Source organism: Anastrepha obliqua, chromosome 5 (assembly GCF_027943255.1).
Source record: "Anastrepha obliqua isolate idAnaObli1 chromosome 5, idAnaObli1_1.0, whole genome shotgun sequence".
NCBI classification, from domain to species: Eukaryota; Metazoa; Arthropoda; class Insecta; order Diptera; family Tephritidae; genus Anastrepha; species Anastrepha obliqua.
Window position 1 is genome coordinate 6,254,241 of NC_072896.1, and position 144,179 is coordinate 6,398,419.

The window sequence follows — 144,179 nt, forward strand, 5'->3', positions numbered from 1 at the left end:
TAATATTAACAGTTGTTAAGCCGAAAGCCAACAGCACCAAAACACTTTTGTGTTTATGGAAACAAGCAAAAGCAACAAAATTAGCAGCATAAAACATAAAAGCTACAATTTGTGGCCAAACGTCTGCATTTTTGGTGCTGTAAACTACACTCCGTTTCATGACCGCATAATCACAATTAATTTCAGCCGCAAAGCTAATAAAATCTATGTTTGTGTTGTTTTATTAAGTGAATGTTTTATTTGAAGTAAAATTTTCACTACAAGAAGAAAAATGTACCACTTTGTTTTTAAGTTTTTATAAATATCAGGGGGCCAAATAAGAAGGATGGGTAAAGAAATATATATGAAACGACAGAGTTCTGAGATATAAAATTGATTCTGGCGTCATTGCTAACTTTAACAGCTGCTGAAACAAAGAAAAAATAGACCTTGTCACTGCATTAATTATTTCACTCTTTCAGAAATATGCGCAAAGTTAAAAAATTTATAAAGCACACTTCTGGCGATGCCTTGGTTCATCCCTTTTTTTGGCTTTTTTAATAATATTTCATAGAAAAAGTTTTTCATCTATTCAGTATTATGAAATTTGTTACTATACATAGTATATTATGATTTTAAATTGCACAAATGTAAGATATCAGAAGGATCCCTTAATTGCTGCTGTATTTTGAATTGGCAGTGCAATCTGGCTATTTCGGAACTTTTACCCAATGACATTGTTGTTGTTGTTGTTGTATCAGTAACTTTGCCTTGTCAGTGCAGTGTAATCACCGGTCGTCTTCGTCTAGCTTATCTAACGGTAGGCCCAGGAAACTAGCTATTTCGACAGGTTGGGTCCAGAGGGAGAGGGGTGTTAGATGAGTGGGTTTGATGGGGTATGTGAAAAGGTGGTTAGTGTCGTACGGGGTGCCTTCACATGCTGGACATATGTTTAGTATGTCGGGGTTGATTCTGGATAAGTAGGAGTTTAACCTGCAACAGTATCCAGAACGTAGTTGTGCTAAGGTTACGCGGGACTCTCGGGGAAGTTGACGCTCTTCGTCTGCAATGGGTGGGGGTTGGACTCCGATAACGGCATTCGGGGGTCGGGAGCTTAAGAAGGTGGTAATGGTCTCTCGATGAATGTCGTTTATGGTCTGTCTATACACTGTCCGATCAGTAGCTGTCTGTTTGTTTTGTCTTGGGTCTTGGTTCCAGGCGACCAGACAGGCGCAGCATAGTCGGACTATTGACTTAAAAGTCCACAGCAACATTTCCTTGTCTTTACCCCAAGTGCTGTCGGCAAGCGACTTGAAAACCTTGTTGCGATATTGGACTTTGGTTGCAATAGCGGTTGTATGCGCTGAGAAGGAAAGCAAGCTGTCAAAGGTAACTCCCAATATTTTGGGTGGTTGTTAACCATCGGAATTGGTGTATCATTGACTTTCACCTTAAGTTGCAGCTTGACCTCCTTTGTCCAGGTGGTGAAGAGAGTCGACGTGGATTTAGTGGAGGGAAGTTGTAAGTTCCTCGCAGTGAAGAAGCGAGAAAGGCAGGCGAGGTAGTCGTTTACCTTGTCACCTTAATGTCTTAGCCCGACGCCATTATCGTGCAGTCGTCGGCGTAGGAGACCAGAGAGACTCCCTCTGGTGGTTGGGGGAGTTTTGAGATATAGAAATTGAAAAGCAAGGGTGAAAGGACACCACCCTGCGGAACTTCTTGCTTTATTTTCCTCTATTTGAATGTTGGGTCTCGAAATAACACCGACGAATGACGACCACTCAGGTAGTTCGCGGTCCGCCTCTTCAGTCCTGGCAGGAGTATCGTAAAATGTAAAGTGTCATCTAGTAGCGTGGCGTGGCTAACTGTATCGAAAGCCTTTTTTAGATACAACGCTACTAGGACAGTCCTCTTGCAGGGGCGGCTTTGTTTAAGTCCGCGGTTTACCTGGGTGTGAATGACGGTGAGTGCCGTGGTGGTGCTATGCACTCTTCGGAAACCATGCTGGTGTGAGGCTGGGATCAGGCGTTTCGTAAAAAGTGGGAGTAGAAGGGCTTCAAGAGTCTTCTCTGCTGGGGAAAGGAGAGTTATCGGACGATAAGACTCCCCTTGGCCCAATGACGTCGCTCTTCTAGCCTTAGTTGTACGAGGAGTGGCATTTTATTTTATGAAATCCAAGCCCCAATCGATATAGCATTATTTTCCGAAAATCGTATACATTTTTTCCTGCCTATTTTAGTACAAGAGAATGATAATAATGGAGTATCATCATCTACCCCTAAAACTCCACTGCGGGAATTTTGTTGTTCCTTGAAATAAATCTCAGCAGAGGTCCTTCCTGCACACAACTTGGATCAGAGGCTCAGTAATTTACTTAATACCAATACTGCAGTAGAGCCTAAATCTTCTACCTTTATAAGATACTTCGGCAATACTAGGGTTCACTTCTAGTTTGGAAGAGGTCAAATCAAACCTGAGCTATAAATGACTGAATTACAATATAAAAATGTATAAACTCCTACTGTATGAATTAATAAAGCGTTGAAGAAAATTGTTTCATATGGAAATAGCCTTATTTTATTGATTTATTTATTATCAGTAAGACGTATTAAAAGAAAAATAATAAATAAGTTTTATATTTTGATTTTTTTTACGGTACCCCTTATACCTTACTATACCTTACTAGTTGTAAAGTATGGTAAACAGTAGAAAAGCTTGTTGTTGTAAAATAGATTTTTTAAAGATGTTCTTAAGATTTTTTAGATATGTTGCTGAATTTATAATAACTCTCCGGATATAAATCTGGCTCAAACTGTTAGCGTAGATCCGACATTCGAGGGAATACCGTACGGAGGTTTTTTTTCGTCGATTGCTGAGTCTATTATGATCTTGTAAGCAAATAATCCAAAGTATTTCTTCGAAATTCTCATCTCATTAGGCTAGTATGAAAATTTGAGTTATTGATATCGCTAGCCAGTTCAGTTGCGCACACTTACCCACATCAGAAGCTGCAGTCGTGGCCCAATCATTGATGAAATCTCGGAATTTTTTACCATATAAAAAACCGATTCAAATCAATTAGAATCAGCTTAGAATTAAGAGGTTTTTTCTAAGGGGAAACTCTCTACCACAATTTTATTACAGAAATGTACCGGGACCGAAGCTTCTTAGCTTTAGACTAAAGTATGTTCTTTGCTGTTGCTCACTATCCAACTAGTCTCAAGCTTGCACGCAACAGACGGTGTAGATGCTTTCTAGACATTTTAAAGGTATTTTTCGGCTCTTATGGCCTTTAAACCTTTTTGTCCATTACCAGTTTTCAATAAATCGCTGATGTGCCATACAGCACTAAACTTAGAAACATTTCCTATTCTTCAAGCACAAAGATATTCGCTGAAAGACAAAGATGCTGACAGTTACAAGAATGTGATGATTTCGTGTAAAAGCTGTTAGTGGCAATCAAAAAAATTAACAGTGAAAAAATCTACTGATATTTGCAACCCGCTTTTGCTTTTGCACATTTACTCTTCTAGAAATAGTGAATAATTTCGATGGCGTGATCGTTATGAAACGGAGTGTAGCATACATTTTTTATGCTTTTTCCCCACATTTATGCTCAAAATGTTAACAAATTAAAGCACACTTAACACGCATGTGAAATTTCATTAGAAACTTGGCTAATGTTAAGCAATTTAATTAAATTTCAAATTTTATTCCGCTGGAATAATTCACTTCTCAGTTATGCGTTCGCATGCTTTTACGTGCGTTCACATTTCGATGCGGCTGCTGTGGGAAACTAATTATTTTTATTTTTTTATTATTATTTTTTTTTTCATTTTCTAATTTATTGCAGAAAAACCACCACTCTCGCCTACGATTGTTTAATCTGCTTTCTCAGCTGCTCGCCACTTGGTGTCATAATTTTTAATTGCATTACTTTACCTTTCATTTTCACGCAACTACCCACCAAAAACAGAAAAAAGTAGCATATCGAAATAAAGGCCGCACAACAAATATTCATTTTTTGAACGCAAACCAAAAAAGAAAAAAATATATATTTAGCAAAAAGTGTTAATCGCGTGCAAAATCAGAAATGCATTTACAATATTTGATGGCAAATATACACAGAGGAATGAGTAAACTTGCTTTCACTTTTTAATATGCGCCAAACATTAAAAAATAAAACACATCAAAGTACAAGTGCAACGTTAATAGTTCATAAAAACTTAGTTTAAATACAAAAAAAAATAATAAAAAAAATTACAAAATAAGCAAATAAAAGTAAAGAGGTTGTAAGTAGGCAGCATAAAAAGTGATTAAGCATTGTAACGGTTTTTAATATACCATACATACACACACCGGCACAAATTTATAGCATTTTATTATCGGACAATCAATGAGTGAACGCACCTTTTTGAACCGCTTCTGCTGAAGTGTCTGCAGTCAGCGATGTCAATCTTCGGCTGAATTGCGAGCTGTGTCTCTCCCTTCTAGCACATTTTTCTCAGCGGTAATCAAATGACGTGTAGCAAGTAGTCTTAAATTTTTACACGCTCCTCCAATAGCATATTTTTTACATTTATTTTGTCTCATCCACAATGGCAATGACTTCGAATGCGAATGTGAAAATTATTCATAAAAATATCTGCTGCAGCGGGCCATGTTGAAATTTCACAATTAAAGTGCTTTCAAGTAGCTGTACACACACATACATACACACATATTTATGCATAATAGGTACATAGGTACTCGTAGAGTAATAATCATGGAATTGCGAAACATTTGATTTCGCATTGTTTTAATTATGAAGTCATCGCAATATTTGCCTGCGCGTAATATTTTGCGGCGCCAAATGAAAATTTGCCCACAGAGGCAACCTGTTAAATTCCATGTTCTTTCAACTAATGAAACGCCGGTATTTTCTGGAAATTCTTTGTCACTTAGCTGTAGCCTCTTAGAACCGATCTTCATAAATGGGCTTCGTCCGTAGTAAAGAATACTCACAATTTGTGATTTTACTTTCAGTGGGACTGGTTCGAAATGGATATGAGTTACGTCCCATGAGTGATCTGGGAAGATTTAGACTACCATCTACATCGACTGAACTATGCATTTTACTATAGAATTTCAAATGGTTTTAGTTTTTTAGTTCCTAAGAAAGCAAACAAATATGAAATAGCGATGGACATCGATTTCGGGTTCTGTGAGCTGGATAGTGTTAATCTGAAAAGATCTGGGACCAAAGTAGACACCAGAAAAAAATTCATTCTCAACACTCATTTTACTTGTATGCTCCGAAAATACTATTAATTTAGCTCATCTATGTAAAAGTAATAACAATAAACAACAAAAAATATGTTGATAAGTTATATTTTAAAATTCGTTATATTTTGAGATTCGAGAAAAAGAGAAATACGAGTATATCGTAGGCTAAACTCATGTTGTCCTCATCCTTAGAAAGGTAGCTGGGTATTTGCCCACAAAAACAGATAAAATTATAAAAAATAAACACGTAAAGGTGTATTCGCTTAAAACTTTATTGCTTCGATTTTGATGAAATTTTGTGCAAAGACGAGGAGAAAATATTGAGTAGCTGGCGTGATATTGGGTACATAGGAGTCACAAACTCAGAATTTTTTTTGTGCAAGTCTTGTGGCTTTGAATTTTGGTCAAATAAATGACGTGAAAATATAAAACACATATTTTGGTGGTATTTTTATCGTACCTTCCCATAAAGCATTAAAAAATTCCAAAGTTTAAGTGAAATATATTTTCCATAGGATTTTAACGGCTATTTATAATAAAAATTATAAAAAAAAAATCCGAATATTGTTTGAGTAAAAAAAAAATAATAATAATAAAAATGTTACAAAAAAACGATAAAAAAACTAAAACAAAAGTTACAAAAATAAATATTTTTACTTAAAAAATAATAAATTTTTCTCTGTATTTTTTATTAAAAATTTTTTTAACCATTTTTTTTTAAATTTTTTTTTTAATTTTTTTGAAATGTTTTTTTACTCAAAAAATATTTTAATTTTTAGTGGTTTTTAAGAAGAAAATTTTTTTTTTACAATTTTTTTACTCAAAAATATTCGAGTTTTTTTATGTAAAAATATTTCTTTTTTTGAAATTTCGACTTTTTAATTTTTCGTAATAATGCTTAAATGAAAGCTTGGAATTTTTACTTTAAAATGATACCTAACTTTTTGCTTTCATGTACAGTGAAACCTCGATATAAAGAAGTCGAAGGGGTTGAACAAATGTTTCGTCATATCTGTAGTGTAGCTATATTTACAGAATATATTGTAAAAACCTCGATACAACTAAAAATGCCAAATTAAAAAAAAAAAAAAATTATTTAAAATTAAATAATTATATGTAGGTTCGTTTTTTTCTTTTTGTTTTTCCAAAAAATAAAGAAATCAGGCACTGGATAACTCATTTTGACAACAATAAAACAATACTGGCAATCCGTGCTCAACGCGATTTACTTCGTTGCATAGAGGCTTTTACTAACGGCACTTTGACCGTCAATATATTCCGAAGGTTTATTCGTTATATCTATGGTTTTTGCAGGAAATTTTTGTTATATCGAATATTTCGTTTTATTAAAGTTGGTTATATCGAGGTTTCACTCTATGAATTTCGATCTTGAACCCATTCTTCCGCCATGGCACGATATAATCGATCAACAGACATGAACGCAAATACGAGTAGTTGATAAGAGGTGCTTGGGTTAGGCGGCGCACAGTCGTCGGCAGTCTGCAATGTTAGAGCTTTCAGTGTCGGGTGCGCTGACTGTTTGCTGTGGTAGGCTAAGCTCTGATAAAAGTACTGCCTGGCCAAAGCGTAATTTAAGATCAATAACTGTAAGAATTGAATTTTCCGAGGATAGATTATCAAAACTGGCGTACACTCAATTGGAAAAATGTTGGTTTTCCTGCCAAAAAAAAAAATTACAGTATGCGCAAATTCGCTTCGTTTCAGTAATTAATACCATAAGCTTCCTGGTTCTCTCAAAAGAAGGTATGGCGTTGTTGAGTTTACCACAAAGAAGTGGATGAAATTCCTTGCAATAATTTATTCATAAAAATATGTGACTCTTTATTTTAAACAACGTAAGCTTTTACAAAAAATATGTAAATATTTGCTAAGCTTGCTTTGCAAAATTCTATTTGCTTAAATATATTTGAATGCGTTTTTTATTGCATTACTATTTTTTTTCTATTTGGTTTTTCAACATTTGCTTTTAAGGCGGTGCATTCATTTTTTACTTGGTAATCTCAAACAATCTGCGCTACCACATGTCGACTTGATTGCATACAAAAGTGCATTGGGACTCCCACTCAAAAGCCATAAACATTTCCACCAACGGTATAACAATAACAACTACTATAAAGCAGAGCAGTGCAACAAGATTAAAACTGCATTTAAGCGTATAAACGTAGATTTATATTTTCTGATGCACTTATACACATACACATGTACCCATATGTGTGTGATTATGTTCATATATGACTTTTCTTGCGCCTACCCACTGCACTTAAGCGAAATTCAAGCGTGCATATGAACCTATAGAGTACTTATAGGCAATACACATACATATATGGGCACATAATAGTATTTTATGAGCTTTGACGTTTTGTTGTGGGCGTAGAATTTCACTACAATCCACTTAATTCAGTCGTGCGTTTTCGTTTTTTCTAACGTTTTCAAGTACCTCTCACTAGCCACTTTGCAAAAATAATGCAATTTTTTAATGATCACTGCCTTTTTAATGATTTTATTAGATAATTTTAATTAATTTAAATTGAGTTTTTATTTTTATTTTTCCTCTCTTTATTGCTTGATCTTTTACCATTATTGCCCTTTTTACAAATGTTACTCAATTTAGTTTTGCAATTTGGAATAATGCGATTTTTTGCATTTGCAACATTTTAAATGCAAATTTTATAATTGCAAATTTCACACCGCACTTCCTGAATTGTTTATTATATTTTTTTTTCTAAACTTTAATTCAATTCGATTGCATAAAAATGCAAAAGTGAATGTCTGTCTACTTTTGCTTAAGTATGCAGTTGGTAGGTATTTTTTTGAATACAATTTTTTGGATACCTACAACTATTCGACTTCCTCCTTCACGTTTACCACTCATTGCAATATTTTCTGACTATATTTTTTCTTTATAAGTTTGCAAAATTAGAGAAATAAGCAACACACTTAAACTTTTAACTTAACTTAATCCTCAATCCTCAGCTCTGTCATTGTTATTTGGTGTGAAGATCGCTCATTTACAATTTCAAGGTTTTATTATTTCCTTTTGACTTTCTAGCTTTGCTGGTCGGAGATTGCACTAGAAAGGTGTAGTAAACCGTTTAATATTTGGAGCATCGAAAATTGCGTTGTTTCTGTTGATGGCTGATTTGATTTGAAACGAACTTTCAATTAACTTTCACAAAATTTTCCTAGTGTTATGTAAAAATTAATAAAAAACAATGTTTATGCAACTGCATTCATATTATTTTAAATAGCTTGACACGAGCCTATTTACCCTTTTACGCCCAGAGAAAAATCAATTAATTTTTTTCACAGATTTCACAAAGTTACATGCATATTAGATGCATACCTACATACTTATGTACATACATTTGTCTATGCCTCTGTACATTTTCCGAAGCGTTTAAAAACCCATCTCAGCACGTTATTTGCTTCTCAAATTAAATTCTACAAATTGAGCACTGGTAAATTTCCCCAATACATGACTGTGCCTCTACTATCGGCTTTTTACGATCGTTTTCAGTTATCTACGTTTTACCTACTCATTTGCTTTCTCACATTTTGCTCAGGCATACGACCTTCCTACATGTTCTCGTTTGATAACAACTCTGCGGTGTGTTTCCACAATAAAAGAGTAGCCACAAAACAAGTGGTTAGTAAATTATCTGCATGTACATATAAACAAAATGATAAGCGCTTTTGCTATTCGCAGCTGTGTAAGTAAATGGATTAAAAATTACTGAGTATAATAACTTTGAATAAATTTATTCCCTACAGCCAGGTATCAACATTGACTAAAACTGACTCCCTAGTTGGTGTTGGAATCGAGCTGTTTGCAGAAACCGTATTTATGTTAAATTTTTCCCATACTCAAAATAGATATAAGTTGCATGAGAGGAAATATGTTTGAAGAAAATTGAACTGCTGGTCGCACTTAGGTCGAGATATTTCTGAAAGTAGTGTTTGCAACCGATTTTACTCATTTAAACACAGAGAAGGTACGGAAGATAAACAATTATAATGGAAGCAAAAGTAAATACTCTATAAAAAATATTCTTAGGCAATATAAAAACTATGTGAATGAGGCAAAATCGCAAAGATATTTAGGCAGAAGCGCATCTTTCACAAGCTTTAAAGTTTTCGGGCAAGCACTCTACCATATTTTTGCTTCAATATTCGAGGGTTGCGGCAAATTTTTGAGGCATTTCTTATATCTATCCTGCAGCCACAGTAAATAATAAAGGAAAACCTCAATGCTGAAGGGCTCTATCGCTGGTGAGCCATTTTTTCATAAGTCTGTGCTTCTCGTATTCTGTAGGAATAGGATTTTTGGCAGTGGATAACAGTAAATGCATACTTTATGTGTTTCTCTCAGCTTCAAAAGTGCCTATCTGCGTGAGCAGGAACAACCAGGCCTCATTGATTACTAGAGAGCCCAATCGGGCATGCGGCAATCGAAAAGACTCATAGATCCAGAACGGACAAAGACAGAAGCAATCCTTAACCTAAGCAGAAAGGACATAAAACTTTACACTGAACTACTAATAGGACACAGTAATTTTAATTATCACACGAAAAAGATAGGTGTGATAGGTGTGATAGAAAACGATTCCTGTAGACTCTGCAAATCATTGACACGATGCAGACTAAATTACTTGGGAAATGGAGCTATAGATCCAAACCTCCTGGTAGAAATTAAGCCTACAGCAGCTTTAGGATTTATTAACAGCCTAAAATTGTTTGAGTAGGGTACATGGCTGCACAATAGATCTGTTCAGGTCGCAGTGGACAAATAGCCAATCAATAATAATAAAATTAAAATGTGTTCCTGTATTTTTCGGCTGCCCACCTTTTGGTTTCATTTGTTTATCGATTTCTATGCGGCTTATGCTATGTTCCCAAACACCTAACAGAAGTGTACGCGCCAATTAATTATTTATTTCATTATGACCAAAAATTATATAAACAGCGGCTGTTATGTTATGTTACGTTATGTTATGTTATGTTATGTTATATTCTGTTATGTTATGTTATGTTATGTTATGTTATGTTATGTTATGTTATGTTATGTTATGTTATGTTATGTTATGTTATGTTATGTTATGTTATGTTATGTTATGTTATGTTATGTTATGTTATGTTATGTTATGTTATGTTATGTTATGTTATGTTATGTTATGTTATGTTATGTTATGTTATGTTATGTTATGTTATGTTATGTTATGTTATGTTATGTTATGTTATGTTATGTTATGTTATGTTATGTTATGTTATGTTACATTTTTTTTTGTTATACTATGTTAAGTTCTGTTATACTATTTAATTTTACATTTTGTTGCTATGTTTTGTTATGTTAACTTATGCTGGGCTATGGCATATTATGTTATCTTGTTATCTTGTTCTGTACTGTTATGTTAACTCCGGTTGTATTGAGTTACCACGTTAATTATGCTGTGTTACGTTACTATATTTAATTTCACCTTAACAACTTTTTTTATAATTTGCACATCAACTAACATTTTTCTTTGCCCTTAGTTCGTGTAACTGAAATTGCACTGAAGTATTGTACAAATAACCGAGTATTGTTTGTTGATAAGAACTTATTTTGCTATCGCCAAACAAAAATACACAAACAACGTAACGAAAAAATTGAATAACAGTTATAAGTGAGCAACAAAACCAAATCATCCGAACATTAGCTCACAACCGATAGTGGCTCCGCTCTTTTTAGTGGGTGACTGTGTCAGACGCTATTTGCGCCTCGCTGGACGCGCACCAATAACCCCCGGCTTAAGCAGAGTGATGACATAAACTATACTCTGTATGCATACGCACATACACAAATGCTACGGGTATTATACGGTTAAACTGCGTAAATACTACGCGCTATCGGCGCTTTGATAAAATAACTTTTGTTTTTATTATTTCGCGACTGATCAGGTGCATTTCCATCAAATTAACACCTTAGCATGTGCCAAACGGTCATAAGTGAATGATTTCACAGAGTGCAAAGACTTGTGCGATTGAGTGTATGAGAAGAAATTAATTTTGCTTGGTGAGTTGTTAGATGAAATAAATATTACTCATACGACCCGGTGACGTGCAAACTAATATTTATGTGCACATATGTATGTGAATCGAGTGATCATATGCGCCTACTCGTGAGCAAAATTTTTGTACATACATATTTTTTTTCTCTTAAAAATATTCCATGGCACCACCTTACAAGCTACTACATACACATATATGCCGGTGCATGTGGATATGTGCGTTGTAAATATTTTAATGTGCTTTTAAGTGTCGCAAAGATTGTTTTTCGGCGGACGCCATAGCGCGCCACGCACTTAAGGTTTCTGATATGTTTTCTTTTCGCTTAACGAAAAGTGCTCTTAATATTATTGTAGTTTCTTTGATTGTGCTTATATTGAGCTTGTTGTTGTTTTTGGTGTTTTTTTGGTTGTTTTGGTTTTGTGGCGAATTGTGCTTTGCCAATGAATCTCACTTGTGTATTTCCTGTTGCCTCCGCTTACATTATTGTACTCGCTCCGCAGTGTTGTGCTCCGCTTATTTTACTTTATGAGTCGCTTTTATCTGCAACCACACAATGACATATTTATTTATGCATAGTTATATATTTTTGGGTGTTTTTGTAGTGGCTTCAAATGAACGTACGAGTATTCCTTACCTCTCATGCATCAACAAATTCAGTGCACAAATTCACCTCAACGTGGCGAGTAGGTGATTTTGCTGTAGAAATTTACGACCAAAACTCAAAAGTAGGAAATTTTTCCTACAACGAAAAAAATAAACAAACGAACTTGTAGCAAGACCGGCGCCTGTTTGTAGTGTGTTTTCAAAAAGAAGCGTGTAATTATTTTGACAATTGAATTTCGAAAAATAGCTACACATTTTTATTTGTGCAAATTCTCTCAAGAGCAAAGCGAAGCGTGAGCGCATCAATATTTGTTGTTGTTTTTTGTTTGTTTGGTGCTTGCAGCGTATGCAATAGAATTTGTGCGCTCTCAATCTGCATATTTACTAGCTCATTGTGTGCCCGGGATCTGTGGTTTAGCTTTAGTTATTTTTCGACGAAATTTTATCAGTAACGTTTTGAAAATTCCCAGCTTGAGGAATAGTGAAATAAAATAAATAATTTATAACATTTCGAAGAATATGACTTAGTGCGAAAAAAGTGTTTGCTTTAAAACAAACAAAATCAAACGACTACGATTTCTGTAACACTTTAATTGTGTACCAAAGAAGTGTCTAAAGAAGTAAATCTTTAACGACTAGCCACCAAAGTGCCTAAAGTATTATAGAGCAACGAAAAATAGTCTACCAGCCACAGGTGTGTATAATTACTTATTTTTGTGGGTGATCTCATGTGGCAGGTGTGTATAGCGGTACGCTTTTGAAAGTGATCAGATGCCTTTGTGTTTCACCTCTTAAATTGTGAATTTTAACGCTTTTAAAATGTTAATGGTTTTTAGAACAAAATTTAAAAAAAATAATAAACTTTAAAAAATCACGCAGGCCAAGGAAAGAAAAATTGTGTTACGGAAAACGAGATTTTTTAAATTTGGGTTAAAATGAAGGTATCACATACTATTTGCTGTTTTTTTACCCAATCAAAAGTAAATTTTAATACTTATCGCGCCTGAGGGGGAACTAACGAAAATAAGAGTTCCGAAACTCGCTTGGTTCAGTTAGTAAAACTAAATGGAGTAGTGAAACTTTAACCTTTTTAATGAATATTTTTATGTGATTTTCAAAATGCAGCATTGTATGCGTATGTTTTGTTATTTTATTTTAGTTTTTTATATTTATAATCCAAATCTTGAACTGAATCTCCGCTAGCAGTAGGAAACCATCGAATGCGTTTCTCCCATAAGAGACTTCCCGTCATTGCAAAAATCTATAAATTAGATATAAAGCAGTTGGAAGCCAAAGTTTCCACTCGAATTCGTCAAATAAACTTCCTTGTACAACTATTCAAAAACAACACAAAAATGAATTAAATGTTAAGAACAGTAAAATTGGTAATGAAAATATTAAAAAATTTTGAAATATAAACAAATATGCATGCAAGATATTTTTATGATATTCGCAATTTCAGAAGCTTGAAATTTCATTCTTAAGTAATTTTGTAGAAAGTAGCCAAGTTTCATTACAAAAGGTTTGTGAAGAAAGGGGTGAACCCTTGTGAACAGGCTTTCGATTTGGGATATTGGTTACATAGTCCAACAATTTTACAAAAATTGTCCTCAATGCCCACAAATGCAAAAAATTATGAAAGAAGATATTCCAAATTAGCTGAAGATTGTGCTAGTTCAGAGGGTCAGAAATTTTTTTTACGCAGGCTTAAAATCTTAAAACTTTTGGCTAAAATACGCGAAGTTTACGATCGCTGTGTTGGAAGTGCACTTGTCCACTGGATCTTGTCTTTTCTGTGACCAATCCCAGGATGCTCCAATGCACCTTCTCTTTGAATGCAGCGCTATAACGCGGAGAAGGTAAAGACATTTCGGCCATTTGCAGCCACAAGAACAGCACCTATACGATATAGAGTCCCAGAAGGCTATAAAATATCTTGGCATGTACATTGATGCGAGACTAACATTCATGGAACATCTTAAAGCTGTTAGTGTGAAGGCGACGAAGGTTAACCACCCACTTATGGGCATGCTACCGAACTTAGGAGGACCACAGGGTGCCAGGAGAAAAATTCTTTCCACTGTGACAGACTCCATAATGTTGTACGCCTCTCCAATGTGGGCTGGAGCAAAAAAATGCCATTTTAAAGAACTACTGCAGGTCAGTAGAACAAGTGCATTGAGGACCGCATGCATCTCGTAAAAAAAAAGTATCCTAAGTTTAATAAGGAAATGAGGTCTCGATGAAGTACTGTGATAAGTAGAGGGCACAAAACACCATCAGGTTGAAGTGGAAATCTTCATTAACCCTAAATCTAAAATGAAACGCGCATGAAACTGCGAGTTCTGAAACCCCATTTGATAGAAAACATTTTTCTAATAGCGTTCGCTCCTCGGCAGACAATGCCAAACCCCGAGTGTATTTCTGTCATGAAAAATTTCCTCTTAAAAAAATATTTTAAATATAAGACCCACCTTACGCTTAAGGGGGGACCCTCATTTAGACGGTCGAAAAATGCATCATTTTTGGGAATTTTTTTCTCAGGTAAAATAACTTCAAACGTTTTGTAATTCATAAAGTACTTTAATAAATGTCTTGACTGTCTACAAAAATTTTCGGAGAAGAAAAAAAACATTTTAAGTATGGAAATATACACCTCGTCCATGGCACCTCATTCTATCTGTGTACATTCTAGCGCTCTGAATTTTTTTCTGAAATAAAAAAACCAAATTTTTTTTAAAACTTTAGGATAATACCTTCGATGTGACATTTTGATTTAAAAAAAAAATGTCGAAATTGATATTTTTTACCCAGTTTTATGTTAAAAGTGATTTTTCATGCATAAAAATTGACTTTAAAATTACAAAAAAATATGAAAATCTTTTTTTTTAAAAAAACACTTAATGTCACATTGAAAACAATTTAATTATCTTTAAAATGAGCTATTGTAAAACCTGATTGGTTCAATACAGCGTTCTCAATTGTGTACACAAAATCGAAAAATGATGTTTCGAGAAAAACGCGTTTAAAGTTTTGGATACAGGCGATCAGGCCACCCGTCGCGTCCTGTTAAAAATTTTGTCACTCCTTCAAAAATACAGATATCGACTTGAAGTTTTGAAAGTATATTCTTAAATAGTTGTAGAATAGATTAAAATTATTTCCAAAAAATCGATTTTTTTTACCCGATAAATGAGGGTCCCCCCTTAACAAAGTGTTTTAGCGCGAAGTATTATTATTATTGAAGCTTTATTAAATTTTGGGCGAAAGTTCGAAAGAAGTTAGTTTATCGAAAAAAATATCTATAAACTAAATTCAAATATCATTTTTGTCTTTAGTCTTCTATCATAGAATCTAAAGAGGATTTTTTTTTGGCATACGCATTTTTTGGTTTTCTTTTTTTTTTGATGGGTGAGGTAGAGTTCAAAATGTCTTCGCACTTATAACGACCGTCGTCTACTGCGTCGTGTGGTGTGGCCACTAAAACGATCCCTCCTCTCCTTCTGGGAGGACACCCTTCCCGGAACTGCTTTCCATATTACTTCGGGAGGGCTCAGAACGGCATCCATAAAGGACCATTTATATTTACCCACGTCTGGATAAATATATTTGTAGCCAGCTTTCATGCTATAGGCTCGTCTTCTTGTGTCCCTATCTGTGCGGCTTTGTTTTGCTGCACTGTGTCTAGGTCAATCTTTTTGTCCCGTAGTACTTTCTCGATGTATTTCTTTATCGCGTTCTAGCTGTCCTCGTGTTCGAGCATTTTTCTTATTACGTTGCTCGGTGCGATGTCGCCAAACTGCTCCCTCAGAGCATTTCTTTCCGCGAGACATCTGTTACAACTAAAAAATGTGTGTTCAGCGTCATCGCTCAGCGCTTCGCAGTATATGCACTTGGAATCGGTCACCTTGCCCATGCGGTATAGGTAACTCCGGAAGTATCCGTGTCCCGAGAGGAACTGAGTTAAGAAGTAGTTCACTTCCCCGAAGTTCTTTTGGACCCATTTGTCAATTGATGGAATAAGTATTGCTGTCCATCTGCCACTTGGTTCAGTGTCCCATCGGCTTTGCCACCGCAGCAGGGTTTCGCATCTCCGTTCTGAGAAGCTAGGGATGACGTGTTTCTTCATGGAGTCCCACGCATCCATTTGTTCCCGGACCACGAGGTCGACGGGTATCTGCACGCTGATCACGAAAATTGAAAATTGCTGCACCTGAGACAGTGCGGTAGGCTGAGGCAATTCTGAGAGCCGCTGTTCGTTGCACAGCCTCCAGTGCTTTGCGCTTGTTTTTGCAGCTTAGCACAATTCTCCATACTTCGTTGCCGTACAGGAGAATTGAGTTTGTGGCCGTCATAATTAGCTTTCCTTTGCTCTGTGTTGGCCCACCGATGTTTGCCGTTAATCGGCTTAGCATACGCGTGACCTTTGCTGCTTTGGTAGCCACAAGCCGTATCTGGGTCCAGAAAGTAAGCCTGCAGTCAAGTTGAATACCTAAGTATTTCGCTACTTTTTGGTTCCTTAAGGACGTGTCCCCTTACCTCAAGTGGTCACATGCCATGTGTCATGAGGATGACTTCGGTGTCATGCGGATGACTTCGGTTTTATGTTTGGCGAGTTCCAGGCCGTGGTCCTCAAGCCATATGCACTGGAACCCCTCATCTCCTACCTAAATGAGCATTTTTCATCTTTTCTCGAAACAGGTGTAATGAAAGTTTATCAACACAGACTGTTAGAGGGTTAAATTGTTCAATTTTACTAGGGATCACCGAAAACGGAAAACTCGCACAGTAAGCTTTGTCCAACAAAATGATTACAATTTAGTATAGATAGAGAGTAAACACCTACAACTATGAGCATTGGGGGCTTGACAAAAAAATTCAAACCCTCTGAATTAGTATTGTCTTCGGCAAATTTGATCCTGGAGATATAGTCTTTCATAATTATTAGGGTGTTTTTGTTTTGATTCACTAGTATTAGACAATTTTATTTCACGCTACTTTTCTAATATTTGGGATTATTGGTTTCTTGTGTCTTTCATGTCGTGCTTGTAGACACAAGAGAACAGATACGTTGCTGCATAGGATACTTTCTGGCTAAGCTCTTTGTTGTAGCCTCCAGGAGTTGAGTCATTGAGTGATTTTTATGGTCTTATGTAAAAATTGTACCTGTAGAAATCAGTACTTAACTTCAATTTTGATTCAGTGAAGATTCACTAGAGCTTCGTTGACTGGGTCATACCATCCGAATGGATACAAATACTCCACCTCTGAAAGTATTCGATGCGGTGCCAGCTAGTGATGGCAGAGGAAGAGGAAGAACTCCACTGCGTTGGAAAGAATGGATGTAGAAGGTTGGCTTCACTTGGCGTTACTTCATTCCCTTCTATATTGACTTTAAATATGCTAAACAGAGAGTGGTATTGGAGTAACATGGATATATCAGCGATGTATGAAACCCCTTAAATTCCAAAATTTTTTAAATTTATCACTTTAATTCGCATTTATTTCAGTTGAACGCTAAAAGTATCTCATACTTCTGAATGCGAGTATATCAACTTATAGGGAGTTAAATAAAATAATATAGTTCAATCGGGGTAGTCCCACAGCCAGAGGGCATCTTGTATGCCTTGATATTTCCTCTTGCATGCGGGAAAAGATTGATCATGAAGGATGCGTGGATGTGGTATTCGATGCCTGGATATATCCCCGCGGACAGACTCTTGACTCTCCTGACTAGAAATCAAATATACATACCTATGTGTGCTTGACGAAATTAACAGAATTTGCCATTTAATTCAATGAATGCAGTTTCCAATTAATTGCATCACAAATTCTCTACATACTTTTCTATTGCTTTATAAACGATTTGCTTATGAATGCATCAAAGTGTCACACTTGACTCCACATGACTTTCGAAATAGTGCAAAAGTTCAATGGCCGTCGATCGCACGTTCAAAAATTTTCACAGCAATGCAGCGCAAAAAGCCACCAACGGATGGCATAGCAATTGGACTACGATTGGAAGACGGAACGCCCCTTTAATTGATGCAACTAATCATACTTTTAATTTCGTTACCACAGACATACTTTTCATTTCGAAAATACATGGCAATGTACACATTACAAGAAAATATTTAGCGAAAGGAAGCAGCAAACAAACAAACGTCAAAGCAAAATGCCAAAAATTGCTCGCCAAAAATAAATAGGTAATTGCCTGTTCGATCAAAGACAGCCACGAACTACGAGTACTAATGGCATCTGTCTTCTGCTTTTGGACATTCGAACACTTTGCCGGCAGCTGACTGCCGGTCACTAGCGTACCGCGGCTGGCACAAATGGACAAGTGGTAGTGGCGTGTTTTTGCGACTCACCATTGCGTCCTATATTTTTGACTGCCACTGCTAGGTTGCACGGAATGTGCACGCAAGTAGCAAAGTTGCCCAAATTGGCTATTCAGGTGAATGTGCGACCGATAGAAATTGTTTGCCTAAAATAAAAACTCATACATACGCAAAGAGATATTACAAAAATGTGTGGCATTCGGTTACGAATATATGCATGCTTTTGCATGAGATGCACACAGAAGGCACATACGAGTATAGGAGACAAAATTTAGCTGCAGGTATGTAGATAAAGGAGTTGTCCCTGATACAGTGGCCTGTGTCAAAGCAACTAATATAAGTGCGTCTTTAGCGCCTCATGTCCAAATTCTTTTTGGAGCGTTACATGTCAGACTATCAACCCATCTCGCATAGGCTGAAATGGCAATGCTAATACCCAATTTGTAGGCTGAGAGGTTTAAGAGTATGTGAGGCAAAATAGCGTTTTAAGCTATGAAACTCCTCTATAGTCCCTAATAAGTATTTAGATAAGATATTTTGACCTGCTGAAGTTCTTCGTTGAGTTTAGTCGTCTTCTAAAATAGGTAAAACAGTATAGATCAGTCGTTAAAAACTCAATTCTGCTAGAAGAGCAAAGTCATTGACTTTTGAAGAAAACTCTGTGTAGTAGAGAAATCTACTTTTTCTAAATTTTGCAGGGTCTCTCTTATTCAAAAGCCATCCTAAGATTGATACTAATCTATCACATTAAGATTATCATCATTAAGTTCCGCACAGTTCTTTAAATTACTGAATTACACTGTTATTATGGCGACCGCCGTAGCCAAATGGATTGGTGCGTGACTACCATTCGGAATTCAGAGAGAACGTAGGTTCGAATCTCGATGAAACACCAAAATGACGAACAAGTTTTTTCTAATAGCGGTCGCCCCTCGGCAGTCAATGGCAAACCTCTGAGTGTATTTCTGCCATGGAAAAGTTTCTCATAAAAACCATTTGCCGTTCGGAGTAGACTTGAAACTGTAGGTCCCTTCATTTGTGGAACAACATCAAGACGTACGCAACAAATAGGAGGAGGAGCTCGGCCAAACATCCAAAAAGAGTGTACGCACCAATTATATATATATATTGGGTAGTCGAAAATGTATTTTCGTATTTTGTCAATAGATGTCGTTGGAGTCATCTATCTCCAGTGCTACCAATCACATTGTGTCATATCATATGGTGTTGTATAAAAAAGGGAAAAAATGCCACGCAAGCCACCAATGAAATTTGTGAAGTTTACGGAGACGATGCTGTATCAGTTCGTGCAGCACAACATTGGTTCGCTCGCTTCCATTCTGGAAATTTCGATGTGAAAGATACACCTCGTTCCGGTCGACCTATCGTTGAAAAAGTCGATGAAATTATGGAAAAGATTGACCAGGACCGTCACATAAGCTGCCATGATATCGCCAAGACACTAAACATTCATCATCAAACGGTTTTGAACCATTTAAAAAAGGTTGGTTTCAAAAAGAAGCTCGATGTTTGGGTAACACATGAATTGTCTGTGAAAAATTTAATGGACCGAATTAACATCTGCGATTCTTTGCTGAAACGAAAGGAAATCGAACCACTTCTGAAGCAAATGGTAACAGGAGACGAAAAGTGGGTCAAATACGACAATAATGCGCGAAAAAGATCATGGTGCAAGGGTGGCGAAGCTCAACAAATGGTCGTAAAGCCAGGATTGACGCCTCGAAAGCTCGAACGATTGATTCTACACTTTACTTAAAAAAAACGGCCAGAACTGATCAGCAGAAAGGGCGTCGTCTTCCATCAGGACAACGCTAGGTCACACACATCTTTGATGACTCGGCAAAAACCGGGAGAGCTTGGCTGGGAAGTTTTGATGTATCCACCATATAGACCTGACGTTGCACCATCGGACTGCCATTTGTTTCGGTGCCTTAATGGAGTAAAGTTGGCTTCAAGTGAAGCCTGTGAAAATTACTTGTCGCAGAGAAACCACAAAAGTTTTACACTGATGGAATAATGTCTCTAGAAGAAAAATGGCAAAAGGTGGTCGACCAAAATGGTACATATTTGGCTTAATAAAGTTCATTATAAATGTAAAAAAAATGAGTTGAAGTTTGATTAGAAATACGAAAAGACTTTTTCGACTACCCAATATATCTACTGTTACAATCGGAGAAAAAAAATTCTAAAATCAACGCAAATTTTTAGCTGCTTGAAACTTGCACTTTGTGACTAAATTAAATCGAATTTGACATTAAAATTGATCTATAAAACTGCACGCCCCGAATTTCTCTGAAAATGCTGCTAAAAAAAAATCGAAATTCTTATGGAAATTTTCCGAATTTTTATAAATTTTCTACAAAGTTTGCATTTATGGTTTTTGCATTATATGGCTTTTGTTGTTGTGTAAACTACATTTTATTACAAAATAAATAAAATTTAAAATAACATAAATAAATAGTCAAAAATTGTTAATATGTGGTGTACACTAACTTTTGACGCTGTCAGTGTACAGTGTACACTATACACTCAACCTTTCTCCAAACAACACCACGAATTTTGGTCTTCACTTTAAAGTAAATGTCAACTAAAAATTTTTACAGTTTTACCGTTCCTCCATTTATTTTATTTAATGTAATTCCACTCCTAAGAAGTTTCACTCAAAATTCTTTCCTCAAGTTATTAATACACTGCACTTAAAAGCTTAAACATTTTTGGTTTCACTATCTGAGAGTGCACCATTTCAACATAATCTTATTTTCGTTCCTGAAAATTTATAAAATGACGCAATGTTCGGACGTGTGGGCTATGTGTTCGTACCGTTGATTTTTAAAATCAAATTTATTGGTCATTCATACAAAGTATTTGGCAAACACACCCTGTAGAGAAATGAGCCATTATAGAACTGGTGTTTGGTTTTTATTGAATCTAGAACAGTGGCTAGTGCGGATGATCTTTTTCATGTGAGCAAATGGTGTTGGATACCAGCTTCTCTAATTTCGTACTGGTACCAATTTGATGAAATCTTTATTGGTAGTTACTGAACAATGTTATAATCGACAAATTATATAATATTTATAGCAAACAAAACTTTAACCTACCTTTCGCTGCTTTCGATGTCTCATTAGTCGAAATGGTAGAGCGTTTGGCATACTATAACATTTGCAGTATTGTACAGGATGAAAAGAATCAGATAATTTGCCAAATCTGATCACAGCTGATATCACCTGCTTTTCCTTTATCTTATTTTACTCCGTATTCCTTTCACTTCTATGTCAGGCGATTTTTCCAAATGTGACCGTCAAATGTTCCTCTGCATGAAAAACTGTATATCGGGCAAATTCTGTAATTCAATTACCAGACAATTTCCAAGAAACTAACTCAGAGGTCTTCGGCCTGGTCATCGGCATCTCCTTGACTGTTGTTAAAGGGGAATTGCACAATTCATTTCTCAGAAAAGCACAGATCAGATGGAGCTCCACTTATTCGTGCGCTATTTCGAAAATCTTTTGGCCCCAACACAATAGACCCAGCACGCAGATAGTCTTGGGGACTCCACGCCATTCAACTCCCAAACTTATAGCTGTGCTTAGCGGCCATTGGACGATCGGCACTCACGCAAAAAAGCTAGGTTTACCATTTCACCCCCATTGCGGAAGCTGTGACGATCTTTCAGAGAAAGAGTCTATTCGAAATTTCTCTGTAAATGCTTGGGTTTAGCAGCTAGAAGGTTAAGATCACTAGGTGCTCCTTTCTTCGACAGCATGGGGCATTTCTCGAACCTAAATTCCATCAACCTTATCCGTTGCATCAACAGCTCTGGTTGGCTGCAGATATCTGCCCGCTTTAGTGCTACTTGGGGAGTGCCAGGCTGGTACTTCAACCATTTTACCCATCTACCTACTAAAAGCCTAAGATACTTAATTTTTGTAAGCCTGCACAACGTTCCGTAGTTCAATATTTTAGGCAAGCAAATTTCCGGTTTTATTGCTGCTTAATAGCTTTTTTCAGTGTTCTTCAAAAAAGCCTATATTTAACCGGAAAACTACTTGAAATTAATGACGCTGTTAAGTTTGAGAAATATTTTATTAAGTATTTCCAACTCAATAGATTTTTGTGTACATTAGAGGCTTGCTGTATACAGAGCTTTCTGATCTTGCCATCTAAAAGTACAATTTTTTTGGTTTACTTTTTTATCATTGATTATTTCGAAATATTAGTAGTATTTACTGTGTTAATCACACAAAATTAATAATTATGCTAAAATAAAGAAAATATTAGTTCCGCATAAGAAATTTATTCCATAAACACTTTCATTAACGATACTTCCTTTATTTGCGCAACTTCGGATCCGCCTCGCCAGGCAGTATGCTGCTACAAATTGTTCACATTTGTGGTATGGCTATCACTGTTAACATAACATTTTCTGCTAAGCCAGCAAAGTTGAACAGAGATACTGTTATGAATGAAGTTTCTGGGCTTTGATATAAAAACAATTGGAAGTTTAAGCATTTAAATCCCTGTGTAAGTGCAATTAAGCAAAACTGCAGTAAGGATGTAAAAAATAAATAATTTTCATTTGATTATAACTCAAATGGGTCACAATAACTTATACATGGTTATAAAATTCGAAAAAAAGACGCGAAACGTGTATTCCTCACGAAGAGCTGCTCCTATTACTGATTACCGTCTGGATAAAGTATAAATATAACTTGGTTGACTGAAGTGTTGAAATGCATAGCAAATATAATTTTAATATTCATATTAATGCTACCATTAATAAAGCGAGATATGTTCCTGCAATTATGAAGTGGTGATCAAAAGAATTCAATGATCCATACGCATATTTTACAAATTTAGTAAGACCGATACTGGAATATGGGTCGATTACCTGGAACCAGCATTACTAAAATTTTATAGATAACTTAGAATCTGACCAAAAAGAGTTTTTCTTCAATGGACTCGCTATATGATGTACCCCATACAATATTCGACTAAAGCTTATCAATTTTCTCACTCTCTCTAGTCATAGAACAAAAATATTCCGTACGTCATGCTGACTGCGCCCTTCGTGTCGGTTGGGCGGGAGTGTGGCAACCTTTGGGGTCTATCATTCTTACTAACCTTCAGCTCTACACGGATCACGCCATTTTTGCGCCGAAATCGCATTTGCTCTGACTTAGAATTTGTTTCACTAGTTCAAGTTTTTCCTACCGGGACACGATCAGCAGCACACGGAATACTCTCGCGCACATACATTTGTCGCCGCTAGACTTCTGCACGATTTTGTTTTTTTAGTTATTTTTATCAGCAACCGTCTACAATTTTGTGAATGAGTTTTTCATTTTTTATACACTACTTTTTTCAACTGCTTCCCTTTTTTGCTTATGTTTTACTTTGTATCTTCGATTTCGAGGTTTTATAGATATTTGCCTATAGACGGATTCAAAGTCAAGTGATCCAAGTATTCATGACATTGCGGTCAATTCTTCGCAAAATTGGTTTAGGCAGTAAGAAAAAAAAACTGAAAAAAATTAAAAAAAAATTTGTAATTTTGAGATTTATTCGAGATTTAAAATTTTGGTATAGAGTCTTTTATTTTGGTAAATATCTTCAGCTTTTTTATAGTTTTTGTGAATTTTTTTTTTAATTTTTTAGTATACAATTCGATATGATTTTAGCGTAAAATATGTTAAAAATAAATTTTTTGGGAAAGCAATTTAATTGCACCATTTTTGAATATAACTCGAGTATAGCTAGAAAAAGATAGGAATCTCATTATCAAACTTGCTGGGATTACTAAGAATAGTATAAGCAATTAATAAAAAAAAAAATAAGAAGAAATTCTGATTGGGGCCTTTTTTTCATAAGTGATGAAAAAATTTATTCCCAAAAAGTTTTTACCAAAAAAATAAAATTTTTTCCAAAAATTTTGTCCACAATATTTTTTTAAAGAGTATGTAGATTTAAGCGTAGCCTAGTGGGTTGGTGCGTGACTACCATTCAGAATTCAGAGAGAATGTATGTTCGAATCTCGGTGAAACACCAAAATGAAGAAAAAGTGTTTTCTATTAACGGTCCCCCTCAGCAGGTAATGGCAAACGTCCGAGTGTACTTCTACCATGAAAAAGCTCCTCACAGAAAATATCTGCCGTTTGGAGTCGGCTCGAAACTGCCCAGACCTGTCCCCTCCGGACTTCTTCTTGTTCCCGCGTCTGAAAAGAAAGCTGAAGGGGAGGCGTTTCGACTCCATCGAGGCGATCCAAAAAACTGTGATAGCTGAATTGAACGCGATTCCGGCGGATGAGTTTAAAAAATGTTTCCTGCAGTGGAAGGAGCGCTACCAGCGGTGTATTGACGCTCAAGGGTCCTATTTTGAAGAATATTAGTTGTATAAGCCAAAAGGTTTAATGAAACTGCTTACAAAAAATAAGGCTCATTACTTTTCAATCAAACCCTGTATATTTATTTTTTCCTAAAAAATAAAAAATAAAAATACAATAATGTTAAAACAAGCCGAAGATATTCCCCTTTACGAAATTCCACCAAAATTTTCATTTATTCAACTTCTGCTTTCCAATATTTTCCTCGTGCAATGGAAAAATTTCAATCTAAATTCACTTTTAGCAATACTGGCGTTATTCGCTTTGATTGTTTACAAACTTATTCTATGACGCATGACTTTGGTTATTCTCTATTGTAGTTGTTGTATTTCCAATTCTTTATTCCTATTTAATTTCTTTTCATTTATCAGCCCAACTTTTGTGTTTTATTTTGTTTGATTCGTGAATCGATAACAATTGAAAAACTTGCACTTAATTACAAAAGTACATACACACACACACAAACTACCTAGATATGGCGTATGGTAACAATAAAAATTCCGACAAGTTCTTTTATTGCCAGAATTCCTAGAAAATTACAGGTATTCATAAACTCACGATCGTTGCGAAAAAAAAATTATCTTGAAGCTCGAAAAGCATTATTGTTTGAAAAACTGCATATACAAGGTGGCGCAAGCTTAATCACCCTACCGGAACATTTGAAATTTGAAAATTTTGCAATGTTTTTTTTTAATTTGATATTTGAAACTGAACCAGACAGCAGCAGCATACAAACAGAGAAGCAATGTAGCGTGCGAAGGTGAAAATAAAGATTTTCATCACTCAAAAAAATGTTTAGTAAAAAATATTTGAAAATTATCAAATTGGTTGCTAGTATAAAGTATTATATTTTTGATTTTGTAAAGCATTGTTTTTTTTTTTGTTTTGTTTATTGTCATAGATGGTAATTTACTTGAAGTTCGTAATATACATAAAAGGGTGGTTAAGTTTCAAGGGCCGGTGTTGATTTTGAATAAACTAAAAGTTATTCAAAATTATCGTCATTTCTCTTTATTATGATAATACTGGTATGGCTCAATTACGTATATATCAAAATATCGGCCAAATAGCACACCTCCATCCAATGGTCCAAATTTTCGTTAATGTGCCGAATTATCTCATCCTTTAGCTCTTGAATTGTTGCTGGCTTATCGACGTACACCTTTTCTTTCAAATAACCCCAAAGAAAGAAGTCCAACGGTGTCGTTGACGTTTAGGTGTAGTCCACATTCAACATCGGCCCTTTAGTTCTCCACCTACCTTTGATATGGCTCGCTTACCGCTTAAATGCGCTCAGCAGTTGTTGACTACCGTCACTGCAAATACACTCAGAAATCGTACATTTTTTTATAAGAGGCGTTATTTTCAAGAGCCCATTACGTTTTTGTTTAATTTTACTTACAATATGCACCCAACAATTTAACTACTACAATTAAATAAAGATGTAACTCCAAAGAAATATTTTATATTTTCCTCAATTTTTTCCACTCAAACATGCGGAACTGTCAAATAACGAAATTTCTCTCTTAAGTGAGAGTAGCCATTAAATCACCACTCGCGCCGTGAAGTGCGTCCGCAAGACATTTGTTTATAAAAAAATATGATATTTTTATTATTTGTTGTATTTCTTAATTCTACACTACGTGCCTTTTCAGAATTACCAACACCTTCTGTGCCATTATTTTGTCTAAAGTATTTCTTTTTTTTTGTTAACAAAACTCCATCAAGTAAGATGAGTTAATTCCACCAGCATGCATTTTGTTGTTTATTCCCATTTGGCGAATGAAAATGCTAAATAAAGTTGAGTATTTTCTGTATCGACTGTGCATTTACGCTTCCAAGTGTTCTGTTTAAATTTGCTCACACGCACGACTTATCAAAAATGACTCGAATTGACAGCTCTGACGTCGGCTGCTGTAATTTGTTAAAAATTCTTTTTTTTTCAGGTTGACGTCGTGACGGAAAAACTGAAAATTCTCGCCCGCTGAAAGTGCTTGTGAAAGTTGAGACTTAGCTGTATATATTAAGCGCCTCTCAATCTGAAGAAAATTTGCTTATACTCTGATAATGAATTTGAGAAAGTGTGAGTGTGTTGGTAAAAAAGTGTGTTTGTGTTGGAAAATGGAAAACAAATTTCCTAAAAATTTGCCCATGTGAACCTCAAGTTAATTTCGCAACTGCTACTATTTTTTTACAAAACGCAACGCAGCTGATGTTTTGGTAATTTCCATGACTTTCTTCTTCTTAATTGGCGCGATAACCACTTAAGCGATTTTGGCCCGCTTTTCATTGAGGGAGCATTTTTATGTGGCAGATCCCAAACCCAGCGCACAATCAGGTATCCTAGGTTGCTTCGCCTTCTCACATTAGCTCGCTCTCAAACGGATGTTTGGAAGCTCCCCAGAGGTTAATTGGGCGATGCCCGGAAATTGTGAGCTGCTTGGATCCTTTTTAGAAGAATCGTTCTGACCACTTTCAAGTGAATGGCAATTAGAGACTTTCTCCACTTGCGTGGACTTCTACACGCAACACCATTCTCCATGATTTTGCCATTCAAAACATTTGGCAATAATAGCGCAGCTAGTCACGAATGCAAAATGCATAATTAAATTTAAATTAACTGATACCTGTAGCCATGGATAAGAGACACCCAGGTTTGCGTATATTGGCTCTCAGTGAATTTAACAGAAACAGCTATTGAGCTGATTTAATAGTAGAGTTTTGTTTAAATTTGTTTGCTTAGAAGTAACTTCTTCCCATTTCAAATTCAAATACATCAATACACACACTTGAAAATTGTTTGTTTTCCGATGAGAAAATTGGTCGAATTTATTTCAAAAATTTTTCAAAACTATAGGTGGCAACAATGTGTAGCAGAGAGCAATTGCTGGCAAAAGTTTATGAACAAACAAATTTTCCAGCGATATGCACCCAATTTCAGCTCAAAGTTTTCATTTACTCGATGGGCTGGTAAGATAATTTGTGCCTATGAAGCAATCATTCCCAGTTCTTGCCTTTCCAGATAATTTTGTGTATTGACTATGTTTTTATATGTAATGAACTATGTTTTTATATAAAATTAATGAAAAAAAATTAAGTAGTCAAAACTGCTGAAAATGTTCAGGTGCTATATGAATTTCTCAGGCTGTATTTTCTCCTAAAGTTTGTTGCTCATTGAAGTGCAAAAAAATCTTTTAGCTGCTTTAAAATCGCTAAGCTGTTTAAATCGGAGCCGCAATTTTAATATCACTTGTGAAAGACCTGATTCTAGTAACAATTTTCTTTAGATGTAAGCAAATAGAAGAATAAGATGTGTAGCGAAGCAAAACATTTCCAAAATTCGTAAAAATATTCATTATAAATACTAAAATTTCTCCGCTTATTGCGGAATTCATATAAGGGAATGTAATGAAAATACTCTGCAGGAAAATCTTTTCGTTTAAAGTAAAAGAAAAATATCCATAATAAAATAAAAGAAAACACACCCTTTTAAAGCTTATACAGGGTGACAAAAATAAGTGTATACAACATTTTTTAATGAAAAAAATGTATCATTAATAGTAGCTCAAAACAAATTGTGAAATTTTAATAGACAATGTTTGAGTGACATTATATTCAGTCAGTTTCGAAGTGGCCACCTTTAGCACGAATACAGAAGCTCAAACGTTTCAAAAAATTTTGGGCTTCAGGGACTCTAAAGTTTTGTGGCGTTTTGCACATGCCCTTGCTTCCAAAATCGACTATACGCTGTAATCTAGCGGATTCAGGTCCGGTGAGTAGAGTGGCCATTCTTAGGAAGTAATGAAAGTGGGGAAATTGGCTTTGCACCACTCTTGGGTGGTTTTTGTTCTGTGGGCTGGTGCCGAGTCCTGTTGAAACGTCCACTCATCGTCACCAAAGAGCTGCTGGGACCAGGGAAGAACAACTGCTTCTATTATGTCTTGACGGTAAACTTCTTTATTGAGTTTGACTCCTTGGTCTATGAAAATCAGAGGAGTCTTGCCACTGGCGCAAATTCCACCCCATACCATGGCAGATCGCGGATTTTGACGATGTTCAACAATGGACCAATTTCTGTCGTTTTAATGATTGTGAGCTTGTTCAACGGTAAACAGCTTCTCATCCGTAAAGACGATTTTTTCCCAACCCGTACCTGCGGCCCGACGTTGGAGCGAGCGACATCTTTCGAGTCTTACTTTCTTGTTTTCATCCGTGAGCAGCTGGCAGTTTTGTAGTTAGTAAGGCTTAAGTCCAAGTTCTTTTTTTGCTATAAGGCGAATTGATTCACGATTGTTGCCTGTCTCACGATCAATTTTCCTTATCGAGACCATAGAGTTTCGTTGAACTCTCTTTTGATGATTTTTCGGTTGTTGGAAGTGTTAACAGTTCGTTTTCTTCCTCTTCTAGGACGGTCACCTTCATTACCAAGCCCCTTAAATCGTTTGATTGCACGAGAAACCAATGAACGTGCAATTCCAAGTTTCCGTGCTATCTCGCAGTTGCGTGCTCCTAGCTGATGCAGGGCTATAATAGCTGAGCGACTACTTGACATCGTTACACAAAGTATTTAAAAAGAGCTGGAATAGAATTAAATTGAATACCTTTTTTGTACAATACTTCAGAACACACACAACAATCACAAAATAAGAGCATTCGCTAAAAAATGTTACATTCATCTAATTGCACAGAGAAGTTTGTATACAGTTATTTTTTGTCACCCTGTAACATTTTGCACAATAGATTGATTAATTCTATTGCCACTTCTCTTCGCTATTGCTTCTAAATTTTTCTTGTTGGACAGCCATGTTGCAGATGAAATGAATATAAAAACATGACTTAAATAGTTTATAAAAAACCAAAGTTCACTATTAGATTTTTTCGCACAATTTATTTGAATCTAAATGAAAAATTATATACTTCATTTAACAAAACATTCAGGGGTTCAATTTTAATTGAAATAAATTATTTTGCTCATACATAAATGTTGACTCTTACTTTTTGATTGATTGGTTTTTATTTCATCCAAAAAATTTACGAGCTCCATATATAAAAGTATGTATAAATTGATAAATGATGTTGATAATTGCAGTGTCATCGATTACAATTAATCCGTATGATTCAAAACTTCTAAATAAACTTGTTTTCAGTGAATATTCGTAGTCATCGGCTGTGACCTTAATCATTATTCTCAATAATATCGAATTACTTCATGCTATCCAAAGATCTTGTTTTATTTGTTGTAATATGTGTCAAACTATGTGCCACTGGTTGCCTGAGCGTGACCATTACTGCGAAAGCAGGCTAACCCTTCTAGCCATTTTAAAGCAATAAAACAATAAAAAACTACTTTGCTTCCGTAACTGTCAAAAATGAAAGGGCATCTGCTAAAATGGATGAAAATTCACCAAAATAGGTTTTGTAATGCATATGGATATAATTTTGCCGTAATTACAAACCACCTTGTTCTGAGTATATATATACAAGGTGGCGCAAAATTAATCATCTAAGTCTTGAATAACATTTTTACAAAATTAGTTAATTTTGTTAGTTAATGATTAATCTTTCGCCACTTAGCACTTAATATATTGGGTAGTAGAAAAAGTCTTTTCGTATTTCTAATCAGACTTCAACTCATTTTTTTTTATATTTATAATGAACTTTATTAAACCAAATATGTACCATTTTGATCGACCACCTTTTGCCATTTTTCTTCTAGAGACATTATTCCATCAGTGTAAAACTTTTGTGGTTTCTCGGTGAAAATCTGCGACAAGTAATTTTCACAGGCTTCTCTTGAAGCCAACTTTACTCCATTAAGGGAGTTCTGCATTGACCGAAACAAATGGGAGTCCGATGGTGCAAAGTCAGGGCTATATGGTGGATGCACAGACAATTCATGTGGTACCCAAACATCGAGCTTCTTTTTGTAACCAGCCTTTGTTAAATGATTCAAAACCGTTTGATGATGAATGTTTAGTGTCATGGCGATGTCATGGCAGCTTATGTGACGGTCCTGGTCAATCTTTTCCATAATTTCATCGACTTTTTCAACGATAGGTCGACCGGAGCGAGGTGTATCTTTCACATCGAAATTTCCAGAACGGAAGCGAGCGAACCATTGTTGTGCTACACGAACTGATACAGCATCGTCTCCGTAAACTTCACAAATTTCATTGGCGGCTTGCGTGGCATTCTTCCCTTTTTTATACAAAAATTTCAAAATATAGCGAATTCATTATTTTCACTAATTTTTGAACAGCTATAACTTTTTTTCAACTTCTCCGAATTTAATTTTTTTTGGTTAAATGAAGCTTAAAATGTCACCTTTCTAACACCATATGATATGACACAATGTGATTGGTAGCACTGGTGATAGATGACTCCAACGCCATCTATTGACAAACTACGAAAAGACTTTTTCGACTAGCAATATTAGAAAAAAGAACTTTTTTCAAAAATAGGGTTCAAGGAATCAGTTTAAAATTATAGGACCAGTTTTGGTCCAAATGGACCAAATGTGTGAACGAGGACAGGGAAATTTGTGCCTAAAAAATTATATTCCCTGCAATATTTTTTTTACGAATAGTGACATAGGCTCTAACTATTGTACATACATAATATGAATCAAATCTTCTTCTTCTTCTTGATTGTCGCGATAAACACTTACGCGATTTTGGCCGAGTTTAACAAAGCGCGTCAGACGTTCCTTTCTCGTACTAACCGGCGCCAGTTTCACGCACCAAGTGAAGCCAAGTTCTTCTCCATCTGATCTTTCCAACGCAGAGGAGGCCTTCCTCTTCCTCTGCTACCACCAGCTGGAGCGTTTGTATCCATTCGGACGACATGACTCATGCGATATGCGCCGTTGCCAACGTGCAAAGGTTCAAAAATCTTGCGCAGAATCTTTCTCTCAAATACTCCAAGCGCCGCTTCATCGGATATTGTCATCGCCATATGTTAGGACGGGCATGATGAGAGCCTTGTAGAGCTTAGTTTTATTCGTCGAGAGAGGAGTTTACTACTTATTTGCCTACTTAGCCCGAAGTGAATCAAATCAGACACTTCTATTTGCCTCTGCAAAAGTTGTTAACTGGTTGTTAGCTAAGAATTTCTAAACGCGGTGTAGCGGCAGTTTTGGTGTTAAACTCGACCTTTGAAGCGCCTGAAGCCACATCCGTAGCTTCTGTAACTATTTTTTAAGTATTTTGGCAAACTTTTTTATTTTTATTGTCTTTTTTTCTTATATTACTTTTGACAAAATAAATACCTGCATCGTCACTTCTTCAGTTTCATTCGTTTTGACGGCCAATTGTTGTCATCTCTACTGATACTGACACCAGCAACAAGGAACATAAGTGATATTTATGTGAGAAATAAATGTTTAGGCATCTGAATAGAAATGGCAAGATATTTAGTTAAAAATTTATATTTTAATATCTAATTGTATAACCCGATTGTTCGACGTTTGACCGAGATTGCCCTCCAATTAGCGATAAGCAAACAATATTATCGGCAATTTTTTCACGGCATTTCTCATAGTGTTTAAAAATATATATCGTCGTATTCCTAGCATTTGATTTCTTCAGCTACTGTGGGAACTTTGACATCACGGTGTAGTTGCGATCATTCTGAGAGTTTTCGAATGGAATCTTTGGAGTATTTCGATGTTTGAGTTAGCTGCGGTGCCCTAGAGTTGCATGCCATATGCCATATAGTACGGGTTTTAGGATAGGATGCCATGTGAGCTTGCAGTCAACATGCATTCCGATATATTTTGCTATATTATTTTGTGTGTATGATGTTTTAAATGAAGTTCTTCCTCAAAGTGGTTTGAGCGGAACAAAAAAGCAACAAGTGTTGTGACCCAAGGTACACCTGCAACAGAAACTAAAGGGTGGTTAAGTTTCAAGGGCCGGTGTTGATTCTAAATAAAATGCAATTTTTTTAGAAAATTATTGTCGTTTCACTTGACTATGACAATATTGGTGTGCCTCAATTACGTATGGAATAAAATATTGACCAAATGGCCGTCGCGGCCTCGGCGGCACACCTCCATCCGATGGTCCGAATTTTCGATGACACTGAGGCATAATTGAGGTTCTATGCTGTTAATGTGCCGAATTATTTCATCCTTTAGCTCTTGAATTGTTGCTGGTTTATCGACGGACACATTTTCTTCCAAATAAGGTTTAGGTGTGGTTCACATTCAACATCGCCCCTTGAAATTTAACCACCCTTTATTTGAGAGATGCAGAGATATATAGAACTGGGAATAATTTCTAGAAAATCCAATCCCTCTCAATGGTGGCGTGAAATAAATATATGTTTACAGTTTTGGCATGGGTTGGCCGCAAATGAAAAACTCAATGTCCTTTGTACCTCTGTTCCGTGTGGGCACATTGTCTCAATAGTTGGGTTGATCCATTGAGTAACTTTTATACAATAGTAACATTTTATAGAAAATAGAAGATTGAAGCGGTTGAGTTCAGCAAAATGGAGATAATTTTATATTTAAATTCAAATTCAGAGAACTCATCTTTACAATACATTTTCATATAATTTATATTTATATTTTCAGCCACAAAAAACAATGTACTTGAAATTTTTTATTAAAAAAAAAATTAATTAATACAGATTTAAAATATTATGGTTTGCTTTGTATTAACAGCAGTTTTGAATGCTAATTACGTTGGTCTTCTCCTTTTAACCAAGTTGTATTACTCACATATAGAAAATCACTTAATTGTAAACTAGTAATTCGAATCACCGGTTAGAAAATCACAGTAACAATTCTCACAGTAATTTTAAAATCACTTTTTTGCACATCTCTATGTTGTTCGACAAATGCAAGAACCTACAGGTTTATGCCGCCTCCAAATAGCAGAAACTTTTTTCATGGCAGATATTCACTCGAAGGTTTGCCATTGCCTGCCGAGTGGGCGAAAGTGTGTTATTGCCATTTTATATTACAGGGAAATTTACCCTTCACATACATACATACATACTCAAGTTCATGCCAAATTAAAAGTAAGCAGACATCTCAATTTTCAATCGGAATTTTCTAGTTTCTTAAGCTGCTTGATAATTGAAATTGTGGATGCACATACGAACACTTCCATACATATGTACATATGGATGTGTGTATGGCTAAATTGAATTTGTACGATTAATGCTTGCATTAAGATTGCACACAAAGAATTTTCTTCCTTTCCTTTTTCGTGAAAATTAAGTAAATAACAGGCTGAATTGCTCGTGGTTTATTAGGGCATTCAAATGCACATGCAAGTGTTTATATGTATTAGTAGACATGTATGGGTATACAAGTTTAAAATTGAGTTCAATGTTATTACACTAAAATTGTATGGCGTGTAAATTGCTTATACTGAAATTTTTACAATTTGCATTCTTTGAAGGCGCTAATCTCCACATCTATACATAATAATAGAAATGAAGTGTACGAGGTTTGTTCAAAAAGTATCGCGAATTCTGTGTTTTTTTCAAAAATTATTTATTTATTCCGTAATATCTATTTTGTCCCCATCAAAATAATCCCCATGAGAGATTATACACTTGTGGCAACTTTTTTTTTTCAATCTGCGAAGCTCTTCAAAAAATAATTTTTTTATCTTGTTCAGCTCGTCTTTCAATGCCGTCTTTATTTCGTCAATCGTAGCGTGGCGTCGTCCTTTCATGAGCCTCTTCAGTTTCGGGAACAAGAAAAAGTCACAGGGGGCTAGATCTGGGGCATAGGTGGCTGTGGCATCATTAGTGTGTTGTTTTTGGCCAAAAAGTCGCGCACAAAAAAATTTGTGTTCTTCCACAAATCCGGGCGTTTCTGGCGGATTGTTTCACGCAAATTGCGCATAACTTGCAGATAATATTCCTTATTTTTACCGTTTTACTGTGCGGCAAGAACTCGTGATGCATAACGCCCCTGCAATCGAAGAAAACGGTAAGCAAAACTTTTACAATCGACAGAACTTGGCGCGCTTTTTTCGTTTTTCGGTCTTGGTTCATGAGGCAGCTTCCATTGAGATGATTGAGCTTTGGTTTCCACGTCATAACCATAAACCCACGATTCGTCACCAGTTATGACTCTCTGGAGCAAATTTGGGTCGTCGCGGACAGAGTCCTACATCTCATTAGCAATGCGATGCTGCTTATGGTCTAAATTGAGCAGTTTTGGTACGATTTTTGCGGCGACCCGTCTCATACCCAAGTCATTGCAAAATCGAATGGCACGACCCAATCGATATGTCTAGGTCCTTAGCAACTTCTCTAACGGTGATTCGACGGTTGGCCAAATCCATTTTCAATTCACTTCATCAATTTTTACGTCTGTTGTTGAAGTGCTCGGGCATCCGGCACGCTTTTCGACGTTCACATCTTCTCGGCCTTTTGAGAACATTTCGTACCACCAATAAACGTTGCTTTGGTCCAAAGCAGCTTCTCCATATGATACAGTCAACATTTGGAATGCATCCGCGCACTTAATTACGTTTTTCACACAAAATTTGGTACAGGTTCTTTGATCCATCTTTTTGAATAGGTAAAAATCGAAGACGAGCCGAAACACGTGCAAGCAAAGCAGCTGTCAACAATTAATGGAAAATTCAAAATGGCCGAACTCGTCGGCATGAGTGAGAGACATGAGTACCAACATATCGCCACAAAAAAATCGAAATGCGAATATATGTAACCTGCGAGAATTCAAAATTCGCGATACTTTTTGAACACACCTCGTATGTCTGTAATTAAAAAAAACCTTTTCATAAGCTCATATAGTTGTGTAAGTCGTGTAAGATCACAAAAATTCCTTATATAGAAATTTGGGTAATACTGCTTGAATGATAGTTCTTGGCTGGATATAAATCCGGGTCGTTCTGGGAGCGTAGAATCGACTGTCGTGAGAACGACTGTCAATCAAAGGTAATGGGACTGATTTTAATAGCGCTTTCAGTGTCACCAGAGTGCGTTTCAGCGCGCATTATATTTAGGCTTATTCATCTATCCCACTAGGTGCCGCTGTCGTCAAAATGCGTCTTATTTTGAAAATTTGTATTTGAGGTTCAAAATTTTTGTTTTAGTTTGAATACAATTTCTCATAAATCATTACTTTATATACTCGTATAAGAGCAGTATACACTTTTTCGTATATTTATTTCAGTTCAAATGCCTGATAAAATTATCAATTCAAATTATTAAAATGTTATTCGCAAAATTAAGCACCCAAACAGAATAATTAATTTTTTGGCAAAGGCATCAATACGTCAGTCATATTTGACACACGTTTGACATATACAAATAGGCAATAGTAATAAATTTATTTAAAAAAGAGTTAAAAAAAGGCACATTACTTATGATGCTCTCCATTTCAATCCAACCGGGCTATTCGGGTCATGTTCTTCAATTTCGATGTAACTCAAATATGTTGCTCTCTGGTCAAAATAATGAGACACGTATTTTTTTGTTCACTCGAAAACATGTAAAAACAATTGCAAAAAAGTAGTTGCAAAATAAAAAATTTTCAACTACTTTTTTGCAATTGTTTCTACATGAAGTCGCTCGTGCAAGTAATGACGATCATTTTGACTTCGGAATCATTAAAATCGGTTCATTTTTGACTAAGTTATGAGCATTTAAAAAAAAATTTTTCTAATGTAATTAAAAAAAAATCGATTTGAGCCGAAAAACAAAATTGCCGATAAATTTTGACCAGAAAGCAACATATTTGAGTTACATCGAAATCGAAGAACATGACCCGAATAGCCCGGTTGGATTGAAATGGAAAGCATCTTATTTTATTGGAAATTTGATATCAGAGCAGAATTACAGATTGTGAGCCCCGCAAAATTCTCTTAAATGTTGAAGAGAAAAACATGTAAAGTTCGGTAGTAGCTATGACAGAGAATTATTGAAGCGAATTATTGCCACGCCGATAAAAACTCTGAAAATTAAATCAAAATCCTTTTGAAGATCTTCATATGCATTATAATGGACACAGCTAAACATTTTTAATATTTTTCTAACTTCACTTTCAAATAAATAAAAATGTGCCGTGCCCCATTGAAGCCAACAAAAGGCAAAATATCAATGCTTACGGGCTTACTGACACCAGAGTAAATTTTTTTTCTAATTTTTATTTCAATATTGTTTTCAGAAAAGTTTGAGAACTTAAAATAAAAATACAAAACAGAAATATTGTTGGAATGAAATGTTTTTATTATTATCTGGCGTTGTTCCGTTGTTAAACGATTCATTATAACTTGAATTACTGCACAGAAATGTCAACACAGTTTGCTATCTCAGCTGACAAACCACAGTTATCGATATCGATATTTCTCATGCGCCTAAAAAACACCCGATAGCTTTAAAAAAATATTGTTTAATCCAAAGTGATTATGGAGGAGACTTACATAAGTTTTAATAGAAAAGTATTCATTAACCTTTTTGGTTAAATTTCAATCAAAAAAAGTGGTAGCCAAATTTCCTTGAATGAGTATTTCTAGTGTAATTAAACAAAAAAAAGGCGAATACGTAGTAAAATTTTTTTTTTTTTTGTTTTTTGCCATTAAGAAATTTAACTTAACCAATTTGTTTTAAATTCGTATTTTTTACTTTTTGGCGTCTAATGACAAAAACATTTTTCTACTCAATTTTGTTTGGGGATTTGAGAGCCTAACTCGAAACGCTACAAAGCACTGCGCAGAATTCATCTAATTTAATTCTTCCAATTAGGTCTTCTATAAACTACTTTTCATAAATTGCATATTTCTTACATTTCCATAGGCGCAAAATATTCCGGTAAAGAGTTTTATCAATTTACGTTGTTGTTCTCCCCCAATGCCACGTTTTTTAGCAACTACCCTATTTTAGTCTACATTTACTTTAGAAATCTTATCAGTTGTTATTTCATTCAAGTCTTTCACTATATAAGTAAAAATGCTACAGTCGTTACTAACTTTTTTGCGGGTTTCGCAATCAGTTGGCTGCGCAAAAGAAGGCAGTTCTACCTATACATGTAAGTAGATATATTTGTATGTATGTGTGTTTTCATTGAACATACTTTAAAACTAAGGAGACGGTAATTACTCTCATTTTGACTAACACCCATTTTCTTTGCGCTCTTTTCGTCTTCATAGTCGCCGTAGCCTTATGACACAATTTTTGCAATTTAAAAATGCTTTTTGTTCTTGGGAGGTAAGGGAAGAAGTTATTGTATATTTACTATTACCTTATATATTTGGGTATATGCAGTTTAAAATCAAGTATCAATCAAATCATCATCTAGAATTTTTCCTTTAATAATCAGTTACTTTCCATTTTCAATTAGACTGATAAGTGTCCAAGTATTGTCGATTGATTTGACACCTAAGCGAATCGATTTGAAGCTTGCATTTTTCATACTGTTTTATATACTTGCCTTAACGCACACACACATTTCATAGCGTTGATTTATTGCAAATAGGTAATAAAAAATAAGAACGACATTCTTATTTTAAACGACTTAGGGAATAGCGTCGCACAGTGTAACGTGTCCGTATAAGCATTGATCAAAATGTGTAAAAGTGGTCCAATTTTGCTGAAAATGTGTTTATGCTCTACTTTTACTTAGGAAAAAAGAATAAGAAATATGGGTAAGATTCCTCAACTGTTAGGCCTTCTCATCTTTTGAGCGGAAATATTAAATTTGAGCCGGTTTTGATGAAAGTATTATATTAGTAGCTGTAAAGTTTAGCTATATAGCGATGGGCTTTACGATTAGAAACTCCTTACCTGGCATGTTGTTGTTGTTGTTGTTGTTGTAGCAGTAAGAGAATCCCCATCAGTGTAGAGTATATCATGGGTCGTCTTCGTCAGGCCATCTAAAGGTAGTCCTAGGAAACATTATGTTTCGACAGGTTGGGTCCAGAGGGCGAGGGGTTGTTATATGAGTGGGTTTTAAAGGCCATGTGAAAAGGTGGCTAGTGTCGTGCGGGGTGCCTTCACATGACGGACATAAGTTAGGTATGTCGGGTTCAATTCTGGATAAGTAGAAGTTTAACTTGCTACAATATCCAGAACGTAATTGTGCCAGTGTTACGCGGGTCTCACGGGGAAGCTGGAGCTCTTCATCTGCAATGGGTGGTGGTTGAGCTCCGATTACGGCATTCACTGTACGGGAACTTATGAAGGTGGTAACCGTCTCCCGGTGGATGTCGTTTACTATCTGTCTAAACACTATACGGTCCAGTAGGCCTCTGTTTGCTTTGTCTTGGATCTCATCGGCGTAGTGTAGTAGGTGTCTCCTGACGTGTCTGGCAGGCGGCTCTGGCTCAAGCAGGTGTCTGCAAGGGTGAAACCTACGGTTGCATCCCAGCAGGAACTGCTTGCTGAGCAGTTTGTTATGCTCCTTGACAGATAGCATATTTGCCTCGTTGTGAAGGTGTTGTAATGGGGACATCAAGTTTAGAACCGGCCGGCCAATTGCCTTAAATGTCGACAGCAACAATTCTTTGTCTTTGCCCCAGGTGCTGCCGGCAAGCGATTTGAGGACCTTGTTGCGATTGTGGACTTTAGTGGCAATTGCGGTTGTGTGCGCAGAGAAGGAGAGCAAACTGTCGAAGATTACACCCAAAATTTTGGGATTGTTTACCGGCGGAATTGGTGTGTCATCGACTTTTACCTTCAGGGGCAGATGCCTTGCCTGACATCTAGTGCTATGGTAGAACCAACCATATTTTGTACCAACTTCTGAGGAAATTCCCTTACGAGGCATTTTCAGTAACAAACAGTGAAAAAATTTGGATATTTCAATGCAAATTTGTTATTTCAAAATAGACTGCAAGGCTACTGCAGCTATTAAAAGCAGTTGGAATAATCTAGCACCAGCATTCAACTTGGCTGAACTTGGATGAGAAAGAAGTATGGAACCTACGATGGATTCCAAAACGAAGAAAAGAGTTTTTGCTGAGTTTAAGGCTTCGTAAAGTGATTTCTGTATGAGTTATAGAGTTAGAAGGTGGTTCGAATGGCACTTGCTTCAAGTAATGCACTACAGACTTCTGGGGAAGATCTTATTTGAGGGACTGAATAGTTCAGGCAAACTCTTGTTTGAAGATATGACTAAGATTTGCCAAAAGATTGGGATAGTTTAAGAGGGAGTGAGCATTAAAATTAATAAATAATTGGTGCGTACACTTCTGTTACTCTTTCCACAAATGCAGGAGCCTACAGCTTTGAACCGACTCTGTACGGCAAATGGTTCTTATGAGGAGCTTTTTCATGGCAGAACTACACTCGGAGGTTTGCTATTGCCTGTCGAGAGACGACAGCTATTAGAAGAAGTTTTTTCTATTATTTGATATTCATGCGTGGAGATTCAAGCTACACATTCCCGAATGATAGTCACGCACCAACCAATTTGGCTACGGCCACCGAAGCGGGCATTGAAGTGAGAAATCTTTCCATAATGAGCCTCTATTGCTCTGGTGCTCTATGTGCAGAGCATTAAAGTGTAGTTTGGGTTCTCTCACACTCCAGTGACTTGCTGATTTTTATTGCCAGATCTCGATTACTTTTAAACTAGTTGCTTCAGGATGAATTGCGTAGCTGCAAGCAAACGTGCACACATAAACTTGACATTTGTATTTTGGAGAAATCTATGCTCTAGTCAAAAGAGTATCATTTAATTGTTTCTGTACTTCAAATAGCTTATGAAAATTCATTCCAGAAACATCGTTCAACATGTATACAAATATATATGTACAAGTATGTGCCCATTTATGTATGCCATGCTACGTTTCCAATTTTAAATCCCACACTCACTTCAAAAAACGCTACACAAAAAATAATAAAAACCATCAATGAACTATAAATTATCTTGGCTTTATCAACACAAAAAAGGGACAATGGAAATAGACGCTGAACAAACCATTAAAGCGAGCGAAAAACTAAAAATAAAAATAAAAATAAAAGATTAAATTAAAAATAAAACTAAAGCTGAAAATCTCAGGTGGCGCGCACGTCACTGCAAGCAACTCACGTCAAAATATAGTAGATATACATCCACATGCATACATGCATTCACAGATAGAAACACACGAGGGTACACGTATACATATGTTTTTCCTTTTTCCACTCCCCACCATGCGTCATCCCATTGTAGCCGCATACTACAAAATATAAAAAATACAACAATCAGTTCTGCATACACACATCCATAAATTGAAGCAACACAGATGTCCGCATGCCGCGTCTATCAGCTCTTCAATTTCCACCTATGCACCTCTTCGGACTTCCCTTTGAGAACTGCCAGCAAAGGCTTTTCCGCTTCTGCTCGAACTGAGACTTATGGGCGAAAACGTAGCAATTGAACGAAATTTTGAAAAATTATTTGTTTTTCTACATTTTTTCTATAAAATTGCTCATATTGCGTATTTATAAAAATCTTTTCTGCATTTTGGCATTTAAACTACTATTTAATTTTCGGTAGAATGTTAAATTTCATTTTTCGAGTAGTATCGAAACGAGTGTCCACATCGAAAGTTGAGTGGAATGGACGGGAAGCGTCGATTTCTTTTTTTCGTGCGCTATCCAAAAGCGGGAAATTCTATTGAAATGCAATAAAAAATCGAATATTGTAGTTGTTGTAATTGGTTTTCTCTAATCGAATAATGGTGAAAGTATGAACACGAAGTTAAACGAAAATTGCGGTTGCCAAAGGAATAATACAAAAACAAAAAAAAAAAAAACAAAAGAAAAAAAGTAGAATGCAATATTTGTTAAAAAAAACATGAAAATATACTGTGCAACTGTAATTTACAAAATTTGTAATTCATAAATTTTTAGGTATCTAAATGTACTAGAAAATAAAAAAAAAATTGTTTCTAACCACAACCAATGGAAAATATTTTTAAGGTAAATCAAGCACTAATTGTAGCTTTATTTATTATTACTTGTATTTTTTATATTCGCCAATACTTTATGGCTTTTCTCCAATCCACTTTCTCTATTCTGGCATTGTTTACTTTCAATTGTTTGTTGTTTATGATTTTAATTGATAAAATTTAATGCTGTGGTCAACCACATGACTTAGGTTTTTGCAATAGTATTGGTTTCCATTTGTTTATTTTTTAGCAATGTGTGTGTGTATAAAATCTAATGTATATTTATGATATAGATGTCAGTCCCGATAAAGCGGGATTTCAAGTTATTGTAGAACCAGGTATTTTGAAACATTTACTGTCTCTTTATAAGATAAAGAAATCTGAAAGGAACAGTTGCGTCCCTAGTCGGGATTAGATGTGGTATTTGCTTTCGTTTGCTTTCATCACGTCATTGTGATTGTATTAGAATATTCGTGAGTGCCAGAGATGTCAATCCCAGTAAAACGGGATTTTGCGTTATTTTAGAACCAGACTTTTGGGATACTTTATTGTCTTTGCAAGAAATAAAAATTTGAAGGCAACAAAATTGAGCCTAATCCAAAAATTTCGGGTTTGATATTATATATATATATATATATATATATAATTGACGCGTACACCTGTTTTGGGTATTTGGCCGAAGCCCCCCCTCCTATTTATGGTGTGCGTCTTGATGTTGTTCCACAAATGGAGGGACCCACAGTTTCAAGCCGACTCCGAACCGCGAGATATTTTTTATGAGGAGCTTTTTCATGGCAGAAATACACTCGGAGGTTTGCCTTTAACTGCCGAGGGGCCACCGCTATTGGAAAAAATTGTTCCTGCAATTTGGTCTTTCACCGGGATTCGAACCAACGTTCTCTCTCTGAAATCCGAATGGTAGTCACGCACCAACCCATTCGGCTACGGCGGGTTTGATATTGCCCACTGATATTATTTTTAGTCTAATTTACTATAAAATGGCATCTACTATTCAAATGCCACAAAATTTTTACCCGAATACCGGCCCTTGATAGAAGTAGAATCGGGATTGTGGGGTATAAGCATAAGTTAACTTCCCAAACGCGCTCCAGACTTCTTGTTGAGATGGCCTTATAAGCGCACATATTTACTTAATTCTTACACACATATTTAAAAATTCTTAAGGATACCTTAAATAAGAGAAATAACAAAGAAATCGAAAATTATTTGAAGAATCTGACTCCCTATCAAGATACAAACTACTCTTTATGGAAATGTAATATACTAAAAAATTAAAAACTCAAATAAAACATCAACCACCACTAAAAAAAGATGACAATTCATGGGCTGTTACAAAAGAGGAAAAAGCGAAAACATTGGCAAATTACTTCGAAAAAGTCCTATCAAATGACGAAGAAAAGAAAATCAACAACCAAAACAATTTCCACTCTGATTTTACAAAAATAAAAAGGACGAGTACACACGAAATAATAGCTTGCATCAAAAAAGGAATAAAGCATAAAAAAGCTCCCGGATATGACATGATAACAGGAAAAGCATTAGCGGAGCTACCAACCAAGGCATATATATACTTGCGAAACGTTTTTAATGCAATGTTACGCTTACAATACTTTCCGAAGCTCTGGAAAGTGGCAGAGATTATTCCATTGCTAAAACCGGGTAAAGATCCAACTACCGTGGCATCATATAGACCAATAAGCTTATTACCGACAATATCTAAAATTGCTGAAAAATTACTGCATGATCGGATAAGCCAACTTCTAGACCAAAAACGTATAATACCGGATCATCAATTTGGACTTAGAAAAAAACATTCGACTATTCAACAGATCCATAGAATTACAAATAAAATCCAATCAGACCTTGAAAACAATCGATACTGTGCCGCAGTATTTTTGGAAATAGCTAAAGCGTTTGACAAAGTGTGGCATAAAGGCTTACTTCACAAAATAAAAAGAATGCTACCTTTTGACTAATATCTCATCATAAAAAGCTATCTAACCGACCGAAGCTTCTATATTAAATATGACAATCAATGTTCAGGTATTCATCAAATAACTGCTGGAGTTCCGCAAGGAATCGTTCTTGGCCCTCTACTATATGTTTTATTCACCGCAGATATACCACCTCCTGACGAAACTAATTCTTCAATTGCTACGTTCGCAGACGATACAATACTATTAGCGTCAGACAAAAGCTTAATTATCGCTACTGAAAAACTGCAGCGATACACAAACGCAGTTAAGGAATGGTTTGATAACTGGTGCCTAAAAATAAATGAAGACAAAACCGTACAGGTTAAATTTACCGCAGCTCCAATTAAAATAAATGATAAAGCAATTACAATAGAATCAACTACTAAATATCTGGGAATTCACTTGGACTCCAAACTAAATTGGAATCACCACATAAAGCAAAAGGTCAAACAAATAAAAGAAAAACTTCGACAACTTCATTGGTTAGTCTGCTCCAAATCCAGACTCACTATACAGAACAAACTGTTAGTGTACAAAACTATGATTAAACCAATCTGGCTATATGGATTACAGGTGTGGGGAACGGCTAAAAAAACTCATATAGAAAAAATCCAACGACAGCAATCAAAGATTCTTCGAATTTTGACCATGTCTGACAGGTACACGAAAAATGATGACATCCACAGGACTTTTAATATAGCAAGAGTAGACGAAGAAATCAAAAAGATAACAACAAGGCACTTTGAAAAAATACGCACACACAGTAATGCAGAAATTAACAAACTTCTTGAAACGGAAAGAAACGGGAAAAGGCGTTTAAAGAGAACCCGACCAAGCGATCTAGTATGAGAAATGCTAAAAAACCATAAATATGTAAAAAAAAAAAAATTAAAAATAGTTGTAAAATGTAATCATGTAAAGTGAAACTTGTATTGTATTATTGTATATTATTTAATTGCTATTGTTTCGTTTATTTTAATTTTATCGCTTTTGACACTGGCCATTAAGCGATGTATATAAATCCTGACCAAATTGTTAAACAACATACTTAATGTCAAAGGACAGATATATAAAATAAATGGGGAATCAAAAAAAAAAAAAAATATTTACTTAATAACACATAAGCTGAAAAATCCCGGGCCTGTATTCATCAATGCTATTTTCATCAAGAACAAGACAATCATTCTAGCGGCGCTCTAACATTTCAATACCACTCTTGTAGAACAATTTATCTTTTAGCTCAAAATAGGCCTCCGTTTCAGTGATAATCTCTTAATTCGAGCGAATTTTCTTACCGGTAGTCGCTGAGAGGCAAATCTGGCGAATATTATGGAGGTGAGAGCAATTCGGAGTTCAATTCATGAAGTCTTACCATTGTTTTGATTGACTTGTGACACGGTTCGCTGTCTTAATGGAACAAAACAGTGAGCAAACGCGGCATCCACTTCGAGCAGAGCTTTCAGTAAGAGCTCCCAGTAAACTGGCCTTGTCTAGTGTATCGTATCCCTACCGTATCCCAGCAGAGCTTTCTCACAGTCAAATGTTCATGCAAAATAAAGCCATATAAAGCCAAAACGTTATATCTTTACGATGTCAACTAACTCACGCAACTTCACTTTTCGATCATTCAAAACGATTTGGAGGACTTTTTTTGTAGTTTTCTGGTGTTACCGCCTCCTCGGACGTCCACTGCCTTGTGCATCATCGGTGTCTCTACGTGAAGTCATCGTTTCATTGTTGTTTCTGATGAAGCGGAGTCCCTGTAAAACTTTTTTCGCTTGAACAGTGTTTTCCCCATCAAGAAGCAGTTTAAAATCAAAACGTGAAATTCTTTTTGATCCATTGTTTTGAAAATAAAAAAAGTAGCTTCACTATTAGCACAATAACTCACGAACTGTTGAATATAATATCTTGAAATTTTAACAGCTGCCTTTTTTAAGTTAGTACTAAGTTAAAAAGAGGTGATTGCAATAAAAATAGTACCATCTCTGTGTTAGGCCCGAGTCTTTTTAGCCCATGTCTTATAACTCAATATACCGTTAAATAACCCGTCGTAGAATCCTAAAAGTGTCTTCAAGCACAAAAATATATTCGGGTGTTATTTTATGGGACTTCTCCTCTAATGTTATCTACAAGCAGAGGAACCTACCTAAGCCTCGAAGCTTTTTCATTATAGAAATGTACTCGGACGTTTGTTTTTATCTGCCGAGAAGTGACTGTTATTGGAAAAAGCTGTTTATATCATCGGATATTTGTTGGGAAGCACTCAGCGCAGAACAAAAAATAAGCTGTGTACGCTCAATTTTCAAAAATCCTTTAATAAAAATGGGTCTGCCTCTATTAAAATCACAGAAAAAAACAAAAATTCGAAAGCATATATCAGGTACTCATAGATAGAAGATAGAAAGAAAAGAATTGCGTGTTTACCAAATTATTTTTAAAATCCTATAAATTCGCCTTTTGTGCTCACCTGTTCTTAACATTTTTTCGTAATTAGCTAGAGGCTGAAATTGAGTACAAAAATAGAATGATTTGAAAATATAAAATAACTTTTTTTACTTTATTTTATTTCAAGCGGAAAATAAGAAAGAATAGGGTTTAAAAAATATGAAGAAATTAGTTTTGTACAAATTTTATTTTTGTTATTTTTACACGTGTACATACATACGGCCGCCGTAGCCGAATGGGTTGGTGCGTTAGTACCATTCGGAATTCAGAGAGAACGTTCAAATCTCGGTGAAACACCAAAATGAAGAAAAGGTGTTTTTTATTAGCGGTCCCCCTCGGCAGGCAATGGCAAACCTCCGAGTGAAAGACCATGAAAAAGCTTCTTATAAGAATATCTGCCTTTCGGAGTTGGCTTGAAATTGTAGGCCCCTCCATTTTGTGGAACAACATCAAGACGCACACCACAAATAGGAGGAGGAGCTCGGACAAACACCCGAAAAGGATGTACGCGCCAATTATATATATTATATATATATAGTGAGAGCCGAAATAAAGTGTACACCAGATATTGTTAAGTTTTCACTATTTGTTTACTTCTTCTATAATTTAAATTTTTTGCTTATAAAAATATGGTTCACTAAAATTAAACCCATTTAAACTAAGGTTTCGAACGTAACACAAAATTTATAAAAATTCTGCAAATGTTCAGCAAAATTTCACAATTTTTTCAGGAATTTATAGAATTTCAGGTATGCAGTTTTGTAGATTATTGAATTTTGGCATACTAAAATACAAAATTTAAGAAGTCGAAAAATTTCGTTGATTTTTGGCAATTTTTTCTGCTGACGGTATAGTGTGTTTTTTTCCATATAAGAAAATTGTGTCGAATAGAGAAAATGCGCAAGACCGCTTTCTAAAAAAATTGTCAAAAATCAGTGTAATTTTGAATGTACTTAAAACTTGCACTTTATTATACCAAAATTGAATGATCTACAAAACTAGATAACCCAAATTTTTCTAAAAATTCTAAATAAAAAGTCTGAAACTCTGATAAAAAGTTGCCGAATTTTTACAAGTTTTATACAAAGTTCGAAACTTTAGTTTATATGGCTTTTATTGTAGTTGAACTATGCTTAAAAAAATTAATAATAGAAATTTGAAAATAAATAAATAAATAGTCAAATCTTAACAATATGTGGTGTACACTTTATTTTGACGCTGACTGTATATATACATATTTTATGTTGTTTTATTTATATTTAATTTATTTTTTTGTTTTATTTTAATTTAATATAATTGAATTTTACTCTAAGGTAATCTAATTTTATTTTTATTTTATTGTGTTAACATTATTTTATTTTATTTTTATTTAATATAATTTAATTCCATCTATTATTAATTTCATTTCATTTTAATTTAATTTTATTTCATTTGGTTTACTAATTTTGATTTATACATTTATTTTGTTCTACCTCAGTTCAATTTTATTTACTTTTATTATATTTTAATTTAATTTAAAAATTTAATTAATTTTTTGTTTGATTTGGTTTAATTTTTTTTATTTATTTTATTTATATTTTATAATATTTTGTTTTCTTTATATGAAATTTATTTGTTTGTTTTATTTTAATTTATTGTACTTGAATTTTACTATATTTTTTATTATATTCCTTATTTGATGTTAATCTGAAAATTTATTTTAGTTTGTCGTATTTAAAATTATTTTAGTTTATTTTGTTTTATTTAATTTAATTTTATTTTATGTTATTTTATTTGAACTTAATCCACCTCGGCTATTGCCGGAGATTACACATCCCGGATAAAATTTTCAAGGGATTGTGCTCTGGAGGAGCGTGGTCCAAGTTCTACGCCCATGCGATTGCTATTGCTTAAATATTTAAAAATCTACGAACTATTGCACATGTGTCCAGTATGGTGGACTTCTGCATGTCTTCTAGAAGGTGTTGGCAGTCATACTTCTTCAAGTTTTTTATTAAATGCTTTGGCACTAATCCAGTGGACGATATAATTATTGCAATTATATTCACTTGCCTCGCTTTGTACATCCGTTCAATTTAATTTATTTGTATTTTATTTTATTTTACTTTATGTTATTTTATTTTATTTTATTTTATTTTATTTTATTTTATTTTATTTTATTTTATTTTATTTTATTTTATTTTATTTTATTTTATTTTATTTTATTTTATTTTATTTTATTTTATTTTTATTAACTTGAATTTAATCTAATTTTTTTTTATTAATTATTTGAATTTAAATATTCATTTTATGTTATCTCAGTTTAATTTAATATTATTTTGTTATATTTTTATTTCATTCGAAAATTTATATATAATATTTTATTTTATTGTTCTTTATTTTTTTTAATTTAATTAATTTTTTTATTTGGTTCAGTTTTTTATTTTATTTTTTCATGTTATTTGTTTTGATTTAATTTGTAAAAGTAGTTAATTTTATTTTGTCTTTTAATTATTTTATTTTTTAGTATTATTTTTTATTATTATTTTTTTTATTTGACTTTAATTAATTTATTTTATTTTACTATATTTTTTCTATTTTGTAATATTTGATTTTGTCTTATATTATTTCTTTAGGGACATTACCTCGCCAACCTTCATACAAGCACCAAAAATTTCAGAAGTTTCAGTTGCAAGCAAATACCGAAATTTCATTCCAAACGTTGGTCTGAGCAGTGCTTTCCGAATTTGTTTGTTCGACAGACCAATTTATATTTTTTTTAAATTTGTCGCCTAAGGTTGTAATAAATAAAAACTCTTGAACTTTTTATATTAATGATTTTAACAACTAGCACAAAGGCTGGAAGGCCATGCTGCGAGGTAATGAGGAATTAAAGGAACTACATATGTAATTCTTGATTTGTTTCTATAATGGCCCCTTGAACTCCCGAAGTATCTGAGCATCGAAGTATCTGAGCGTTGGATGGCAGTGCTTTGAATGTGAGATTTATTCAATGTTGAAAAATATTATATAGAGTTCGGGTTTTTTTTATTTTCAATTTTTGTGATAAAATAATCTAAAAAAAATTTTTTTGAGGAAAAAATCTATTTTTTTATTAAAATAACTTGCATCACTTGGCCTGGAATCGCTCTATGGTTGTTTTCTGCTTTTTTCTATATGGATCAGGTTCACAGTATATAGTAGTCTATGTTGGGAACCCCTTTTTATTAAAATCATGCATACCTACTAACACATATGCCTATTCATATCCCCATGCACCAACGACGAATGCAGCCAAGTAACCTTGGCCGCTCAAACATGCCGACTAAAACAAAATAAAAGCAAAATGAACTCCTTAATCATTTAAATAACCTCTTACTAATGTACCTTTATATACTTCTTATCTTTCCAGATATCATTTTCGCTTATCGAAAATTTATTAAATTCTGTACGAATGCTGAACTTGGTGCTGTAGAGAGACAATAATAATACGAGTAATAATAAACAAAAGTAAAATTTCGATGACTGTTTTGCGCTGTGGAATCTAACTGCCGCTTGCCATTTTAATCTAAGCAAACGTGTTAAAGCATCAACACGAAATTCAATCAACGACTACGTTAAATATCTGAATATCTAAATATAAATACACACCTACATAAATTGCTTGTTAATTGCAGTAACTGCTAAAAAGGCAAAACGTGTAGTGCACTGCATATTTGATATAGCAAATCAGTGAGACAAAACTTAGCAGCGATTACACCAAGGAAAAAAAGCACTGGTGTCTCTTGTGGAGTGATTGCATAAGCGAAAGTGCAACGAAAGCGGCATGCGATTGTTGCAGCTGACGTCAATAACGGAAAAGGAACACCAAATTTTGGGCTGCGCCAAAAGAGAAAGGCATTTATTTTAAGAAAGGAATAATTGAAGAAAAGCCAAAACCAAAAAAACAAAAGCAGAAATTGCAATTCGTGATAGGAGAAAATTAAAAATTAAGCTAACAAAATGGAGCATTTGGATTTGGCAGGTGTGATCAATACACCAGTAATGTGGAATATGTCGGCATTCGATCAACAAGGTGAGTGGAAATTACTGCATACTTACCTACATAGATATGCAAATCAGTAGCACGAGTTTACCAAGCGGTGGGGGGAAATTAGGACGGACAGGAAGAGACACAGAAATAGTTTAAAAAAAACATGGTTAAAGAAGCAATAGAAAAGAGAGGTTTTCAGTGTTATCGGGGTGATACGGAAATATGAAAGGTTTTTAAGCTCTATAAGCTCAGATCTGTCTGCCGATTGAGAGCAAAGAACCTCTAAGGCAGAGAAGCTGGAACTCCAACACGTTTTTGCATTAAATTTTCCGCACATTCGCAAAACTCAGAACCGATTTGGTTAAAGAGTTGCACAGCTTCTCTGTTCTCCTCTGAGAAGCTGATAAAGCCAGTTGAAATCATTCAAACCATCTCCCTCGTGCGATGTAAGTCTTACATAGGCTGACTATCAGAGCTCAGAGTTGAACGGGTGTGGTGAATGCAAATGCACACCAGAACTGTATAACTGTGAAGGAGACGATGCTACATGTGGAGCTATGATGAGCTAAGAAATTTGGATAGCTAGGCAACTGGTTAGCTGCGAAGCTCTAGCGGCTGTATAAGATGGAGTTTATGGTATGCAGCAGTGTTTTCATTTCCACGAATGGTAGATCTCAAAGCATTTAGAAAACTAGAGCAATCAAGAATTATTAAATTTCTGGCATAATGGGTTCTTGAATGTAATGTTAATGACAAAATGGGGAAATACCTATATCAGAGATAAAGATTCGCAGGTGAAAATATTGTAGAAGTCGCCATGAAGTCAAAGACGAAGAAATGCTGTACTTTTCTCACAGAACATAGCGTTGGAGCTGTTTTTGACGGCCTGCTCAGAGACTGCCTGCTACCACAAGGGTAAGCTATCGGAGCCATTCGAAGCTTAAGGTGGAGTTCGCAAGGTAATAGGCGGCGACCTTGAAGCAACCTTAAGCCCACTTCACGACTGCGGTCTTAAATCTTAAATGGACGATGGCTAGCACGCTGAAACACATCGATTATGCTGACGGCATATGCCCCCTTACACGCCACCTAACCGAACTTAAGTAAATGAGTCTGGCAAATATGATGAGCTGGAGTGTGGAGATTGCAGGTAACCGCGAATAAATTTACTTACCTCGGCAGCAAAGTCGCTCCGGGCGGTTGCACGTATGTAGACATACGTTCCCGAGTCGAAAAAGTCAGAGGAGCATTCGGGATGTTGTACTCTGTATGGCGAAACAACAACCTGACTTTCAGGTACTGCTGTACAGTAGCTCTACATGTAAACTTACCACCGCTATAACAAGGCGCTTACGAGTTTTTGTCAACCGCTGTCTAAGGATTATTTCTGAATTATTTGATCAAAAACAATGCCAAACAATAGATTGCTCGAGTGGAAGAGCGCCTGGGAGACTAAGGGAAGCCTGGAAAAGAACTATAGATTGCAAGATGGCTCAACTCGGGTTAAGCTGGAAGCAGATGAAGGCGTTAGCCAGTAATGGGACGTGATTGCGCGTAGGCGTAGTTGGTGCCCTATGTCCCGCCAGGGACTTAAGGATACAATGTTGAGCCACCTCCCAGCCTAGTCAGGAGATATCTCTTCGACTACAATGTCGAGACTCAGGACCAAACACAACTGCAACTGCTGCTTCAGACAGTATATAGATAGACATTGGCCGACATTCATAGGGAGACTCTTACCACCTTCCTAAACTACTACTCTACTTAGGTAGAGTCGACCCCGATACACTGAATATACTATACCACCTATTCACATGCCCTCTTAAGCCCACTAACCTAATACATCTAATACAACCCTGTCGAAACAGCACGTTTCCGGGGCCTGGTGAGCTGCTACAACAACAACAACTGTGTACATATCAGAGCGCCTTAGTTTTCTTTGTATTTATTTTGTCTGAATAATTGGTATATGATACTGAATTCGATTCACTTAATTTTGGCCAACGAATCACACGACGTAAAAATTGGACTTCGCAGTGTGGATGTTCGATAACAATGTCAGCCTTGAAATCCAATGTAGAATCTCCCTTGGTAACAAGTGCTGCTTTGGATTAAGTAGGCAACTGAGCAGTAAAGTCCTCTCTCGACGAACAAAACTAATACTCTACAAGGCTCTCATCATGAGCGTCCTAACGTCAGGCGCAGAAGCGTGGACGATGACAACATCCGATGAAGCGACGCTTGGAGTGTTCGAGAGAAAGATTCTGCGTAAGATTTTTGGACCTTTGCACGTTGGCAACAGCGAATATCGCAGACGATAGAACGATGAGCTGTATGAGCTTTACGACGTCATAGACATAGCGCAGCGAATAAAGATCCAGCGGCTACGTTGGCTGAGTCATGTCGTCCGAATGGATACAAACGCTCCGGCTCTGAAAGTATAAGAGGAAGGCCTCCTCTGCGTTAGAAAGATGGAGAAGGAATTGGCTTCACTTGGTGTGTCCAACTGGCGCCGGTTATCACGCCAATTAAGAAGGAGAAATGCGGATGTTCTTTAAAGAATATATTCGGACCATTTAAATTTGGTGATTCTGCAGCCGAGCACCTATGACTTGGTTGCTGAAGATGGTGGAGCTAAATGTGTCGGTTTATCAACCTTTTTTTCTCAACCGAGTTTATGAGGAACCCCTCCCTGGCTAAAACATACCTATTGGGGATATTTCGTTGAAGAAGAGTTTACTGATGAGTTGGTTGCAACCACTTTTACTTTTCTGCGTTGCTTAAACAGTTCCAATTTAGCGGTGAAAGACCTGAACACAAAATAGCAGCTCGACTATCCCCATCCTCTCGTTTGGAAGTTCTTGTGGATTAGGTGCATTGTGGTAACTTACTACGCTCTAAAGAGCATTGGCCTTCGGCATTAGCAAATTCTGGGAACTGCCTGCGAAATTCTCGCAGAATCGGACAGATGTGAGGATCTTCCTACTCCCAGAAAGTTAGAGGAGCGTAAACTCGAAACTTTTTATTGAAGGTCTTCAAAAGGGTGGACGTTTGTTTCTTCTTCTTCGCTTTCTGCAAGCTAACTGAATAGTGTTCAAATATTCTACACACTTCCGTAATCCTCCTATCGTTAAATTCCTCCTTCGTGTGATGATTATTGATTTCTTATTCAACTCCGTGGACCTTTTAAAGTCACACCGCGGATTTCTTTAGTGTGTTTTTAAATGTGTATTAGAAAATTAACTAGAATTCAGTTTCGGGCCCGATAGTACACATGCAAACTGAGCTCAATTTATATTCGGAGATCAACCAAGTAATTTAGCGTAAAATCTATTAGCTTTAATTTGAGGTCAAACAAAACTATTTACAGTCAAGAAATACTAGAATGATTTGCCATACTGCAGTTAATTATTTGTCGCAGTAAGAGTGGCACTAGGAGCGCAACTTAGCATATTTTCTGTGCTGACCATGCAACATTGCGAAAGAGCGCCAAATCTAAGAGGAATCTTTACTCTAAGCCTGAGGAAAAATGTTGAATGCCAAAGCTGACTGGAGCGGTACTACGCATATTAAGACAGTCGAGCGACTACTTCGAAGACACCATCCAAATGTATGAAAGAGCTTTGTTGTTGCATAAACTTAAACATTTACCGACGTTTTGATGTTGCACTGCGTTGCGCGTCATTGCACAGCAAGCGAACAGAATCTGCAAGCCGTTCGTTGATGTTGTTGCTGCCGCCACTTTTTTATCTGCACTTAATTAATAAATTTATTATTAACGACGATTGTCGGCGATGAAAGAGGCCTAAGATTCAGGCAAGTCAGCTAGGGCAGACCACTGCATTCGCTACGTCAGCACAAATGAATCGTGATCATGAATGAATCATACATACAATATTTTTTCGGCTCATGCGCCTTGTGCTGTCAGTGGCTAAGCTACGAATAACCAACTGTAAAAGGGAAAATTCATGAGGGAGCAAAACAGACAAATCAACGCTGTGGCCCAAGACGTTATAAACGATGAAGATGGGTAATTGTGTTGCCTTCCACGCTGCCGGCAACACAGTTCCTCCAACTTGATCTGTTTTGGTTTTTTCTTTTTTTGTTTTTTTTTTTTTTGTTTTCCTTTTTTGTTTTCATCCATCAACAGACTCTGGGTCTGCCTGCTCATCGTCTGTTCCCCAAACTGTCTGACTTGCAGTCTTTGTGAAGTATTTCGGTCTGCCCACCGCAGTCCCTCGATCAACGTGATCTAGCACACACATACACACACACACAAACACATACAAATCCACAGAATGCAATCATACGAGAGACAGCTACAGTGCTGGCCGCCGCAGCAGTAGTGTTCACTGCAATCATGCTGATGAAGCCGCTGAAGCGGTACATTGCTGAAAAGGTCTTCTTGATTAGTTGTGTATTGGGCGCGTTTAGAGACGGTTTAGCTTTTGCAAGTGTAAGGAGCAAACCGCGTGGCTTAGGAAAGGCAATTAACGAGCGCAGAGGATTAAGGGAATCAAAGGGAGAAATTTATGTAGCGCAATGCGCAAATGGCGTGGTCAAAGCTTAGGTCTCTCTATTCTAATTCCACTCCAGCCCCATTCCGAAATCACAGTAACTTTCTTTTATCCGTTTGCAGATGCCATTTACTTGTCCAATTCGCGGCAAATGCTCGAGCCAATACTCGAAGAGACGTCGGAGGATGAGGAACACGCGCAAAACAGTTGGAATCAGTACGAGCAGAGCAGAGAACACTTCTGGAGTTCCGCGGAATCGGAAACCGGTTCTGTCATAAGAGTCGAAATTAGCAAAGGTAATCGTGGGCATTATTTCTTTAACGTCAAACTTTATCTCATTCACCTCGCATCTCTTTTCAGATCCCGATTCGATTTCAGAGCGCGATTTCGTCTGCCCTGCCAAACGTGCGCGCCGCTGCGACGATTTCATTATCGGCGGTCAACTATCCTCAGCCGCACAATCGACTGCTCAACAGCCTTCGCAAGTGCAAGCCGCGTCGGGCACCAATGATGATACTGTTCTGCTGCGGCGAACCCAACGCCCAATCGATACCAATGAGGCAAACAGCAATAGCTTAGAACGCTTTCTTGCCTATGAGGCATGCACGCGCGACAGTTGGGGCCAGCAATCGCTGCAGGTACTGCCACAACGCAATAGTACTGGCAGTCGACGCTTCGATGAATACTCCGACTCGGATAGCATTTCTTACCATTCGCTTAGCCGCTCATCCTCACTAATACAGTTCGAGTCTTTGGAGCGACAGCTACAGCTGCAGGAGCAACACGCGAGCATGTCCAGTTTAGGTAACTCATCGCCCTCGTTGCTTAGTTTCGATGACGCACGCAGCACTGGCGCCTTAAATGGTGAGGACGGTGTGCGTAGTGGTGCTAATAGCGGCAGCAATTCGGGTAGTAATAGTCGGCGCGGCTCACAAAGCTCACTGCTAAAGCGCTTTGAGTCGTCGGATGGGCGGCTGCATCAGACATATTTCGATCTGGACAAATTGAGTTTTGATGATGACCAGCGTGTGATTTTTGGTGCTAATAAAGCAAATTTGATGGAAGCGACTGTGGGCGAGGTAAAATCTGATTCGGAGTCATCTACTAGCTCGGATAGTTCTTCAGGCAACAGCATTTTGACCGCATCCAAACCATCGGCCGAAGATTTGACTGACTCGAGTAGCACGGCGTTCACGCGTGCCGGACGCATCATCGCCTTCCAACGTGCAGGCAAGAGTTCGGCGGAAAACCTCTCCGAAGACTCGGGCTACTGTGAGCCGTCGACGTTGCGGCGCACCAAATCGAAAAGCATACCAAACAATTTCGAGAAATTCTGCGAAGAGGAGGAGGAATTCCAGCAGTACGACTACGCGTCGGAAAGGCATGCGGTTGAGGACGTTGACAGTGTGACAAAAACAACACACCAACAGCAACAACATTCCAAAAACATCATCAACAACCATAACCACATTAACAGCAATAACAACAACATACACGGTGATGCCGCGTCCACAAAACATTACGTCGTAGAGCATGATATATGTCAGCCAAAAATAAATGACGCCACATTCGTCGTAGCCACGGACGACGAAACAGCATTGAATGCGCCAACCACGCCGCCGCCACTGCCAACATCTTCACTGCCACCAGCGATCAACCGAGAAGGAGGGGAGCATGCAGAAATGGACGACAGCGAAGGCGATGTCGGCCATGTAGAGGAATGCGACGAGGAGCATGATGTAGATACAGAAGCTTTTGGTTCGCGCCATGTATCGGCGTGTCCACGCTACGAACGCGTTAAAAATAGCCCAACGCGAGAGGCGGCCACTGCCTGTTTGCTGCTCGAACAGCGGCGCTCGTTAGCCCACTCGCCTTCGCCTGTGGCGTCCGATGTCTCTTCATCGTCAGCGTCATCGGCGTCGTCGGGCAGCAGTTGCGGCACAACGCGATCCTCCACCTCGGCATCAACATGCGCCTCTGCCGCCTCATTCACATGGCTACCAACACCGAAACAGTTGCAACTGCAACAACACCAACTACAATTACAATTAGAACGAACGCAACGGCAAACGTCAGCATCCGCCAAGTTAGAGCTATTAGCAGCGCAACAGCGTTCGACTCTCGAGAATTTTTGTGCGAGTCTACGAAACAGTTTGCCAGACATACGCGACGCGTTAGGTACTATAACCTGCAATACTGTTATCGAAACAAATTTTCCCATATTGTCTGAGAAACACAACGGCAGCGACGTGAGCGACGCAAACGGCCACGGACTGGAGCATTTACGGAGTGAAACGAAAACACCAGAACGTGAACGCATAGATACCGAACGGTCAGACGGCAGCACAAGGAGGCCAACGCACAATTTAGACGATTCAGACTTTAGTACAACATCGCCATCGGCCTCAGCATCGGCGCGCGAAAGCCACAGTGACGAAACGGACAACGAGTCTACACCTGAGGCTAGGAAAAGACAGCGCGTCTACAACAACGGTAGTGGTGGTGGTAGTGGTGTGCCTGAAAGTAGCAGTGTTGGTGGCTTTAGTGGTTACGTCAGTAGCGGACGGCGCATTTCGAGTGTGCCAAGTGAACTGAATAAATTAGGACGCAAAAAGCGTGTGAGTACGCGTTATAGACACAGCAAATCGTCACCTGAAGAGGACGCTGCGACCGAGACTAGTCCCAGCAATTCCAGTGCAGACGAAGCAGAGGACGAGGACTTCTTCGACCCCGCAGCATCATTCAAAATACGACGTAGCTGTAGTTGGTCAGAACGACGCGAACGTAATTTGCAGCGCTTCGAGGCGGCGTTTGGCAGTAGAGCGCAACGGGAAGGTAGCAGGTCTTGGGTCACACAGTCGCTGGGCTATATGAATGCCAGCTATCAGGACTTAACACAGTTGGATTATTCGGGCAAACAGCTGGAAGGAGGAATACAGCAACAGTCCAATTTGAAGCGTTGTAGCGATTACGTAGCAAGCGACTGCGACCGCGACACCGGCAGCGACGACATGGACACGCCCAAGAGCACGGCCACCGCTGACTATGAGAATATAATTTGCAAGGGTAATTTCTTGCTCGATGAACTGTCACAAATATACGATCGCAATGCTTCGATTTTGAACGATAAGCCGATCGGCGCCGAAGAGCAATTGCTTTTACCTAAAACAGACGATATCGTGGATCGTCCAAGCTGCAGTCCGCGCGCACCTCCTCGTCAGCGCAAGCACTCCAACTCGAGTTATTCAGATTTGGACAGTGTTGGTGGTAGTGTCGGTTGCGCCGACGAGCAGGTAGTTGGACCGACAGCACAGCATGTGCAATTGACGATACGCAAACCGCCCGCGCGTCAAAAGCACGCTCGCAAATCGGAGGCAACACACAGTTTAATTAGTGACGCGCAACTATTCGCAAGTGAGACGACCACCACAAATACGTCAACTATGGCCCACAGCAAAACTTTCGACCAGGATCCAACCAATTTGCACACCAGTTACACACAAAGTCTAGAGAAGTGCAATTTCGATCCGAAGGAGCTGAGCAACACAGAACTAAACAAGTCGAATTCAATACCAAAGCGACGTTTCCACTCCCAAACGAATACAACGAAGCAGCGCAATATGGTATCCAGCACGCCCAACTTAAATGCCTACGATCCACATGCGGATGAAGTAGAGGACGACATGTACGTGTCCAGCGCGCACACTTCAATGCATCAACTGCCGCAGGCCACAGCACAAAAGCCTCTTGGCATACTGCTGCCCGCAGGATCGCGTACTTCATTCAGCAAAGAGGTCAGTTTCTGTCCGGTCGTATCGCAATACTCTTGGCAGGAGCAATCCTCTGAGGAATACGCTGAGCAACATCAACATCAGCAGCAGCAAAGTGCGAATGCGCCGACAGACGAGCAACAGGAAGATACGGACGATGAGTTGCTGGACAATGCGGACGCCACAGTCATACAGAATACGCGCGTGAACGAAATGATTGCGGCGCGCTATGCAGTTGAACTTAAGAATGCGCTCACAGTGGGCAACGCTAGCAAGAGTGTGGCACAAATAAGAGCGGTGCCTATTGAAAAAGTAAGAGCGTTGATTATCGTCAAAGAGCGCCAAGCCGCCGAAGAGCGCGCGCGAGAACGCGCACGTTTGCAAGAGCGCGAGCAGCTAGAAGAGAGTGCACAACACACAGAGAGTGCGGAAAAAACAATGCACAAAGTCATTGACTACAGCGCTGAAACAAAGGGAGAAGCATTAAAACTCGACTCAAACGCTCCAGCCGACGTTGCTGCTACTGCTACTGCTGTTGGCTACAACGAAACAGTGGACGCTGAAACAGTGAATGTTAGTCACAAATCGACGATTATTGATGCAACAACTAATTTTATAAAAGCGGAGCAAACGACGGTCGTGGAAGAAGAAGCAAACAACGAAATCAACAACGACGCGCAAACCAATCGGAATAGTAGTTTTAGCGGTGCGAGCTGGAGTGGTGCTAGTTTTAATGATAACGCCAGCAATAGTAATAGCGCCGCCAGTGGTAAAGAACAAACGCGTCCGCTCAGCATACACCTGCCGATACTGAGTGAGCCGCCCACAAATCGCGCGCATCATATTTTATACGCGTCTCAGCAACTGCTCGACAATTTCGAGCGCCGTGAAAGTGAGCAATATTACAATCAAAATAACGTTAATAAGTGTGAAAGTGCTTTAGGGGGTAGTGAGGGCGTGGCCGATAGGCGTACCAAAAGTGTTGGCAATTTGAGTGTTGCACAAACAACGCGTTACAGAATGTCTAACGCAACAGTGGGTATGGGTGGCCAAAGCGGCAGCGGCAGCGGCACTGCGGCGGCAAACAATAACAATGATTTACTAAATAAGAAGTTCAAGGACGAAAAACATCCCAGCTCGAAGGGCTTTCTGTCGCGTTTCGCGCATGGCTTACGCTTCTCATTGAGGCGTAAAAACAAAAAGCAATTGCAACAGCAGCAGCAGCAACAACAACAACAGCATGAACAGCAGGTCAGTGATCAGAATGGCATGACGGCAGCAGCGGATAAATCTACAATGCGTAAAAGTTTCGGTAAGTCAGCAACATTGCCTCAACTAAAACAACAACAACAACAACGGCAAGCATCTGTACAACAGTTGTCCACTACGCCAAATAAAGCTAAACGTACTTCCGCTCAGAGCGGAGCAGATTATATTTACATACCGTTAAAAGGTCCTATACCACCAGCAGGTACACAACCACCACCACCATCAGCAACGGTTTCCGCGAATGGCGGTAATTCCGCTACACTACCAGCCAACTTCAGTCCAGCTGATGCACAAATTGGCGCCAAAGGCCAACAAACGGCGACTCCAAATAATAACAACAGCGCCACCAACACCAACACCAACAGCTCCGCTATCAACTCGAACAGAAGCGGCAGCGACAAAAGTGATATGCGTGCCATCACAGACAAAAACGGTGAACCGCTCGTTACCGGCAAACCGCCGAAGCCCTATCGCTACGGCACAATACCGTCCACCACCTCCAGCACAACGATTATTACTAAATATTTTGGTAGTGGCCGGCGACAGGGCGGTGGCGGTGTACCGGCACATGCGCACAAGGACGGTAATGGCAAGGCAAATGCAACCAACTTCAAGTCGCGTAGTCAATTCTACACTGATTTCCTCGATGCCGAACGGTCGTACTACGATGACGAAGAAATCGAAAAACAGTTAGATGCGGGCTTGCAAGCGAACGATAACGCCGTCACAACAACGCCCAACGACGCGCCCGCTAACGCGAATGACTCGAACGTATCGGAAATAGCGCTACAACAACAGCAAACGCTAAATCAAGAAAACTTACGCGAAACAGATAATTCGAGTGAATCAGCGAGCGTCATAGTGGAATACGAAACTCCTTCACGGGCACAACAATCGGCTCAAGTCGCTTATTCCTTGCCGGGTGTTACACGCGAAACAGTTATGTTGTTAACCACCGGCACAACCGGTTCCGGTGTGACGGTCGGCGCTAATGGCAGCGATAGTAACGCGCGCGTTGTCGCCCCCACCTACACAACCATGTCGAATGCGTATTTGCAACATACCAATAATAACAACAAAATCGGCTTAATCGAAACAAATTTGGATACGCATGAAACGGTTATATCGGGCAAAACGCGTTCGCTGGTGGACATCGTCGGTCCACAGCAGCATCAACAACAATACGGTGTTGTTGGTGGCGGCGGTATCGGTGCGGGTGGCGTTGCAAAGCGGTTGAATATGAGCGCGGCTTGTGGTGGCAATGTAGATTTGGACGACGATTTGGATGAGGATGATGTGCGTGTTTATGGTCACGATGTTGGTGGTAGGGGTGGTGCTGTTGTCATCAAATCAACAACCGCGAATGGCAGTCAAATTGCATCGGTGCGACGTCCGCACAAAAGCATGGAATTCCTGTTGGACAAGGAGAATCAGAAGAATGTTTTGGTGAGTGGAATTGCATTCTATTTATTATAATGACAGTGAAATCCTAGTTGAATGAACTGCTCGATCGAGTGAACAACAAATTTCTGTCGTGGCTGCTCTGTAGAGTGAACACAGAATTTATTTTCAAATACTTACTTTAGTGACATCTTCGTGTGATAATTAAATGTAAAGTGATGCTGTAAATATTAAAATTGGGAATAAAATAAGTTTATCTTGATCCCTTTTTCTTTGATCATGCAGGCGTACGTATAAAAAACTCAAGAAATACAATTAGTAAAGAAATTGGAAAGTTTTTCCAATCCAGTTTCTTTTACTCTAGTCGACCACATTTTTATAATTGGCAGATAATTTCTGCTTCTTTTAAAAACTTAATTTTTTTCACATAATTATTTCATAGCTTAACTAATTTGCCTAAATTATGCAGTATATTTCACTCTCACTTGTGGGTAAGGCCATGGGTATTTCTGAACAGAAAATCGCTTATGGCAAAATTGGTAAAAAAAGTAACAATAATTTAATTTTTATTTTGTTTTTTTTCATAGTGCATAGTTTTGGCCTGAACCAAAAATAAATTAGATTAAATTTCTTCATTTTATAGCAAATATTTAGTGGTTTTATTTAGTCGCTAAAAGTTGGTGTTTTTCGCAGTTTTTGTTGTTTTTTGTTTTTGGTTGTTTTTTGTTGTGTTTTTTTTTGCCCAGTACTAGTTGATTTATAATTAAGCAGCGCCAAGAGCAAAGAAAGCTGCGTCATTTGTATATAAAAAGCTTAGCTACAATAATGATTTTAAATTGAGTTATTTTTACACGTTTTTATGTGTTTCAATTAATTTTGTATTACTGAAATTTGAGAAAACGGAACAAGGATGCTTCTCTTATAAATATTTGAAAAGAAAATATTAGAACATTAAAAAACATTTAAGTACTTTTCCCAGGTACTTTTTTTTGAAATATTTACTATTCCAAATTGACACCTCCCATAAGCAGACACTTTTTTCAGTAAATACAACAAGTCCTTAAGATTTTTTTTTTACATTTTTTCTCTAAATAAATAGTAAATAACTATCCCATTACACTAAACCCATAACATAAGAGGTGGTTAAGTTAAGTTGATTTTGAATAAAATACAATTTTTTTTAGAGAACTATTGTCATTTCTCTTTATTATGATAATATCGGTATAACTCAAATACGTATGGAGTAAAATATCGGCCAAATGGGCGCCGCGACGCTGAGGCAAAATTGAGGTTCTATGCTGTTAATGTGCCGAATTATGTCATCCTTTAGTTTTTGAATTGTAGCTGGCTTATCGATGTACACCTTTTCTTTCAAATAACCCCAAAGAAAGAAGTCCAACGGTGTCAAATGACATGATATTGGTGGTCAATTGACATCGCCGCGGCGTGAGATTATTTGGCCATCAAATTTTTCGCGCAAAAGTGCCATTGTTTCGTTAGCTGTGTGACAAGTGGCACCGTCCTGTTGAAACCACATATCGTCCACATCCATATCTTCCAATTCGGGCCATATAAAGTTCGTTATCATCTCACGATAGCGAACACTATTCACAGTAACTGGCTGACCGGCCTCATTTTGGAAAAAATACGGCCCAATGATGCCGCCGGCCCATAAACCGCACCAAACAGTCGCCCTCCGTGTGGGAGAATTGGTTTTTCGGCAATCACTCTTGAATTATCATTCGTCCAAATGCGGCAATTCTGCTTATTGACGAATCCACTGAGGTGAAAATGTGCCTCATCACTGAAGATGATTTTCTTCGAAAATTGGTCATTCACACGAACAAATTTTTCAGCTCCTTCGATATCCGCTTAAGAGAGAGTACACAATCTAATTTGTTTTACCATTTTGGTCTTACCCCAAAAAATTATAGTACCTCAATATTTTGATCAGTTTTCACTATTTGTTTTTTTTTATGTTCATTATTTTTTTATAAAAGTGCGGCACACTGTCTAACAAAAAACCTTACACGCCCAAATTTAACATTTTTGAATAAAAAAAAAATTAAGTACGCAGCATAGCCCATTAAATTTTAGTGTAATGAAGTGCAAGTTTGAAGTTGTTAGAAAATCCCGTTGATTTTTATAATTTTTTTCCTTGTCTCCATACTCTCCTTACTGCTCCATATAACAAAACCACGGGATTTTTTCTTTACATAAAGAAAATGGACAACATCATCAAAATTGAAATGATAAAAAATCAACCAGAATTTTGGGCCAGTTCAAACTTGCTCCTCGTTATACAAAAATCTAATGGGCAACAGAATTGCGTACCCAATTTTATTTTTTTTAATTCAGATTAAAAGTTTTAAAATTTTAAGGAAAATTGGTTGAGGTTTTATAAATTCTGTACAAAGTTTGAAACTTAAGTAGTATGACCTATATTTTTATACAAAAATTTTATCAAATAACAAAAATTAAAAAAAAAGTCAAGGCTTGTCAAAATGTTGAGATGCTATATTTTATCGCGGGTTGTAAAGGAATGTTAGTAACTTAACCTCACTTTTTCAGTAGGTGTATCCGGTCGTGGAGCCGCCGTAGCCGAAGGGATTGGTGTGTGACTACCAATTGGAAGTACGTAGCTTTGAATCTCCGTGCATGAGCCACCAAATGGTAGAACACATTTTTTTTTATAACGGTCAGCACTCCGGTCATCCGGTCAATTTATGATGCATTTGAGATCTTTTCGTACTGCTTATTAATGCTATTTTCAGTTCGTATGCCTTTTTTAGTTATGGTAAACAAAAGTATGTGGACCAACACCTTACTTTTACATGTAGCATATTGAAATTTTACTGATCATTATGCAGTTCAATTCCATAAATTAAATTTTATTGACAATTAAGTGGGTTTTAAGAAAGTTTCTTCATCTTCGAAAATAATAAAATTTTGAAAAAATATAAATTTTGAGAATGTGAAAAGCGTACATAAATGGAGCACAAATAAGATAATGAAATTACTTTTTGTTGGTGCGAAAAAAAATTACAACAGGGGAACGAAATTAGGCGTGATGCCAAACACTTGGTGATTAAACAAAATTCTTATTGGGAAGAAAAAATAGTTCGAAAGATAGGAAATTAAGACATCATTCTGAACTCGTCAAAATTTCAATAAGAACCACTCCACTCATATCAGCTTATTTTACTACACCAATAACTATTTTGACACGCTTTAAATCAGATGGCAAACGTAATTTTCAGCAAAAAAGAAAAATATTTTAATAACTTCAAACTTTCAGTTAAAGCTAGTCAAGAAAAATTTATATGTATGTGTGCAAAAACAAAAAAAAAAAAACAAATTCAATCTGTTTTCTACATTCATTATCGCAGTCGACAGAAAATTCCTTTTTTTTGCTCGTCGCCCAACACCCTTTTAGCGCTCTTTCCATCCATCTTCTAAATGCAAAAATTTACAACATTGCCTATTGCCCCATCCTCCCCTCCCTTTCAAATCATTTAACTCAATCACATTTTTTCCGCCTTGTCACAGTTGTGTGTCAAGTGGTTAGTAATAATTATCTCAACAATAAGCAAACAACAACCCAAAACAACTTTGTAAACATGCGCCACCCTGCGTCACCTCCATTTCAGCCGCCCTAATCGATGATTTTACGAACGCTTAAACACTTGGCCGCAAAAGGGTGGATTCACTGTCAAATAAGTGGCACAAGGGTGTTCATCCATCTCGTTTCGCCACTGTGGCTGATATGTTTACAATGCTTGTGCATGTCAATGTTATGTGTCGGTTATGAGTGTCACTGGATTAACTGACTGCTCATATAGGCATACATATGTATGTGTGTATGTATGTGTATGCGGGTATAAATACATGAAAGTCTAATATGCCGATTGGCAGCAAACCAAATAGTCTGTGCACCAGCTTGCTGACGTGCCACCAATCTAATGCTCATCATCATTTGGCCAGTGCATTGGTGTGCATTTTTTGGTTTTTATTTTTCATTTGTGTTTTTTTTTTGTTTTTTTGTTTTGCTTGGCTTCCCTTATTTTGAGCTCAGCTCGTTGTTTGTGGTACTGGAATAGATTTTGCCAACGTAATGTGAATTTGCGCACACATACATATACATATTTACAATTACAAATAACCTTAAGTAACAGGCATATGCTTGCCCTCTTGTGATTGGAATCATGTAAACTACTGGGTTTGTTTGCTTTAGCTTGGAAAGTTATTTCACCTTCTTATTTCGCTTGTACTCTTATTACATTTATCTTGTTATGTTTTTCGAGATTTGTTGCGGTTTTTATGGTCTACAGTTCTATACAGATTTTATTTTCACGTTCATAGAATTTTTTGCTCAGCAAGCGATGATGTATGTAAGGCCTCTCCAATTCGCCAAGCGTTAGCAAGCGGTAAATGGTGAAGCCATTGGTATAAATAAAGAAATTCTGGCAGCACTGGAAATGAGCTGCCAAAAAGTAAATTTGTTTGGAAGCACTTAATGAGCTTTTGTAAGACCGCGTTCATACAGAGACGCACGTCGAGCAGAAGGTCTCTCGAACACTAAAAGTTTTCTGGTAGTGTGAGAGAACCTTTAGCAAGACTTGAGATCTAAGACCGCCGATAGTACACTGACTGAACATCACCTTATTAAGCCGCTGTAGTCTGGTGGACAGCTACTATGGTTAGTTCCAGAGTAAAATCCCTAGCTAGACTACAGAGAAGTGTGTGCTTGGGTATCCTGAAGATGCAACCTCTATATCTTCAAATTCGAGAGGAAGCGAGGAAGGCGGCGTACAGGATCAAGCTAAACGGAGTTTGGGAAGACGAAGAAAAGCACACGCCACTGTCAGATATGCCACCAGTAGTCGGAGCGGTGCGCACTGTTCTCGATGCCAGCGAACAATCGGCTGTCTCACGTTAACTACGGTAGAAAGTGTGATGTTTTGCTCCCAGACAGAAATCAATGGTTAAGAACAAAGAACCCATTAACGGAACTTCAGCACACTTTCTCCATCTACAGATCCACAGCCAGTGATGATAGCGGAACTGGATGGTACTTCGACGCAGACACTAAGTACTTCTACGCTATAGTACAGATGGGTACGGTGTTCTTAACGGAAGTCTGTGCCTTCTTGAATGTAGCAAACTGGCTAATTGAGAAAAAGTGGCGGGGTAGTAGTATTGGCATTTGTAATAGCAGTCAAGCTGCACCAAAAGCCCATGCTAATTCACGCTGCTCTTCGAAATTAGTCGGTGAATGTAAGACAAAAATGACCAGTTTTGCAAAAACAACCAAGTTTGTCTTACTTGGGTGCCTGGACATTGTGGTATAACAAAGAACGAGTTGGCTGATAAACTGGCTAATGAAGTCTCTGCAAGCATACCATTAGAATCTAAGTCATTTCATCGATTCAACTATGGATTGACGACTTTATGAGGACTACCCATAGAAGCCGTTAGTCTGAGTTGGACTCATGCAGAGTAGCCAAGTGCTTTGCGAAAGAACCAAACAAGAAACTAGCGACCTTTCTCCTAAAACTTAGTAAGAAGGACCTGCGAGTACGGGTGGATTTAATCACTGCGCACAACGCCTGTGGTCAGCATATGGCTGTTGTCAACATATCCTGCCGTGAGAATGAGGACACTGCAGGCATTTTTTCTGTCACTGTCCGGCCTTTTTCTAGAATCAGACTTAGGCTATTAGGGTGCGATGTACTGAATATGGAGAAAGTTCACACTCTTTCTCTTCCGGACCTCTTAAGATTCATCAATGAATCCAAAAGTTTCGCGGAAAAGTGACCTCAAACCAATTTTTCAGTCTTACCATGCATACTGTATCTACAGGGTTGTCCATATTCGACGGACCCAACGGATTTCGATGACTCTTTGGGCCCATTCCAATCGACGAGGCTTGTCCGCAGGCAACAATCTTTGCGTCAATTGAATCTTATACGGGAATAAATGCAAATCTATGCGGATAATTCGTTGGAAAGTGGTCCGAGCAATACCCAACTGCTGAGAACGGCAATTTTGGGATGTCCTTGGCGACGCCTTGGTCGGTTTTGATTTGGCCTCTTTGGATTAGAAAGAGCATCACCAGTCGAAAACCTTTCGTACAAACGTTTAATGGTGTTCTTAGAAGGCGCACTTTTCACATTATTGAATTTTTTATACGCACGTTGAGTTTTCACAATTGGCTTCTTTTGTTGAATGTAAATTTCAACAATTTGGGAGCGCTCGCGTGGCGTGTACTGTTCCATGGTAAAAATCTGCTTGGACTGACGCTTCCAACGCGATATGTCATTAAGCGATCTGACGTCTCTGTCAAAAGATATAGGGTTGCCAGATGGGTCCGTCGAATATTGGCAACCCTGTATCCTGTGTCTCTATTCCTTCAACTGTAATCTACCCGGCTGCAGTATCATACATTGATCTTCCTGACTGACTCTTGTATACTGTTCAAAAGAGTCACGCAGAAAAACTATTATATGGAGTAGCGACTTTCCAAAGCATCGCAGTGGGGCATGGGGTTTCAGCAGAAATTAACTTTGGCAGTTTTGGCAGTAGAATCATCAGTTTTTTTACTACTCCTTTCCATTTTCTGCTGATTAGCACAAATTTCTGATGTTTTTTTTTTGTTTTTATGTTAATATATATCAAATTAATTGTCTCTCTTTTATCCGCTATCAGCAACGAAGTGGAACATAAAATATTCCCTTTATCATAGATTGACTGTTTGTTTTGAATTAAACTTCCTTTCATTTCTAATACAAAAGACGGCAAAGAAAATCAATTTCCCATATTTCATACAGTAAGTGTAGGCTTTCAAAGGAGACAGTCTCCCCCTTTCTCCACCCCGCACTTCTACTATGACAGCGCTCGGCAATAAATACTGCTTGAATTGCGCTACGTTAAGCCGCATTGCTGCTAGCTGACCGAAATGTATTGTGCGCCAGAGTTCTTTGCAGATTTCTCCTCCACATCCCTCAAAACATAAGCCGATTAATCTGCAACGAAAAATAAGTTTTCATATCAAATAAATAAGCAAAAAGAAATTGATTAGAGGAGAAGATAATGGATGAATTGTTGTTGTTTTTCTTTTTTTTCTTTTTTTGTTTTTTTTTTTTTTGTTTTTTTTTTTTGTTTTTTTTTTTGTTTTGATGTGAAGAAAACGCTCAACACCGTCAAGGAAAAAATTACAAAAAAATTAGCGAAAATTTTTAGCAAATTCTAACTTATGCTTTATTATACTAAAATTTGATAAGCTACAGAACTGCGTGCCAAAAAGCTTTCGATGAATTATAATTAAAAACTGTCGTATTGAGATAAAAAATTTGTGGAAATTTTCGAATGTTTTATAATAAAGTTCAAAATTGGATTTATATGCTAGACTTTTATAAAAATTAATAAAAATTCAAAGAGAAAAAAGAAAAATAGTCAAAACTGGTCAAAATGTTGATGTGCTATCGTTTTGTCGCAGAGTGTAAGCCACGAGCGCCGTTAGTATTCTCGTGATGTGTAGTGTCAAAGTCGTATATTTTTTCTTTAGGTTCAGAAAATTTTCGCTCGTCAAGTGCTGGTCAGAATGAATGCAAGATTTTATAGTTAACTCTAAATTTTCGTTGCCTTGGAAATAAAGAAAATGCGAGCGAACTTTTTTGCTTAAAATTAATCCACCAAACTTTGTCTACAGAAATTTACCCTCATACTCGTTTGTTATAAACAATGAACGCGGGGTGAAATTCAACGCACTAGGCATGGCTAGTTTACTGAGGTGGTAGATGTTAGTCCAGCCATTCCGGTACGTAGAACCAGCTACCTCGTTTGTGATCTCACATTTTGGCCAGCATTTTCTTCTGCGAGCTGATAACATTAAAGGGATTTCTGAGGCATTTGACACTATTTTAAACATTTAAGGTTTGTTGTTACCTATCTTTGATCATCACTTCACTGCTTTTGCCTTAGTATTCTCATTGTAACAACCTTCCCTTTGAAAGCTGCAATTCCTTATAAATTTCTCTGTCAATCGAAACAATTTTCCAGAGCAGGTTTTTCAGCTATTTTTTCGCGAATTTCATGACTCTGACCATATCTAATTAGAATTATTTATTAGCCCTATTAAGAGCTTTGCTAAAATATTCGGCCTTTGCAGTTTTTTATAATGTTCAGAACAGCAGTTGTTCGGCGCTTTAAAATATTCTTCAATTTTTTCGGTTCCACCACTCTTGAAAAAAATTAATACTATAATTCTTTATTATTTAGGCGTTTTATTTATTATTTATTTATTATTTTCAGTACATTTTCGTAATGTACTGATTTTTTTTCTAGTTAATTTTTTCTTTTAAATTTTTTTTCTTGACATTGCCTATTCTTTGGCAACATGCTTGTAATAAGTACGTATTTATGTAAAGTCCTAGCAAATGTTGTTACTGTAGCCATGTGAACTTTTTCGTTGCTTTTTTCGTCCTGCAAGGCCTCTACACACATCTTTTCTTTTGCTCATCTGGTTTAGATAAATTTCTGTGGGCTTCTATCTAACTCGTATGCCATGCAAACTTGTTAGTATGTATGTATGAGTGTACCTCACTCACATATAAATAAATATTTAATTTTATTGGTTTTGTGCTTTTATTTGCCGCACTGGCGACGCTATGTCTTGTGGGCTATGCCGCCAATTCATGCGAAAACACTTAAGAGACAACAAATTGTTTGCAGGGTTTTAAGCCACAAAGTGTTGCAATTTGTAAGCAGTGATGTTTTTCTGACAGCTTTAATACCAGCAAAAGTGAATTAATTTTTATTCTCGTAAAGCAAGAGGGAAAGTGGAAAGTGGGTTAAGTGAACTTTAATTTAATATATCGATTAATATTTGACCGAATTCTTATCAGATTAGGATTTATTTATTAGATTTTCTATAGTCATTACAAGAGCTTTCACAGACGGGTTTATACTCTTTTAAATGAATATTTATTATATCAATAACATAAATATATATACATATATATAAGATTTATATAAATGGCCCTTTTATGGCAACTGTTTTCATGACAGAAATACACTGGACAGTTTGCCATTGCCTGCCGAGGGCGATCACTATTAGAAAAAAAATGTATGCATATCTCCCGAATACTGGTCAAAATTTCAAGTGGTAAAGTTGATTTACATGGGTGATTTTTTAGGAGCTATAGGAAAGTTTTTCAAAAAAACACACCTAAAATTCAGACAAATTCATGAAATTTTTAATTAAATCGATAGTACAGTCCGTATAATTTAATGATTAAAGATTATTTCATGCAAATGTTCACCGCGACTGCGCTTCAAATGGTCCATCCGCTTAGTCCAATTTTGGCATACTCTTTCCAATGTTTCGGCCGGTATCTCACATATAAATACTTTAATGTTGTCGTCCAATGTGTTAATTGAAGCAGGCTTGTCTGAATAAACATGATCTTTAACATAGCCCCACAAAAAATAATCTAAAGGCGTTATATCGCACGATCTGGGTGACCAATTGACAGATCCCGAACGTGAAGTAAAATGTTCGCCGTCCATTGTTACGCGTGCTGTGTGGCATGTGGCACCGTCTTGCTGAAACCACATGTCATGCAAGTCAAGCTCTTGCATTTTGGGCAAAAAAAAGTTGGATATCATTTCACGATAGCGATAACTGCTAAAAAATCACCCTTTATATGGAAACTGACTAAATAAACTAACATTATTCGCAGCGCCGAAAAAATGTTCTTGAATGGATGCCTTTTTTCACATGGATCTCCTCAGAAGCAAAACATTTGTTTCATTCAAGAAATTTTCTTTGTTGGCAGACACCGTGCCATCTTCTATTATTTCACATTTTAGCGTAGCCAACAAATCCCTTGAGTTGTCTTCAATGCTTGTTGCCTGGAATATTTCACACATAAAGGCTTCGCAGAAAAATCAAGACCTTGCATAAATTTGAATGCGTTCGCATTGTAAATAGCCAACCACTTAAAAGCGACAGCCGTTTTCCATTAAAAATAAGTGCAGCACCTACCAACGCACCTATTCATTATACATACATAAACACACTTTGAGCAGAACTTATTTAATTCCGCTGCACTTAAGCTTGAACCCGATTTCAAACACTTCTACAAAAATTAATTTTCTATTCTATTTTTAATAGCAGTCGCTCAATCCATTTGCCTATCCCCTTCTACTTACCCCATTTAATTGCGTTGTCATGCACTGTTTGTGTTTCTGTAGCGCGACATTCTCCACAGTAATTTTCTACCACTATAAAGTAATAATATAAAATAAAATTACACACACAGACGTACTGTGTGGAGTGTCCAAAAGTAATAAGAATGCAGCTCATAAAATCTAACTCATAATAATTTCAACGTGGCGGCAACAACAGTGCGCATAAAATAGTGTCAACGTCGTCACTATCGTCATTGCATCTCCAAGTACAGCAGCAATGCCATCATCATCGTCAGCCCGGCAGCTAACCCTTTTATTATTCGTCTTCTTCGTCAAACGAGTAGGTCTCGTGCGAGTACGTGCAAGTCTGTACTTGAGTTGTCGCTGCACCACTTGGCATTGTCGGTGATGTTGTTTTGATACTGAATTAGTTTTTGTTGGATTTTTTTTTTTTTGTTTTTGATTTTTTCATAGGACCTTACTAAAAGCGCATTAGCGACTTTAATGCACTTGCTAAGACGGTTACTTAGTTGGAAGTATATAAGTAATTTGACCTTTCTGTGTTGCCATGTAAATACGAGTATGTGAGTGCTGTCGGCTAGAGATGCTGCTTTAGAAAGAACATAGGCAGTCTCTAATAGATGAGTAGTCATATAACAACAGAATGAGAACGAAGTGTAGCGCAAGGGATTTTGAACAACAACTATATTTGAGAAGTAGAAATAATTGTTGTGATTGTTGTCTTAGCTAAGACTTGATGAAATTTGTATGAAATGGTTGTTGAATATTTGCTTCATCTCGAAAAGTGTTGTATTGTCCTCTTAAAAGTTATACCTAGTCTGTCTGGAATGTACCCAAAATGAAGTACTTAGTTCCAGAGACTGGTCTTTAAAGCATCTGATCCATTGCAGAGCCCTGCAGGCTAATGAGTAAGCAGAGTGCAACTCTCTATGACTGTATATGTGTAGCAGTCATATTAGAGCGTCGGTGGCCACTTTTAAGACGCTTTCGGCGTCTGACCGTGAAAATAGATGACGTTATCATGTAAGTGGCGACATGCTTTACTTGCATACCTAAATGAGTAAGTGTGTGTGTGACACTTCACACATACATATGCACATGAAAAATTCTAGTCACTCATACATACACCGGAACCCTTATTCTTATATCTTATGTGTGTATTTGTATATATAAAAAGTATGAATTCGTTATGCTTTTTCGCTTATTTTCCACACAGCTTCTTCTTGGCAGTGATTGCATTAATCTTTATTTGCTTTTTTTTCTTCTTTCGTTGGCTAACTTCTACGTTGTGCGCTTCTAATGCGTCGCAAGACAGTAAATTACTTTCGGTTGCCCATGACAATGCCTTTGGCCATAGTAATAACATTGTGCAGCTCTGAAGGCGAGCTAAGATACAAAAGCATAAATATGTATGCATGTATGTATGCACTATGAGTGTTTGTATAAATTTGTATATAGGAGAGTCTTATATTATGACCCTTTTGAAGGATTATCGCAACCAGATTACGATAATCAAACTACGCGTTTGATGGCAACCTTGGCAATTAGTAATGAGGATTTTTTTGAAGCTGCTCATTTATTAATATTCCTTTTGGCTAAATATTGTAAATGAATATTGATCGAGGAGTCGATCTTTCCCGTGCAATGTTGATTTCTGCATGCTAAGAAATTGTTAATGCAAATTTTAACACCAGCTTCGCAGCGTTTCAAGAATTTGAAAATACTAAATTAGAAAAAAATCAAGAAACAGAAAAGCAAGTAATTCCGCTTAATGGCATTAGCATTCATGTTAGTCATTTCACTTTTGCTGGCGTTTTACATTTTCATCGAAATGTAGCTGCTAAATTTTAGGGATAAAACATGTTTAACAAATGTTAGAGGTCTGGTCAATATCAGACCGTTAGACGGCTCTAAGCAAATTTGACAGAATCAGCTGATGGACTGACGTAGCCGGGGTAATGAATTGGTTCGATTACGAAAAAACTTTAAAAAAATTAGCACAATGTCACTTTGTTGCTATCTGAACAACGACTGCTTAGAGGAGTATGTGAATATATGAGAAATGATCGTGTAGAATTTAAATGCCGAATCCCCCGTGACGTGGCAGCCGAAGTTCTCCTCACAATTTTGTTTCGGTTGGCCAAACCTGGTAAATCGATTATCTTTGGGGTACTTAGGCCAAGAATGTCAACAGCGGCTTGGCACTTCAGCAGTAGTAAGAATAACTTTTTCTAATGTGAAGAGTAAGTCGAAGAAGCGCTAAAGTCAATCGCCTTTGAAAAAACTTGTAGTTCGATTGGCTCGGGAAGGAACTTTTGCAATCTCCGTTGGTGATTGTTGCGTCTTTGTAGAAAACATTTTTGCCAGTTTACTCATTAAGTTAGGTTACGTTACGTTAGATTGAAGCGGTTGTCTACTATTTGACACACTCAGGCTACTAGCGCATTGTGCTGACGCGTGGGGAACTTGACTTGATCTCTCCTAAAACCAGTGTAAACATCTCAGACATTTTAGAAGATCCCTTATTTCCACAGTAAGTCGAAAATTACTTAAAGTTACTAAAAAAGTAAAAGTGAACGTTCTAATCTTAATCCCAAACTTCAAAACTCATTTACTGTTAGCTGAAACTCGTCAAGCGACTACTTTAATTCGATGCACTAAATTATAGCTCAGTAACTTTAGCTAATTACCATTGATTGCTTGCTAATTAAGTGCCAAAAAAAAAGAAAACACGAAAGCATGTAAACATTTTCTGCTTAATAAAAGTTCAGTTAATTAATTCTTACGTTAGCTTCGTGTTATTTTCGCACATTGTTTGCAGCAAACTAACCCAGCATTTTTTGCAAAGTTTCTATTTTACGTCTCTTGTGCGTACTAAAATATATTACTTCTCTCCACCAGCATAACTTTCACTAGTCAGTAATTTCCGCTCATTCACATACTTAGTACTTTTCGAAATTTTCGCTTATTCAATAAAATAAAATAAAAAAAAATTGAAAAAGCAACTCGTTTGAGTCATCTGCTTTATGGGTGACAAACGTATAAGTGGAAAATGTTACTTTGCTGTAAGAAATACCTGGCCATGCCGCGACGTGCCATAAACATGCTCAGCGTCCATAAAGTGTCAATTAAAAAGTTTGCACACATTTTGTAAGTCTTGTGTGCGCATTTTTATGCAGCAACTCCCGGTGCTTTCAACTACTCAATGCCTAACAATTCGCAAGGCAGCAGTCAATTTGCTGCACAACTACCGGCCGTCATCAGCTCCGCATCTGGTGCCGTGGCGATTTTCCATTCCGTTTTCTGTCCAGCAGCTACAATACATTCGCTATTCACTTCTCTACATTTTCCATGTTTTCTTGGTTATTTAATTTATTTTTTTTATTTGCTTTCGGAGTGTGCGCTAATAAGGAAGTCAACTATCAAACGCCTAACTTTATACTCTCGCATACATACATAAATTAGTAGTCGTATTCATGAGCTTTGATGAGCCTTATTTGTCGCTTGCAATGCTTATACGCACATACACAGACACACCTTATGGTTAGCCTTTTGTTGCTGCTGCTACTGTTGCTGTGATTGAATCAAGTTTTTTTATAACTTCCCCATTAAGAAAGTCGTAGTTTTGGTGACTTTTACCAGGTGCAGATTTTTCACTTTTGGAACTTTTATTTGTTTTGGAAAGAAAGTACATGAAACAACCGTAGAAAAATTTTTGTAATATATACTTAAGTAAAAGTTATGCTATTTATTTTAATTAGCAGCGCGCAGAAACTCATCTACTGCTGTAAGTTATTGCAGCTTTAAATTAAAATCGTAACAAACTTTTTCAAAATTATTTTTTGTATTTTTTAGAAAGCTCCATCGTCAGCATAAAAATGGCTTTACTGATTTAAATGCAGCGAACTCATTTAGCATAGAAATTCCAATAAGAAAAAAATATTAAAGCTAAAATGATTTAGTCGCCTTTAAGGGGATCCAGTAGTCTAGAGCACGGAAATTTCACCTATTTTCACGATAAAAAAAAAAAACAAAAAAAAAAAAAAAAAAAAAAAACGTTTAAAAATTCAAAAAACGTTATTTTAACTTTCTTTATTTATTACTAAATCTATTGAGCATAATTTTTGTTTAAGCAATATTTATTATTATAAAAATGTCGCTGAAGATGACCCTCTCGAAAAATCGTACCCGGACGGCATAGGTGATTTCGAGACTTCTACTCATCTGAGTCCCAAAATACAAGAAGATTCTTAATGAGAAAAAGTGCACTTATGTTCGAAACTAGAACAAATCTAAAAAATTAAAAATTGAAAAAATGGCGTGCTTTTGAAAAAAAAATCATAACATCATAGAAACTAAAAGTTTTTTAATATAAGAAATAGGAAATTACTTAAATAAAATTATGATTCTAGTTCCGACGATAGACATACATGTTGTGAACAACATATTCAAATTTCAAGTGATTCGGTTGAATTTTATTTTTCATTCTCGACGTGCCGAAAAAGTCATTTCGAGATAAATAAGTTTGAAGTTTGAGGTACAGGAGCGCGCGAACCGCTCTCTACCTAGTTAATGGGCTGTACAAGCTATAATATTGGGAGTTTCTAAGATACTATACTTTCCAGTCGATTTTTTTTTGAAATTTCTAAACCACCGGGCCCCTTAAGAAATATAAAAAAAATTAATGAAAGTTTTTGCCTAAGAATTTTTTTTCTCCTGCTTACTCCTTTGAAAAGCATAGGTCCTCTACAAGGCTTCTCTAACGTATGCAGTTAGATGCTATCGTTTTAGCATTGCAACAGCTTTCGTTTATGGAAGACAAGTAATGCAGAATAGATCTTTTCCAGGTGTACTTTGGCCGGCCGCAGCTACTGCCTCTCTGAGATTACCAATCTAGAGTCATTCTTTTGATGGTATGGCGTGGTTTTCTAAGAGCGTAACCTATTCAACTCCATTTCCTGCATGCTAGTCGGCGTAAGATGAGTTCCTCGTTCGTTTGACTCCAGAGTTCACCGTTACTTATTACGTTGGACCAGAATATTCTGCATATTATAATATCCTCAAGCATTTGTTGGTGAAGCACTGAAGTTTCTGTGTGATCATTTTTGATACAAGCCACATTTAATTTCCATATAGCAGCGTCGACTTGACGCATGCGTTGAATATCCTGAGCTTAAATTTTCCATCAGCGCTCGAATGTAGTACTTGCCCTTGATCGATCTACTGATGACGTCTGCCTCTGCTCTGCCGTACGCTGCTATAGCGTAGGCCAGGTAGCAAATTCGTTTTGTCGTTGTCGTTGATCACCAGACCAATTCGCTTTGCTGCCATGAAGTAGGCGAAGATATCTTACAAGCGCTTCATTGATGATAAAGCTGCGATATCGGCAATTGCACGGAAGACAGGTTTAGTCTTATTCTCGTCAAAAAGTCGAGATCTCGACTGAATATATTTTTTGGAGATAAATTGTTTCACTGCATTCATTCTAAATGAGAAAAATTTGCTTAGGAGTAGAAAATGAGAGCTAAGTTGCCTAAGCCTAACTAAGTTGTTTAAGTTCTTGCACGAGCAAGACTGGTGATTGATTATTTAATATTATCATCGTTGTCTATTAATATTATCATATTGTCTATTATCATCAGAGCTATTGCAAAAGAGACTCAAACTTATTTTCGAATCCGCACGGATTCCTAATAGGCAGTATCCAGCGGCCAGTACAAGAATAGACTGCAGGTAGTAAGACCCATGGGTTTTGAAAAACATACATATTTATTTTGACGTTAGTTTTTTAAATGTCTTTATAAGAGCTGTCAACACTGTGCGATTCCATACAAAGTGATTCAAGAATGACATTGTCTTTGATTTTTTAAGTGAGAGAAAGTAAACAGAAAACAGTTTAAAAAAATTAATAGTTTTGACATTTATTAAACATTGAAAATTTTGGTATAAAGTTTTTTAAAGTGAAATATCTTCAGTTCTTTTTAACATATTTACAATTTTTTTTTTTGTTATTATGGGACATTTTTGATATTTTTGTACATTTAACCCAACTCCATTAAAAACAGAGTAAATTCGATATAATATAACTAGAAATTGCTGCTCACTTTCAGGCGCCCAAACGCACGTAAGTTCACTTTATTGTACTCCATAAACAATTTTATTTTGTTCAAAATTTTTGGAAACTTTTTTTTTGAATGTTTGAAAAACACCCTCTTTATTTTTTCTTATTTTTTTTTTCTCATTATTATTCGTTTTCATTAATAGCTGAGAATATTCTATGACTATGATAATGGGCTTCCCATAACTTTTCGATTTATTCTCATGTTCAGCTACATTAATCAAATCGGAGCGAAAAAAGCGCTTCCATACGCGAATATTAGGCCCGTTTGAAAATCGGTCGAAGTATCGCTACTAAGGTGCATTTATTAAAGGTGCTCGCACTAGACAAACCTTTGATTGTCAAAGTGGAAAACAAAGAATGAATTCGCCTTGTTTTATTCTGGGCTGACAGCTAAGAAGGATTGCGCCTTGCAAAAGGAAGGGGTTATACTTGTTTGAGAAGAAGAAGAGTAGGTGAAAGCAATGGAAACAACCAAATATAAGAAATTATACTCATGTATGTGTGTGATACATTCTTGCTACGGTGTTTTCCGCTTAGAAATGTAAACGAGTTACGTTTGGAGTCTTTATATTAATTTGTGCTTTGACAGTTTAACACACAGCACTGCGTTTTGATTAGTTTGATTAGTTCAAATCTTACAAATCACAAAACTACCAAGCCATTCTGAATTTTCACAAAAACCTGTAAAACTCGCGAAAAATAAAGTAACTGCTTTTTAATGGCGTCACCATAGATATTCAATTCGCTTTGGCTGAAAGCCATATGGATACGGCGAAAGAAGAAAGCAAATCAGCTGATTTACCAACACCACCTTTAATAGATTCGCCTTGTGTCGCTACGTACATCAGTAAGCAGATGCACGATATTCTTCTTTTAAATTTATTTCAAAACTTTTTCAGTTTGCTTCTTATTATACTTTAGCCTATAAATAAATAAATTTTTTGAATAACTGACAGCAATGTCCAAAATACTTGGAGCACTTGGTATGGAATCGCTACATTTGCTTAATATATATTACCTGCATTGCAAAAACGATTAAAATCAAATCTTGAAACCATCGCTCCAAAGTTCTGAACACCAACCAAACAAACTGAAATACTCAAAAAAAAAAAAAAAATATTTACACTTGCCTGCAAAAACCACTTAATTGGCAAAAAAAAATTCGATAATGTGTGTACAACCACACAAGTTGACGGCTAATTTAACCGTTACCTTTCACTTCGCTTAATCTTCAACAGCTCAATAACAACTCCATACCGTTAAAAAATGCGCAAACACCACAAAGCAATAACAATAAAAAACTGACGTGCACATTTGTTTATAAACAAAGTGCGTCGATGGGGAAAATGGACAAGTGTAAAAACCACAAACAACGAAACACAAAAACCAGCTGTAAAACACCCGCAACAAATGCTGCAACAGCAGCAATAACAGCAGCAAAAGCAAAATCTGATAATGAAAATTAATAATGAAACGAAGGAAAAACCACATCGCAGCAAAATAAAAAAGAAACCGGAATAATAAAGTGCATTGCGCACGCGTCAAAGTCACTGCGCGGCAACAGCAAAAAGGCTGATAGTGTCAGCAGCTGGCGGTGGTGGAGCTGCGGCTGGCACAGAAAATGACAGAAAAATAAAAACTAGCAAGCATTGCAAGGCATAATGTAAACATGCATATGTATGTGTGTGTGTATGTGTGTATGTATATGTATAAATATGTAACATATTTGAGGGCGCTTTTCATTCCTAAACCGACCATTACTGGGTATTAATCAACATATTTGTGGCTTGCAACATTCTCGCCTGTACACATACCCATACATACATACGACTGTGCATATATACCTACTATTTATGCATTTAGTTTTAATGAATATTTGTTTACCAGCTTTCCTGCTTTCCTTCTGCTTTCATTCGCATTTAAGCATAAGAATTAATTTCAATCACCCTTCTTTCAGCCGCCCATTATCATATCAGCGCCTTCTGTTTGCCAGCTGTGGCACGAAAATTTGTTTAAATAGCATTAATACTTGCACTCACCTCCCTCCCGCACCCACACGCACACATTCTTAGCCATACATATATCACTATTTGTATGTACAGACACGCACATATCCACACATACATTTAGATAAAATCCGAGTAATTTGAAATTTTAAGCTATTTACTTTTTGTCTTTATTCAGTTCTTGAAATGCGTCGTGAAGGGCGCTGATTTTGCCTCTCAAATTTGTCTACTCCTTCTTTGTCCCGTATGTAGTTCAATTTGTTTTGCCTTATCTGTTGACTCGTCTGCGCGCCAAGCAAATATTCGTTTAGTCAGCAACGCAAAGAAGGCAACGAATTGTTTTGATAAATAAATATTTGTTGATTTAAATGCGCGTATAAATTTATTCACAAGTATAATAATAATACGAGCACTGTCTTGGGTACATATGGTTGTGTGCGTGTGTGCATGTTGAAGGGTATTTACCCTTGCCCTAGCACTTTTTATTGTCAGTAGTTCTACGGATTCAGTTGGTTTTGATGCAATTTGTGAGTAATCCAGTTACACTTCGTTGCTCAAATGATAGCAAAATGTGGCGCGCGGTCTGTGGAAATGAAAATGAATGCAGCAGAGCCCACATGCCATCATGTGAGTGTTTTACTCGTACGGGGTGGGTGAAGAAACTCAAACTATGAGTAATTAGTAAGAAATAGTCGATCAATTTCGTTCACTTAAGGCCATTCAACCTATATTTTTTTATAATTTGTGGATTGGTGAATTTCTATAATCAGAGCCCGTAATGCTAATCATTATTTTTAGATTTCTGAAATTGCGATCAATAACACTGTACAATACTTGACTGGATAGCGGATCAATCCAACTTTTTTAAGGGGACAGATACCTGTAAACAGCCATATTTTCCCTCATCTTCATTAAAATTATTTAAAATGAAGAAGTAAATATATTTTTTTCAAAATTGGCATACAGTTTATTTATACATTAAAATAATATAGAAAATTTGTTTTTTATTCTAATCATTTAAAATGGCGGATATACTCTCAATTCTTCCAGGAAGGTCGCAGCGGGGCTTCTTAATCTGTGGGCATTGCAGCATCGGCGTCAGTGACCTGAATACAAAAAACTAAAATTTTTTTTGTTTACTAATGTCATACTTTCTATATGATTTAAAAAAAATGGAAAAAGTTCGCGGAATAAATGCTTAAAAAAATGAAATTTGGGGCGAATTTTCCTACTATTTTTGCTTCAAAAAAATTATTTTTTCGAAAAATTTTCGAAAACTTGTAAATTCACATAAAAAGTAATATCTTGAAAAAGATGTGTGCAAAATTTCAGGGAGATCGGTCAATAACTTTGTACGCCAATTCGAAAAACATAGTTTTGAGAAAAACGCATCTAAAGTTTGAATACAGCGCTCGAATGCAAAGAATAGAGTCGTAACGGTCGACAATCTATAATAAATAAATACTTAAATTCACGTTCTAAAAATTGTTTGACATATTCTTAAAGATTATATTAACATTTTATGAAAAAAAAATACTTTTTATAATATTATATAATATGTCGCGCTGCTACTATTGCGAGCACAAGTGTATATACCTATATTAAGAGGGTGAACCGTTCTCGCCAACTAGAACTCACTGACAGCAAATAAAAAGTTGACCGGACAGAAACGGTGAATTCGCTTTAGAGATTCATTACGAAATCTCTTTCACTTCTTACACCAAACCACTCCAAAACGCTTCACTTTTTCTGTAACTGAAGCTCTCTCAAAAATTCAGAAACGACAGCTCTGGACTGTATTAAAAATTCTTTGCAAACTCTCTTCAACTGATGTTGCTGGAAATGTCACGCTCTGTGTATATTAGAAAAAAATTGGTCAGCAGTTGTCCCTGCATCCAGTGTATGCTAGGCATATTTTATAATTATCTTGCCTACGTTTATATTTTAGAATTGTTTTACTGGTATTCCCATGCATTTTCTCCATACAATTTTAATTTTTAGTATTTGCTATATGTGAGAAAATGTTTAACACCGTCGACACAAAAACAAGGTTTCGGCATTAGTTTACTCTTACTTTGGCACTAGCCCACGGTGCTCTCTATTAAAAAACGAAGAAAAATACAGAGAACAAGCGCACATATCACACAGGTGAGCACTACCCGTAAATATTTCTCAAAAATTCAGACACGGCAGCATTGAACTTGTTGTATTAAAAATTCTATGCTCACTCTCTTCAGCTGATCTTGCTTGAAATATTAGAAAAAAATCGATCAACATGCTTCTCTTCATTTATTATATTCTGTATGCCTTCATGCGTTTTTCGTATCATTCTCTTTCTCTCTTATTTCGATCTGGTCTCCGATGTACTCTATTTTGTTTTCCACTTGATGGTAATGCCATGATTTTTTTCTCCAGCAGCTGGTGCCAAAATGCTGTTAACCAAAATGCTCATGTGCTAAGAGCCTCGTATTTTCAGACCAACTCGCCGAACCGACAATAGTTTTAAACAATTTTCACACATGTCGGTGCAAATAGAGATTTTCTTCTTCGTAAATAGCCATTGCCTTGAACGATATTATTTTCACATGTTTTTCATTTGTTTCAGTATGCCTATAATGTATTTAAGTGCATACATATGTGTGTGCGTGTGTGTGTGTTTATGTATATACTTATTGCTAGCTCTCCATTGTAAATCTGCTTTGCCACTGTTCTATGAAAATGATATTCTCTTCTTGATTTGTTTTTTTTTTCGGTAAAGCTGAGTGTTGTTGGCAGTGCCACTCTTTCTACTCTCTTCTTTTTATTTCACTTTCTCTTGCTACACTTCCACCTGTCGTTTGGGGGTAACTTTTTGCCCTGATCTGCATTTTAGTGCTATTGCTTTTTCTTCTATTATCAGTTGTTTGTTTTTCTTTGGCTTTTGTCTATTTTCACATATTTCGGTCAATAATTTGCACATCTTTGTCCTCGTCTGTATACTTTTTGTTTTCACTGGCGGCTTGGGCATACAAATTTGTTTTTCTTAATGGAATAATAACCAACAGAAAGGGGTCACCTCAAAGTGATGGAAATCGCAAGTGCAAAATATAAAAATAGTTTTATCGACTACTTGTGTGTGTATGCATCCATGTAAAGGGTGTTTTTATACATGTCGGTATAATTTTTTTTTTCTGTTCACGTAATTCATCGAGCGAAGTATTGAAGAAGACGCCGATTCGTCATCGTTCTTGACTTGTTAGTCTTTGTCCTGCGACCACATGGAAATTTTTACGAAAGAATCTTGGCTCATGTGCCTATAAAATGCAGTTCTTACAAGAATTGAAGACAAATGACCATCTTGTCGTCGCATTTTTGGCGATTGGTCTCATTTAGATTTATTTATTATTCAAATTTATTGGAAAAAGTACCCAAAAATTGCGCTGATCAAAAGGAACGTGTAAATCGAAGCCACGGCGGATATGATATTAAAAAATAACTGTCATGAAATTATTTACTAGATTATAATAAAAAAATTCTTTTTAACAATATTTCTGTTTTGTATTATCATTTTGAATTCTCAAGCTCTTAAAAAACACCCGATAGTATGAATTGCTATTGTATTAATGACTTTCAATTATGGAGGAGAGACGTAGCAAGCATGCGTCTATAGCGCTCTCCATTGACTACAGAATTCTTTAAAAAAGTAAGAATCGATGTTTTGGAAAGAAATGTGAAAATTTACAAAGGCTGTATCGTTGAGAGTTTATTGAAATTTCAAAAGACAATGAACATACAAAAGCTGTTGTCTGCCAAATTGATGGTCCTAAAAAGAGGTATGGCCAATTTGCAGAAACAAAGTTCTCATAAAAAAACCCTATATATCTCGGTAATGGCCACAAAAAAGCAGTTTTCATTTTAAAATATAAATGCATGCATACATGCGTGCATACCTACAAACCCACATGTATTTACGTATTTATATTTTGGTTGCGATTATTTAGCTAGCAAATTTATCTCAACACAATAGACTCTATCTGATTCGGCAGTAAATAGCAAGTATGAGAATATTAAGTATTATATCTTTACTGCTTTGCACAATTTTTGTTTCGTATTTTTTCATATTTGCTCTTTTTTACTATTTATAGAAATTACTGTAGATTTTTTAGGATTCTTGATTCTCAAGCGTTTCAGCATTTTACATAACCCTCCTGACCAGTTTCATACAGACATACATACATGTGACTGTTGTTTTTGTTGTCTCCATTTGCATTATTCAATAAAATACTCAATAAATAAATAATTTATTTTTGCTGTAGTCATTCCATAGACGCTGCTATTTTTACGACAAAATTAGCGTGTGGAATAGTCGATTCGAATGAGCTCATCTCCATTGAGCTCTGCTGTGATAATGGAAATAAATAATTCAAATATGGTGGAGCGTCTAGAAGTGCTTTGAAAACTTTAAATACGAGGAAGGGCAAAGAAGCAAAATCTGCTAATATTTAATCGAATAATCGGTGATACTTTAGTACCAATATTTTGACTAATAGTTTAATTTTTTTTTTCAAATAAACAGCAAATACAAAAGCCAATGTAATGACCATTTCTTAAGCACTAATAGTCCGGGAGCCAGGGGTCATTTTGACTTCATCATTTCATGCCGACTAATTTTAATACTGAAGGCCGACGCCATTCAATGGATGACGAAACCAACTGTCAGCTGGTCCAGTAGCGAAACGTATCGAAAAAATTTTTTAACAACTTATTTAATACCGGCTGAAATCTTTTTTGTGTATTGTTGACATTTAGTAGAATAAAAAAAAATAGTCAGCTGCGCGGTAGAGGGGAGAAAAGACGTCAGCTGATCAGGTGAACTTGTAAAATATTGAAAAGTAAAACTACTTTATGCCGATTGAAATTTGGGCACATATGAAAATATAATAATGATGGTCAGCTGCGTTTATAGCGGTGGGAAGACCATCAGCCGAAGCAAGAATGTATCATTGCGTTCATCTGACGTATTTTCCCTATCTACTGCGCATCTGACTATTTTTTTTTATTCTACTAAATGTCAACAGTACATGAAAAAAATTTCAGCAGTTATAAAATGAGTTGGTAGAAATTTTTTTTTCGACACGTTTCGTACCCTCCCACAATCACACCCACCGCGGGTGCGCCAACTGACGTTCACTTTCGTTATTCATAAAAGCTAAATAACAAGTATATTCAAGAATTTAACGGTATAAAAACGCAGTCCAAATTCGACCCCTGGCTCCCGGACCATAAATAAAATCAGGTTCGATTGAAGCATCGAAGATACTCTGACCTCATATTCAGCATTCACTTTTTCGAGGGAACTGAGCAATGTAATATTGTTGTTGTTTATGTTGTAGCAGTTTACTATGCCCTGCCAGTGCGTGGAAGTAACCGAATAGGCCCAGAGAATACTCTGTTTCGACGGGTTGGATCCAGAGGTGGTTAAGTGGGGTGTTAGGTGAATGGGTCTAAGGGAACCTAAGTACACATGGCGGACTTATATTGAGTAGGTAGGGCTTGATTCTGGATAAGTAGGAGTTTAATCTGATATAATTGTAATTGAGCCAAAGTTACGCGAGTCTCACGAGTTAGCTGAAGCTTTTCGTCTACAATGGGTTTTGGTTGCACTCCGATAACGGCCTTTGGAGAGGAAGTATAGGAAGGTGGTGAGAGTGGTGTAATATCCTCTTAATCAATGCCGAGTTCTAATCTTCACAAATGGCTCAAAACTGGGCATTAGATTAGGATTCTTCCAAATAGATTTCATTAATTGATGCTTACTGACCTCTACAGCAATGTTTTCCAAGCCGAGATATGTACAATGCTTCTAAATTCAGCTTCTAGGTGAACAATCAGATTTGGATGAAGTTCCTTGCACCAAAATCAACTTATCAATATTTTTTATTGTTGTTGTTGTTGTAACAGCATAAACATTCGCCCATAATTTTTTGGGGAATGCGAAATTGACAATGCTTGGACAGATTTGAATCCGGGCAGTAGCGGGAACGTACAAAATACTGTCGAGGGAATCGAAATTTGATTGAGTTTCTCGACTGATCTTTACGGATATATTTTCAAGAAATTAGACATCAGACAAAGTCTGAAACACATTCGGAGATATTGATTTGAAGTATTCAAGCCTTGCTTGGTTTTTATTTTTCGCAAGATGAGTTGAAAGCTAGAGCAATTACGAATGGAAAGTTCCAAACACCTTCAGAGTTTTATGCCTATTTGGAGGCTCTTAAAAAACGTATATGCATTTTCTAACGTTAGTATTGATCAGGCTCAATGGGACGCTCTACATAAGGATTTCCGCAGGAGCTGTAAAAGATAGAGTTCATTCAGCACTTCGCAGAATACGCATATGTGAGATTTCAGTACAACCACTTCTTCAGAGAGAGATTCTGCCTGTTCAGGATTCAACTATAACACGCAGATCAATTGAGCTATTAACTTTTCTGTATAGTATTAGAGCTGAATTGTCCTATCACTCATGTGAGTTAATATAGCAGACAGTAGCTTCCGTAGGGCTTGCAATATTAAACCTTCTTCCTTGGTACTTTTCTTTCATAACTCTTCGAAGCAAACCACTTTTCTTCATGCGAGCCTTAACGAAATTTATGCGGTGTCGGAAACGCCATTTTGTCGATTAATAAAACAACTCAGTATAGTGATATTTTTGAGGAACTGTGGTCCAGCAGTACCTTCTGCAGTTCCGAACCTACTCCCAGGCGTAAAAGTAAAAAATAGGAATTTGAGTAGAGGTAGGTAGGTAGGTATAGTGGTTGTCGGTTGACACACCTAGGCCTGCTGTAGGCCCATTGTGATACCACCAGGGCTGTCTCCTCTCCTCACTCTACATTGTTCTCATTGAACCAACCTGTGGCTTTAATATATCTAACAAGACTTGTTATTTTTACATTGGCTACTTCTGCCAAGTTATTCAGGGGACTTTTTCTTAAAATATTGAACCTTCTTCTATCCAGAGCCATGCACCCGCAAAGAAAGTGTTCTAAGGTCTCTTCTTCTTCAAAGTCGTTACAGCTTCTGCAATAGTCGTTACAGGGTGCTCCCAGTCTACTGGCATGTCTACCAATCAGACAATGCCCGGTTGGGACCCCGAGAAGATTTCTCATATTTTTCCTGTTTAGTTCCAACAGTCGGTTTGTGCGGCCCGTATTCCATTCCGGCCACTTTATTCTACTAGTTGCACAGGACAGGGACTGAGACCATAGCCTGTTGGCAGCACTGATAGTGTGCTTATCTATGAGCATTTTACAAGTTGCTAAAGGTATAGGAATGTTCGCTTTGTCTGATTGGATCGGTAATATGGTACCCAATCTCGCTAGTTCATCTGCTTTGCAGTTGCCTTCTATGTCTCTACGACCTGGCACCCAGAGCAGGTTTATTACAAAGTACTGTGATAGTTCTCTCAAAATGTCGATACATTCTTTTACTGTCTTCGAGTTAATATTAGGCGATTGTAAAGCTTTCAGGGCCAATTGGATATTTTTATTAGGGCTAGCAGGCCTGAATTTGAGTAGATACTTTAATACGAGTGCCAGCACAGACAATCACCTCTGATTGGATACTGAACAAAAAACTTCCCATCATCATTGTGATAGATTACCTTTTACAGAAAAACGTAAAAAAAACGTAGCATAGCCACTTATAAAAATTTTACCCTTAACAAGTTTTTCTGTGCAGCCACTGAATTATATGGCTAGTATAAGTAGTAGTGCCCATAAAAGTATTACGACTTCATTAATTAAGTGACAGCGGTGCTCATAAATATGAAATGCGTTGTTTTTGACAACTGAAAGGCGCGAGAAAAAAATGAAATTTCTGTATATCTGCTTTTAATAGTCAACAGCCATAATTTGATATTTGCTGAAAAGCTTTTAATGTGACAAAAATGCATTTGAATGTGTGTGTGTATTAACTTGGCTGCACAAAAGATGCAAAGTTGTATTAAGTAATATACATACATGCATACAGCTGTGTTGGAAATAATAGTAGCGTGACGAGCTACCTAGTTTTGACAATTTTTTTTGTACCTATTTTTTTTTTGATTTTTTTTTTAAATACCATAGTTAATTTTATAACAAAAATCTTCTACAAACTTTGCACAAAATTCGCAAAAATATAAAAAAAATCACAAAAATGTAAGAAATTTTAATAAAAACTTAAGAAATTTTAATAAAAATTGCAGAAATTTTAATAAAAACTTAAAAAATTGTAATGAAAACTTAAGAAATTTTAATAAAAATTTAACTAATTCAAAAAACAAAAAAATTTCAAATTTCCTCTCAGCATCTTTAGAAAAATTCTGGGTAGGCAATTATGTGTTGAGAATTTTCTTCCATATGAAGCCCACATTCCGCAGTATTTTATATGGGGAAAAAGTGGATCACCTCAGCAAACAAAAAATTGTCAAAAATCAACGAGAATTTCGAGCCACTTGAAACTTCCTTTTGTTGTACTCATATTGCAACTGCTATAAAACAGCATAGGCAGATTTTTTCTAAAAATTCTTAAAGCAAGGGTAGTTTCAAAAGTCTGTGCAAAAATAAAAACTACTTAATTGTTTGAGGTAAATTTTTTTTTATTTTTCTACATAGCCTCATTTTAAGCAGCGTGTACACCCCGTCCAACTCTGTTCTAGCTTGTTGAACCCTTCCGAGTAATAAGATTTCTTCTGAGTCTGAAAGTATGAAAAATAACCATTCGTTTCTGCAATCACCTAATCGTTTGAATAAAATCTTTTTCCCACCAGCCAATTCTTCAAATTAGTGGGCAAATATTATCCCAAGAGATCCAAGGGAACCAAGTATGGAGAAACGAGTTGGAACTCTATTTCCTTTAGCTTGGCGACCGCAACTGCTGTATTGTAAGCTGGTGCGTTGATGTGATGGAAAAGGCTTTTTTCGAAAATCACTCGACTTCTTCAATTTAAACGAATGCCAAACACAAAGAAATAGTCAAATCTGGTTTAAACTTGTTGTGTGTTCTTCCAAGAGATGCTGCTAACTATACATAACCTCGATATGCGCCAGTAGTGTCATCTCCCTGACTTTGCATGGACTTTTCAAACGTTCCGCGTTAAAAGTTGAAAATGATAGCAATTTTTAAAATTTGCTAAATTAAAAAAAGTGGTTAAAACTTTGCCATTTTCTTGCTCTTCTTAATTGACCGAATAATGTCTCGCCAGATGTCTCTGTTTTCCGCACGCCTTTTCCAGTTTCTTAAGGGGTTAGGGGTAGTCAGAATTTTCAAAAAATCGATTTTTTTTTTGCATTTTCTTAAAGTATAATGTTTTGAAAATATTGTGTAAAAATTTGAAGTACACCGCAAGGGACTTCTGGAGAAACGGGCTTCACACAAACAGCGATAACTTTTGCAATTATTAATTTTTTTTTTTTGAAATTTTGGTGAAGTCAAGTTAAAACATGATGTTTTTATGCTATGTTTTTATTTTTGTTTAATAAATTAATTAAGTAGCAAAAAAAAATTCGTGAAAGTCATCATTTTTTCGGGCCTCTGACTACCCCTAACCCCTTAAGCCAAGAGAAACCTGGTCATATTCAATTTGGTCCTTCCACCGGACACGAGGATGTCCTCTTCGTCGTCGACCGCCAAATACCGTCTGAAACACTTTCTTCGCCGGAGCAATTCCTGCCATACGGACGACATGACCTTAGTGGGTGCACTATTATTTTGAGCACAGATGTACATGCATTTTGTGGCGAAATGAATTCTTCTACTAAAATAATTTAATTTTAGGATTGCCTTTGTTGTTTCCTTTTTCAGTGAATAATTTTTTGTATAATTAATTTTTTATTTTTTCCTCTTTTTTTAGAAAATTTTTCGTCAGTTTGCACTGCAATTTTTAATGGTTTTTGTCTTTCCATTTTATGCTATTTTTTCAGCACAGTGAATGTGTACCCAAATGCCAGAATAGCTCCTGCAGAGAGTTTTAGTCAGATGCTGCGACATACATATATATCTACACACGTACATATATTTTATTTCGATATTTTTAATTTCATAGCCTTGATTTTCAGAATGTGGACATTATTCTTTATAATTGCTGACATTTCCTTTCTGTTTAGTTTTATTTTTACTGTTAGTTTTATGATTTGCTTAAGTGCTGCCCCGATTAGTCACTTGAAAGATGAGATCATTTTTTCAATTAATTAGTTATATGACACATTTGTTAAGGACTATGTTTAAGTTCGTGCGGTTTTTTTTCGAAATTTGAAACTTTATTGACGTAAAATGGTTACAAATTTAATATTCAAAGTATTGTCCATCGCTTACTACTACTTTTTCCCATCTTTCTGGCAATTCACGGATTCCCTTTAATCCCCGTAATCGTTTCATTCGGTTTCAGTAGCTCATAATACACAACACCCAGCTGGTCCCACCAGATACACAGCATAACCTTCAGGCCATGAATATTCTGCGCCGACGTCGATGTTGAAGCATGGCCAGGGTATCCATAGGTTGCCCGACGTTTTGGATTGTCGTAATGGACCCACTTTTCATCGCCAGTCACAATTCGATGCAAAAAACCCTTTCTTTTGTGCCGTTGAAGCAGTTGTTCGCATGCCATAAAACGGCGTTCAACGTCTCTTGGCTTCAATTCATACGGCACCCAATGGCCTACCTTTCGGATCATTCCCATGGCTTTTAAACGTTTGGAAATGGTTGATTGATCAACTCCCAAAGTTTTTGCAACCTCTTCTTGCGTTTGAGCCGGATCTTGATCGAGCAATTCCTCCAATTCGGTATCCATGAACTTTGGCGGCGCACCCTCGCGTTCTTCGTCTTCCAAGCCAAAATCACCACTTTTAAAGCGTGCAAACCACTTCTGGCACGTTCGCTCAGCTAGAGCATGCTCACCATAAACTTCCACCAAGATACGATGACTTTCGGCTGCTTTTTTCTTCATATTAAAATAATGAAGAAGAATTCCCCGCAAAAACACATTATTTGGCACGAAATTCGACATTTTCAAGTGTGGTAAAAATATTGTTGTTTACGCTTCAAATAAAAAACTTATACTGACGTAGCTCTCCAATGAATGTTTGGAAATGTGGATCGATGGAATAATAATCAAGTTACGCCATCTGTTGTAAAACCGCACGAACTTATCGATAGACCTATTACCTTTAGCATTTCTACGAAGCCTACATTTTCCATTATCGATGTATATGCAGGTCACAAATATTTTTAATATCAAAAACTTATGTGAGACATATGAAACACTTTCTGCGCATACTTTCAGAAAAGCAAAGTTTGGACCCTCGGCTGATTTATCTACTTACATATATGAAAAAACATTCTATGAAAAGCAAACTTCAGTATTTTTAAATAATTTTTGTTTTCTTGTAGCTTATATTTCCTATCCTAATAATATTTTCTAGGCTATTCATAAGGTTATCTCTAATTCTAAGGGTCTGAACCATTTCAGTACGATCCGCATAAGCTCCGATCTTTCATGATAACCTACAAAAAAATCTAACGGGGCTCTTGTCATCGCCAAGGTGACCTATAAATCGATTATTGATTATACTGTCCAAAAAATCGATTGTTTTATAAGCTGTGTGACATAGTGTGGACTTCTGATGAAACCCAAAGATTTTGTAATTCTATATTGTTCAACTCAGTCTTATGTAGCAGTGTTTCCGACAAGCGTTATTCCTTGAACCTAGACAGGTAACGGTCATGAAAAAGAGGAAGAACCAATAAATAGTTCCTGCGCCACTTTGTGTTTTTTTTTTGTTTGTTTTTTGTTTTTTTTGCCTTTGACTCATATTCTCTGAAAGCATTGTAATGAAACACATGATAATTGTTCTAGAATATAATGCAAAAATACAATATATAAATAAAAAAATAAATAAATATATAAAAATATATTTTGCTTAAACAAAAAAGATCCTAAAATTTTAGTGTTTTTCGTAGTTCAAACAGGATTTTTGTGTTAAAAATCTCATTGGTCATTGCAGATTGCGCATCCCATCCCAAGTTCCACTGACTCCTGTCGTGTCTAGGATCAGTCCACACAGTTTATTCTCGAATGTGTCGCTATAGAGTGAAGAAAGTTGACATATATCGGCCAGATGCAGCCTGAAAAAAAAAAACCAGCCCAGCTGTATATTAAGTTTATTTAGGGAACTGGGTTTGTATGGGGTTGGGTACAATATGATTTTGGTTCAAAATTCTGTAGTTAAAATTCTGTATTCAATATTCTGTATTCAAAAATCTGTAATGCAAAATTCTGTAATGTTAAAATTCTGTATTGTGGAACACTGTAATTTTAAATTTTGTAAATCAAAATTATGTATTGTCAAAATTCTGCATTGCAAAATTCTGTATTGAAAAATCGGAAGAGCATATGGATAAATAAAAAAAAGTTCGCACTTTTTTTATTTTTCCATATGCTCTTCCGATTTTTCAATATAGAGTTTTGCAAAACAAAATACTGCCAATACATGACTTGTCTTGACTCATATGGTTTCCTACACTATCAAAACAGATTTACATAATGCAAATGTACATATGTTTGTATGTATTTATAGCTTCAGAAACAATGTGAATGAAATTTGAGCAACCGTATTCTGCATTATGAGCAGAAAATCACTTACCAGCTATGAGACGTTTTTCATTGAGCTCATTGAATTTGCTCGAGGATATGGCATACAATTAAATCCAAAACGAATCCTTAGTGACTTTGAGATAGGTATTATATCGGCTGCCAAAAAATATTTTCCCGATACGAGATTGCAAGGATGCTTCTTTCATTTTAGTCAAATAATTTGGCGTAAAATACAAAAAGGAAGGTATATTGTGTAATATATTGATATACTGAACAATTTCATCCGTTACCATAAAGTACTGAATATTTAATTTTTTTTGTTTGCAGATTGGTTCAGAAATATGGAAATGATTCATATTTGTCCTTACATATTAGAATGTTAAAAGCTCTGGCTTTTTTGCCTCACGACGAAGTCTCTGAGTACTATAATCAATTTTATAGTACTCTTGAAGACGAAGATACAAAACAGTTTTGCTTTGAAAGAAATTACATAGCTCGAGACAACTCTCAGCCAAAATACCCACCAAAATTTTGGTCAGTGCACGATGAGTCCAATATCGCTTTCCCCAGAACAGTATTGAGGCTTGGCATCGTCGGCTAAAAGTTATTGTTGGGAAACGAAACTAAGGGTTGCACAAACTAATTAATGATCTAAAAGGCGAGCTGGTTTGTGCGAAAGCACAACTAGCTAAAATTCAAAATGGTCACAAAATTAGTCAAACGAAGAAGGCTGTAAAAGCAAACAACAGAATTAAAAGAATAACAAAAAAAGGCTTATATTAAGGCATGTTTCTTTTCTAAAGCGAATTGCTAAGAATTTAATAATATAATAATTGTTTCGCCATTATAATGTAATAACTTTTGTTTTGAATGAATTTTTTAATTTTTCTTTAATTGACGTATGTATATATACTATGGTTTCTATAAAATCAGAATTCCACTATTCATAAAATAAATGTGCTATTCAGGTAAGCGTGCTTATCAGGTTATCTGCTTATTTGGTTATATTTTTACAGCATTTTGATCGAAAATAATTTTGATTCCAGAATTTTAATATACAGAATTTCAGTTCTCCATCATTCTGATCATACAGAATTTTAAATACAGAATATTGAACCACAAGAATTTAGGCTGGACAGAATTTTTTTTTTGATTTTTACAGAATTTTCATCCAAAAGAATTTTGAAAAGCAGAATTTAGTACCTCTCCCGTTTGTATGAGGTCAAGTGATGAGTACAGGGCACCAAGGATCATGTGGTCGAAGTGCAAACCTCAATTTTATTTATGCATTCATTCCACGGCCGCCGTAGCCGTATGGGTTGGTGCGTGATTACTATTCGGAGTTCACAGAGAGATCATCGGTTCGAATCTCGGTGAAACGCCAAAATTAAGAAAAACATTTTTCTAATAGCGGTCGCCCCTCGGCAGGCAAACCTCCGAGTGTATTTCTGCCATGAAAAAGCTCCTCATAAAAATATCTGCCGTTCGGAGTCGCCTTGAAACTGTAGGTCCCTCCATTTGTGGAACAACATCAAGACGCACACCACCAATAGGAGGAGGAGCTCGGCCAAACACTCAAAAAGGGTGTACGCGCCAATTATATATATATTCATTCAAAATAAGAAATAATGAGGTTTTTTGCGTTTGGATTTCGACGGGATAGCTTTTCTTTTTTTCTAATATTTTTTGGAATTTTTTTACTTCTTTTATTGGTTTTAAATTAAAAAAAAAAAACAATTTACTTCTATGTTTTTCTTGTTAATTTTTCAAGTTTTCCAAATTTAAAGTTTTTTCAATTTTATTTTCGTTTTTTTGCTTTAAATTAAAAAAAATATTATAAACTTAAACTTACAAATTAAAAAAACATTAAATAGTAAAAATTAAAAAAATATTTTTTAATTTTTTTTTTAAACTGTTTCCACTTTGAATTAAAAAAAAAAATATTTTTAAGCTTAGATTTGAAAACCTAAATAAATAAGAAAAAGTTATAAATAGTTTTTTTTAATTTAAATCCAATAGAAAAAGTTAAAAAAAAAATTTTAAAAACTTGTAAAATCAAAAAAAAAAGAAATAAATAAATTCATTTCAAATCTAATTTTTTTATAATATATTTTTTTATAAAACTTTTTCATTTTTTTTTCAATTTCGTTTAACTCTTTCTTTCGGCTTTAAATTAAAAAAAAAATATAATGGGTATACTTTGTTTATTGATTTTTCAAGTTTATCAAATTTAAAGATTTTTAAAATTTCTTTTTCAATATTTATAACTTTTTCTATTGCCTTTAAATTAAAATTTTTTTTTGATTTTTCAAGTTTTTAAAGTTTAAATTTTCTTTTTTTAGTTTGTTTTTTAATTCTTTCTAACTTTTTCTATTGGCTTTAAATTTTTAAATATTTTTTTTTCGAGTTTGATTTTAATTTTTCCAGCCATTTGAGGCCGCATAATAATTTCCTAAGAGATCGCCTGTTTTTATACTGAAAGCGTCAAGACAAATTCAGGCAATGCAGTTTTAGTGGTACAAAAATAATTTGTATGTTTTCTGCTTTTGTAATTTGATGACTGAATGTCAAAATCAGCTGATTACTTTCCACCTTTTTCCACATACGAATTTCGATCAGAGTGTGAACAAAACAGATCACTCTAGTATTCAAACCCCCAAAACAAAAGAAAAGAAAAAATAAAAAAGAAGAAAAACAAATTAAATCTAACCGAAGGTGAGATATAATCTGGCACAATTCAGAATATTGCATTAGGTTACACTTTTAGCTCTTCAGAATTGACCCCGACATACTCAAAATATGCCCCAATACGATAGTAGGTAACCACTTATCACCCCTCTTCCTGTGTACCCAGCCAGTCAAAACGGCATGCTTCTTGCACTTACCGTTATATGAGATCGGCGACGACGACCAGTATCTAACAGGGCTTGATAAACTGCTAGAGCAACAACAACAAACAACAAATCATTTGCCCTAGTGATGCCACCTTATATGAAATCGCGTTGGCATACAATTTAAATTTTCCCAGTTTGCACCAAAGCATCAAAAATTCTGATTTGCCCTCCTCGTGACTCATCATCTAAGCTCGCCCATCATTTTGTGTTTGTGTAGTGCGCGCCAAGAGTCGGAAAACTATGAATAGTAGTGCATCTTCTCATTATTCAAACCTCGTCATAAAAACAGGCAGAAAAGTGTAATAATGCGCATAATAATTAAAAAAAAGTTTTAGTATTTGGTAATAAAAAACCAAATAAGAGAATAGTTTTCAAGATTCACACAGTAAAATTAAATTTTATTTTTCTGTTTATTGCTGTGATTCGCAGTAATAACCAAAGGTTTGAGTAAAAAAAATATTAATTCAAAATTACTGCACTAATAAAATTTACCAGAACTGTTTTTGGAAAGCAAACCCATTCACAAGCACATATTTGCACACAATAAATTCATAGAATATGAAAATATTGCATGGCTCGCAAGAAATTAATTAAACAAGCAAATTAACTAGCGCGAAACTGCCAGAATCGACAACAAAAAAAAAATGCGAAAAAGGAAAAAAAACTTAAAATACATAAAAAAGCTGGCAACTAAATGAACTTGAAATAAATTCACTTATATTTATGTACATTTATATACATATACATACATCCGTTGACTTATTTATGTGTTCACCAAATTCGAATTCATTTTGGTTTTCGCGCTCGAAAAACAAGATTTTTGAAATCAGCAAACGGCCGAGTGCCACAAAACTCAAGTGGCTTCACTTGAGTGTGTGGAGAAAAATTAGAATTGCTTGCAAAGACGAGCGTGAAAAAATCAAACAAAAAGAAGAAACAAGAAAAATCGCAATTCATTTGGAATGTTGTCTACGGTATTTTCGTAATTTGAAAATTGTTGCTGCCGAAAAACAACAGGCCCCCACAGACCCTCTGCACCACTTATCTATGCAATTTTTCACTGAGTTTTTATAAATTTTTTTTCCCCTTTTTTTTTATTTTTGGTATTTTCCATATTTTCGTTTTTTTTTTTTTGTGCGCTGTGTCTGTTAAATGAAGTGTAATAAATGGCATGGGGTCTGCCTAGCCTGACCATTGGCTTGCTGTGGTCTGCTCGACATAGTTCGGCGCAGTGGGGCGCATGTAGAATCGAAAGCAAAATTTGCATGTGCGGATGTAGATGTGTGTATTTATGTGTATGGATATATACATATGTATATAAATATATATGTATGTACTTTAGCAGCGGATAAGATTTAAATGCGTGCGCTTACCTACACATGCACGTTGGTCAAGTATTCTGCACTTGAGTTTGTCGATTTCACATATTTTTTCTATTTTTTCTAAATTTTCTGCCCTCTCGGTTTGCAACGTTTTTTTGGTTTTGTTTTTGTTATAATCAAATATATAAACAATGGAAACCAGCAATAAATTAGTTTGCTAAAGGCTGTGTATAATGTGTGTATATATGGGTGTATAAAGTACATGTATGCACACATACATGCATGTGTATGCCTTTTACGAAAGTCTACAATTTCATACTAATCATGCGCGCATACGCACATTTATTCACACATATGTTTGTATATATTCCCTATATTTCGCTCCCATTTGTTTACATTCATCAATTGATATGTGTGGAAAATATGAACTAGCAGCTCATTGGCTTTCAAAAAAAAAAAAAAACTTAAGCTTATAGGCATACATCCCCATATGTAGGTGCATATGTACGTATGTGTGTATGTATGTGGGTGCTGCGTGCTTTTTATTTACATGCATACATTTTTACCTTGTGGATGTTTAAATTTTTGTGTTTGCATCGAAAAACATTAGCTTAGAATTTTTTTTCTTTTCAATGTTAACAAAAATATAGTGAAAATTCAGTGAACACCGATATGGCCAGGATTTCCGTTTGGATTTATTTTAATTAGTTCTGGAGTTCATAGATCTGGCCATTTTATTGGTACGCCGTTGACTTGGCTGTGCAATAAGCAGCTCAACCATAAAATCCTGATGGAGATGGCAGTGATTTAATTTCGACGGGGCAAGTATTAGCGTAGGTATTCACAAATGCTCTAGGATTTTTATCGCAAGCTATCCAGACATGCCAGGAAGATGGGGTGGCCGTACAACGATAGATGCATAAGCTGCAATCAAAAAGAATCTAAGAAAACAGTCTTTCACTATCTGTATGAGAGTCCAAGCCTGGGTGCTCTACGACATTAGAATGCTGGGGGAATTGTCGATGGTTAACTTGAAAGAAATTGCAGAAAAGAAATTAGACGGCATATCCAGATTCATAGTAAAATCAAGATGGTTCGACTAATAAAAAGCAGTAGTTCTATAAGTAGTGCATCAAAATGGCATCCTTTGTGCTAATTGGATCTGGGCTGAGCCACTCAGACAACACCTTCACCACCTCCACCACCATACAGATCTTCCCAAATTTTTTTCATTTAAAGTAACCAGAATTCTGGAGTCTTATGCAAGTTTTTCTTTTTCCGTTGCATTTTACCCACCCGTTGAATTTTTATAATTTTTGCTCTAATGCTGGGCATTGAAAAAATTTCATACAAGCGATTTTTTATCAACTTCAGATAGTAAAAATCAGTACTAAAATTTAATAGGCCATAAAAGTGCGTATCAAAAATCTTTCTAGAAATTATAATTTAAAACCGCGGAATTCCCAAGGGAATTTGGTGGAATTTTTCTAACTTTTGCATAGAGCGTGGCTGTAGAGTAGAGAATTAAAAAAAGCATGTTGAAAAAACTTCAGAAAGTGTGGCCAATATCAGATCGTGAACCGGAGTCAGATTTTGTTAGTGATGTACAAAAAAAAAAAAAAAACAGCTCAACCTCCGCCCATGTTACTTCGTTTGCGTCTGAAAATTGATTGATTAAACGAGTGTATGAATACGTGTGAAATGAGCGGGAGAATTCCGCTGTCGAGTGGCCGATGATGTGACAGCCGCAGTTACTCGATCAGTTTCGTTTTTCACCATAGCTGAAAGTCAAAGCCGGTATACTACCATCCTTGAAAAAGTAAAATAGTCAAAATAGACCATATCAAATAATAGAAAAAGTTGTTTTCTAAAAGTTGTCGCTCCTCGGCAGGCAATGGCAAACGTCCGAGTGTAAGTGCCATGAAAAAGCTTCTCATGGGTGTAGTGGGCGACCAACAAAACGCAACAAAGGAGCTGCGATCACCATACAGTGAACATGCCTTGATGAGCAGAACATGAACATGAGCAGATTATTCATTGCAACTCCGACCACCTTCAAGCGAAGTTCAATTAGTAGAAGATCTAATATTAGTTACAAATAAATATGTATATACATAGGACGAAAATCAGTATTTCACTACATACTAAACTCATTTTGCTTCAACCATACCAGCCAATTTACACCAACATCCACACATTTCGTTAGTTCGATTGACATTTTGCGAAGTTATGTCTCGGCATCTATAAGTTATTCCTGATGCCAGCTTTTGCAGTGTGCTTTAATGCACTTTTCTAAGTGATTCTAAGCGAAGAAAAATGTTTCTAACTGCATCACTTTACTTATGATTTAATTTAATTTTGTGTTCATCTCCTATACGAGATAGTCAAACATAAATACATACGACATTTTGGGCCACTCTTTTTCTCCACAACTTAAAACTCCTGCATTTTTATACCAATAACTTGCAAGTGACTAAAATTAAGCCAATGCGGAAAAATATTTAATACTATTTTTACTCCAAAGTACTTCTAAAATTCCATTTGTCACCAAATAATAAAAAAAAAACTTTTAGAAGCATCCATTACCAATTACCATTACCGTGGAAATGCGCTCTGGATGTGTAGGTAAGCGTACCCAGTAAACGAAAAATATGCGTGACTTACAGATCTTTTCTACACGTACCAACAATATTGTAGTCGGCAAATTTTACTACTCAAAGCAATTCTAACGCAGGGGTAATGCTGTCAACAGCGTGAAGTACTACGCAAGGTAGGGTGAAATTTTTGCCTTCTTCATATATTTAGTAGTAGGAAGTTCAAAATTCTGTTTTTGTATATTTTAGGGAGCACTATTGCCACTATTTGTATTTCTGGGTGTTCGCGGTTTTTTTGCGATGGATAAAATCATGAGGAGAAAAAATTTCTGGTAAAAGAATTCGCCACGGAGATAATATTTATTGTTTTTTGGAGAGAGTCAAGCACTAAATGAATTTCGGGAGCATAAGAGCAGGCAGCTGAGAGTGATATCATCATTGTAGCATAAAATTGAAGATTGAAAAGCGTTTTGGTTGTAACGAATCATTATTGATATTAAAAGATTATAAAAAATAGTTGCAATAATATGGAATTTTACCCTAAGCAGAGATATGCGCCAAAATTTTACAATCAACTGAATGAATCCATACAATTATTATTTTTAAATAAAAAAAAATGTCGGTTTTCAGCACAACTTCAACTTGAAGAAGTTTTCTCAGTAAGATTTAGTTTGCGTTATATGCGATCTTCTTCAATTTAAGAGGAATATTTTGAAATTTTACAAGACAAAAGCTTTTTTTTTTAATAAAAAGTCTAAAATCATGCCAATTAAATATTCATAAGCCCAAAACAAGTTATTTCTGGAGAGACAAACAGCTTATTGCGACTGATACTAAAACTATTTCCAAACGCTGAAATTCAAAGGGCAAAAGAAATTAAAGTAAAATTTGCCAATAACTACTTTTAAAGATCACTCTCCGACTAAAAATAAATATTAAAGTACAATTGGGTACCAAAAAATCCATTTTTCTCTTATGACTTAACATAATTTGAAATCTCAAATAGCAGTACTGATTCAGACATCGTTAAGGAATACAATTCAAAATTCATTATGAGGTTGAGTTTCGCAAATATTACAAAAACGGAGTTAAATTTCTTACAAAGTAGTACGAGTACCTCACAGAATTAAGTATATGTGCAAGGGTACTTTCAAATGAAAAACTATAAAGAAGCAGGAGAAAGGTTCAACCAATAAATTTAATATTTATTTAGGAAAAATAGGAGCAAAAAATTATAAAAAAAATTTAACTTGACTAAACTTATTAAATTAGAAAAGAAATTAAAATAACTTCATATGAAATAAGTATATGTGCATTGGCCTTTCTTTACCCTTTTTTTACGTTTCTATAACTTTCGATTTTCTAATGATCACTATGTTTTTCATTTATACGCTTAGGCTTAGAGTCTGTCAAGTTTTGAAGAGTGGAATCACCTATCTTATCCCACTCTTCCACTAAAGCACCTTTCAGGTCTTTGATTGTCTTTGACCGACCATTTTTATAAATAAGAGCCGACAATATTCCCCATTGGGCGTTGTCTTGTTGGAAAGCCCAGTCGTCTCCGTATGTTTCCCGCAAACTCAATTGGAATATCCTCTAATATTTCAACATAGAATTCTGCGTTGGTTCTTCTCAGAATAAAACAAATTGTAGACTTTCCACCATGTCCAAAAGCGGCCCAAACCATCAAAGACCAGCCACCGTGGTTCCGCTTATGCCGCGTTTGCCGTGGTTGACTAAGGTCCCGCCAATATTTCTGGCAACCATCTGGACCATCTAAGTTAAACTTTTTTTCGTCCGAAAATAGAACGTTTCGGAATTCGTTAGTTCAAAATTTATATTTTCCGGCAAATGTTAAACGAGCCTTAATGTGGCGTGCTAATAGTCTAGGTACCGGCTCCCGCAAACAATATTTAAGTGTTCCGTCTTCGACCAAAATTTGATGTATTCCTCCATCGGTGACCTTAAGACTTAAATGGTGTTTGATTTTCTTGCAAAACATTTCTTTTTGAGCAGCCAGACGACGAATTTCTCGTTTGCATGTGCTCTCGATGTTAGTTGATCTGCCGCTTCGGTTGAGTTGACCATATGCTTCTGAATTTTTAAGAAAGTTGCTGATGGTATTCATATGCCGATTTACTCTAGCAGAAATTTCTTAAATAATTGTGCCACTTTCGCTTAGCCCTTTAATCAGACCACGGATTCAATGGATAAATGTCTTCCACGGGGAATTCTACAGATTAACCCATCAATAATTCAATTATTCTTTGTTCAAAAGAAGTAATCTAGTTTACTTACATTTTTCTTTATGATACCAATGCAAGTAACACAAAATTTTTTGATAACTTGCTCTCAGTGCTGATTGCACATATACTTATTTCATATGAAAACCAAATCTCGCAACACAATTTTGTAATAACGGTACTAAGAATAATGACTTTAAGAAGAATTTTGCAACCGAATAGTTTAGTTGGACTGCAAATGCAGACTTTGGCATACCAAACAAAAATGTACCCTTACTATCAACAAAGATATCGGTATAAAAAACTTTGCACATACATATACTTATTTCTGTGAGATATTATGAAAATGAGCCAACCGCCAAGTGCTTATACATACATTTCTGTGAGCTTCTGGCAAAATGACCTTTGACCGAAAATGACCGATTTCTGCTTATAAAGGAATAAGTTTCCGTTTCTTTGAGTTCTAATGCAAGTTTTCAACTACAGTTGAACCTCTCTTAATGGAGTCCTCTTTCAGACGGGCACCTCCCCTGAGCGGACATTTTTTCCTTCAGCAAAGTCTTCAGTAGCGGAATAAATTACCCTCTCTTCAGCGAACACCTCTCTAGGGCGAACAAAACTTAAATGATGATTAGCGCCCGCCGAAGGGAGTTTTCACTCGATTAACTACTTATATTTGTAGCTTAAAAAGCCAATTTAACAATTTTGTTTAGAATATTAAGTTTTTCTATGCAAGCGTAAAATTTATTGGCCTTTAAAAACCACAGAATTTTGGAATATTTTTAGTATCGATTTCTATGAAACTTTACTTGAATTTTCTCCCCGATTTTGCCAATTTGTGTTGGCTGGGTTATTACTCAACAACAAATACATGTCCCCGCTAGTGGCTAGAAAAATGCAGCTTGCCAAAACGGCAATAAGCAGCATACTTGATGTGAAATATTAAGCAGCCAATAAAATAGGGAATGCAGCAGTGGCCAAGCAAATCGTAAAAAATGTCACATTACAGCAATGCGGCCACGCTGCGTATGCCGGCTGCAACGTCTATGGGTGCTTTGCTCTTAAGCCTTTTAATGTGAATATTCATTGCTAGAGAAATATGTAAATATTTTAATGTTGAGTATGTTTAGGTTATTTAGAAGAAAGTTAATTTTTCCATTAAAATTTTTTATGTTTTTATGCTTTCTAAAAATATTTTTTTGGAATTCGGCCATTAATATTTTGCGGAACAATGAATTGCTGTGAAAATTGTAGTTAGTTATTAATCTTTTTTTTTACTTTATAACTGTAGTATAAAAATTAGCAAAAAAGTGTTTATATGCTAATAAAATGATCTTTTTTATCTCTTTCCAGGTATGTACTTCTGCTTGCTTAACATAAAATATGCCAACTACTTCCATAAAGATAAGAGGTAACTAATCCGTCACTGTCTCTCTCTTTCACTTAGAAAGCATTTAATGCCCGAAAGTATAATATTTATGCGCCTTACCCCATGTATTCACGTATACAGAGGTACATATGTATGTATGTATGTGTACATATTTCACCACAGCTCTTTAGGAGCTTCCCAGAAACTTTCACATTTCTCTATTCTATGCCACCAACAGTCAACTAAATCATTTCTAAAACATGTCGGCGGCATATAAATTTTTCTATGTGCTTGTATTTTGTTGTTTTCTGGTTTGCACTTAAGTTTGAGAATGGTTCGCCACACACCAAAAATAGCAGGAAATGTATTCCAAATTTGTGTTCCCCTCAGCAAGCTTGGTGTTGTTTTATTGCCGGCATAGCTTTGCTGTAATTCCGTATTTTTGCTTTTGGTACACAGCTGTATTTTGTGGTATTAGTTTGGAACATGTTTTTTTTTTGTAGTTTTCTGACTTCAGTTGTTGCAGTTGTTTATTCGGTTTCTGTTGAACTTTGGCGCAATTATAGCGCGTGTACGTGCTTTGGAACAATTAATGACAGCCAAGTGTGGCGAAAATCATAATAAACAAGTGAGAAGAACTTTCAATGTAAATAATGGATAGATGGGCCCCAGGCGCATGGCGATATGTACTTGTACATGCCTACAAAGATTAGAGGCGCACATACACACATACGTACACACACATACTCATACACATCAATCAAATTAAGGTACAAAATACATTCTGTTGAGCACAAACAGCAGTAATAATGAGAAAAAGTGCCTTATTGATTTGCAAAACAGATGAGGAATACGTGATTGAATACCAAAGTTCACTAAACAGCTTAAAAACGAAACGAATATAAAAAAGAATTCAGTCATAGAAAAAATTAGAATTGTAGCATAAAACTGTATACAAAGATCGAAAGGAAAACGAAAAGTAAACACTGCCAATGTTGAGTGGATAAAATTCTTGAAATCTGGCATAGCAAAATAAAAGTCTAAAGATTTAGCAGCAGCTTTCACGGCTTGAAAAAGACTATGAAAAATCAGTTTTTGCAATTTTTAGTAGAGATAAACAGTAAGCAGGTAAAAAACTCAAATTGCACTTCCATTTAAGTAATTGGTGGAGGTGCGGCGATAAACAATTTCATATTAATGTATTTTAAAAGGGTGCAGCACCAATAACTGGGTGATTTGTAGCTAACAGGAAATAGAAATGTGCAAATAATGTAAAAAAGAAATTATAAATTATATTGAAAGTATCACGAGCGTTAAAAATAAAAGAAAACAAAATAAATCTGATTTTGAAAGGATTTTAATCGAAATAAAAGGGATAATGCCGCAAAAAAATTTTAGAAAAAAGATTTTAATAATAAAAATAAAACGAGCAATAAAAGTAATAACTGTAAAAAAATAAACAAAATAATAAAAATATAATAAAATAATAATAATAATAAGAACAACAATAATTTAATAAGTATAGTTTTGAGCCAATTTTAATCGCAATAAAAGGGGTGTTGTTGTTGAAGTTGTTGAGTATTTCTACTGAAATAATCCTAATTAGCGACCAGCACCGTTTTTGGAATAATGCCACAGAAAAATAATTATAAAAAAAATTACAAAAATAAAATAGAAGCCATAATAATAATAATAGAAATATTAATAAAAACAAAAACAACAATAAAAGTTTTAATGGAATAATATAATAATATATGTAATAAAATAATAACAACAATAAAAATAAAAAGAGTATTAATATATTAATAAAATAAAAAATGGTCTAAAAATAAATCGATCTAAAAAAAACAAAAATAAATAAATCGATCACACAAAAGGGCAACAAAAAGTATGAACGCGAAAAAATCAACTAAAACTTAATCAATTAATTTCTTCACGACTAATAAAAAATTAACAACCTTTTAAATAGGAAACTTCCTTGGGCACATACAGCTACGGCTGAAAGCAGTATTTTGCCACCAACATTTGACGAAGTCGTTGTGGCTCTTAAGAAACTCCAAAACGGTAAAGCAAGCGGTGAAGACTCTATAGCGGCTGAGCTCTTAAAAGAAGGAGGTGAACAACTGCATAAATATTTATACCACCTAGTGATAGACGCATGGGAAAGAGAATCTGTACCCTCTGATTGGCTGGGATGCATAATATTCGCAGTGTACAAAAAAGGAGACAAGAGAGTATGAAAATTATCGTGGTATTTCACTGCTTAACTCTGCTTATAAGGTTTTTACTAATGTCCTCTATCAGCGTATCAATGAATATGCAGAGACCATTATTGAAGATCAGTGTGGATTCCGCAAGGGAAAATCCACAATCGACCAGTGCTTTGTCCTCAGTCAAATCTTTGAAAAACACCACAAACATGAAAAGGATATTCACTGCCTTTTATAGATTTCAAACAAGCGTTTGATAGCGTCAGGAGAGATAAAATTCTTTACGTATTGCTTAGCCTAGGAATTCCAGCAAAACTCATAAGGCTAATCGTCGTTACGCTCACGGATACAAAAGCAAAAGTAATCATCCAAGGGAAGCTCACAGAGTCATTCGCATATGAATCTGGTGTCAAACAAGGTGATGCACTATCCTCTGCCATATTCAATTTGATGCTGCATTTTGTTATAAAAGAAGTCAACAAAGGTTGCACATTACTAATTAAAACAACGCAAATATAAGCCTATGCAGACGATATCGCCATTCTTTCGAAGAACACGAAATACTTAAATGAAACTTTTTTAAAAATTGACAAAATTGCCAACGATATTGGCCTCTTCGTTAACGAGTGTAAAACGAAATACATGCTGAAATCAAGACGGCACACAAATGCACAGAATCTTCATATAGGTGCATATACTTTTGAAGCGGTGCAACAATTTAAATATCTAAGTGTTATATTCACTTGTAGCGATAACTCAACACCCGCAATCAAAGATCGCGTCAACGCCGCCAATAGAGCATACTATCCACACCTTAGTTTGTTCAGGTCTCGTCTTTTATCTAGATCTACGAAGCTGACCATGTATAAAACTCTTATACGACCAATTTTGACATATGGTTGCGAGGTGTGGACTATGAAAATTAATGACAGTGCGCTTATTGCTAACTTCGAAAGGAAAATTTTAAGGAAAGTGTTCGGACCCAATAAAAATGAAGATGGCAGCTACAGAATTAGGTACAACTCGGAATTGAACGAACTTATTCAAGATGAGACAGCTGTGCGTTTTGTAAAGGCGCAGCGTATGCGGTGGCTAGGTCACGTGCTCCGTATGCCTGCTGAGTCCGCTGTAAGGAAAGCCATGACTGGAAAGATAATTGGTGCGAAGGCGAAGGGAAGACCGAGAAACCGATGGATAGACGCAGTACGAAGCGATCTCACAGCAATGGGAATTCGCAACTACGAAAGAAAACCAAGCGATAGAACACTTTGGATGAGTTTAGTGAAGGAAGCTGTGAATATAATGATGAACAAAAAATTATTGTACCGTTTACAGACAACGGAATGATTGTTGAATAAATTCTAATCGTAAAATTATTCCAAAAATAAATCGAAATCACGATATCGATTAATTTTTTCATTGTTGATAACGTTACTGTTGTACTGTACAACTGTATTATAGTTTTTGTTTTTCTAAAAAGTAACGCCATTTAAAAAATGATCTTATAGAGTTCTGCATCTATTTGAATCATTTCATGAGTCTCATCACAAATAAAAAATAATAACTTCCCCGAGGTCCCCGACTGATCGATTTTCGGTTTTTGATACCTCGCAATCACTTATGCAGTCTTGACTGTAGTGCATGCCGAAACACAATGCATTACAACTTTTAGTTTCTTGTTTTCAATTGGAATACTAAGTTTATCTGCAGGAGAGTTTTATTTTTCTTTTTAAAATACACTCTTATTGCGCCCTTTTTCTGCTCACAGTTATATAACTAAAAAATGTTGATAGAATTTTACTGTTATTACCTACATACATATATGTATGCCTTGCATATTTTTTTCTCTCATTTTCATGCATCTAACTTTTTCTCTCAGATAGTTCTTCTATTCATTAAAGTTCTCAAGAGAATTTAAGCCAACTAAACTCCATTGCATTTCCCCACCCATTTTAGTTTGGCATTGCGTGCACACCCGCACAGCGTTGGAGAGGTTAGAAAACTCATCCATATGTATGTATGTGTGACTGCACATATAAACGGACAATGTTCGCAAGACAACTTTACAGCAGCATAAAGTGCAAGACAGAAAATTCAATTCAATTTGTTATACAGCACAACGGGTATTAAAGGAAAAAGGAAAGAAAAATAAACACGCGGAAGCGTAGTAGAAAAACAAAACGTATAGAAAATAAAGTAAATTAAAACAACAGTAGTGCTGGAAGGCGAGGAAAATGAAATAAAAGATATTTATATATGAGATAGAAGAGAAAATTAAAGAGGGGTCACTTAAAGCTGATGTTAAGTGAATCTTCAGAAATTTTATTGTCTTTTTATGATTTTTTGTGGCGGGTGAAGTAACTATCACGGGAAAATGCAACTCTAAGGGAAAGTTGGCAAAAATGTACGGACTAGGGTGGGGTTGTATGTTTGCTCTCTGGTGTAATTAAAAATACATACAACAGATAGCTTAATAATTACAGCACAGGCTCTTATTCACAGGTTTTTAAAATTTATTTATTGGTTATTTAATTTTTATAAATTTTTTGGGAAAATTTATTATCTAAAATTCTAATATAACTTATTTATAAAAAAATTAACAGCCTTTCATCAAAATTTAAAATTTTTTAATCAGAATTTTAATATTTTTTGGAGAAAATTCAATATATAATATAAAATTTTCCACAAAATTACATATTTCTTAATAAAAATTTTTAGAAAAACTGCAAGTTGTCAGGGTTGTCGCCTCTTGAATTTTGGCGTAATAAAGCGCAAGTGAATTGTGCATTTTCTCCATTAAAGGAATTCATCACATTTTTTTATGTAAACACCAACAACGTCGGCGAAAAAGATTTAAAAAATGAACGCAACTTTTGAACAACTTCAAATTACTAGGTGGCGCAAAAATAATCACCCTATCAGAAGATATGTATTATATATACATATAATATAAATTTTGACACTTGTGAACTAGACAGCTGCAGTTTACACACAGACAAGAAATGGAGCGCGTAAGCGGCAAAATAAAGATTTCCATCACTCAAAATTATTACTTTTTTATTTAGTAAAAAAGTTATTCGAAATCAAAATTGGATGTTTAATTTTGTGCCACTTTTATGAAAAAAACCTCATAAATCAAAGTTTCAAACTTTGTACGGAATTCCCAAAAATTTAACAGACTTCAAATTTTCAACTTTTTAATCAGAATATTTAGAAAACTTCTAGATATGCAGTTTTATAGCGCATTTAATTTTTAGTATAAGGTGTAAGTTTGAAGTCGCTCAATAATCGCGGGGATTTTGACAAATTTTAACAATTTTTAATGCAGACGACGCTGTGCATTTTTTCCCACATAAAAGTCTTTTACGTATATGTAAATATAAACTCAGTCATTCTCTTTCACAGAGCCACAGTAATATATGATCTATTAGACTGTCTGTCATTTAGACAGCTCTTCTCCTTGCAATTGCTCCTGCACTTGCCTGTTGCATGACATTGTTGCTGAGTTATAAGGCTGAGTTGTAACGGGCTTATTACTCCTTCCATCACACATTTTAAAATGCAAATATGGATTTTTATGTTTGCACACATATTCATGGCATTGATTTATAATTTACACGTACTTAGCTATGTATGTGTGAAGTATATGACCTAGCCAATCGGACTGTCTCTAGAGAGCGGAGAGCTAACCCATTATGGGGTTACAGCTGTCGATGCTCAGTCGACTTATACCCAGTACGAGTAAGTGCTTGAAAATTCTACTTTTGCGCAGTGTTACTACCACCATTGCAAAAATTCACAAGTAAGATATCCTTCCCAACAAATTTTTGGCGTAATATAAAACACAGCCGCTGGCTAAAAAATTCGAAGAGAGTGAATGAAATTTAGAACTTTCAACGGGTAGCATTCCAAAGATTTTTTATTAAATATTGAAGGCAGCATACGATTTTTGACATTAGAGGATCTATACTGCATAAAATCTTTATAAACAACTGGTTAGTGTCTTAATCAAAGATTTGCGTACTAGTTTAGGTAGAACTAGTTTAGATAGATGAAAAGTCACAGCAGTTTCACAATGCACAACATTGTAACACCAGTGAGTCCAGAGCTGTATTGCTTGCTTTTACTTCGAAGCTTGCATGGTAGGTAGGTAGGTAAGATGGCAAGAGTACCCCTGGTACACTACAAGTAGCACTTACGTGCCGTGTTGATACCATAATGTGGACCACTACCTGTGAAAGGATTTAGGGAGGAGAGAAAACCGTCTACAGCCATCCAGTGCTGTTGATGTAGTTGATGTAGCGGAGGAGAGAAAAGGGATCTAGGCTGGAGAATTTCCTCAAGTCATCCCCAAAAGGCACGCTCAGGAATCTCAAGCGCCTAGCTGCCAGAACCGGACATTTGCAGAGAAAGTGTTCCACAGTCTCTTTCTCTGCAGGATCCCCACAGCTTCTGCAATAGGGGAAATATGGAATTCCAGCTTCTCCACATGAGTACCGATCACCCAATGACCAGTGAACACCGCAATGAGTTTGGAAATTGAATGGCGGGGGATTCCCATCACCTTAAGCGTCCTGTTTCTCTCGTATTGAGGCCATACTGCTTTTGAAATACCACACAATGAGACAGACCTCCATCTGTCTTGCGCTTTTTGTAAAAAGAAATTGTGTAGTTTTCCTTTAACGACGGCCAAGGGGATACCGATGTCTGAGAAGGGGACAGCGGGAACCGGTTCTGCTGACCCCTTCCTGGCAAGCTCATCGGCAATTTCATTTCCCTCTATATTCCTGTGCCCAGGAACCCAAATAAGGGAAATGTTTCCCGCACGTTCGAGACGTTTGAGTTCTTCCTTACAGGGGTTCACGAGAGGAGAGCTGCAATGCGGCGACGACAGTGCCTTGATTGCAGCTTGACTATCGGAAAAAAAATTAATGTCTCCCTCCAAACTGCGATCCCGAAGCATTTTGCATGCCTGCAGGATCGCGAAGACCTCTGCTTGAAAAACGCTGCTTGTTTCCGGCAGTTTAAAGGAGGCCGAAATGCTGGCTGATTTAGAGTAAACCCCCGCTCCCACTCCAGACTCCATTTTGGATCCGTCAGTGAAAACAAAGGTATCTATATCCGTACCGACTCTCCCCTCTTTCCAATCTTGCCTGCTCGGAAAGATAGCCCTAGCACAACCCTCAAAACCCAGTTTGCGGATGGAGAGGTCAGTGCGAATAACAGAGAAGGAAGGGGAGATTTGCTTCAAGATGCTATTATGTCCTACAGGAAGTTGTCTCCAAAGGCCAATCTCCTTCAGCCTAATAGCACTCTGAGCAGCAATGGACTTAATCTGCAGATCCACTGGAAGTAAGTGCAGAATAACGTTGAGCGCAGCAGTGGGGCATGTTCTACATGCACCAGTGATGCCCACACATGCAGTTCTCTGCACTCTCTCTAATTTAGTGGTGTTGTAGCCCTTCTGAAGAGCTACCCACCAAACTAGGCAATCGTGTGTCAAAATTGGCAGAACCACTAAGTTGTACATCTAAAGTGCGACACGTGGCTTGAGACCCAATTTTTTGCCGAAAATAGATTTACAAGCTTGCATACTTGTTATCCTTTTTTCCATGTGGTTGCTGAAGGTATAGTTTTTATTTCGACAAAATACAAAATATTTGGAAGTGTAAAAAAATTTCAACTATGCTTTCGTTAAATCACTTTAAATGTTGATGCATCAATTGCCTAATAAAAATATTGATTTAAAGACTCCAATCATTTTTCCGGCAGGGTAAAACAGAAAAAAATATAAATATGTGGTAGGCACCATAAATGTCGCTGTCAAAAATGTCAGTTGTCAAACTGCAGCTGATGAGTTTCCGATGCAAATGAGTATGACATGCAACAAGCGGGGAAACAATCGTCAATATATGAATAAATACGTAGAGACAATAAGTAGAGCTGGTGCATACGAGTATGTAAATATAGCACAAGTGAAGGGATAGTGTAAGTAAAGCATTTCAGGGTAAGCGTCAAATTAAGTTTTTAATATTATTTTTAGTTTTTTGTATATTTGTGCTTTCATCAATGAGAGCTTTCTGAAAGTTTTTCCAATTTAGGCTTTGAAGATGTGTTTTCGTCAGTTTAAATTACCAAAAAACAAAAAAAAAAAATTAAAAAAGACAGACCCCCGAATGCATTTCTTTAATACCGTTCGGTGTCGGCATAAAGCTGTTATTGCTCATTTGTAAGGAAGCATGTTCACTACAAAGTAGAAGGGAAGTAGATGATGCTTCTGATTAATCGTAGAATGAAACTTCCTTCAAACACCTGCCTAGGCTAGTCCCATGCGCATGGGGGGGTTTGCAGGGTTCAATCAATGATTCATCATATCCCAAACTGTGACTTAAGCGTTTACTGTGTCATAAATTTATAAACACAAGCAAAGTTAATATATATGTATCAGACTGCAACAAAAGTTGGAACCCCCCCTAAATTTGAGGGTCTGCGCACAGGCCTGCCTGCAACAGTTGTAGTCTAAGTTTTCAATATTCAAGGGTAAAATAACTCATTTCGGCGAAGTTATTATACTGAGTTTCTGTCACTTTTCGTGGCATAAAACAGATGTGATTGAAGAAGCGACCAAATGATGGTTCGCTTTACACAGGGCGGGTTTTTCAGCTGCATAAGAACTACCGATATCGATAACTATGGTTTGACAGCTGTGTTGACTTTTTTGTTCAGTAAGATTTGGCAAGTCATCATTAATCGTTGCATGCAATAACACCGCTTTGTGGAAATTTACTTTCTTCTTTAATCCTATTTTGGGTCGGCTCTCCTTGTGCGAAGTCTCCACATTACGCCGTCCTGAGTCGGCTCTTCGCTGACGTTTCTGCATCGCATGTCGTTTTCAATGGTGCTTTTTCAGGTTTTTTGGTGATCTACCTGGCTCTCTGTTTGCTACCTCCATCTGCAACACTTGCTTCACTGTGTGATCCTCTGGTCTTCTCACTACATGACCGTACCAACGTAGGCGGTTTTCCTGGAGTTTAGTGTCGATTGCAGTAACTTTATTGCCACCAAGAATAAAGATGTTTTGAATCTTCTCCGGCAGTGTAACGCCGCTGGTCCGCCTAAGCATCCCACCGCAGCGCTTCCAGTTCCAGCTGTAGTTTACATGGTGCAGCCCACCACTTGATCATACTTTTGTGGATTTTACCTTTTAATTTTTGTGAAATTTTCTTGTCGCACAGGACACTGGAGACTGCTTCTAAACTTTGTCATCCACTTTGAATTCGGTGAGCAATTTCTCGTTCGAAGGTGTCATCTTCGCTGACAAACGAGCTCAAGTGTTTAAAGCTATCAATTATTAAAATTATTATATATTAATTTTGAGGGGAGCGTTATTTATTGTGCAAGCTGAACTCTCATAACTCAGTAGGGTAAAGTGAAAATCGATTGCTTCGGGCTTTGTGCGGCTTACTCGTATCCCATTCGATTCAAGGTCGGTACCTCGCTGGTTAAGATTTTCGGTATGACTTTGTCGCGTACGTGAAGGGCTACATCGTGCGGTTTCTGTTTTGCATTATCATTTTAAGTTCTCAAATACTCACAAAAAAAAAAAAACGATATAAAAAATATGTTATAATCAGGTTTTTTAACTTTAATTTTCTAAAATAATTGTACGTCATACGCTAATTCAAGTTACGCCACTCAGTTTTGTTTGACAGACAAAAGTCGAAATCAGTTCCCACTTCCTAGCAAAAAATTAGGGCGTCTAACATCATGCCATGAAATATTGAATTATGTATTTAATTTGAAAGCAAAAAACATCATTTTCTGTGGTGAAATAAAATATCAGCTCACAATTGTATAAAGCAATTTGGCCGTCCAAACTTTAACTTTCAAAAATTTTACAATAAATCAATTCATGTCGTTCCACAAAATGACATTTGCTGAGGGCCATTTCATTTTTCAATCTCTTTCTAACAAATTTTTACTTTTAATATAATTTTTTTGTGCGAGTATTTTTATGGGCAAATACATATGTATATAATTCAGCTACTTGCACGTACAAACACATCTACATATGTACTCTGTTATTCAAAGCAACTTTTTAATATTATTCCTGCCAGATATCCGCTAATATAAATGGAGCTCGCAAAGCGCGTCAATGCAGCATTTCTAATTTGCATTGTGGTCAATTTCAATTTTCCCCAGGCGAACTACTTTATCCAGCATCTGTGTAACATAAGAGTTTGCATGCATGCAGTTATGTGTGTGCGAATGTAGAAATGTAGAAAAAAAAAAACAGGCAAACAGTTCCACATTTTCCAATTTGCATAGTTCCACAAAGCTATTCAAATAAATCAAAACTGGCACAACTAATTTTCATACGTTGATTCACGCGGCATTTGTGGAGTAACATATAAATATGTACGTATGCACTTAAAGTGCACGAGAAGGGGAAAGAATACATATTCAGACATGCACCAGTCGAAAAAGCCCGACCCCGTTTGTGATTTTGCATTTTTTTTTTTTAATTTTTTAATTTAATTTTTTTTTTAATTTTTTAATTAAATTTTTTTTTAAATTTTTTAATTGAATTTTTTTTTTCATTTTTTAATTTAATTTGTAAATTATATTTTTAAAATTAATTATATTTTCAAATTTAATTTTAACTCATTTCCAAAAACAATTTAGGTAACTGTTTAACAAAGGCCCCATGAATTACTATTCCCAACTATGTAGGAAATTCAGGAAAATTTAGCAAATCTTTCAACCTTTTAATTAAAGTTTTTAGAAAAATTTTGATTATGCAGTTTTGTAGCCCTTTTGAGGTTTTGATCACTAAGTTTCAGCGCATTAAAGTAAAGTTTAAATCGCATTGACTTTTAGCAAATTTTTTTGCTTGCGGTGTTGAACTTTTCCTCCAAATAAAAAATGTGTTTTATTTGGAAGGAAATTCACAAAAACAAAATTGTTAAAGATCAACGCGATTTTTGAGGCACTTCAAACTTAATTTTTAGTATATGAATGTTCTAAAAATGAATTTGCTATAAAATCGCGTACTCAGAAGTTTCCCAAATATTCTGATTGAATAATCCGAAGTTTTGCCGAAAGTTTGATGAATTTTTCTGAATTTCCTACCAAGTATTAAATTTTCTTGACTATGAATTTTGCTAGAGAATGAACTATAGTTTTACTGAAAATTAGTTAAAATTAAATTAAAAATATTAAATTCCAAAATTTATAATCACAAGTGGCGTTGGTTTTTCTCGACGGGTCTTGGACATTAAATTTGGAACGCAGCATCCGAATGGAGATTTTGTACGTAACTAGTCAGTCGTACATACATTTATATGGAGATGTACTTACAAAAATACCGTTATAAATTGGCATGCATATATGAACAGTTGTATCTATATTAGGGTGGGTCGATATTTCGATTTTTCAATTTCATCGCAAACAAGCACTTCAAATAACTCTACGAAGGGCGATTAAAACCAGCCCAGAACCCAAAGGGTATGTTTATTTATAAACATGAACTAATATTATACAAATTTTTGCACGAAAATTCAAGAAAATTTTTAGCGGATTTTAGTCGAAAAGCTACATAACCTCAAAAAGCAGAAATTAGATATCAAACGATTCCTAAGCGTACATCGATGGCTGCTGTAGCTGATCAGCTAGTTTTCTAAAGAATTTGAATGACATTTTTTAATTTTTTTTTTCAATTTCTTTTTTGATATTGAGACAGTAGCGCCTTTTTCAGGGGCCCAACATTCATTGGCAAGCAATGACAAATCATTTGAAATGGCATTTGCCGTTGAGTGGTGGCATATAACCTACCTTTCTTGAGGCTCTTCGCTCTTCGTACAACATCAAGTAGTGTGGAATGTAAGATTTTCCAATAAGTGTTTCCTACTTCGCAACATTAAACAAAAATTTTTTTAAGTATATTATAAAAAGTACTATGTATTTTTAGCTATCCAAAAAGTGTAATACTTAAATTAAAGATGTGACTCGTAGTTGGAATAACGATTCAACTAATGAGGGACTAAACTGATGCTATCTCTCATGTCCGATCGACTGTCACAAAGCCTTCTCTCATTAAGGAGAGGGGAGTGCAGACGGCTGGTTGGACTGATGACGGGCCACTTTCTGTGGGCAAAGCACATGGAAAGGTTGGGCATCTCAGACAGTGTACTCTGCCCAGCTTGTGAAGAGGAGGATGAGACGGCGGACCACTTCCTGTGCGTCTGCCCCGCCTTCGCTCGAATCAGGTTCTTGGTCTTTGGCATTGATGTGTTAAGAAGCGACCATCTTGGCTCCTTGGCACCACACGATCTACTCAGATTTCTTCGGAGATCGGGCAGATTTAAAGAAAATTAAAAGGGGATCCAAGTGTAGAACAATGGACTGGAATTAATTAACGTCTGAGTGCTGCACTTGCCAGTTGTCCCGACAAAAAACAAAAATGAGGGTTAAAATTTCATAACAAACAAATTTCCCGCTAACCCTGTGTGCGGTTGAATGTGTATTCCATTCGTGATCGTATACATCGACCCGTCCTTATGTGCATAAAGCACGCATTTTTCAATTGAAATAAATCCTTTCATACATTATTGCCCGGCGTTCTTCACTACTCGAGGCATTTGCATATTCCAAGTGTGGCGCCACATTCAAACAGTTGCAACAGTCGTACTTTTGCGTAGATATGTACATATATACATATATATGTATGCATGTCAGTAAATATTTGCAAACACCAGATACACATTTGCATGGAATGCGCAATGAAAAGCGGTGCAATGCACTCCAAAGAATTTATAAAAAATATATAATATAACGAGTAAGCCAAATGACCACTACATACCAGTTGAAGTTGCTGAATTCTATTAATTTTTACGTATGACATTGTACATGACATTATCCGAATTTGTTGATCTTGTTAAGCTTAAAAAACTGCATACATTTCTCAAAACAGACTAAATACTTAAAACATACAAATATATGTAAAGCATGTATGCACATACATACATACATATGTGTGTATAAATAAGAGGCCAAACATGAATGTTAAAAATTTAAATTAAGTGCTTAGTGTAAACAGTCTTCATCTACACATCCATACATATCTAAGTAAATATGTTTTGGCCACAACATTGATCTGACATAAATTTCTTATATAAGTAACGGGAAATATTCAATTTATTTAGTTTATACTAACAGCTCAGACTGGCTTTTCATCACGCAAATTGTACATAATTTTTCGGGGGCGTTATAGGTACATACTTATGTACATACTATATGTACAATAAGTAAATCGTCAACATTATTATACATACAAAATAAGAGTACAAAATGCTCAGAAATATATTAATCAGTGTAATACGATTTCTAAGGCTTTACGAAGGCAACTATAGCAAAGGTGTTAAATGCAGTGAAAAATTAGCTTGGAATCCAAATATAGTAGGATCCTCTTAACACGGTTTCGAGATCATTCGCCCCCTAATATTCTGACACGGTAATCCTCTGGCCTCCAGCTTATAATAATAACTAGCAAACCCGGCCCGCTTCGCTGGGCAAAGACATGGTGGGTCCACGTTTTGGCATATATTTCGAGACCCTAGTCATCAATAGGTATGAAAATTACCCCACATTAAAGCACTTATCGACAGCTTTCATTTGATGCCCATATTGCACATCCACAACCAAAGGTTACCCGGGCCCACGTTTTGACCTATATCTCGAAACCCCAGTCACGGAGCGGCATGAGAAATACTCTGTACTAAAGCATTCACCAACAGCTTTCAATTGATATCCATATTGTACAAACACATTCTAGGGTCCACGTGTTGGTCTCTATCTCGGGACCCTAGTCACGGAGCGGCATGAAATATACTCTGAACTAAGGCATTCACCAACAGCTTCCATTTGATACCCATATTGTACAAACACATTCTAGGGTCCACGTTTTGGTCTCTATCTCGAGACCCTAGTCACGGAGCGGCATGAAAAATACTCTGAACTAAAGCATTCACCAACAGCTTCCATTTGATACCCATATTGTATATACACATCCGAAGGTTACCCGGGCCCACATTTTGACCTATATCTCGAAACCCCAGTCACGGAGCGGCATGAGAAATACTCTGTACTAAAGCATTCACCAACAGCTTTCAATTGATATCCATATTGTACAAACACTTTCTAGGGTCCACGTGTTGGTCTCTATCTCGGGACCCTAGTCACGGAGCGGCATGAGAAATACTCTGTACTAAAGCATTCACCAACAGCTTCCAATTGATATCCATATTGTACAAACATATTCTAGGGTCCACGTGTTGGTCTCTATCTCGGGACCCTAGTCACGGAGCCGCATGAAAAATACTCTGAACTAAAGCATTCACCAACAGCTTCCAATTGATACCCATATTGTACAAACACATTCTAGGGTCCACGTTTTGGTCTCTATCTCGGGACCCTAGTCACGGAGCCGCATGAAAAATACTCTGAACTAAAGCATTCACCAACAGCTTCCAATTGATACCCATATTGTGCAAACACATTCTAGGGTCCACGTTTTGGTCTCTATCTCGGGACCCTAGTCACGGAGCGGCATGAAAAATACTCTGAACTAAAGCATTCACCAACAGCTTCCATTTGATACCCATATTGTATATACACATCCGAAGGTTACCCGGGCCCACATTTTGACCTATATCTCGAGACCCCAGTCACGGAGCGGCATGAGAAATACTCTGTACTAAAGCATTCACCAACAGCTTTCAATTGATATCCATATTGTACAAACACATTCTAGGGTCCACGTGTTGGTCTCTATCTCGGGACCCTAGTCACGGAGCGGCATGAAATATACTCTGAACTAAGGCATTCACCAACAGCTTCCATTTGATACCCATATTGTACAAACACATTCTAGGGTCCACGTTTTGGTCTCTATCTCGAGACCCTAGTCACGGAGCGGCATGAAAAATACTCTGAACTAAAGCATTCACCAACAGCTTCCATTTGATACCCATATTGTATATACACATCCGAAGGTTACCCGGGCCCACATTTTGACCTATATCTCGAGACCCCAGTCACGGAGCGGCATGAGAAATACTCTGTACTAAAGCATTCACCAACAGCTTCCAATTGATATCCATATTGTACAAACATATTCTAGGGTCCACGTGTTGGTCTCTATCTCGGGACCCTAGTCACGGAGCCGCATGAAAAATACTCTGAACTAAAGCATTCACCAACAGCTTCCAATTGATACCCATATTGTACAAACACATTCTAGGGTCCACGTTTTGGTCTCTATCTCGAGACCCTAGTCACGGAGCGGCATGAAAAATACTCTGGACTAAAGCATTCACCAACAGCTTCCATTTGATACCCATATTGTATATACACATCCGAAGGTTACCCGGGCCCACATTTTGACCTATATCTCGAGACCCCAGTCACGGAGCGGCATGAGAAATACTCTGTACTAAAGCATTCACCAACAGCTTCCAATTGATATCCATATTGTACAAACACATTCTAGGGTCCACGTGTTGGTCTCTATCTCGGGACCCTAGTCACGGAGCCGCATGAAAAATACTCTGAACTAAAGCATTCACCAACAGCTTCCATTTGATACCCATATTGTATATACACATCCGAAGGTTACCCGGGCCCACATTTTGACCTATATCTCGAGACCCCAGTCACGGAGCGGCATGAGAAATACTCTGTACTAAAGCATTCACCAACAGCTTCCAATTGATATCCATATTGTACAAACACATTCTAGGGTCCACGTGTTGGTCTCTATCTCGGGACCCTAGTCACGAAGCGGCATGAAAAATACTCTGAACTAAAGCATTCACCAACAGCTTCCATTTGATACCCATATTGTATATACACATCCGAAGGTTACCCGGGCCCACGTTTTGACCTATATCTCGAGACCCCAGTCTCGGAGCGGCATGAAAAATACTCTGTACTAAAGCATTCACCAACAGCTTCAATTTGACATTCATATTGTACAAACACATTCTAGGGTCCACGTTTTGGTCTCTATCTCGAGACCCTAGTCACGGAGCGGCATGAAAAATAGATGTTGGCCGATTCTCCACCCTGGCCGACAATCACGCTAAGGATCACAAAAATCGGTCGAGCCGTTTCGGAGGAGTTCAAGTTCGAACACCGTGACACGAGAATTTTATATATAAGATATTTTTCTCCAATGAACTATTAAGTATTAAAAAATTAAATTTTCAGTTAATCAAAAATTCAAAAATTATGCATGCGTTCATATGAAAAATGTAGAAATTTTTTGTTAATGTGCCTTGAAAGTGCTATTTTGCTCAATAAAAAAGGGAATGGAATTTCGATAACGCAATTAAAAATGTAAAATATTTTACGGCATAAAAACATATTCGAAAATGTAATCCATTTGAATTTGCCTAATAATTCATTGAAATTTTTATTTCTAAAATGAAATTTATTTAAAACATAAAAAATGAGCTGAAGTCTAAAATTAAGTAGGTAATTAATACTTCTCAACTTATTAATAGTCCACTCATTGTCTGCTTTAACTGCAATATGCTAATTTGGCTAAAAGCGTGCTATGATTTCAAGTTCGGCACTAGTTAATGCTGCTAGTTAAACTGAGGTAGTCACCGCAGCAAAAAATTAGCAGGATGCTGCTGAATGTGAACTTATTGCAACATGTTGCTGGCATTTATAGGCATGTTTATAGGCTAACCAATAACGTTGTTTGTTTTCTTTGATGAATCCTAATGATAACAGGGATCAAATATCTCTGTATAGATTAGGGTGAAATAACTAATTCCTAGAAAGCGACCGAACTTCGGCTTCAAGTAGGTTACAGATGACGAACATGACGGAAAAAAATTACCTCAAGCCAGAAATTAATAGCTGTATTATGGCAAATAAAAAATTAAAATTATAAAAAGATCGAAAAAACCAGAACATGGGATACGATTAAATGGCTTTAGTGCAGAAATAATTGCTGAACATGTTTCTTTGACCATTAACCGAGCTCCTCCTCCTATTTGTGGTGTGCGTCTTGACGTTGTTCCACCTACAGTTGCAAGCCGACTCCGAACGGCAAATATTTTTATGAGGAGCTTTTGCATGGCAGAAATACACTCGGAGGTTTGCCATTGCCTGCCGAGGGGCGAGCGCTATTGGAAAAATGTTTTTCTGAAATTTGGTGTTTCTGTGAATTCCGAATGGAAATCACGCACCAACCCGTTCGGCTACGGCGGCCGCCGTATTTAGTCCTAATTGCTTTGTCCTGAGGCAAGGAATCTTAACGTAGCGGATAATCTCTCGTTTGGCGTAATCGCGTCTCACATTAATGTATTTTTTTAAAGATAGCAGGCGTGACTGATTCGAGAATGCAGTTATACGCCTTCACGTAAAATTAAAATTTTTTTTTTTAATTTTTTTGTGATTTCTAGAATCCGAAAATTCAAGTCGATTTAATAGCTTTTCATGATGTCTTTCTTCTTCTTCAATTAGCCAATTATTTACCTGTACTTTTCTGCATTTTGCCAATTGTTTTTGCTCTCTTTCGCTTTTCCTTTACAATCGCAGCATCCGCGCTTTTGTTATCCACTTTTACGCCGCTATCAGCATAAAATCACATATGAGAAGCTCGACGTCTGTGACAAACGACAGCGAGTATGTTGGCAATCTTGCTTAACGCTTGGCGAAGAAGAAGGCTTCATGTTCGGGCACGAAAATCCAGTTCGATTCGGCTACGGCCATAAAAGAGCCACACATATCATTAATAATTTTTTGCTTAATTGACCTTGAAATTTTTTTTCTAGACTGCACCACAATAATATAATGTGTCTAGAAATTAAATAATTCATGCCAAAGCAAAAAAGTGTTAATTTAGATGCCAGCATATTCTTGACAACTTGTTGCTGAAACCCCCTTCTGTTGATATATATCACGAAACATGGTTTTCCATGAGTAAAAACAGTTCTTCGCATTGCATTGCTAAGCATTTGCTAGCAGCAAGCTGCTGAAAGGAAAAATGCTGCATTTACCAATTATTTATATCAGGCGCATAGAATCGACTAGAAAGCGGATGCATTTTCTTGTTGCTGAGCTTCCATGCAAAGGGTTTTCTGCAGGACATACCTAAATTACAATAAGCTTTCAAGTGTGCGATGAGAAAAATTTGCTTTGCTGCAGGTGGATATTTCCATGATTGCAGATTTTCGCTTCAAAAATATTAAAATTTAATTTTAAATCTTTCCTCAAAAAGTAATACAATTTAATTTTAAATAGGTACATAAATTTAAATTTAAATATCAAATTTATTTTAAAATTTAAATTTTGAGTTCTTCTTCTTCTTAATTGGCGCGATAACCGCTTACGCGATTTTGGCCGAGCTTAATAAAGCGCGCCAGTCGTTTCTTTCTCGTGCTAACCGGCGCCAATTGGACACACCAAGTGAAGCCAAGTCCTTCTCCACCTGATCTTTCCAACGCAGAGGAGGCCTTCCTCTTCCTCTGCTACCACCAGCTGGTACCGCATCGAATACTTTCAAAGCTGGAGCGTTTGTATCCATTCGGACGACATGACCCAGCCAACGAAGCCGCTGGATCTTTATTCGCTGCGCTATGTCTATGTCGTCGTAAAGCTCATACAGCTCATCGTTCCATCGTCTGCGATATTCGCCGTTGCCAACGTACAAAGGTCCAAAAATCTTACGCAGAATCTTTCTCTCGAACACTCCAAGCGTCGCTTCATCGGATGTTGTCATCGTCCAAGCTTCTGCGCCATACGTCAGGACGGGCATGATGAGAGTCTTGTAGAGTGTTAGTTTTGTTCGTCGAGAGAGGACTTTACTGCTCAGTTGCCTACTTAGTCCAAAGTAGCACTTGTTGGCAAGAGAGATTCTACGTTGGATTTCAAGGCTGACATTGTTATAGGTGTTAATGCTGGTTCCCAAATACACGAAGTCTTTTACAACCTCAAAATTATAACTGTCTACAGTGACGTGGGTGCCGATACGCGAGTGCGCCGACTGTTTGTTTGAAGACAGGAGGTACTTCGTTTTGTCCTCGTTCACCACCAGACCCATTCGCTTTGCCTCTTTATCCAGTTTGGAGAAGGCAGAACTAACAGCGCGGTTGTTAAGGCCGATGATATCGATATCATCGGCATACGCCAACAATTGTACGCTCTTATAAAATATTGTGCCTGAGCGATTAAGTTCTGCGGCTCGTACGATGCTCTCCAACATCAGGTTAAAGAAGTCACACGACAGTGAGTCACCCTGTCTGAAACCTCGTTTGGTATCAAACGGCTCGGAGAGGTCCTTCCCAATTCTGACGGCGCTGCTGGTGTTGAGCAACGTCATCTTACATAGCCGTATTAGTTTTGCGGGGATACCAAATTCAGACATAGCGGCATACAGGTAACTCCTTTCTGTACTGTCGAATGCAGCTTTGAAGTCGACGAAAAGATGGTGTGTGTCGATTCTCCTTTCATGGGTCTTTTCCAAGATTTGGCGCATTGTGAATATTTGGTCGATGGTAGACTTTCCAGGTCTGAAGCCACACTGATAAGGTCCAATCAGTTGGTTGACGGTGGGCTTCAGCCTTTCACACAATACGCTCGCTAGAACCTTATAGGCGATATTTAGAAGACTAATCCCGCGGTAATTGGCACAAATTGCAGGATCGCCCTTCTTATGGATTGGGCAGAGCACACTTAAATTCCAATCGGCAGGCATGCTTTCATCCGACCATATTTTGCATAGGAGCTGATGCATGCACCTTACCAGCTCCTCGCCGCCATGTTTGAATAGCTCAGCTGGGAGTCCGTCGGCGCCCGCGGCTTTGTTGTTCTTTAGGCGCGTTATCGCTATTCTCACCTCGTCATCATCGGGTAACGGAACTACAATTCCGTCGTCAACGATTGGGGTATCGGGATCTTCACATTCTCTTTGACATGCGCAGCTGTCACTGTTTAACAGGTTCGAGAAGTGTTCCCTCCATAATTTAAGATTGCTCTGTACGTCAGTCACCAGATCGCCGTCTTTGTTCTAACAGGAAAACGCCCCGGTCTTAAAACCTTCTGTAAGCCGCCGAACTTTCTGGTAGAATTTTCGGGCGTTGTTCCTATTGGCCAGCATCTCAAGCTTTGAGTTACATTAACATAAAATTAAATTTTAATATATATATTTATTAAAGCTAAATTTAATTTTTATGTATAATTAATAGCTAATTTAATATAAAAATTTAATTTTAATTTCTTTAGGCTTTTAAAATAAAAATAGAATAAAAAAATTAACTTAATAAACAAAATTCAGAAAAACACTTAAACATTTTTTTTTTCTTTTATAAACCAATTTTTAGTAAGTAATATTTATTTAATTAATTAGTTAATTTAAAATGAAATTTTAATAGAAATTAGAAAAAAGAAATAAAAAATAAAAAATAATAAATTAGAATAAATTAGTATAAATTAGAATAAAATTAAGAAAAACAAAAATTGTTCAAGTCATTTATTTTATTTATTGATTTATATAATTTTATTTATTATTATTTTTATTTATTTTGTTTTTTTTTTTATTTTTTTTTTTTAAGGCTAAAAAACGTTCATTTGGTGATATACTCATGAAAGGTGTTGCCACATATTAGTTTAAAGTATTGTTCTTACAAAGAAGATGAAGATTAAAATGCCTTCAAGAGGCATAAGTATTGGCAAATGAAATTTATTAATAATTTTTAGAATCGCCGATAGAAGCACGTGTTGTTAAAAAATAAACTGGAATCTTCGAACGCGTATGAGAGGCATATTTTGTATTTTTTTTATATTTCTGCTGCTGCAGAAATAAACATTGTTCACGGAGAGGATACCGTGAGTGTAAGGACTGCGCAAAAGTGGTTTTCAAAATTCCGAAGAGGTAACTGCGACGTGGAGGATGCCCCGCGCGTTGGTCGTCCTGAAGTTTTTAACTCCGACGCCTTACTCGAACTCGTGGAAGCTGCGCCAAATTTGACAGTCGATATGATAGCTGCGGAAAATGGGTTCCGCATAGACTTTCCGTCGCCAACCTTCAGCAGAGAGTTAATGTGTATTCTCAGCTGCTGCAACGGTTTGAAAATGAAAGTTTTTTGAACCTTATCGTTACTGGTGATAAAAAATGGGTCCTTTACAATAATCCTGTTCGCAAACGCCAATGGTTAGATAAAGATGAAACAGCAGAACCGACCCCTAGAGATGGCCTTCACCTATTTTGTGGGATATGGCCGGTATTGTTTATTATGAACTTCTGGAACCAAACCAGACGATAACTCCTGATTATTATTCCCATCAGCTATCAAACCTGAATGAGGCACTTAACAAAAGTCGACCGTCTTTATTGAAAATAGACGCAAAGTTTTGTTTCACCACGACAACGCAAGACCTCAAGACCACCACGCAAGGCAAGCTGAACGAGCTCGAATAGAAGCTAATGCCGCATCCACCATACTCTCCGGATATTGCACCTTGTGATTATCACCTTTTCCATGGACTTTAATCCCATATGAAGCTACTCCTCAAAAGAAGCTATAAAAAGGGATATCGAAGCGTATTTTGGCTCCAAGGACAAACAATTTTTTGAGCAGGGAATTAAACATTTGCCTAAACGTTGGGAAGACATTTTAAATAATGAAGGAAAATATATTATTGATTAATAAATACTTTAAACATATTTTTATTAATTTTAAAACCACCTTTAAAAAACTCACGACCTATGGACTGACCTGATACTTTACTAGTTTTTTTAAATCTAAGGCTCATAAAGGATGAAGAATAAATCATTATTATTTTCCATATTGAATGGAAGTTTATTGCAGCAAATTTCTATCTTCACAAATCAAAAGAGAAAATGTTTAAACAGCCCCCCTTCGTTTGTTTGCCTTCACGATTTAAAAACATTTTTTATTTTTCACTTCGTTGCTTCTGGGAATTACTATTTCCTTTTTGATACAACTACGTATTTAAATAATATTTTACAACTATTAATTTCTTAGTAAGTATTCTGCTACTAAACCGCATTGCCATGGGAAATGGCGAAATAAGCACAAAAGCTCATGGAGCGCAAAAATAAAAATAAAAAAAGGAATTGCCCAGCATACAAGAGACTGACAGCATGAGTTGCATGCACTCATGTTTAACAAGCTGTGGGGTAAAGCTGGTATGAGCGAAGAATGTAGCGTTTGGGAATGTGAATATGCGAATAGTGGGGATTTAAAAAGCTTTGAGCGAATTCCATGAACAGCAGTGTACACACAAGCGCTTTTGTATTTCTATACAAGCTGAAAAAATGAACTAATAAAATTTAGGTATGTATGTATAGTATATACGCATAAATCCGCACAACGCCATGTTGCTAATGAAAAAACCAAATATTTTCAACAACTAAACAAAATCCGCTGATTGCTTAAATTTTCCAGCAAAGATGTTTTGCTTTGATTTTTAAAATATTGTTGAAGTTTAACAGAATTTTGAAATCCTTCTGCTGGTATTTAATAAGAGGCTTACATATACATATGCATGCATTTGCTTGTTGTCTTTACTGAAATGAATTTAGCTGTTTTTTTTTTTTGTTTCTAATTGCATAAGAATGGAAAACACCAATGCAAAACCGTAATAGATTTTGTACAAAGATCGCCGTAAACAAATATTTACCTACGCAGACACCCAAACTAACACATAAGCATAGTTTCCATGGGAGTTAAGCGCACACAGAAAGTAAGACCATAGCGGATTAGTTGAAGAAAAAATAGTGTCGGCAATATAATAAAAAATCGATTTCAAAGCGGAAAAGCAAGAAAAATGTAAAAAATATATAAAGCATAAATGGAGAGATTAAAAATGATTGCAACTTGAAAAATACCTTCTACTCAAACTTATTGATTTCCTCTCGTTAAAATTATTTGAATATACCGTCTACTCAAATATGAACGAGACGGTATCAATAAAACGGTCCGCGGCTGACATATGGCAAAACTAAATTTTTTATTTTTTGGTAGGACTATTATAAGCTTACATGGCAAATTTCAGCGTGATATGTCACATAGTTTGTTTTCTGTGCTACTGTAAACTAGTCAAGCTCGAGTGTGTTCTTCATAAAAAAATTATTTTTGCCATATGTCATCCGCGGACCGTTTTATTGATACCGTCTCGTTCATATTTGAGTAGAAGGTATATTCAAATAATTTTAACGAGAGGAAATCAAAAAGTTTGAGTACTCAGTATATTATTAGCAAATATTTATTTATTATATATTTTTTCTATTTAGCAATAATCGAATATTTTATCAAACATCAATGGCAGCCGAAGGTCAGCCCTACAGCTTTTTGATGAATTTAAATTTATTTTATTGTATTTCATTTACTTTGTTTTAGTTTCCTTTATTTAAGTTAATTTCATTCTACTTTATTCAATTTGTTATGCTGAGTTGTGATATGTTGTGTTATGTTTTGTTATGTTATGCTCTGTTATGTTATGTTGCTTTATTTTTTCTAAATAATTTTTATTTTATTTTAAATAATTAATTTTTTTCTCTTTAAAATTTGCTACTTTATGTTATACATATATTTTGGATTTAAATCATTGACTTAATTTGACTTAATTTTATTTTGGTTTAATTATTAAAGTTAATCATAGCACGTAAAGTTAGTGAAAATATTGAAGTGAACGGCTCCTGCAGATGATCTCCCAAGCGTCCTCCAAAAAAAAAAGCGTTCGCCGGTGGACAAAATATATCCGCTTTGGATTATCTGAAATTGAAAACCAATTAGATAATTTTTTTGGATAGATAAACCTACGTATTAATCGTAGAAATAGTCAAAATTTTAATTTTTAATAAAATGGCGGGTATAGGAAAAAAAATCGAATTTTCTACAAAAATGTTCGCAAAAAATTGCCTAAAAAAATAGAAGAAATCATCAGAATTCTTATTCCTTCGATTAGTACGTGAAGAATATATCTGAGATGGTTGTGTTAAAATTTCAAGATGGTCGGTTCAGCCGTTTTTGAGAAATTGTGTCCACGGACTTTGAAAACACGGTTTTGATAAAAATGCGTTTGAAGTTTGAAAAGCACTTTACATAGGGTAAAAATTCTCTTAAACGCCTTTTCAAATTTGCGTATAACTTCGAAAATATTCACCGGAATCATGATGGAAAGAATAATGAGATGGCGCCTATCGTGGTCCCGTTACTTTGCTCTCAGCGAATTTGACAACGAGTTACGTGATTTTTGCACCAGTTTTCGTAACTTGATTTAGCGTTTTTTTTTTGTGTTATTTAGTCTCATAGTTTTAGATTTTTCTTTATGACATTTTCCTAGCCTGTTTTAATTAAAATGTAATGTTTATAGTTTTGTAAAATATACATTTTTTAATAATTAGATAAATAATTCACTCAGTTTTATTTAGCTTTTTTTTAACATTTTTTTAACATCTGGTGGCATTGCCCGCGATTGCAGGAGTTGTTGGTATTCTTCTGCTTTCGGCAGTCAAATCTCTCTCTCGCTACTGCAGTGTTGCCTAGCTTTGGATATAAAAACGCACTAAAATACCCACTTGAAGAAAATAAAACACCAAATTTTTATTGAATTACTTAAAGAACTTTGTATGCGTGACAAATTGTCTTTAATGATTATGTACAATTTAATTTATAAGTTTTTTTTTTTGTTAAGCGAGACTAGTTTTTTTTAAGGGAACGACTAATTTGCTATATTTGAGGTTATGTAACTAGATAAGGTACTCTTTTTGTAAAAATGTCAGTATGGTTTCTTTAGTATTTTCTGGTATTTTGTTATTACATTTTTTTTTTTAGTTTTACAATTAATACACCTCTTGATGTCCTATGTCCCACTAAGGATTGATGGCCGGAAGAAACGATTACACCTCTATGGTTTTAATCCGCATTCAGTAAACTCAAACACCTTTTAAAATGTGTAAAAAGTTTTTCAATTTTAAGAAGAGTTGAGAGAGGGGCATTTAATATTCTTGCATAACCGTAAAAGAAGCAAAAAATTAAGTTCACACTTTCAAAATATCAAATTTTATAAGAACCAACTAATTTTCATTAGCACTAAAATCTTCTCAAAGTGGCCTTTTTTAACCTTCTTTTGTATAATACAGTTTTTTTTAATTAAAGTTTCGGTACCTTTAAATTGAAAAAATAAAAAGAAACAAACACAAAGCTGCAAAATTTTTGCATGTTCGGTATAAAAACGCACTAAATTTATTGCGAAGAGCAAATGGTTGGCAATACTGCACAACTCAGCAAACGTGACGTCACGTACTCTCTGATGGGCGCAATCTTCTTTCGAACATTCTTGCACCGGAACGATATTAAATTTTCTGTGTGCATTCTTAAATATATGTACATTAAGAAAATAAAATAAAAACAAAATCGATTTTTTGAAAATTCTAACTGTTTATTTAAATTAGTTTAGTTTAATCTAATTTCATTTCACTTTATTTTACCCTATTTTGCTTAATTAATCTTATTTTATTTTAAATAACTAAATTTTTCTGTTCAATTCGCTATTTTATGTTATATTTTGTTATGTTAATATATTTTAATTCAATGTTATTGAAATTTATTTTGTTTTATGTTGCTTTATTTAATTGTAAATTTTTTTGTTACGTTATGCTATGCTGTGTTCTTTTATGATACTTTCCTTTTACATTTTGGTATGCATGTAATTTTATTTTAAAATATAATAAAACTAAATTTAATGTAAATTATTTAATTAATTTCTTTTTATTTCATTTTTTATTTTAATTTTTTTTTAATTTGCTTTGTTATGTTATGTCATGTTAAATTATATTATGCTGTATTATGTTCTGTATTACTATTTTTATGTTGTTTTATGTATTCAACTTTATTTTATTTTAACAAATTTAATTAATTTTTTTCATATATTCATATAATTTTTTAAATTAATTTTTATTTTTTCAATTTCTTTTATGCTATGTTATGGTGTTTAATTTAATTTACTTCAATTTAATCTCTTTCTATTTTATCTAACTTAATTTCATTAAAATCCCTATGCACCCATTTACTTCCATTCCACCCTCATTCGCATGACTCATCACCGCAAGGACTGCATTGAAAATCACACAATTATATCACCACAGCCATTATCAATAAGTAATTTCCGCAAATTGTAGAGAACTCTGTGCAAGGGTGCTGCCTTTCTCACCACTTAACTGCAAACAACTAAATGTATGCATTAGCAGTGTGATTTTGTGTGCGCGTGTGTGCAAGCGGATGATTCAGGACTTTGCTTTGGATGAGCTGAGGCCGTTAAAATGCTAAATGGCAGGTGGGCGCGCAAGCAGTGCCGGTATTGCAAGTCATAACGAGGCGGCCGTGGTCGCTCTACTGTCACACTGACACATTGAATGGAAAGTAGGAACATATATTCACATATTCACATACAGGCATATGTAGAGCATCAGGCGGTATATGAAGGTGCATACTTACATCTGTGCGTTAACTTAAACATCTGTAGTACGTTTTGCTGTATTTGTATATACATAAATGTGTATGCAGGTATGTGCCATATAAACTTAAAGTTGTTTTGCTTAATTTTTCATGAGTTCTGTGCGCCGCCGTTTAGTCATTCTCGCGTAAAAGCAAATGCGGAAGTGAAATTTGCTACACGTAGTCAGACGCAGGCACAGTCGCCATAGCCTAGGGTTAAAGTTCTTTATTCGCTCATCATTTATGTGCGCTTCGCTGGCGCTCCAACAACTTGGTTGCCTTTCGGCCCGACCCACATGGCGCACTCGTTCTTTATTCCTTCTATGAATTCTGCCTATTTACATTCACTCGGTGCGTTGCCCTATATTCGTTGATTTTTTGTTTTTTTACTTTTTAGCTGTTTTCCTTTCTTTTTGCACTTATTCTGCAAGCTGTAAACACTCGTTGTGGTTGTCTACATGCATGCATTGTTTATGTATGGGTGAAAGAAAGCCTATTTATAGGCACAAAAGCACAAAAAAGGAGCAGCACAGCTGAAGCGATGTCTGTTGGTTGGAGGAAAGAAAGGACTTTGACTTGCTGGTTAATTGGTTGAAACTACTATAGAAGCGAGGAAAACAAGAAATATAAAGAGCTTAGCGTTAATGGAGGATTGAGTTAGAGGAAATAAAATCTGCGATGTTTAAGTGAAATCATTTAAACTCTCTTCAATTTAAGCAGTAATGGGAATAAAAGAGTGAATCGGATATAAGTATGTAGGCCGAGCTTTATTTCCATTTATAGTTGACATCTTTGCAAGTATGGCATTTCACAGCTTTGTTCCGCCTCTGAACAGCAAGTTCTCTCTACTTTGAGGAGTTATTTTATACCAGAAATGTTTTACATAAATGCGATTTGAACCCTTAACCTTCAGATCATAACCTGATATGCTACATTACCACCACTTGGCTATAGCGACCACATTTTAATTTTAAAAGTGATTTAAGAGAAATTCGTGCAGTTAGTTTTCTGCATTCTGTTAAATTTGTTTCACTCAAACCTAAGATCCCTAATTTTGGCTGCTGGCTTAAAACTTAATCAAACTTGTCTCCCGTTGTAGTTGTCGTGAAATCCGCAAATTTCTATATGCATTAAATGTTCGCCTTGTATACTTTAAAAACTTAATTTTTGTTTATTGCCCACGTGAATCCAGCATGGCATATAAATTTAGCTAAAATACTTACATGCATACTTTCATGGGTGTGGGTATCTGTCAGGCAGCATCCCACATATCTCAACTTCTTTGCAATGCAGCGGATGAGGCTGTTGACGACGTAGCGGAAATTATATGTGCGGATACGGATGTTGGTAAGACTGAAATTCTACACACTATTGAAACAGGATATGCGCTAGTTTGAAGCTTTCTACGTGGCTTATGTGAAAGCTGCAAGAAAAAAATGAATATTTTCTTTTTTACATCTACGCGTATATGGCACATAAATAGCTATGCGCATACAAGTTGTATGTGTAAATTTATGACACAAGCTTAGGAATGAGATAGATGGGCAATCTTTTGGGTCAAGCAAATAAAATCTGTTTTTATTTTTGGAAAATTTGGCTGGTTTCTATTGATTAGTCTTTATGACCTTGTCTAGTGCGAGAAGCTCTCCTAAATACGCAAAGATAGGATGTAAGCGCCAATGATACACTTAGCCAATAAAGTCTGCGTATATCTTACAAATATTTTTAAATTGGTTTAAAACACAATATAAATTTATAGTTGAAAACTTACTTTATTTATGTATTTTTTCATTACATTTTAGTTAAAAAAGCAAAAAAAAAAACACGGAAGGTAATTGCAGCAACCAGAAAGTCTGCGTACAGTTTTAAAACGTATTGAAAAAGCTGCATAAATAATATGCAAAAGTCGAAATTAATATTTTGTTAAATAGTTACGATGTTTTAGGACTTCACTTAATCTATTAGGCATTGAACTTACAAACTTCTCTCCTTCCTCAGTTGTAATCTTCGCCCATTTTGCCCGCATACCATTCATTTTTCTAATACAGGGTTTGATTGAAGACCTTCGACGACGCAAGCAGACGAAGATGTGAACCGGGTTCGTGAATTTTTGAACATTTTACCAAGAAGTGCTCTTTCGGCTGAAAAACCGCGTCGCCCGGGCTCGTCAACAATTGGACCCCTCATCACGACAATGCGCCGGCGCACACTGGGGATTTTGCGGAAAAAAGTCAAATTTCCAACATACCACCTACGCAATGTTTAATGGTATTTCTAAATTCCAGAATAGAACCAACAATAAAATCAAAAAGAATTACTAAATTCCGACTTACAGTTTTTTTTTATAGATATGTGAAAAGTATAATTGTTTTATAGTATTGAACTGACTAAGAAAAAACTTCAAAGCCCAAGGTGGTTTTTTTTCCTTTTGCCTGAGCCGACTTCGAATTTTTTATTTTTCATTTAGGGTACGATATTTTTATATATTTTAGCCGGAAGAACAAAGGCTGTGAAGCATTTGATTATCTATTTATAATTAATTTTACAAAAACAAAAAAAAAAATCATATTCCTTCATATTCTTGGATCTGCAAGTTGAGCTACATTTACCTACGGTCAGAAACTAGTATCAACGTATTCCTTAATAGCGTCTCTTTCAGTTTCAATCAATTGCAGGTGCCACCAGGCGCCACTGCCTTTTTTTGGCACTGATAACACAGGGCAACAAAAAAAAAAAAAAAAATCTGCGGCAATAATTTTGTTAATGGTTTTCATTAGCACTATTAGCATCATTATATATATTGAGTATGAAATTACATTTTTTGAATTGACTCTGGTTCTTGAGATAAACGCAAAATTAAAAATTACTAAACAAATTTAAAGTGCCCTCCTACAGTTGCACTAATTTGATTAAACCTAACTACGGTTTCGTTATCTGTTTGCATATTTAGGTAAAACACTTTCTGCTGTTAGACTCAGAAGTTATCAGTTAGTGTCATTTTTCAGTTTTAAAGAAATTGTTGTCTCGAAAATATGAGTTCGTCACGAAAACCTTGTGTTAACGATTGCAACAGTTTTTGTTATACATGTGGCAAATTTTGTTCGCAAAAGCAAAGAAAACAGATCACAGAGTTTGTGAAAACAACCTACCAAGCATACTTAGGGATAAAGTATGTACAAAAGAATAAATACTAATAAATATTATTTTACGTATGCATCTAAAATGTATAACGGGAACAACAAAAAAACCGGTTTTCATGACAACAATTTACTCTTTTAATGATACTAAGATATTGCTGATGGAGTGTCTTCTGCATGTAGCCTATAATATGGAATTTAAACGAGGACGAGTCGACTCACATACTCGCCCAATAAAAATAGCCAGAAAACAATTGATAAAACGAGAGCTAAAAGATAAAATTGGGATACAGGTTGATACTGTCAAGCAAGGATCCGGCACAACAAATTCCGGAAACACGTCACGAAGATTCTTTGCCAATCCAACCTTAGTTTCTGAAATAACAGGTTTGGACGAAGATTTAATTAAAAGATTTGCTGTTATTCTTGAAGCCATAACCATACGTGAGCCAGTGAACCCAACAAAATTTGGAGATTTTTGTATGGAGACAGCAAAAAAGTTTGTTACTTTGTATGAATGGTACAATATGCCAACTACTCTCCATAAAATTCTCATACACGGTAAGGATATAATGGAAAATTATATTTTCCATGTGGGTATATTGTCTGAAGAGGCTCAGGAATGTCGAAACAAAGACTACAAAAAGTATAGACTCAGACACTCCAGAAAATGCAGCAGAATTGCCACGAATCAAGACATCATACACCGAATGATGGTGACATCAGACCCGTTGATATCACATTTGACACCTTCTTTCAATAAGAAAAAGCACAGTGATTTAAGCAAGGAAGTAATTGCGCTTTTACAAGAATAAAATTTGCAAAAAAATATGTTTTATATGAATATGTAATGTGTATAATTTGTGTATGTATGACATCATTAAAAATAAATATTTGTTCATTATTTATTCACTTGTCGGCAGTCCATATAAAAATTTTCATATTTTTACAAATAAAGCAGTAGTATATATTTCTATATGGAAAAAACATTGATTTTCAACATTTTTGAAAACAGTTTTTAAACATTGTTTTAAATCATGTTCTTTCCATATATTTTTAAAAATAAAATTTATGAATTTTAAAAAACATTATTTTTTAAAATTTAAAAAAAAAATTTTTTTCAAAAATGGTTTTGAAAAATAATGTTTTTAAACATGTTCTTTTCATACACAAATATATTCAACTTCGTTAGTAGTAAAAATGTAAATATTTTTTGGTATGTATACTTTTTTCCGCATCTCAGTACAAAAATCCCCAGTGTGCGGCGCACACCGCCTTCCTCTGCACCTCTGCATTGGCCAAGATGGGGGTTCCGGTTCCCCACCCTCCCTACAGCCCAGACCGGTCCTCTCCGGACTTCTTCTTGTTCCCGCGCCTGAAAAGAAAACTGAAGGGGAGGCGTTTCGACTCCATCGAGGCGATCTAAAAAACTGTGACAAGCGAATTGTATGCGATTCCGGCGGAGGAGTTTAAAAAATGTTTTCTGCAGTGGGAGGACCGCTACCAGCGGTGTATTGACGCTCAAAGGTCCTATTTTAAAGAATATTAGTTGTATAAGCCAAAAGATTTAATAAAACTGCTTAAAAAAATAAGACTCATTACTTTTCAATCAAACCCAGTAGATCCCACCGATTCTCAATAGGATTCAGATCGCGCGACTATTGGCGTATCTTGAGCTGTTTTAATAAGTTGTACGAGAGCCAAAGCTTAACGATCTCTGCTGTGTATTTTGGTTCGTTATCTTGTTGCAACCAAAACGTTCTTGATAAGCCAAGATTTTTGGCTCTCTGTTTCAAATTCATTTTTAAAATGTTCAAATACCCCCATTTATCCATTGTCAGTTCAATGAATTCTAACTGGCTCACACCATTTGCCTTCATACATTTTCACAACATAACTTCACCACCGCCGTGTTTGATTTTCTTTCTCAAGAGCAGTGCTTGATTTACACCAAACAATTTGATGGCCTCTTATACACAGAAATACAGAATTTGCATTCGTCTGAAAAATGACTTCTTTTCAAAATCTGACTTATTTATATAAATAATAGCAAATTCTTCTGTTAACAAGCTCTTCGAGCGACTCTACCATGATATCAGAAATCATATAATTTTGTGTTTCAAACCGACTTAGAAGCCAGATAAGTCTGACTTAGTATAGGTACACTGTTGATGTATGCTCCAATTTCGCATTGATTTACTCTGACAGGCAAATATTGAATTTCTAGCAACAAAATTTTACAAAAAATGGTTTGCTACCAAAACTTGTCAATAACAAATTTGCAACACTTTAAGCTACTTATTTGTTCTAAAAATTGGCATTTGAGTGATATTTCTATACATACATATGTGTGTGTGTGTGTAAGAATGTTGTAACTCCCACACCTGCATACTAATTTGCTGTATGTTGAAGTTATAATTTGCATACAAATGTTTATTATGCAAACTTTCACACAGAATCAGCTGATAATTTGTTAAAGACAGGGCGGCGTGATTAAGCACACACACATACACACATATGCATACGTATGGCTATAGGTGCACACTGTAAATGCGGTAGAACATCATCACCAAGCGCTGTTTACAAATTTACACTTTTTCTAATCTTTTTATGTCAATGTCTGACACACTTTAACCGAACTGAAGGCGTTCGATGGAAGAACAAGGAAAAATAAATAAATAAAACTAAAGAAGAGCACTAAAGCGACTATTGCCACACTTTTTCAAGTACAAAAGTATTGACTAATGACAATTAAAAAGTGTACTTGAAAGCAAAAACAAAACAAAAAAGTGACTGGAACTGTAAAAAAGTGTACGAGCAGAGCAGTGAATGGAAAGAGTGCGCCATTTTATAGGACTGAGATGCAAATACATGGTTGAGGAAAATTTATAAAAATAATGAATTAGAGGGAAATGTGAATCTACTATAAGTATACACTGCGTTAAATAACGATGGCACTGGGACTTATTGGCAAGAATTGAGAGAATTTGAGAATCTATTTGTTTCTCATATAATTTTAGAAAATTTTATATAAAAATTTAGTTCATTCTTTAACAAATACCTTGTACATCCAAGCCTCAGACGTTATGCAAATTGAAAAAAAATCAAATAATTTTAATCAAAGCTCTATGCTTTTTGATCAGAATTTTTAGAAAAATGTCAGTTATGTAGTTTTGTTGAATTGTAATATATTATAACAAAGTGGAAGTTCGAAGTGGTTCTAACTTCACAATTTTTTGTTGTTTATGTTTTTTTTTTTTTTTTTTGCTGACAGCCATATGCATTTTTTCCATATAACAAAGTTTGAAATTTTTTTTCATGTAGAAGAAAGCACCCAACATCATCAGAAAAAACAAAAAATTGCCAAAAATCAACGCTATTTTGCAGTCACTTGAAACTTGCACTTTATTGTACTGAAATTTAGTAAGCTATAAAACTGCATTTCAAAAGTCATTCTAGAAACAATAATTAAAAACCACGGAACTGGAATGAAAGTTTGCAGAATTTTTGTTAAATTTGCATAAAAGTTGAAATTTGGATTAATATGATTTTTGTAGGGGAACGAATTATATAGGGTTTTCCAATAACAGGTGTTACAGGTGAATGGGTTGCGCTATCGAGAGACGATTAACGATTTTTTATGGCCGAAATTAGATGGTATTGATCTGGACAACGTTTATTTTCAACAATACGGCGCTACGTGCCACACAAGCAACGAAACCATTGATCATTTACGGGAAAAATTTCCGGAACCGCTTATCTCTCTAAGAGGTGATCACGATTGGCCACCGAGATCTTGTGATTTAACACCTTGTGACTTTTTTCTTTGGGGCCACGTGAAAGAGAAGGTCTACGCCAACAGCCCAGGGTCGATTGAAGACCTCAAAGATAGAATTCGTGAGGCTGTCGAGGACATAGGGCAACCACTTTGCAATTCGGTTATGGAAAATTTCATTAAAAAGGATATTGTCCTGTAAGCGTGGTCGTGGTGGTCATTTGTCTGATGTTTGTTTCCACTATTAACGGCATACCCTCCTCTTTATAATGAAATAAACATCCGATCATTTATATTAAAAAATATTATTTTTCTCTGAATATCAAAATAACACCTCTTATTGGAAAACCCTTTATTTGCAATAAAAATGTATTACACCTTAATAAGAAACAAAAAATATTAACCAAAAGTTGTCATTAAATTCCTGTGCTATAAAAAAAATTTAGAACATTTTTTCTGTCACTCACTAAATTCATTGGATTCTAAAGCAATATTGAACTGTTATTTACACAGTAGCACGGTTTTTTACAGCTGCAGCTTGGAAATATTTTTTTATAAAAAGTGGATTCAAATATTATTTTTGACTTTTGACAGAGTACCAGAATTTATTGACTTATAGCGAAATTTCGCCAAAGTCAAATAAGTTGTTTTGCCAAAAAAAAAGACAAACAAGCAAACAAAAGTATGCGCCCGTATTTATGTATGTATTCATATCCAAAGATTAACAAATTTTTATGTACCCCACACCCCAAAAGCAGCAGCATTCGCATCAAAATATGACTCATTTACACGCGCATTTTGGCACTATTCTCCAGCCGCATAAACCGTTTATTTATTCAACTAACAACGAGTGGCGCCAGCCGCCTTCGATCAATTTACTACTAATTCGTGCAACTTTGCAACACGACCAAGCACCCCCATTTGCGTAACCTCGAACTCTCAGCATTTGCTTTCTTTGCAAATTACGCCAATTGCACTGCCGTTCGCTTTTAGGTACTTTTCGCTTGAAATGTCCCTGCACTCACTTTGGCCTTTTTACGTTTTAATTGTAAATCTGCGCTTATCTGAACTTACTTGTACTGAGTTCAATTAAATGGCTTGAATTCACACAAAATCAATCCAAGTCGCCGTTTTCGGTGTCTAGTAGTTAACTTGCCACCGCTCGGTGTGGTATTCGAATTAGTTTCTGTGAGAGAATTTAATTTCACGGTTTATTCGTTGTTTAATTAACTCGATTGGAAAGTGAAAATTCATTCCACTGCATTCACAAGATAAATAGGACGTGAAGTGATTAATTTGTTTCCTTCGTTGGCTGGTGTATTGAGATGTCTAATAACTTCAGAATATAAATACTAGAAGGTGATTGTAGCAGTAACTGAAAATGACTGAGATTCTCTATAGCAGATTACTGGATATTGAGGTAAAAGTTCTTGTTGAGTATTTCAGGTAACTTTTGGCATTTAAGAGTGCAATTTAACTTAGCAGAGTAATGGATTCACAAAAAAATAATTTCAAAAGTATTTGGGACTTCTAATGCAACTAGTTCAGTTTTAAGGAAATGCGATATGCGAGTGCAGCTCAACTAGAGCGCTGCTGGGAAAAGTTGACTTAACTTTGCATAGTGATAGTAGTCAGAAATGCAATGTAGTTGTGAGGAAGGTATGATGGGTGAGGATCAGCGCACTAGCGCACAGGGCTAGTTTACTTGGCGGCAGCCCTCGTTCGGGAAAACCCCGAGTCAATCCGGTACATGCAACCGGCTGCCATGAGGAAGGTGTGACAGCCTTGAAATTACACAGTATAAAACACCTGTACAGTGCTTGGGAGGAGAAAAAGGAGAAGAAGAAGGTGTTTGCCGAAAAGAGAGCGAGTTCTCAGTGTAAAAAGGATGTAATGGAGAAAGACTTAACGTCTGTTTCTCAGTATCATCGGCTCACATCAGAGAAGTGAGAGTGGTGGTTGATGTAGGAGAGAGTGTCCGCAGTGTTTAACAGACCAATTGGAGAAGGATTTAGTTGGCGTTTCTAATTTTAGTCAGCTGGCAAGAGAACCAATAAATTCTCAAATAATTTTTTTTTTGTCGAATTGTTCGAAATTTTTTTAGCATCAACAAGAAAAAAAGAAACAGAAATACTTTATATGCTTGTATATTTTTTTACCTAAATATTTGAATAGTTCATCCCCCTTCAGTGATTCCTTTTGAAATAAAAGATAAGCATAATAAGTTGGGGCAATACAAGAATGACTATAGATTGGAATCCTTAGAAAAGCAGAAGCCGCGGCTAGCCAAACAACACCTGGAAAAGGTCCACATTATCATCCATAAACACAAGCTGAGACAATGCTAAGGCGATAGCATCTAATCGCGTACGTTGGAGAAGCATTGTAGAGACCTTATGCTACTCACAGGAGTAAACTAGAGAACAAAAGAAAAAGTTGTGACACAAACACTTATTTGTAGGTTTTTTGCAGGTAATTTTGGTTTGTTGTTGTTGTTGTTGTTGAGGTGGAGATGGTTGAGCATTTCTGAGCTGAATATGCTCCTAATTAGTGACCAGCACCGTTTTACTACCACTATCTCGTGTGATGAGGATGGTTTTTTTTTTTTTGTTTTTTTTTTTTTTGTTTCTAAGTCAGATCCAGTTAGTGAGGTCCAAGTATAGCAGCAAATCCTTTATCTCGATGTCTGAGATCTCCTTAATTAGCTTACCGAAGGATCGGAGTCGTGCCCTGGCTAGTCCCGGACATTCACATAAATAGTGGAAAAGACTTTCCTTCGCCCCTTCCGCTTGACAGCTTCTACAGATAGGATTGAAGGGTGGATTGAGTCTAGCTGCATGATCCCCTACTTTCCAATGTCCTGTAAGGGTTGCAGTGATGCGTGAAATGTTTGGCCGATGCGTTTTTTTGTTGTAATACATGTAGGTATCTTTATCTTTACTTAGCGGTCACAGAAACTCATTATCATGCACAGGAAAGATTTTACATTCGTAACTCTAAGTATTTTTAAACTAATTGGATATTTTGATGAAGCAAATCAACTCGTCCCATGAGTCCTACTGATAATAATAATTTAATGCCTGTAGTGTGCCCAATAGCCGACACTTCGACCTTACACATCTTTTGTGCCCCACAGCATGTTTTAGAAACAGTTAATAATAGTCCTATTGACTGTCACTGCTACTATAAGATGTTTCATATCGGGTTCTAATTAACCTAGATGTTCCTTCGCTCCGGCTGGGAATTTGTTGAAAGTCAAATGCTTTCAGCAAATTTTCCACCTTGCGTACAAATTTCAGAATATATGCAACAGGAGCTTTCTTGATTTCATTCCGATCCATTTAATCTCGATGAAAGATGTGCAATCTTGTCTTCGCCAAGGCAATACAGTTGTGCAAGATTTACTCTGTGGTTTCATCATCCTTCACACAGAATCTACGCTCTGCCTCATTCCTTTTTCTAGAAATCTACTATTTTCCTAATGCCTAATTTGCGCATGTCAAAATAAAAGGTTTGATACGCCTTTTGGCTTTACGGAGTTCTTTGTGACTCCTCATTGGGTATTCTCCCAAGTATTCGCTCTGCATTTAGCTTCTGCTCAGTTAATAACCCAATATGATTCTGTGCCGTGAAAAAAATGCTGCCGACCCCGCACTAGCGAGTTCATCAGCAATTCCATTTGCTTTTATTCCAGAGTGATCCGGAACCTAGTAAAGTACAATTTAATTTGTTTGTACTAAGGCGATTAAGGTTGCTGCGACATTCGTACACTTCGACATTCGGTTCTGTAGAATGTGGTGCAGCCTGACTGTCTAAGTATACATATAGCTACGTATGATCCCTTGTTGCCGCCGATATGATTGATTCTCGCACAGATTGAGTTTCAGCTTTGAAGGCGTTAGGACGTTTGCCATTGGTTCGGAGATTTTCGTGTTTGGATCACAGATCCCTATACCAACTCTAGTATTTTTTTTGGAACCGTCTATGCTACAATCCTGTCTATGTTTATCTTTAATTAACTCTTCTGTCACTAGATTATAAATTAATGATGGTACCTAAAGTAGTATCTGGTGTTTCATACATACAGCGTTTTAAGTAACTATTGCACAGGGATTTCTTGAGAAGTTTTGAGAATTTATTTGCCTCTGATATAGTTCATTCTTCTACACAAACCATATAAATCCAAGGTTCAAACCTAACCAATTTAAAAAAAAATTATACAATTTTTTTCGAAACTTAAAACATTTTAATCAGAATCTTTTTAAAAAATTTGGGTATGCAATTTTATAGCCCACTAAATTTTGATATAATAAAGTGTAAGTTTCAGGTGGCTCAAAAATCGCGTTAATTTTTGACAATTTTTTTTTGCGACGATCTTGTGCATTTTCTCCACATAGCAAATGCCCAAAACACTCAAAATCACTTTCATCTCTTTCTAAACTTAGCATGCCATTTTAGAGATACAATTCCATACAAAACCATAAAATATTTCAAATAGTGTTCATTTTTAAATAATCGCAAAAATCTGCTTTCACTTCTTTAACACCACGGACCGATATTTCTTAATCAATGAACAAAATCCTTTTTACCCTATTTCCACACATTTTTTGTTTAACTTTTGATTTTTCACACTAATTTTCTCTTCTATCAGAAATCATCAGACATAGGCACTGCTGCCCAGCTGGTTCTTTATTTCAATGCAATTGTTGCCCGATATTATTTAATTTTACTCGCGTCCTGTTGTATTCATAGGTTGCACCCAGTGCAAGCAATTTAAAATCTCATATGCGATGACATGTGACTTCTGACATGCAAACTATAAAATAATTATGAATATGAAATGGCACACAGAAATAAATTACACACACATACATACTTATACATGTGCACCGGTGCATTCATATTGATTGAAGATTGCTTTTTAAATGAGATGCAATTCACGGCATTACAAGTCGGATATTGCGCAAAGTACAGGCAGAACGTAAAGGAGTGAAGAAAAGTCACCGCAGGTGAAGTTCTTATTAGCGGCGAAGTTCGATCATATAAATGCATATACATACATACAGTGAGAGGCATTTAAAATCGTACAGCTATATTTTATGCAATGCTTTCAAGATTTTCCTGATTTGTGATGAAAAGACAAAATTGTAGTTCGTATCCCAACAAAAAAAAAACAACACAAATTCACATACAGTGAGTGTCGTTGGAAATCGCAGAGCCCTTTTTTTATATTTTCATTGTTGACCTTACTTTTTCATACACCTATAGTTCATATCTCAACTAAAAATAAGTATAAAGTAAAATCCTAAATTCAAAAAAACAACAAAAATACGAAAATTTAAAAAATTTGATATTATATTTATATTTAATAGTACAGTTTTGTCAACTCATTCAATTTCAAAACAATGAAATGAACACTTGATGTGGCCACTATTGGCTCATTAAAAAGTAAAGCATTCCATTAATAGCAACAAATATTATGCAGAAGCGTATTTGCAGGCTCTCAAACTCACAACTTATAAACTGTTGATAGTAGCTATACAAGGTAGGTCGCTAGGTAAGTTGGTAGAAGTGGCACTCGGTCTTTAAACAAACTCACTTAGACCGCTACCGGTCCATTGCAATAAAACAGTAGCTACTCCTCGCTAAACCATTTTGTTTTGAGGATTTAGCCCATTGATCTGGCTGACACTTACATAACTGAGATCATCAGTATCTTTCAAGAACGATGAGCCAAAGTATCGATCAATCTTTGAGCATGTCGATTTAGGAGACAGTGGCCCGTGATCAAAACAACGAACATAGAAACGTTTTTCCTTGACCGATTAGGTAGCGCCTTTCAACGCCTGACGTCCCATTATGCGAAAAAATTTTTTTGTAGCGCTACATGTCCACATATCAACACATCTCTACCGTTTTCCGATTTCTTCATAGGGACCAGATCTTATAATCGGAATCAATTCTACTGTAATCATAAATTGGAGCAGCGAATATGTATGCAATTTACAAAGGTCCAGTCTAGAACGCTGAAGAACTGCAAAGTGTTTCGTGACAAGCCCAAATAGAAAACTGTCGAACTTTCTTCTAAAACTTGGTAGAAAAGACGTTCGGCTGATGGTAGGTATTATTACAGGATACAACCCATGGGGTCAGCATATGACCGCCATTGGAATCATTGAGGACCCGATTTGCCTGTCCTGCTTAGCGTAGGCGTATTACCCTGAGCATTTTCTCTGTGAGTGTCCCGCCTTTGCTAGAATAAGGCTACGAATTTTAGTTCCGCTGCCATGATAATGAGTAGTATTCGTTCTCTCAAACTGGAGAATGGAAGATATTTTCAGATTTGCCAAAGAATCTGGAAAATTCCCACAGGTCTAGCTGTTATGTATCTGCCTCTGTCTCTATTCTATCCTATCTCTTTCCCTTTGTCACTTCTCTCCTTTCCTCCTTGACTACCTATCCTTTAATTTTCCAGAGCTTTGAATACAATAAGCCTTTTAGCCTGGGGTTTGAGGAGTTACCAATCACTCGGCCTTGACTCGCCTTTTTCAAATTTCAATTGTTAAAATTCATTAAGAGGGGTGTACCTACAAACTCCATACAAGGAAGGAAGCGAATGGTAGTGCCCTCTCTCGCTTATTTGTCCACCTTACAATTCTCTGGTATGTCTTGGCAGCCAAGTGGATGCGAAAATATTCCGCCATTTCGTTAAGAGATGCCCGGCATTTGTGGCGTATGATCGAGCTAGTGACAACCACACCAAGAGATCTAATCGCCGCTAGGCTATCAGAACAAATTCAGATTTGTCTAAAGGTATTTAAGCATTTTTGCTTAACCGGACAGCTACCTCATTAATGGCTAGAATTTCAGCATGAAATATGCTACAGTGGTTCGGAATAAGAGCCGAAACGCCTACTTCTTATAGTAGACGCCAAAGCCAACTTTATCGACGAGCCGTGAGCCATCAGTAAAGATCTGTAAGTAGTTTTTTTGACCAAGTATAGTGTCAATCCACTCCCGCCTAGCGGAAATTCGAGTATTCAATAACCTAATAATCCAAACAGTGTAGCTATATAAAACAAAACTAATAATAATAATAAAAAATGCAAAAAATGTAATTATAATTTTTCTGGTATTTTTAAGATTTTTTTTTTATATATTGTCAGAACATGAACTATATTTTTATAATAAAGAAGCAAAAAGGTAAATTTGAACACTTTACAACAAATAGTTGTACGATTTTCAGCGGCACATACTGTATAGGTATAAAATATACTTGCATAGTACGGCAAGGTACTGAAAATTACTTCGTTTGCTTTTCGCACTGAAGTGAAAATGCCGAAATAAATGAACACCTGCTGCCTGAATAAGACAAAAAAGAACTGAAAAATATTGGAAAAAGCAATATGAGCTATGAGAGGACGATAAGACTGAAAAACAAACCGAAAATTACCTTTAAAAGTAGCTATGTATGTACACACGTATGCATGTATGAGAACCCCATAGTACGTAGACCCCCTAGTAAATCAGTAAAGAATTCGAAAGGCATACTTCCGTTTTCCGGCATAACTGTGACTTTAGTGAGCATCTATGCACTTGTACACACACTACAGCATGACACACATCCACACATAGGTGTGTGTCTCTTATTGCATGTATATGTATGGCCTCGTGTGTATAGTACAAGCGCATATGGGCTAGCAAAGTGGTTGGTCGGTTGACTGGTTGCTTCTTTCGACTGTCCGCGTGGCTGGCTGACAGGTTGGACTGCTTTGTGTACCATCTGGTGGCGTGCAAAGAGGTCAACGCGGTAGGGCAGTTCATGCAGTCGAGAGGGAAACAATGCAGAACGCGTGAATCGTCGCCGGCAAGCGGTAGGGTCAGATATATGTATGAAGCACGAAACCACGTGAATGAGTAGGTAACGTTTGTCTGTTTTTTAGGACACTAAGCAACGTTTTGTGTTTTACTGCCGCTTCAGCTGGTCTGAGTGTGAAGTATTAACTGCTTTTGTTATGAAAAAGGGGATACAGGTTTGTTTTTTATTGGTACAGAAATATCTCAGCGCAAGTCCTGGTGTGGTACATAACCTTTTCTCTGAAAGAAAAATGGGTAGCAGGCACGGATTAATGAAAAATATTAGACCAAGTTTTGTACAGCATTTCGAAGCAGAAGCTAGCCGTTGGCCCACCCAACGCTTA

At 36.2% G+C, this 144,179-nt stretch overlaps 1 protein-coding gene across 1 annotated transcript; it reads left to right on the forward strand.

Annotated features, from left to right (window-relative positions):
• Positions 1 to 11,047: 11,047 nt before the first annotated feature.
• Positions 11,048 to 78,742, forward strand: LOC129247321 (serine-rich adhesin for platelets-like). Its single transcript, XM_054886405.1, has 5 exons — positions 11,048 to 11,314; positions 49,363 to 50,025; positions 54,623 to 54,796; positions 54,861 to 60,985; positions 78,515 to 78,742. The coding sequence occupies exons 2-5, from the start codon at positions 49,953 to 49,955 to the stop codon at positions 78,740 to 78,742; spliced, it is 6,600 nt and encodes a 2,199-aa protein (XP_054742380.1). The 5' UTR covers positions 11,048 to 11,314; positions 49,363 to 49,952.
• Positions 78,743 to 144,179: the final 65,437 nt, after the last annotated feature.

Coding starts and splice junctions, on each gene's coding strand:
- LOC129247321 (XM_054886405.1), top strand. CDS start 49,953: ATGGAGCATTTGGATTTGGCAGGTGTGATCAATACACCAGTAATGTGG. Junction 50,026..54,622: donor GTCGGCATTCGATCAACAAG/GTGAGTGGAAAT, acceptor ATCCGTTTGCAG/ATGCCATTTACTTGTCCAAT. Junction 60,986..78,514: donor AGAATCAGAAGAATGTTTTG/GTGAGTGGAATT, acceptor AATCTTCAACAG/CTCAATAACAACTCCATACC.